Raw genomic sequence first — 144,179 nt, forward strand, 5'->3', positions numbered from 1 at the left:
AAACATGTAGAAGTCCCTCAATTGGAACTTTATAATGGAAAAGGTGATCTCTTAACTCATGTTAAAACATTCCAAACTTTGTGTAGTGACTTTTCTCATGATCAAAGATTTTTAGCAAAATTGTTTACTAGAACATTAAGGGATAAAGTGCTACAATGGTATTGTTCTTTGCCTCCTTATTCTATTACCTCTTTTCAACAATTGGCTAATACTTTTATTCAATAATTTCACAATAACATTAGTTCTAAAATTACTTTGACTGATTTGATGCACTGTAAACATGGTGTTAAAGAAAAAGTGATTGATTTTATTGATAGATATAAGCATTTGTATTCTTAGATTTCTTTTCCTGTGCCTAATTAAGATATCCAAATAATTTTCATTGCTAATTTGAAAAAATAAATTAGGGATAAACTTCTCTTAACCGAGTTTACTTCCTTTCTGCAGTTGTGCACAGTACTTCACAATTGTCAACTGAATATGAGTCAATTGGAGCAATCTCCTTCCATGGCTCTGAGTGATAAGGGTGATAGTACTCAAAAACCATTTATGAAGTTCAAACCAAACAAAAGATTCATCAAATTCAATGACAACAACAATAACATTCAAGTAGCAACCAGTACAAGTGTGTATCCTTTGTCTAAATACTTTAAAAGACAAAAAGAATTTACTCGTTTGAATGAATCTTTGCATAGTATTATGTCTTAGTTATTACCAAGGAATGTGTTAAAACTTCCCCCAATCAACCCAATCGATCTGTCTAAGACAACTTCACCTTACTTTGATGCTAAATCCTTTTGCCAATACCATCGTCAACTTGGTCATGACATTGAAAAGTGTTTTTCATTGAGAAGTAAGATTAAAGATTTGATTGATAACAATACCATATCTATGGCAGGTGTGAATGATAAAGGAAAAAAAATCGTTGCTCCTCCTAATCAAAATCTTTAGATTTTCACTAATCCTTTACCATCCCATTCCACTAATGTGATTGAGACTGGTCATCTTGCTTTCTCTCCCAATGATGTTGGTCTTGAATATAATAATGTCATGAACCTTGTAGATCAACAAGAAACCCCTAAGGACTTGTGCATCACATTTTATCCTAGTGAGACTATTAAAGCACCTAATGGACCACTTTACATCACTACAAAAATCAAAGGCATACCTTCTCGAGGAGTGCTCATTGATCTTGCTTGCATGGTTAATGTGATAACTAAAGAATTTATTTATACTTTGCAATTGCATCAAGTGATATATAATGATATTAATGTGGTAGTTAAAGTTTTTGATGGCTTCTCTTGTCATGCTATTGATTCCATAACACTTCCTATTGATGTTGGCACTAAATGTTTAGATGTTAAATTTTCTATCATTCCTACATCTGACAATTTTGTGTGAAGTTGGGACATCCTTAGCTCTCTTCCATGAAGGCAATCGCTTCTACTATTCATAAGTGTTTTAAATTTACTCATAATGATGAAATCATAATTGTTAATCATAGAATATATCGACCTACAATGAGGCATTGAGATGTTTGTCTTGATTATTTTTGGTCCGAACAATTCCAACATGTTCAACCTAAAAGTGGTCCTCTCTTTAAATCATATCAAAATTGGAAAAATAAGATGATTTTGTCATTAAGTAAACCTAAAAATCCAACACTTAGCATTCCTCTTGATGATAGTATAATTCTTCTTGAGGATAATATTATTCTTCCTCCTAAGGAAAGAAATAATCTTCTTCCCAAAGAGGTACCTATTTCTTCTCCTAAAGAGAAGAGTAGCATTTCTCTTAAGGAAGGAAAAATTTGTTCCTTCTCCTAAAGATGAGTCCATTCTTCCTCCCAAGCATAAAAATTCTCGTCCTGCAAAGTGCCAAGCTATTTATCCTAAGGGTAGACCTATTTCTCCTCTTCATGATGGACTCGGTATCCTTCCTACACCTCCCATCCCTCCTTTATATGGTACGGTTCCTCCTCCTTCATCTTACAAAGAGAAGTGATTGACCTCTCCTATTGTCCAACCTAAAAGACCTCAACCCATTCATCCTTCACTAAAAGAAGAGAAGAAGCCAATACCTAATGAACCTAAACCTTCTCAACTTTCGGGCAAAACTAGACGAAACCATTGTGCGAGAGAACGCCGACGGAGACATCGTGTTGGAGCTTGTCAAGTTTCTTCCCAAACTATTTCTTCTCCTAAAACACCTACTATTGACATGATTCCATTTTCTCCTAAACATGATGTTCAACCTAATTATTCAAGACATAAAATACTTAAACAAATGATGATTCAAGTTCTATTTCTATTAAAGCTCCTATTTTTATTAATCTTGCTGAAGAAATAGGTGAAAATATTGTTACTGATGAAAATGTTGATGCTAATATTTCTGATGATGAATATAAATATGTTGATGTTGAAAATGATTTATCTGCAAAATTTTCAAAAGCATTAAGCCTAGCTACTAGTAACAAACAAAGTGACTCATCATTAGAGCATGGTCCTTTTTTGGAACTTGTGATAGCTCCATCTACTGTGCTCGATGTTGCTCCTCTTGTGTGTTGTCCACCTTCTCGAAATAATGATCAACAAGATCGGGAGGAGGATGGCATGCTTGATTAGCTTCATTAGCATCATGGATTCACTTTCTCTCTCCTCTCTTGCTTGTTTGTGATCCTTCTTCTATTTGTTTCCCTATTCTTCTATTTGTTGTCCCTAGTGTTGTCTACTTGAGTGATGCAAAGCATTGAGATCTCTTTTGGTCTCTTCCATGTTAACTCAAAAGGCACAGGTGTTCCCTTCTTCCACAATGGTTTCCTTTCCTTGGGGGATGAGGATAATTCTATGCACATATATAAATGATATACATGAGTTATCATAAAAATCATACTGACCCCAAAATTGTGAAGCCACCTCATGCTTCGTGGTTGCTATTCATTATCCTTTGATTTTTCCTCTCTTGGGGGCAAAATTATTGTGATAACATGCTTCTCTTTTTTGGTGTATCGTACCTTAAAGCAATTGCTCTCAAAAAGGTGTGTGCAATAGCTTTAATGTGGGGGCATACACTCCACTCATGACTCTCTCTCTTGATACTTAAAGTTACTTAGCGAACTTTGTCTTTGCTTTGTAATTTTTGGTATTTTTCTTTTCATGACTTAGTGTAAGAGAGCCTTACTAGTTGTAGTCATGGTTCTCTCTTTCTCTCTCATGATCTTCCCTTTTATCTTGTCATTGAAGTTGTAAGATCCTAAAGTCTACTGGAGGCTTGGTGTATCTTGCCTCTATGATGTGGTGAAAGTCTTTCAATCTAAACTCCTTGTACTTTACCGCAAGTATTTGGGTAAGATCATACTCCCACTAAAGTGGGGGCTAAATGTAGCATCCTAAAATTGTACCCCTTGCAATTTTTTATTGCATTTGGGTCTTCTCCTTAGTGTTTGTGCCCCTTGGCTTGATCAAAGACCTGATTATGCTCATACAAGTCAAAAATATCACCTATCTCAAAGATGCACCTCATTGCCACCTTGATCCTGCCCCAAAATAGGGCAGGACCAGGGTGTGGCACCCTGGTCCTTCCTAATGGGGACCTATTTTGGACCGCCTGACCTATCCCAAAATTAAGCGGGAAAAATCCTCTCCATGTTAGTTCATGTTGGAAAATTAATTCATTTTCCCTTCGGGCAAGTATATAAGGGGATTTACCCTCTCATTGAAAGAGATACAATGATTAGATGACATTCATGAGAAAGCATTAAGCATCCAAGATCAAGCATTCAAGATAAACTGAGCATTTCCAGTCTTCCTTCAAGCTTTGGAGCAGCAATAGAGTCAAGATTTCAAGCATTCAAGAGGAGATCATCATTCTAGTTCATGAAGTCCTAATTCCATGTGGAGGCAAGAAACACTTCACAAGGAGGTATAAGCATTTCATTTTTAGTCAATTCAACATCCCCTCAAAGAGGAGGATTTCTACTTTCAGTCATTTCAATTACATTATTTCAACCACCTGGTTAATTCCAAAACCAAGGTTTGACCTAAAGGCAAGCCCCTATTCTTAACACATTTCCCTTTTCTTTTGTGTGCAGAAAAATAGGTGTGCAGATGTAACTCTCGGGATAAGCTTCAGACACAGAGACGGAAAAACACTTTTCAGCAATCGAAAATCTCGGTGGACCAAGAGGGGGCGCCCAGGTCCCTGCACACGGTCCCTGCTATTTTTGGCAATTTTTTGTAGAGCATCTCTGAATCATCTCATACTTCTCAGATATAGGTGCACGACACAATCCCAAATTTACAACTCAATGTTTTCTCAGATTTGTCTTCATTTCTATCACTTGGTCTTGATTCAACTAGTCAACTTACAAAAGAGGGTCAAACACATTCTCTTTCAATCAATCTATTTAGTATTCAGTCCTAATATGATTAGCGACTAAATCTAGTGGATTCTCCCCCTCTTTTCAATGTAAAGGCATCTCCCCAACCAAGCAAAAATGGGTGATTTGGTGAATTCTTCTCCTATGTTGCAAATTGCCAAGTCACCTAATTTTTCCCTTTACACTTTGTAAGGAGATTATCCTTTCTATAATCATTATTCATGTCCTCTTTCGTAGATTTAGAAGGAGGGTCATCTAAATCTTCATCTTTACATAATTTTATGTGAGGAGATATATCATGAATAAAATGCATAATATCACCTTGCTTTATAATCTTTTGATGGTGAAGATAAGAATAAAAAGGATCTAGAGGTATTGATATACCAAAACTTTGACCTTGCTCCACTTGCACTAGAGTATGTATATGAGAATAAGATGGTGTCATGTTTCTCTTCAATGCTTCCTCTCCATTGGAGAGATCTATTAGGGGTGTAAATTTTCGTTGCTTTTGCCTACATTTTTGTCTCCTTGTTCCCCCCTAAGGTTAGGGTTTTCTTGAAAATTTATAAGGTTTAATCCCTTATGTTCTTGTAGAGAATCGTTGCCCTAGGTTCTATTTTGTTGTTGACCCGCCTGGGTAGGTTACCATTTTAAAAGTCATATCTTGAAGGGTTTAAGTTCGTTGTTTGACTGGCCCCATGTGCTAGGAGTTATATTTTGTCGGTAAATCACTTTGTGGGAGGGTCGTGATTATTTGCCTAAAATCTATGTTTCCCTAGCACCTTCACATTCCATGACCCCCTCACCCTCAAGTTATAAATCCATGTGCCAAAAAAAAATTTTAAGTAAAGGCTTTAAGTTTCCCCCACATGACCATTATCAACAAACAAAATGTGAAGCGGGATGGCGGGGAGTCACTTTTAGGAGGCTTTTATGTTGCCCCCATGACCCTGCATGATTATCTCAGCAGGAAAATCTATCTCGCGGGGCAACAGGATCAAGATATCATAGAAGGAAATATTACCCCGCAACCCTACACGGTTAAATCAAAAGTAATAATGATACCGTGGGTTGGCGGGAGAAGCTAATATGAAGAAATAAATTGGTTGCCCCTGCAACCTCACAACAAGGAAATAAAATGTTAATTAGCAGCATGGGCTGGTGGGTTAGAAGAAAAAGACAAAAGGATCCCCCCCCCCCACACAAATTTTAGTATGAAGGTATAACCACGCGCATTGGCAGGATATAAGAAATAGTGAAGCGAAAGTTCTTTCCCCGCTATCCCGCATTGAAAAGTTGAACAATAAAAGGGTCTTGCAGGCTAGCAGCATAAAATAACAAAATATGAAGTGTTGCCCGCTACCCCATGAGGGTAAGAAATAGATGATAAGGGCAATGCAGGCTAGTGGGGTAAAATAACAAAAGATGAAGTGTTTCCCACTACCCCATGCGGGTAAGATAGAGATGATAAGGGAAATGCGGGATAAGGGGGTAAAAGGAATGAAGAAATAAAGGTTCCCACTACCTCGCAAGCACAAAATATAGAAGGTAAGAGAAATGTGGGCTAGTGGGATGAAGGGGGAATAAAGGAAAAACTTGTCCTCGTTGCCTCACAAGAGATAAATAAGGGAAATGATGACCCCGTGAGCTCACGGGTAGAATTATAACAAAGAAGGCATTCCCTACTATCTCGCAATATGAAATAAAAGAAAAAGGTGGCAAGGGATAGAAAGGATGTATTAAGAAAAAATTAAAAAATTAAAATGCGATGTTAACAAAATTTGAAGGCGCCACATCGACACTCAAAAGGGATCAATGCGTGATTGTGCCCGTCCATTTCTGAATCAATGGTATAGTTCAAATTTCAAGGCCACCAACTCGTAGCGCTTGCATGAAGGAAATCAATGGTGAAGTCCTGCAAGAAATTGACCCAAATTTTGTTGTTCATTTGCACACCTTGTTTTTAAGAGATCGAGCGAAGAGCATCTTAGTTGACCAAAAGCGATTTTCAAAAGTTCAATTGTGCCCAAAGACTTTCAAAGACCAAGTAAGTATCTAATAAAACCTACAACTTTGTGACTTTATTGAAATCTTAGGAGATAGTCATAGGGTTTTTGAGTAGCAGAAAATTGTAATTTAGAACCCTAGGAAGAATTTATGGCACCAAAAGGAAAGGATACCACCAGACATACCACTAAGAAGACCTCCGAGCAGGGAGAAGCCTCAAAACCAAAGAGGAAGAAATGCGCCACCCTGTAAATTACCCATGCAACCCAAATTGCATTGATTCCTTCTCTGCTAATTTCAAATGAACCAGTTGTTGAGAAAAACCCACCTGTTGAGGTAGAAACCTCTAAGCCAAAAAGGAGGGCTCCTTCTGCTAAAAAGGCCAAACCCTCACCCCCGACTCAAATCCCACTAGTTGTCAAAAACCCTCCACCCACTCAAAATGAACCAACTATGAAAACCCCCGATGTGTCAACTTTGACCAAGACTGTTAAGGCCTTAAATGAAAAAATTGAGAAACAGTTCTGGAGGAAATGGGGAAAAGGAAAAAAGTGGTTAGGGGCCTCCATCGAGACTTGTTGGAACTATTTAAGGAATTGACAATGCAAGATTCATTCAATAATATTTTCTTTGACAAGAGTTCAAGGTGCCGAGATGCCATCACCACTTGCATAGGGTGAGACATTTTCTTACTTTTATGGGCATAGAGATGGGCCTACACCTGTTTCAAATCCATGGAATTTGGACCTAACAAAACTGGTTGTTCCCAATGTTTTTGTGGAACCTTCTCTCATAAGACATTTGGGGAGACAATATCATCCAGAGAGCATGAATGTGAGGACCACCGAAGGAAGAATTTTGGTGGATGTGGTTAGGAGTGCAATAATTTCCTGCTTTGATTTGAGTAGGAATTCTTTAAAACAAATTGATCTGCAAAGGTTGGAATCAGAATACAACATGAAAAAGGAAGTAATGAGGGATGAAGAAGTACCCCACTTTAGAAAGAGATTGTATCAAGGGGGATATAACTATATATTTCAGATTGAAAATGAACCTTTTGAATTAATTACATTTGAGAATTATTTTGTAAGACATGCTATGCTTTGTGCTAGGACCTTGGGATTAGCTGTGGGAAAACCAAAATGCCAGTGAAATTTATGTTGATGGCAATAAAGATTCAGCACCCACAATCTAATGAACTATATGATTTTTCTTCCTATATACATGATAAGTTGCATGAGGGATTAGTAAATGCAAAAGATGATAAAACCCCAATTGAATTTAGATTTTATTCCCCCTTGTGTCATTTAATTCTTTTTCAAAATAGAACATATTGGGATGCATCCCTAAATATAAACATGTTCACTCCTATGGAGGTGGGAGATGGCCAATTAAAAGGTGGACCCGTGTTTGGGACAAGGGGTCCCGGTGGTCAAATTATATTGCATTATTTGATCAATTTGTTATGAAGATACTGGGACGGCGTGGATTCCAAACCACAAGGATTCCTAGAGATGTCATAAAGGTGCTAAGAATAAGAGATGTAAAGCCAAAGAATGTATAGTTCCTGGAGCATGCATTCACCCATAATTTTGGTGACTTCTTATATTCAGATTACACAGTCATCAAGGTATATGGATTCCCACAGGCTCCTCATAGATTGCCACTTTTTGTTTTCATAAGATTGGTGTTCAGTGAATTCATGTGGCAATTGATTTGGATGGAGAGGCAATGGATTAAGGCAGAGAAAAAGGGAACTTGTATGCCTAGATACATTGTATATGAAGGTTTTGCCATTGGGTGTCATACTATTGAGAAGGTATAGGATTTTTTGAGGGACACATATCACCTCCAAAGTGGAAAGGCTCAGGACTATGACCCAAAACGTTATATTAATAAGTTGAGGGAACATAAAATGAAAGTGAAGTGGATCTATCAAGAGCATGATGAATACAAAAATCTGATCCGAAATTGCCTCCTCAAAGATGCCATACAAAGAAGAAAAATGTGGGACATCCTTAACAAGATGGGAAGGGAAAGAAGACAAAGAGACCTTGAATTCAAGGGATTTTGCTCCAATATACAGAATGATTTCGCAAGAATGTTGTGCAAATTGAGTAGTTTTGAAGCAATAGTTACTAAGGTAGAAGGAGGGCAATCATCGGGCCAAAAAATTGAAGAAAGGACACTTGAAGAAAGTCCAACCTGTGAGACTCCAATGGTTGCACCAATTGATAAGAAAGGAAAGCAAATTTTAACAAGATAATCCTCAAAATCAACCCTTCCCTAGAAAGATCCATAGGATGGCAAAACCCCTTCAAAGTAAGTGAGGAGAATAGAGAAGAGTAAGGCAGTTTTGTCTGATTTTATTGAGATTATTAATGATGATGAGGATGATGCAGGAGTTCTTCCACCTCCACCTCCCTACGAAACATTTAAGGATTTTGATTTTGCATAAGAGCCCATGGATAATGACTGGATAGTTATCCCTAGCATAATTCCTAAAGAGGAAGGCAATGATGAGAGAATTTTTGTTGCGGCCCAGTTTTTGTCTGATGATGAATTCATCAAGACCCCTGAGTTCAAAAGTTTTTGGCTTCAGGACAAGTTAAAAAGTATTTCAGGGGAATAGATGGCCAATTTTGACAAGGAGAATGTAGATTGTATTCCCGAAGAGGCCAGGAAAATGATCAAAGCAAGTGGCATGATGTTGGTCCCAGGATGGGATATGCAAAGAATTTTTATATTAGATCAGGTCATGAATCAAGATGACCCTATTTATGCCAAGAATTTGGCACTCATGGTATAGGATTTAACCCAAGTATAAAGGCATTAGCATAGTGGTCAAAGGCCCCTAATACAGAGAAGCGCATATTGTTATTTGGGGTGGAGGAAAAGATAAGTGATGCAATAGTTAGAACATTAAAAGATACATCAACAATGGAAGCTGCAACAATTTCATTGCATGCATCATTTTTTGCTAAGGTTGTTGTAGAGGAAGAGGAAAGGAAGCATGATATACTGAAAAAGCAACATGCAACCCTTTTTGCTAGTTTTGACCAATTATACATAGAAAATGCCAAGTTAAAAAAGGAGATAACAAAAAGGGATGCGACCTCTGTAGTGGTGACAAAGAAACAACCCCAAAGACAAAAAGAACAAGTTGGGTTGGGTGAGTCAGAAGAGATCCCCTCCTCCTTTATTCTTGATTTTGAAATATTAACATTAAAAAACAAGGCATTGGCTACCATTATTAAGAACGAGGATGAAAAATTAGTGCAAATAAAAGATGAAGGAGAGGACAAGTGTTTGGCAATCAGAAAATGCACAATTTTGCATATGACCAATAAAATGTTGAATAAACTGGATGAGGTCCATGCCTCATATTCACATGTTGTTTTAGGTCCACAAGAAATTGCAAGACCTAATTACATACTTTTAGTCATTAAAGGCCATGTGGCTCCCTAGGGCCACCATTTTGAAGGAAGTATTTTTGGTGGTGAAAAACATGCTTCCTGATCCCTAGATTGTTGGGGCAACTTGGAAAAATTATAATGTGATGATTAAAGAGATTCCCCAAGTAATGAACTAGGAATCAACACTGAAAGAGAGAATGGCTTCTTTTAGGGGCCTGCAAAAGTGGGATATTCCCAAAATTTTGAATAAGGACAATCAAGTAAAAGACTTAGAAGAATGGAAGAATTATTTTGGAGAAGCAATAAACTCAGTATTGGACCAGCTGGTGTGGGGGGACCCCACTCGAAAGGATATATATTATTTGATTGTTGAGAGAACTTTGGAGACTGATTCTTTGTACCAAAAGTTTGTGGTCGAGGCAATAGGTGTATTGGAAAACAAAACTTTGGAAGTTGTGAATAAATTGCAAGAACTAAGAGCTTTTGATTGGCCTACCACCGCACAAAGAGATAGTTGACACAACGAAAATTGCACACTTGAGGAAGAGAAACCAGAAGAGGAGTAGCTCTCACAACCATATTTTCTTTGCCACATTATTTTTGTAGGTGTACACATTTTATCACACATTCAGCACATGCCACTAGAGGACTGCACCACTTTTAGTGCCATATTTTTAATTTTGGACAAGGACGGGAGTTGCAATATGAATACACATCAGCCCCACTCCCTTCAAGCCTGCGACATCAATCCCAAGAGTTGTTATCTCAGTCGCCTTCTCTCTCTCTCTCTCTCTTTCTCTTTCATAGAATGACTCTGCATTGTACTTGAGAAAGATACCTTTTGCCATATTCTACTATAAGACAATCAAATTTTGACATGTGTCCTATCGACCTGAAGCTTGTTTTTCTCCCTTGTGCTATAAAAGGGAAATTAGGTCCGATAGGAAATTATTCTAAATTTTTTGAGAAGTAGAATGTATTAGGTGTTAGTCTAAAGGTAAAGAAAAAAAAATTCTCTCTACATGTACATTATGTACTGCTATTACAGTGTATCCAGTCTTTTGAAAATTAATGAAAGGAAATCAGTTTCAAGTTGTTCCTATCTTTTGTGTATGTGTTGCATAAATTTCTATTTTAAAGAAACATTTATTTGTCTTCTCTAATGGAGATTGTGTACTCTTGATAATAGATCTCTTTTAAAGAAAGAATTATATTTTGTTTCAAGGTTATTGGAATATGTATGTGTTTGAATATGATCTAACCTGTACTGATTTCAATTAGCATAGCATGCAAGGCATGAAATGTTTAGTGAAGGGTTGTTATATGGTGATGTATTTTGTTTTTTATGATTTATTTGTAGTTATACTTTGTTCTCAATAGGATAAGCATTGGTCTTCATTACTCAATTGCTTCAAGGTCACTCATAATCAAATATCATTTCCTTTTGTTCATAGGAGTGGTTTTAGTGTAGAAATCAGTCCCAATAGTTGAGTGAGTGTTAAGAAACCAGGATTGTAGCCAAATCTGAATTTTATAAACTTTCCTTGGTATTTTTTCATTGGGGTATTTGTTGTAATTTACAATACCATGATTATAGAGTGTAGTGAGTCATTTGAGCATTGTTAAGGGAGACCCACCTTGGTTTTGCAGATCCCAAAGTGTAGGAGATTTTAGTCTTGTGTGACTGAAACTCGTTCATTGGTCAAATACAACCCCAAACCTGAGAATAAGAACTGGTTATCCTTTAGGGTTTGGGGAATCTATTGATTTGGGAACCAACAAGATCATTGATAGGGTTATTGATTCTTTCCTTTTTCTCATAAGATACCCTAAGAGAGGTACAATTTTTAGCATTTTCAATACCATCTCTAGGATTATCACTTTCTACAAAAAAAATTATGTGATCTAAATATGCTATGCATTTTCTTAAGAATATCATCATAAAAAAACATGCACCATGGAGAAAAGCTTTGAGAAATAATTTGCAATTAGGATAAATCTTTAAAATTTCAATGATGTCATATGCAAGAGTACTATGAATGAAAAGAAGCAATGTGAAGTGAAAGAAACCATTATCCAACATGTGATTTTGATAAATGTAACTAAGAAGCAATGTAATCATATGTGAAATGTCAAACCAATCGGATTTAGTGAATTCCATTATGAACAATGCAAGACACCTAAATCAAATTTGAAAAGGAAAAATCATAATTAATGCAATCTAAGAAGCGTCAGGTTTACCAAAATGTAAGGTGGTGAAATAGGTTTCACTAGTTTTTGCATGAAAACTAAGAATATTAGGCCTATTCCACTCTTACATTGGAAGAAAGATGATCCACTGGGCTTTAGATGATTCAAGCACAAAGTGGATGCAATGGTCCTTTGTTGTGAGTTGAAAGTGACTATGCAAATTAGGATTAGGATGAGGAATTGATCCTTTTCTGTGTACAGGATTGTAACAAACTAATGACTTGATTCTGAAAAAGTATGTGGAGGTACATAATATAACTAACATGCAATCCAAATTTTAGGAAAAAGTGCAGGGACTCAGTTGCCCAGCTCAACTTGTTAATGGGACTTGGTGACCCAGGGTACCCTGCTCACGTAAGTTTCAGCTTCGATGAATTGTAGAATGTAGATCTCTTTATGATGATTCTGCACCTCTTTTCATAGTTTCACCACCTATTCCTGCACATAGAAAAGAGAGGAAATTATTGGGGAGAAATGGATTTGCCTAAGTCAAACCCCAGTTTTGGAATTAACCTTGAAATAGAATTGAAATGAACTTGAAAGGAAAACATGCCATTAGGTTGTAGAGGCTAGATCTAAAAATACAAGTATGTTATACCTTGATGATGCACATTTTTCTTTGAATATGATCATGAATGTTGATGCAATAGTACAACTCCACACAAATGACCTAAAAGGACTTCATAAAAGACATACTTGCATGAAGGTTGTTGAAGTTTGCCACAATGAAGGGTATAAGGTTGTCTTATTGATTTGATGTGGAATTGTGATTCTAGTTGATTACCAAAATAAAAATGATTCCTTGCTTATATACCTATCTCAAGCATTTTGGGGTGCAAAACACAAAGAAGATCGACACAAGAAATTAGTTTTGGCCCAATCTTTTATGTGATTTAAATCTGGGGCCAAACTAAGGGGTGCCCTAGGAAGCATGCTCCCTCCAAAGTAGGCTCAAATGGGGACCTGAGGTCCTAAATGAGGGAGAGATGCCAAAATGATATGTTGAATTGGGTTGTGATGAGTGGAATCGGATGTAGGATTCCATAATGCTAAAATGGGGCCTAACTAAGCAAGAAATTGCATAGGGATGCATATATATGCATGAGTAGGTGCACTTGACATGTGAATGTTTTAGCGATTATAGGTACAGAGCATCGACTCCGCCCAGCTTCATAGGTTTGAGCATGATTGCATCCCTGATGGTGGTTAACAAGAGATAGCACACGAACAAAATTTCACAAGCTAAAACTTATGCCCTTTGATTAGAGCAAATTCCTTGATTTAATTTTATTTATTTATTTTGAGCCCTGACTACAATAATTAGTAGCTTTTGAAAAACCATGTCATCATGTTGAGTCAGCTCGTAATTGTTGTTTATGCATACTCGATGTTATGTGAATTGTCGTTATTTAATGTGTATATATTAATGATATTTGTATACTATAGTGGAGATTTAATATTTAAATGCATATATGTCTTATATGTATTGGATTTAACGAGATTTGAATAATTAATCATGGGGGTCTTTTGGGAGGTTAATTGGTATTTTAATTTAATTTGATATTAATATCATTATCATATTCCTCACTCAAAAAGTGAGTATATTTTTTTTTTATTGAGTTCATTTTTGGACACGGACATTTTTCTTCCCCTTTCTCTCTCAAAAACCCCTCTCCATGTTTGGTTTTGATTTGGGAGATTTTTAATCAGTTTGTGGATGAATTTAGATGTGATTTGTTGTTTTGGAGTAAGAATTGAGAGGTCGTTAAGCTATTTAAAGGGTGTGTGAAATGATTGGGTATGTGGGGAGTTCTTTCCTTTTCCAATTTGGGGCAGAGTGAGGTAGGCCTCTACATATCTCCTATGTTTCTTCCTCTCTTTGACCTCAAACTTGTTGCAAATGAATTGTAATTGATAAATAATTTTTTTCAAATCTTCAATGAATTGATTTGGTTGTGAGTGCATGATGTGTGATTTGATTTGAGTGAATTTGGGTTTCATTTGGGGTTATGGTGCAAAATTCTTTGGGAAGGGTATAATGTCTTCTTAAATTCAATTTTGTGGTGTGATTTTGATGTAAATCGTTAAGTTTTTCCCCTATTTTGCTTAGGCATTTGAATCCTTGTGTTGTCCCTTTGATTTTATTTGGTTTTGAGCCCCTTTGAGTTCGTCGAAACAGTTTGGCGAAACTGATACCCAGAGGTGTGCATTTGATCAGCAACAATGTGCATCTGATAGCTAGAATGGTGCATTTGCAATCCTGGTGTGCTTTTGAAGCATTTTGGTGCACTTTTGAATTGTATGGCTTAGTAAGGCATTTGATTGGGGTATAATGACTTGTTGTCTAAGTATCGTTTCATAGGACTTAAATGGGGGTTTTTCTACTTGACACTGTGATCAATTGAGTGTTTTTATCCATTCTTGAGAGTAGCTTTGGTTGTCGAGATGATTGATGCTTTGATATTTGTATTTCTTTGGAAATGATAATTGACCCATGCCTTTCTAGGCATAATGAATTGATCTCTTGATATGATAAATTGTTATGCATGCTTGAGTGTTTATGGAAATCTTGCAAATGGTTGCCTTATATCTTCTTATGTGATTGTACTTGATTATGGGATCAAGTGGATCCATTCTCTAGGTAGCATGACCAATTGAGTATGTGTTGTATATGGTTGATGTGGCATTGTGAAAAAGAGATACTTGATGTAATTGAGGATATGGTAAATTGAATCATTGTATTGTCTTATTTCATTCCTCATTCGATTGAATGGGATGAGCTTACGTCTAAGTACTAGAGTGGGTAATGGGAGTGGCTCTCATTGAGGCCAAGGCCCAAAGTGGATGCCAGGATAACCCAATGGAGAATGAAAGTAACATAAGTGATAACATAATTAAAACTTGGGTTGGGATAAAACATTAATGAAAGATAATTGGATGCCCCTTACATTCCTTGAGCACTATTATGAAGCTAAGGATGTATTGTGAAGGCCTAGCCATTCATGGGGCGTTGATCTGGCATGACTAGTATGAGGATAATATAATTATGAATATGAAAAGTGAATCATTTCATTGTATTTTGTTTTGATACCTCGTCTGGTTGAATGGGATAAGCCTAGGACTAGGCACTAAAGTGGGTCTAGGGAGTGGCTCCTAACATGTCCTTGACCCAAGTGACTTGTTGGAAACCATGATGTGGGGAGTTACTTAATCAATGGAAAGTGCTAGTACAAAGCCAAGCATGTATTGGGAAGGCATGCCTGCATATGTAGGCATTGGATTTTACCCACAATAGTATGCTCGCACATGTGGCACTAGATCTTGCATGGTTGTCATTCTCTTATGTATGAGAGAATACTCAGTTCTGTGTGGTGTTTCCTCATGAGCACACATGATGACACTCCCTACACTAGCACTCTAGTATCTAGGTCTTGATAGTTGAGTGACGCCCTATGGATTTACTGTTGCTTGACCTTTTGGTTATCTCGTTCTGTTATATGTTTTATGGAAAAATTGGTGTTTCTCTTGTGGGTGCCTCCTTGTCCTTATTGTCGCCAATTAAGGATTCGTCCTCACTCTTGATTTTTTACTTATTGTTTCTTTGGCACTCTTTCTTACTTGATTGTTGCTCTTTGTTGTGAGTGATGCATTGTTGGAATTTCCATCTTGTTGTGGTTTTATGACTCTTGTTGGGTTGATGTGTTCATGTTGAGTATTTCCTCAATGTTTGGCTCTTGTGTAAGGCTATTGCTTTCCTTGTATACTAGTATAATTGTTTGGGCTGTGTGACTATTTCCACGATCACGGTGGGATGGACCTATGGGTACCACACGGTTGGGAAGCTTCTCCAAGTTTCATAAGGGATCAGAGGATGGTTTGTGATTGGCTCGATGGATTCTACTACCTTAGCATTATAGTATTCTCTCTCTCTCTCTCTCTCTCTCTCTCTCTCTCTCTCTCTCTCTCTCTCTCTCTCTCTCTCTCTCTCTCTCTCTCTCTCTCTCTCTCTCTCTCTCTCTCTCTCTCTATAATCATTTGCATATTAGAATGTGTAATGTATCAATGATTATGTATGCATTAAGTACTCCTATTGGAGATGAATGCAATAATTTTGTTATAGGATTTGTATTGATATTGCTTTACGTGCACTAGTGTTGAGATCGGGAATGAAGAATGATCTCTTATTCTTCTGTATTTTGATGTATCATTATGTTATCATAGGAACATGTCATTTGGGGCTTTAAAATTAATATAGATATGTTGGTTTAGTGTTGCAGGTTTATTTAGTCATCTTCTAGTGGGTCATGAGCTATTGACCTAGTCTTGGATGCATTGCTAAGGTAGAAACGTCAAGGAACCCTTAAAGGTGACTTGGGTTATCTCAAATGGAGTTCCAAGAGTTTATACTTCCGCATATGCATAGTTGGTTAACAATTGGTTTAAATTAACTTTAGGTTGAGCTACATACTTGTATGCTTAATGCATGATGACACTTAATTACTTTTAAAAAAAAAAAAAAATTATGCATTTCTTGTATATTTCACTCTTATCCTCTAGGGTTCCTACAAGTAATCTATCAATATTGTTTGTACTAGTGACATCACCCCACATCTTAATCATTCTTATTATTGGCATCAATATCCTATTTGGCTTGGTAGGGGAATCCCTTTTCATAGGAGTTTCCATTTTGGCATCCCAACTTCAAAGGCTCATTTCTTAATCATTTAAAGCCCTTTTTTATGTGGAATTTTTTAATCTAGTTATTGTTCACTAGTTATGTATGTGTTGTCAATTTATACATTTAATTTATTAGTTTTTTTATTATTTTTGTTTTATAAAAAATACTATTTAATCATCCTTTGGGACTAAAAATGTGCAAAACTTTCATAAATGAGCTCATTTTCAAGCTTTATTTTTTTAGTTTGGTATTTGGTGAGCTCTACATTGATATGTATTTTTTTTTTAATTCCTATTCTATAACTAGTTTGTACTTTCAACACTTTGGTTATTTTTGGGATTCCAAAATCAATTATAATCATATAATTGCATTGTAAAATGCATTGAAATAAATTATTCAACTCTATAATTGTTGTAGGTTCATTAAAAAAAAAGCACTAAAGGTTGCCTTATGTCTTCCCATAAATTTGCATTCTTGGTTTCTTTCTAGATTATAGCAAATTTGTTGATAGTTTTTCTTATTACTCCAATTATTTCTATGTGTAGTAATCTAAAATGTTAATCATGTTAAGAAGAAAACTACTATTTAGGACTAATGTGACTCCTAAAAAGGTAGAACATGTTTTAGATGTTGAAAAATTAAATGGTATAATAGATGTGACAAGGCATATGGTTAGCATGTTTATTTATATCTCCTAAATTGTTCTTCCACATTGAGTCTTTATATTCACTGAATAATATTTGAACTATTGACTAATTTATTTCGAGTTTGGGATGTTATGAGAAGTGAAGAGTGGGATAATTAGTGTGAGCCTTAGCAATTTTGAATATTTAAAAATTCCTCAACAAGCTAAAGCAATTGAAATTACAATTAAACCAAAGTTGAATTAAAAAAAAAGACGTTGGGATGATTCTTAATACTTCTCTCCAAAATTGATTTAGAATAATTGTTTTTTTTTCCTACTTTCTATGTTAGAAAGGATGCATTTGGAACTTGATTCACTATGCCATCTCTCAATGACTTTGTTATTTCTCTCACTAAGGAGAAAAGTGTTCATATATATGAGTACTATAAAATCCTCTAATTCAATATGTTGTTTACAAACCAAGACAAAAAATAATATATTTGATTAAGCAAAAAATGAAAAGAATGAGAAAAAGGACTAAAAATTGTTGCTTTCAAATTAGCATTTAAAAACTCAACTTATCTAAAAAATAGAAGGTCAAATATTGTTATTGTAATGTACCTAATCATTAAGAGAATAAGTGTTTAAATAAATAGATTGATCATGTAACATGTGTTCTAGGAAAATAACATGAATATTCTTGATTGAATAAAATATAGTTCATCAAATGAGGAGTTTTCAAAATCAAAGGGCATTCTAGTAGGGGAAAATGAAAGGTAAAATAACTTGTAATAGTTGTAGAGCCATATTGCAATTTGATAGTGAATCCGGTGCTTCTCACTAAATGAATTCTTCATAAGATGACTTCATATCTTTAAAACCTTGCTCCATGCCACACATTTTGATGGGTGATAACACTCCAAATGAGATATGTGAGATAGACTTTGTTTATGTTGGTAGTGGAACATTTCAAGATGCTCTATTTGTGCACTTTGAGATTAGTCTTATATAACATTTCAATAGAGATTAGTCTTATATAATACTCACCAATTCAAGGAAACAATTTGAGTTCACTCTTGATGTAGTGGTTATTTATGAGATACATAATAGTTCGCAAGTGGCAATTACAAGAGAAAATACACCAATCATGGTTGAATGTTTTATCTCACTTTTTTCTTTATTCTCCTTTGACTATACTTCTCACTCATTGATGAGATGTATAAATTATGATATAGGCACATCTTAAATTTGAACTATCTTAGCTAGTGGGCCATGGTTACAGAGTTCCCATCTATTCACTTTTTTATGGAGTCTATCAAGGGCAAGTACTATTCAAGTTTTAGAGCTATTTTATTATGATTCATTTGGTCTTTCGATAAGGTTGCATCATTGGTAAACATCCCAAAGATAACTCTAACAAAGGCAAAGCTTGGAGCACTATTCAAAATTTAGAGCTATTTCATAGTGATTTATTTGGTCCATTTCAAATCTTTGGAATAGTCAAAACCCATATCAAAACATTTGAAGGTTTTTGGTTCTCTAACATGGATCCATAGTTTCACAAATAATCATAAGGCCAGGGATCCAAAAAGAAATATTTTTACCTTTGTTGGCTATCTAAATGGTGTTAAGAAATTTCAGTTTATTCACCTTAAATTTATTCATTAAGAGGAATGTTCACTTTGATGAGGGGTCTTCAACTTTACTCTAGACACTTACCACTACCTGCATTTACATTGGATTCACTCGAGATTGATGACAACACTTTTGAGGATTCAAAATCCACCTAGGAATATCCTTGATGATAAAACAAAATTGTCTACTTTGGCTAATGAGAGTAATAATAGGTATCCACCTCTTTGCTCTCTCACTCATCACTCTAAGGTTGAAGAATCTCCTCTTAGCTCTTTAGCTTATGGTTCAGTTTGGGCTAGACAAACTTTATCGTCTACAAATGATTGAGTTGGTGTTCTTTCAAATACCATGTAGATGAGATCACAATACTAAGGACATCGACATGTTTTCATCTCTACTTCTAATCCTTAATCGTTTTAGGAAGAAGCTATCCTTTTTAATTTGGATGTACTTATGTAAGAGGAGTACGATTCCCTTGTTAGGAGTCATACTTTGGATTTGATCATCCTTCATAAAGGAATTAAACTTGTTTAATGTAAGTAAACTATTGATCACAAAAGGGTTTTCATAGGTTCGTGGGATTGATTTCTCCAAGTACTTTGCACCAGTTGCAAAGATGAACTATATCCAACCCGCTTTTTACTGTTATAGTACATCATTGGGAGGTTCATTAGATGGACATAGAGAGTGGTTTTCTTCATGGAGAACTTGAGAATGAGATATATATGGAGTGGTTGTAGGTGTTTTCACAAGATTATTTGATGTGCAAATTTGTGGAAATCTATCTACGACCTAAAATAGGTCAATTAGGCTTGGTATGCTTAGATAGAATCCTTTCTTGACACAATTAGGTTCTCTAAATGGCATTCTAATCTAAACATGTATATCTTGTAATAGGATTGGTCTCTCATGTTTCTAGTTGTGCATTGTTGATGGTTCACAAATCAAAAGGAGTTCTTCATTATTTATTGTAACAATTTAGATTGTCTTTCATGATAGGTTTTCCATGATTGAATTGGGTTTGTTGAGTTGTTTTCTTAAGATAGAGATATCATAGTTTATTTCTAGAATTATTATCGCACAATCCAATTATACTCTTATGTTTCTCCCATGGTCCTACACGGCCAACTACAACCCTACTCTAATTCCCTTTATTTCTAGATTCAAACTTAAGGCACAATGTTCTTCATCATTGGTTGATATTACTTTGTTTCAATAGTTTATTGGTGACCTAATTTACTTGGCTAAAACATGAAACAACATTTCATATTTTTTTGGCATGGTCTCTCAATTTATAGAGGAGCCCCATGAGTTTCATTAGAAGATAGTTGAGTAGATATAAAATACAAAACCTTGGATTCTTGGATATTAGAAAACAAAATCCCATTTAATTTTTTCGAGGCAAATTCATTTAGAGTGCATTTGTGCTAAGTGGAACAAAGTGTGAATATTTTCACAATTTTAGTGAAGCAATAAATAACTAGTTTTCAAATTTAGTTTGTGATTTATTTTTTATTAGTAATAGTATATATTTCTATTGTATAATAGAATTTTGTTGTTCATTCCATCATAATAATGTAGCTTTTTTAGTTTTGTAATTTTAGTCTTGTTGATGTGTTTTTTATGCACCTCGAACACAAAATAAAATACCAAGGTATTCTATCCTCTCTTGAACAACCTCTCAAATTCTAAGCTTCATGATCAAATGAGATGACTCCAAGGTTTATACTGTCGGGTCTTGACTTTACATTGTGGATAAACTCAGTGATATATAATGTGATATTGCTAGAATCATAAGGTGCCTTACGTTTTGCTTGAACTTTTGATGGAAGTTTTAGATATTTCTAACTTAATTTATTGGGAAATAAAAGACAAAAGAGATGAAGGGTTTAGTAAGACTACACTTCTCCTAAGATCAATGATGACAATGAATATTACTTAGACATATAAATCCCCTCAAACCAAGCTTTGCTTGAATGACAACAACTACACAAACTTGATGCAATCATCTAAGGAAATGGAAGATTTTCACATTGTAAATGCATCACTCAAATACCAACACTGGCAAAATTTTAACAAGTATCCACAATTGAACTTAGCGTAATGATTAGGTTAAAGCTAACTTGACATTGTAGTTAACAATCAACAAACTACAAAAATTATGAACCAAGAAATTCATCACAATAACTTGGTAACTATCCACCATGATCAATGAACTCTAATTAACTTTGACAAGTAACAAGAAACCATGCAAATGTAGAAACGACACAAAGATTCACCATAACTTCAATGAAATCAAGTATTTATTTCCACAAGTCTTGACAACAGTTTCTTCTTTCCTCCTACTCTACTCTACTTGCTATCTAACTTCTATCTACTATTGATGAACTCTTAATCTTTACAAATGAGGAGAGAAGGACCTTTTATATACTTTCCTTTACAAATGAATGGTCAGGATCAAATCCAAATCAATGTCCATAATTTTACAATAAAACCCTAATTAGGGTTTGTTACAACTAACTCTATTTGACCAATGAAATAAATACATTATTCGGCACACATGTCTATCTTTGAATGTGCACCAATGAGTGATGAGGTTAGGTACATAAAAAAATATTTGATAAAGTTCCATGTGTCACTTGCTCCACTCCTTGGATGAATTAGGTTCAATGAACTTGGACGTCTTGACGTGGCACAACTTGATTGGTTGAATGATGACTAGGATGCCACCTCAGCTCTTCATGTAGATTATCACAATGTGTTTGTGATTGAGGCATATGTCTAGATACTCAACATTTCAATTGCTCAACATGATGAAGATGGTGGGTCATATTCCTGAATTGTTTCATCTAGATGATCAAGTTCTCAACTTTGATTAGCTCTTCTAAAACTATCTCCATTCCCTGATCACATTTGCTCGAAAATCTTCTAACTTGGGAATATTCTTCCTTGAGTTGCACTTCTTCTTGATGATGTTTTCTTCTGAATTTCCTACACTTGACTTAAGCTCCTTCATGTTATTCATGCTTGATCATTCCTTGTGTATTGGCAATGATTCTTGAATCTCCAAAGGAAACTTAAAATTGTGAATATATTTCTTCATCACCTTTTCTATACCTTGAATCTTGATGTAATGAAGCACCTTCCCTTTATTATTTTGAAGAGTTTGATGCTATATTTCCTTAGTGTTGATAAATTTGATGATACATGTTGACTTTGTGATGCCTACTCTTTGACTTTGATCCCCTTGTATATGACACCTCTAACCCTTATATCCTTATTGTTTTGACCTTAATTCTTGTCTTGGATTTCCAAAGGAAATTCAAGATTGTTCCAAAGTTTCCTCATCCTGGATAGACCATCACTGCTCGTGAACGTCCATATCCCCAACAAGGTTATCACTATAATCTCATGAATATTGCTTTGTTGCCAACCGGGCATCCATAGCCTCAATTGAGTTACTTGCATGTTCCCAAATACTTTGATATTTCTTTCATTCATTTTTTTTTCCTTGATTTTCTTCTTTATTTTCCTTTTCTTTTGATATTGCTTTATTTTCACACATATTTCCACACTTTGGCTCATAAGCAATGAAGCTCACATGTATTTGAGGATTATAGTGGCATTGAAGTAGGATTTAATATTTTTCGCTAGCCATGACTTCACCTAAGAAACCACAATGACTTAAAGCAATTCATTAAGTGTGTAAAAATATAGTAACTGGAAAAATTCAGTATCAAGACACAATAGGTGATTCCCTTTCGAGTCAAGAAAAAATCATAACGAAATGATAAAAGTGGATAATAATAACCTCAATTTCTAAATCACTTCTTAAATAGTTATCTAGGAAATGGATTGAACATAAGATCCAAATCGTGCCAGTGCACGTCGAAAACAACACAAACGCCTTTCTCACAAACAAAGGCTCCCACTAAGGAGACCTAAACTAAGCAACAACTATCCAAAGAAAACTAAAAGTAAAAGAAAACCAAACTAAAGAAAACAAATGAATTGAACCACCTAATAATATTGAGTCAAATGACCCAAGGCAAATAAGTTATTTCTCTCACTCAAAACAAGTAAAACACACAAAAAATAAAACCTACCCTAAAACTATATACAAGACTCAAAGAAGCAATGTATGTACATAACTTGACATGATTTCTTAGATTGTGCAACAAGATTATATAAATATGATGGTATGCAAATGTGCAAATTCATCCTTAAATTTGGAGAAGCGGGCTCTCACAGCGCAACTCTCATATTCAATCAAAAATGCACTCAAAATGATCAATTGTGGCAACTCATCAAGTCCATGGTCAATCCAAATGCAAGTTGTTCTTCCTAAACCCCCATAATCAAATTCATAATGTTCAAAATTAGGAGCAGTGAAAGAGACAACGTGGCGTGAATCATGATCGAATGGAGATCCTTGTGTGTTATCACTTCCCAACACATCGTGTGAAAAAGGATCCTCAATAGCCTCAGGTGGTCGCCATTGGTGATGTATCATCCCACGAGCATTCAACACATGTAAATCAAAATCATCCTCATTAGATATCATATGGTGGTGAAAATCAAATTCAACTGGAAATTTGAAATTGTAAGCATGGAACATTTCACTTATTAGCTCTTCGTGAATCTCCAATAGTGGAGGTAGTGCCACCTCGAATTGCTTTTCACTTTTCACCTTCATTGTAAAATCTTGATCATCATTTCACATAAACCACACATCGTTGTGAAACTCTATAAGCATATCCTCAAAAACTAGGGTCTCCTTAATAGGTTGAGCTTCAAAAAAAATCTCTAGTTCATCGAATACAATCTCGGGTGGTACCTCACCCACAAGTGGAAATTGTTTACCATTCAGTAATGTGTTGGGAGGTCGTAGTTCATGATGAATCATGCCTCTTGCCTCAACTAGCTTGTCCTAAAACAACTTGGACAATAACTCATTTTGTATTTCCTCCATTAGACCTTTCAACACCCCATCAAATAGCATTGTGGCGATGACATCTTTCAGCGCCCCCTCAAATTTTTCTTCATATTTGGGCTCACTTGTGATAACTCGTAACTCTTCATTCAACATGTCCATTTGTTGTACAAATGAATAATTTTCAAGGATCTCTTTCTTTTCTTTAAATAGATTGAGGTCATGTTGTTCTTCCTCCTCAATTCCTTCATAATCTTCACAAGTATCCATGGTTTGTAGGACCTCATGCTTTGATGCTTCCACACATTGATTTTCGCATGCTACTATGTTATTTGCTTGGATATCTTCAATTGCTCCCTCATCTCCCATTTCAACACACTCTTCCTTAGGTGCAAGGTATGTGAAGCCATCATTCATTACTATGCATTGATCATCAATCACACTTGTGTTAACTAATTGTTTCTCATCTCCTTTGAATGATGTTGTATAATGCTCATCTTGTGTCCTTCTATATTCATTAGTTGCAAGGTATGCACTCCAAATTTTGTCAATGATGGACTCACCTGATGACTCAATTATTCCATATTGACATTTGACTTGACTGATTACCTCTAGACACAATGAGCAAATGAATTCTAAATGAGGCTCAATGTGATTATGTACCACCAAGAAACAACATACTCTCCAAGCGTAATTATTCATCGAGACTCAACTGATTTTGGATCAAACCTCTAAACCTTGTATATTCATCATTGCATTGTGGAGTAATGAAACTATAAGGTTCCATGATCTCTTCTAGCTTATCTAGTTCGCTCACCAGTCAAGTTGGTCCGGGGGATATCAAGTTCTCTTAGGGCCTTCACCCCAGGATAGTAGTTAACTAGCCCAACTACCTGCTCTCCATCCGGCTTTATTGTTGAGAACAGGAAGTCCTTCATTCATCGATGTAGTTTTTTTATGGCTAGAGGGGCTGACTGGTGAAAGAGTTGTTTTGCCCGACGTCGGCGCTCCCCGGCATCTCCCCCGAGCTGTAGTGTATCTTGTCCCACTCCTTCACCCTGTTACTGGAGAAGAATCCCCTCGTTGAGAACATCATGGTGGGCTGGACGCCCCCGACGATGGAATAGAGGGCAATTAGTTGTTAGAGGGGAAGTTTAAATTTCCAATTTGATTTTCTTCCATGTTTTAAATATTTATCCAATATTTACTTTCAAGAGTGGAAGTTCGAGTGGTAGGAGGAAACTAGGAAATTTCCATTCTTCCCTCTTAACCTTCCATTTAATTAGCTTACCTTGATTCATCTCCCAAGAGTGGAAAATGGATAGGTAGGGAAAAACTCTAGAAATTTTCATTCTTCCCTCTTGATTTCTCTTGCATTGTTTATCAATTATTCTAGAGGGTGGAAATTCGACCTTCACAAGGAAACTAAAAAGCTTAGATTTCCAACTTTTCAAAGGGTGGAAATTCATGGTTGACGAGGAAATTCCACTCTTCTCATTTCACTTTTACTTGTCAATTTTCCTTAAGAGTGGAAAATCAACCTCCACAAGGAAATTTACAATTCCACGCTGCCTTGAAACAAACTTTATCATTCAACTCTTGGTTTCAACTATTCTCCAAAGAGTGGGAAAACGACCCCTAGGAGGAATCTAGGAAGTTTCACTTACCTTCATCTTTCCTGACAACTTTGCAACATGACAACATTTAACAATTTTTACAACCTCTAGCAATTTGTCCTCAAACTCTATCCTAACACTCTACCATGGATTTCAAACTCAAAACATGACCTACCCCAATGACAAGACACATCCTCTCATGCAAAGGTTAAAGACCACGAGCACTACCAAGCTAGGACAAGTAAAACTAAAACAACTAAGATGAAAATAAAAAAGTGAGGGTCCCCATTTGCAATGGGGCAATATGTGAAAACGTCACAACAATTCTCATGTGTGTAATTTTGTTTTATGGATCGTAGTTATGTTAAAATTACATAGTGTATTCATTTTCTCGCAATGTATACTCTCACTTCATCTTCATGAGATCTTGGCGATCAAAAAATGATTAAAATCCATTGTAGATAGTTTTTTGTACATTTTATTTTATTATGAAATTACATTTTAGAAAAATCAAGTGCTTGTGTATCACCAATGCATACTTTTTAGGTGGATGTAAGTGCAAATCTAGTTTTAGTTATGGCTATTTTGGATTTTAACATCTTTTATATTTAGAAATTGAAAAAAGCATTTAATTATTTTAGATTTGAGCACATCTACATAAAATTTATGTTTGAGACATTACAAATTCTCGAGATCACAAGCAATTCACTTCAAGCTACAACTTCTCAATTGGTTTGGGACTTATATATTGGTCAAGCAAGAAGCACAATGATATTGCTTTATTTAAACATGTTTCCACTAAGACCATTTTCTTCAACACATTCTCATTGTGTTCAATATCTAGTTTAGATGGTCAATTTTTTTTTCAACAACTAGAATGCTATTCAAATTTTATGGAACCCAATCAATCATCAACAAACCAAGTACGTATAGGTTCACATGCACTATATTTGCGAGCTTATTCATGGAGAGGTCATTGATGTTTGATACTATCTAAGTTTTGAGCAGATTACCAACATCTTCACCAAACCCTTTATGGAAAACAAGTTTTATCATTTACAACTTTGTTGCGGTGTAGTAGGCTACATCTTCGGGGGCCTACTTAGTCTTCATGTTCTCTCTACTTTGGCAAGGTCTTTTATCTCTTTATTTTGGGGGATCTTCTCTCCTTTCTTGGGGGTTAAAGTAGGTAGCTTTTTCTCTTTGAAGGGATTTTATGTACATGAGCACCTCATCAAGCTTCATTTGTCAGGGCCCATCTTTTTATCTACCTAAGTTGTACTTAAGGGGGGTGTAAATGTAAGTATTTTATTTTTTTTAGTTGGGTATTATGTATTTCCTACATGGTTGTTTAACATGCTTAGGTAGTAGTAAGTAGGTCATTATGAGGATAGATGCATTCTCTATAATTGTAACTCTCGCCTATCTTTTGAATGTTATAGTTACTCCTCTTATTAATCATATTTGTCTTCTCTATCTTCTATTTATGTATCTACTCCTTAGGATTGTTGATTCAATCATCTATTTGAGCTTTTGGTCAATGCATATAGTATCAGGCCATCTTTTGTCTTGCAATCATGTCATGTCATTGTCTCTTTCATTTGTAGAAGTTCTCTATTTCACTAGTTTAATTCTTGAACCATTTCTTAAATAAGGATTTTAATGTTTATTCCAAAATAGTTTTGAGTTACCAATACTTTTTTCATATTCGGCATGTCTTAATTGACAAGTGAAAATACAAAAGAGATGAATACTTTAAACACAACTTAAAACGATAATTATGTAGCTAACATTGTACAAAAAAAATTGACAAATTGTGGTGTAAATTATGGTCCCTTAATGACTCTTTGGAGTGATTTTACATCCTCTTCACTACAGTTAAACCTTTTTTAAACTTATAAACCACCATAACTTTTCATTATTTTCTTTAATTGGATCAAGGGTCATTTTTAATTATACTTAGGTTTGATTGTATGAGTATTGCTATGCTAATAATCATGAAAGATTAATTATGCTATGTTGTGTGAGTTGAAGTGTCGTTAACAAGGGCACATGAGAGTGTCATTTTATTCAAGTTGTGGGGTGGTTGTGGTGGATGTTTTGCATTAAAAACAGTTGTTTGTTGGAGGATCTATTGGCATGCTTTGTGTGTTGTGTTTGGACAAGACTTTTTTGAATGGGTCCAACGTCAAAGAGGAGAATTCTCTTTGGGTCCAGGACATTCATAGGAAAGGAAAAGCCTCAATTATCATTCGATTTTCATTTTCAATTATCGTGACCTAGCTGCTTTAGGATTTGTAAAATTTGTAATTGGTTAGGATGGTATGGAGTTGAAAGGTTTGGCAAGGTCCAAAGCTTCCATAAGGCAACAATCATCTCGGAGGTGTCATCATGAATTTGGCTTTTTTGTAATTTGCTACTGAATCATTTTGTTGGTATGTTTGTCTTGCCTTCAAGGCGAAAGATGGTCATAGAGAGAAGGTTAAAGTTGTGGGCAAAAGCTCTCAAATCCTGCCCAAAGAGTATTGCAGATGTTTCTCTGAAGAAAAATAATATGAGGAAGATAAAGAAAGAACCATTGGCATTGAGGGCATACTACGCTGGCATTAACAACGTGCAATTGAGTCCATCGTGAACCACACGTCATCTTGAGGTTTCCCATTATAACACTATCCCTAATTTTGGAGATGACAAGGCATCTAGGTTTTAGTGGCGGATCCAATAGAATGGGTTGTTATTATTTTGGTATGTTTTTAGCTAATGGGTTCGATAGCAGTAATAGTAGATTGCTGCATTTTTCCCCTTGTGTATCCTTTTTGTTTGCAGCTTGATAGTTCAACTGACTTGTCCTGTTTTTTAAGATGTTTCTGTAAGCACCAATTATTAGTGGTTTTGTTTCTCTTTTTACAATTTTTAATGTAATTCTCTTTTGCTTTCATGGGAGGCGACTCCAATAAATACCCTACTAATTAATTTTTAAAATAATAATAATGTGATTTTAGAAATAAAAGGGCAACCTCGAATAATTATGTGGTAAAAGGGAATTAAAATACAAGAAAAATTCCAAAGGCCTAAGTCAAAATGATTCCAAGGTACAAAATATTTAGTCAAACATGTGCTGATGTCGTGCAATTAAAAAAGAAACACATCTGAAACAATGAGAAACATTTGACACAAGATTAAAAAGTAAGATTTTAGGGGAATGTGATTTATATCATCCTAGCAAAACTTAGACGTGAAACAATGCCAACTGGAAAAAAATGCAATGCTGAGAGCTGACAACATGAACATTATAATGTCAACAATCAATGTTGACGAAGATCTTGTTAATAGCTTGATTCTCCACCCCTCTAATCATTACCATTGCAATTATAAATGTTTATGGCAGTCATGGAAATTTGTATCTTTTGCAACCTAATATCATAGAATTGCTATGCGTTATCACATTGGTGGTAATTACCATGCCATTTTCTTTCAACATCTTGTGAGCACCATATTTTGGAATTTAAACCCCCATCATAAGTTAAATATTATTGGTTAACAATGGATCATCTAGATACATAGCAATTGTTTAAAAATGAGAAAGTACTTCTCAAGCAAAATATAAGAATTTGTAACAGTTTGATGATCGGCACAACCAGTGTGTATCGAACAATTACTGCCCTCCAATCCTGAGTTGCAACGTTGCTTCTTTTTGCAATAAGTGGCATCGAAAGAAGCCATAAGAGAAATATATCTAAACAACTGTATCAATCATATTTCAACATATGATCTTTATCTAAATGTTTAATGCACAAACTAGTGTATTCAGTTCACTATACTTTTATATTAACTGGTCCCATTACTGCTAGTGACAAGATTGTACGAATGTACCAAATTAATTTTAAGTTGATGGATGCTTAAGAGTACGTTGGACGGTTGTTGTTGAAGTCATTACAAATAAAAACCTTAGTATAAAGCGGTTTGGCTTAACCAGCACATTCTAAGCGTTGACCCGTTTAAGTGACCTGTGTGGGCCCAGCTGTGACTCATCTTCCTTCAGTTCGTTGTTAATGGAGGTCGTTTGGTGGATGCGCCCAGATTTAAATTTTAAACCACCTATGACTTAAAGTTACCGCGCTATGGGACAGGAATTATCCATGGAGTTTACATAGTTAGATCTTAATAAATATTGACCTATGTAGACATGCACTTTATTGGTCTTAAGAGTGGCCTTGGACACCCATCAAGAGGGTTTTTGAATAGGAAATACATCTAATATGACCTTGTATTTGATAATGCATTAGGGCATATTTTATATGTTTTGTATGCTTTTACAAGTACAAGCCTTATTCACAAACCATATTTCTGTTATCACTTTCCTCTAGTACATGAGTTGAATTCAAGTTCTTGATCTAACATATTTTATTAGAATTAATCAAGTTCTTATTCTTCTATATCAGCTTACTCTAGCTATTATTTTCCTCATCAAAATTCATGGAATAATTATGTGATTCTATTCACTTTTGAATCTCACAATATACAACTTAAAACACACATCGACACCTACTTGGAAAGACAATATCCATCCTAATAATGTATATGATTATGTTATTCATTTTCCTCACTTAAAACTTGCAAAGCTAGCTAGAAACATGTTCCTTGTATACACACCCCATTTTCCCCAAAAGAAAAATGAAGCACTTTATTTCTTTTCAAGTTTTATGATCAAATGTTCTCCTATATTTAAGTATTTTAGTTTTCCTTGGTTCTTGATGAATTGATTAGAATTGTGAATCTAACATTTATATTTTTGATATGAGGTATTAGTTTTGTGGTATCAAGATGTGACTTGGGTTCTCATATTCTCCTCTTGTTTATATTTTATTTCTTAGCTCATCTATAAGTTACTATGATTATAATTCTTTATTTGAGTGTTTAATGAGATTGTTTATGTTATGTTACTATCATTCATACATTGGAAAAGTCTCTAAGTGTTCGTTATGAAATAAACCCCTTTAAACTCTTGTGAAACCATTAGATAGTCTTGGAAATATATTGGAAGTTGTTTTGGTGTATCTACAACCTTTACAAAACCTCCTTGAAGCATTGAAACCCTTTATTACAACTCTCAAAATAATAATTTTTTTCTCGGTAGACTATAAATAAAACCTCGTTCCTTCATTATTATCATATGTAGGTGTGATTTGATGTGCATTATTATAGTGCAAGTCTAGTTTGTAGATCACTTCATTTAGCATCACCAATAAGCTCCACAAGAACATTTTTCCTATTTAGGATTATTGCTTTTTAATTTTATTATTTTTGAAGTTAGGAAGGTCTCCTTATGAACAATCTATGTTTGTAGGCTGCTTTCATCACATAGTCTATAGACACCACTATCTTCATTAGCTATTTCTCATTACTTGTCATGCTCTTCATATGGAAATTTGTTGGTAATATGGTTTTCATCATAGAAATCTCACCCTCTATTACAAATCAATAACCAAGATTTGTGGATCTCAAAGAAATGGTCTTAATATAATATATATTCAAAGTTTTAGAAAGTTTTTTTTTTTGTATGTAGTTCTTAAGAACATATATTGTAATCGAATAACATATAACCTCCTATTTAAACTTTATAACTGGTGAATTTAATTAATATATCATCATCCTAATCACATATACTATAAATCTTGATAATATCATATATTTTATTACAAAGTTGTATCTTTCCATGCTCTCTTTTAGTTTTTGACTAAAATTTAAATAAGATGATCATTTGTACCAACCCTATCATCCTTTTGAGTAAGAGGGATAGTGATGTTATCTTGTCTTCTATATGACATAAGATAAGATTTATATAAAACTTAATATTGACTAGCATTGGTGCCTTTGATTTGAACTCCTTGATATTTTCAAATGCTTATTTACCCTCTTTTATTCAATTGAAATGATTAATCTTTTTCAACATGAGGGTAGTAGTAGTTTGAACTATACCTATAAAATCTATTATGAATTCCCTCATTAAATTATTCTTTCCTATAAAATATTGCATGCTCATTTTATGCCAAGTAAGTGAAATCTTAAGAAGAGATCAAACCATTTTAGGACAAATAGTTATAACTTACTAAGAGACAATGTGCCTAGGCCAACAAGTTTCCTTGAGAAGCACTAAAAATGAATTTTTGGATTCAAAGAGAACCCAAAAAATTGGCACCTATGAGACACCTTCTTCAATTGATATAAATGGTATTCTTTGTTCAAATATAGTTAAGTCATCATAATAGTTTAAAATGGTATTCTTTATTAGATGTTTCCCTTATTGCATAGGATAAAATCATTTTTTTCTTATATAGGAAAGAGTGATCCAGTTTATGCTTATCTTTTTCTTTTACTAATATTTTGTTGAAACTTGAGAATTCATCTACGATTAAAAACTTATTAGATCCTACTACATCCATAGAGGGTAGAGTAGTGTTTTTTAAGAGGCTCTATTTAGATCTCTAGAATATTGCAAATATATATCGAGCTCTATTCATTTTTTCCCTAGCACCAAGTTGGAAACCCAATTTGAGTGCTAAAAAAGATAGATTATCTTTGAAAAAATAGAATTGGTAAGCTCATGCCTCATTGATGCAGTCATGGATGGAGGATCAAATAAAAAATTGTTTTCACCATGCAGTGTAATGAAACAACACACAATTACACAATGAAACTATAAATAATATAAAATTTATTTAAAATTAGTCTTGAATGAGTTAAGATCTACCATGGTGGACTAAGGGCTTCGAAAATTCTAGGATTTAGCTATTTAATTATAAACATGCAAATTACATAATTCGAATGATATTATAATATGATTCTCAAACTTGACTCTTGACTCAAATATTTAATTTCACTTCTTTTGTATGGTTGTGAGTAATGTTTATATAGTATCCCCTAGCCTTACAAATGATATTGATCAATCACAAGGTGATGTGAAAATTGATGGTTTTTCAAATGTGTTGTTAGTTAAATATGTTAAAGAACCTTTGAGAATGAATGTGGTGACAATGGATCAATGAATCTCAATTAATTTCATGCCATAAGTTCTCCAAGATTTAGTGTGCCTTGTAATGCATACCTTTATTGCCAAAAGCTTTAGAAAGCTAGCAAATTCTTGAAAAATAAAACCATTTGTTATTCTGTTATGCCTGGTGATAGGTTAGAAATTTATATATACCTTTCTAGTGATTAAATATTTTAAAACTAGAACATGATATTGATGGATCAATGCAAGACATGTGTTCCCAACCAAATTGTGAAATCAACAAGTGCAGTAAAATATAGTTAGATCTGCAACATTTGACTAACTAATGATTGGAAAGTAAATGAAAATTTACAAACAAAGAAAATAAGTGAAGGAAGACATTTTCTAGTTATGTCAAATTTCTCATACACCCTAAGATATGCTTCCATAATTCATTATTGGTTTTACCTTTGGACTAAATGGTGTTTATATTAATAACTAGCTATTTTTTTTAACATAGGAGTTTGATTTTGTATTGCATTATATCCCTATTCTATCCTTCAAATTTTTCATAATCATAGGCCACGACTTGGCCATATGTGGTGTACATATTAAGTAGATGTAGGGGAAGAGCACCAATAGTTGAGCATGTACCAATTGTTGTGAAGGTTGTTGATATCTTTTGTTTTAAAAATTGAACAAATAAAATATATTGTTTGAAACATAAAATATCAATTTTTGTTAGGAATGTACCAATAGTTGTTAAGAAATGTACCAATAGTTGTTAAGAAATGTACTAATATTGTAAAAAGTAACCAATCAGGTGATGCCATATCAAATGCACAACTATTGGGGCCTCTTTTGCACACCTATTGGTCTCACTTTTTTTTTGGGCTGTTTTGGACACCTTGGCAAAAAGCATGCTGATGTGGCTCCATACTTGATGATGTGGTGCTGAAAGCTTAGTTATAAGCAAGGGACTTGCCAAGTAAGCAACTGTAAAAAATTGGGAGTGATTTGAAATTTCCATGTAGGATTTTGAGAAGCGCGAAGTTGGGGTGCTCAACTACTGGTGTGCTCTTCCCCTATGTTACATTTCCTTTTTAGTGCATAATTTGGTTGGTTTCAAAAAATTCTTGGGGACTTAAATATATTTCTTTGATCTTCTTTGCATCATGTTATTTTTTTTTGTCTCTACAAGAATCATATAGGTCTAAACACCTAATTATAAGTTTGATGAATTATTTTCTTTAGTTGTAAGATTTGATCTCCATATAATTCTTATTTTTAAGGCCAGTTATTCTATATTATCATTACATTATTGGATGAATTGAATAAAAATTTCATCATTTTAAAATACCATCTAGTGAGATTCATTGTTTGGCTCTATAAATCTAATGATTAGCTTGATGGCATCCTTATCCTTTTAGGAAATATTCCATTGGTTCCAATTAAGGCATTCATGTCTACTTTCATATTTTGTTCTTGAGTAATAGTTTGAAAAACCAATGTATAAAAGAATTCTAGTAGATTTTACATGCTTTCATTTAAGAGTTCTTTGCCGCACATTATGATCTAACTTACTTGTGCATCAACTTTGAGTGATCGCAGATTTGTAGAATCTTTGCACATGTATCTTATAATGTAAATATATTTTCTAAAGTTTTTATTCATGTCAACTTTAAACCTAAGACTTGCACGAGGAAAACATTTCTGAACTATCAATCATCCAAACTGGTTGGCATGTACAAACCATATATGATCTATCACTACAGTCAGTCTTGGTCTATGATCGAATTAAAATTTTACATTTTTCTTAAGGAAATTATTACGTTAATCATTTCGGGATGAATTTGATTGTAAGCTCTGAAGTTGTGATTAATACATTTTCGTGGGCCTAGGTGTATCAGAATAGAATAGGGATATACAAACCAAACTCTAGGATAGATCATATATGGTTTATATATGGTTTGTACATGCCAACCAGTGTGGGCATAGGCTTCTGCTTTGCTCGAATATGCCTGAGTGATTTGGCAGGCAGTCTTATTTCTCCTCTGCAAGGTGTGTTTTCAGAAAGGAAGGAAATAGAGATGAGCGGCAGTAGAGGGAACAACATCTGACAAAATTCCTGTCCTACAGCGCGGTAACTTTAAGTCATACGCAGCTGGGCGGGAAGAGAAGGTGGTTTAAAATTTAAATCTGGACGCATCCATCAAACGGCCTCCGTTAACGGCGAACTGAAGGAAGATGAGTCACAGCTGGGCCCACATCAGCCACCGAAGCGGGTCAACGCTTAGAGTGTGCTGGTTAAGCCCAGCCGTATAAAGCTATAAAAGATCATTGTTTTGACAATAGAATAGATTTCAGAGTTATAATACGAAGAATGCACCACTTTAATATCATCCGAATCTTTAATGTCAAGTAAAATCAACTGTTCACGTCTTTGCCAAAATTTATCAATCAATTGTCTTCCGTTCTTTATAAGGCTCTTAAGAATATTTTAAAAAACAGATTATCTTAAACCCAAATGAGGATTTCGTTTTTGATTGGCCATTAAGAATATTGCTAATTAATTGTGAAAAGTGCCATTCCCCTTTCTCAAGGTGCAGGGCATGGATTCCATGTTGATAGTTGGACAGGTTCAATACACATGGAAATGTCATGTGAATCTCAATGCAGGCTGGCAGATGAAACTTTAACACAGGCTGGATATTCTGCTCTATCCTCACGTTCCCAAGAAAAAGATAATATTATGTACAAAGTAGTGCAGCTGTTGATACACAATAAAGTGGAGAAGGCTAGAAACACTACGAATCTTGTATTGAGAAAAAAACAAATACCGATAAATAGGTCTAGGACTTCAAATAGCTGGATACCTATCAAATCCAGTTAGGTTAAGATGTCAAATAACAAAGCAGCATACATTTTATATCATGTGAAATAATAGCAACTTTCCTCCTCCCTTGCAACATATACTTTTACCGATATTTGTTTGCAGTCTATAGCAAATTCGTACTATTATAAGTTAAAATACTTGATAGGCATTACAACCAACCTGCACAACGTAACATTGCATATGAGTCTTACTGTGCCGTTGTAAAGAACTCCATATGCACAAAGTGATAGTGTGAAATATCCTTTGAAAATTGTGCTCCAAAATCTCATTTATTCCCACTATGTCACATTCAGGAACAGTTTCAAATAGTATCTCGTGAGAGATGAAATCTTTGCTTGAGTCAATCTGACTGAGACAATATGTTTGACTGCAAAATTATACAGTTGGTAAAGAAGCGTTAATTAAGAACATAAATGTCCATCCAATCCAAATCAATGCTGTGTATATACCCATTGGTAGAATGACCACAGTCTAGGCAGCCTTCTCCATGATAAAGCTATTAAGATTTAACTCACATTGCTCTTCAGACAACATTTATTCAGATATTGTACCCACAAATATAACCTGCCATCTTCACAATGTTACATCGAAGATACAAAATGTGCCCGTGCGAGAGGATATTCTTTACCACGAACCCAAACACCTGTTTGTGACCATTGGGTTTCTTCCCAATCTAAATTCTCTTCCAAGACCTGCATTGAACAAGAATTATTGTCATAAGTCTCTATAACCACTATCACTTAAGTTAGTTGACCCATTGTCATAAGCATTGAACACTAACCACCTATTTAAATTTGAAATCACTAATATTTTTAAAACCTGGAAAGGTGAATTTTGCAAATCTACAGTATAGTTTGAATTACTCCAATGAAGTAAATGAAAAAAGTACGATTGTAACACCATTGACAGACAATTTGACACCTCAAAAGTAGAGTGGCTTACAATAGGAGTATACCTCAACATATTCAGGAGGCAAGGGTATTCCAATAGCACGCATAACCTTCTGAGGCAATGGCTGCTTGCATCGAGCCCACTTAAACCTATCAAAGTTCTCTACCACGCCCTGTGCTTTTTCTGCGTCATGGTTTCCACGGCTTTGGCTCTTATCTCCATTCTGAGAATGACCACCATGAGCATGATGTTTCTCATTCTCACTTATAGCTGCTTTATCTATTCCTCGATCAGAAGTGTTCACAGCCTGCAAAGGGACTGATGTAGCTGTAGTTGACCCAAAGGAACCATTGCAAAGAGCCTTTTCACCATCATATGAAAGCTCATATCTATACAAGAGAGAATCTCTAAATATCAGGTCAGCTAAAAAATGCAATTCTAGATATTCCAGACTACATGATATGGGACACTGAAAAAAATGAATGCCACCAGAAATTAATAAATTATAATTAGTAATTACTCATCATGACTTTTAATATCGCTGCAAAAATATGATTTATTAATGAGCCTACAAGTTAAAACATGAAGAAGAAATTTTTATCTAGCCAGGGATGAGTAGGAAATGGTATCCTAAGGTGAAGCCCCAAAATTTCCACAGGCAGGAAAAGACAGTCTGGCAGCCATGGCCATGGTATTTATGCTTCAACAATACTGCTTTCTTTTCTAAGTGGGGCCCCAGGTTTAGTCAGGTTTGTTGCTTTCAGAATAGGGAATCCAATAGTTCATGGGTAAATAGAATCCCTCTGGGATGGTTTGCCACAGAAAAAGAAAGATGCACAGAATTCAAAAATATTTGGGGTCTTGATTGAAAGCCCTGCAGTAGATAAATTGCTCACTGATGTGAAGAGGACAAATACTAGGTGGGAGGAATAGCAACAACGAGATTTTGGCATGGGCAGATTCTCTTTGGAAACAGCAGGCAAAGGTAATCTTTCTCCCTAAAGGTTTTTAATACTGGAGTTCTGTTCGAAAGCCGTGTCAGATTCAGCTCTCCTCATGACCACTTAACATCCATGAAAATGCAGTATATCTTTCTGCATGGTGAACTAATCTCCCGTGGTAATCTTCCTAGCTCCTCTATGGAATTATAGGTAAGGTTACACAGCCTTCCCATAGAAGTTTGGAGTAAAACAGCACTTTAAGAAGCAGGCAATGCTTTGGAAAGGTCTTCAGAGGTAGATCATGTAATCTATGCCTGTGAAAATTTCAAGAGATATGGATCTTCCTCTTCTCAAAAACGTGGCCTTACCTTCTCCAGGTGGAAGTTCTATCCAAGCTCTGGATTATGAAAATATCCCGTTTCACTGCTACACTTATCATAAAATGGGTCACATGGCAAGGCATTGCCCTAGTATTCCTCCATCCTTATAACAAAAAAAGGCAAGTGGGCTCAGCAGTGAAGAGCAAGATCTAGAAGGTTAAGGTTGAAGATTTTCTTATTCAAAGGCATCATTTTTGGTTCTTCACAGCAAATCAGACTCCTCTGAAGTGGTCAAATTTCAAGCTTCAAGTTGAAGCAGAAGGTAAAGAGAAATTGGATGATCGTGTCTTAGAAAATGAAGGTGAATGTTCCAAATGTGAAAGGACCCTTCCTATGCTTGAGAATCCTTTTTCAGATGCAATCATTATTCTTGGAAGGAAAGATTCAGAGGTAGAGTTGGGCAATATAGATTCTCCAAACCTTGCTTTTAACATGCAAGCCCTCTATGAATTTGACTCAGATGAGGAAAGAAATCTTGCCGGAGACTTAGATCCTAGCTTAGATCCAGATGAAGATCTACTTTGGAAACCTGCTCCAGATTCTATGGAAGCTGTGTTGGGAAGGGATCTCCAAAAAAGGGTCCCTGTGCAGGCCTAGGTCAATCAGTTATGAAAGTAAAAGAAGGGAAGAAAATCGGATATAGAAAGGCTACTGCAAGAAACAAAGATGAAGTAAAAGCACCATTTTTTGGTCTCCTAGAATCAGCATTTTTGGGGTTTGTAAGAGGATGAGCTTCCTCAAGTGGTTAATGCCTCAAGACCTTCAGGGAATTTTTTTAAAGAGTTCCAATGTACTTATGTAGTGCTGATCCCTAAGAAGTCAAATCCGATTTTATTTACAGATTACCTACTGATTATTTTGTATGATACAATACAAAAAAGTATCTCCAAAGTCTGGCAGAAAAGCTCAAACCTTTATTGCTTGATTTAGTGATAATCTCCAGGGAGCCAAGTGGGTTTGTTCATTAAAGGCAGATCTCGTATCATTTTAGGTCATAAGACAATGCATACTCTAAAATCAGAAAAGCAAGCAGAGATAGCTATGAAATTAGACATGGAAAAAGCCTATGATAGAATAGGATGGTCCTTCCTGAAAAAGGCTCTTTTAGCCTTTGTTTTTTATCTTGCTTGGATTGAGTGGATAATGAATATTGTAACTGATTCTTGGTTTACTATGTTAGTATATGGTTCACCTGCAGACTTCTTCCAGAACTCACAATGGATAAGAAAAGGTGATCCTCTATAACCATATCTCTTTATGATAATAGCATACAAGTGTTTGGCAGAAACTTAAGTCATCTTAGAGCTTCAGAGCTTCAGGTATGCTTACAGGCATTAGTTGTGCTTGGGGAGTTGAATCAATTATGCATCTGCAATTAAAAAATAACCTTTCCTTAGGGGCAGCAGTTTAAGGGTGCTACGGATGATTGTGCTTTAGTTTCAGGTCAATATATTAATGCTGATATGTGAAAGACCTTTTCCATGAGTATGAGCTGCTGTCTTGAAAATCTGGTACAAAAAATTCTGGGTTTCCAAGCTGCTTCTTTTGTGTACATGCATCAGTATTCCTCTCTTTACAATACATTCAATAGATATCCTTTGGAAGGATCTTTTGGTTAGAGCTCAAAATGAACAACTTGAAAAGGGAGATAAGCTGAGCTCAAAATTAGTGGCTTGAAAAAGGAAATGGTTAAATCTTGGAGGTAGAATATTGTTGATTAAGTTTGTGCTGAGCGACATCCCTACATATATGTTCTGTTATGAAGACACCAAGAATGATTCCTGAAAAATTTAACAGACACAGCAAATTATTCTTTGGCAAGGCTCAAATGAGAATAGCAAAAAGATCCTTTTGTTACAATGGGAAAGAGTATGGTCCCTGACCTCCCAAGAAGGATGTGGGGCAAAAAGATAAGATTTCTAAAATAACTCTCTTGGGGCTAAGCTGATTTGGAAATTTGCTGTAAATTAAGATCTACATTGGTGCCAAGCTCTAAGACCAAAATATCTGAATGGGGAGGTGACTTAGAAGCTATGTAGACTACATATTGTCCCTAAGGGGCCAGCTTTTTGGAACTTCTTCCCTTTTTCCAAGTATATAATCAGCAATCAACTCTCCTAGAACATTGTAGATGGTAAAAAGCTCTATTCAGGGGTGATTCTTGGCTGGGGCGAACTCCCCTTTCATCCTTCCCAGAATTAGATGATTTGAGAGTTTTTATAGAACTCATGTGGGACACTCCTGTAGTGGACTACTAGATAGAATATAGGGAAATTGATTTGACAAGTAGAAATGTAAGAGCTTGAAGCATGCACCTTGTCCAGAATACCAAAACCCCCTCCTGAAAATATGTTTAGAAGCCTTGAGGATCCCAGTGGCTGTTCGTGAAGATACATCGACATGGATGGGGAACTCACAGGGACCTTATCTAGTAAGGAGGTTATTCCAATTTGAAAAAGCACGATATTCCACAACTGATGATTTGCCAGCAGAGTAGATTTGGAATAAGGAAGCTCCTCTGAAATATAATGCCTTTTTAAGGCTTGTTGGGCTAAATAAAATCCCAATCATTGATAATTTAAGGAAGAGAGACTTTCAAAGGCCACCAAGGTGTACACTATGCTGCATGGAAAAGGAGATGGTAGACCATATTTTTCTTCCTTATTCCTATTTGAGATCAATCTGGAAATCGGTTTTAGTCACATGAATTTACTGTGGGCTCTCCTAGCCTTTTTCAGAAATAATCTATACAACTGGCCTAAGCCTTTTTCAGAAATAATCTATACAACTGGCCTAAAGGTTCTAAAAGCTTAAGGAAAAGTGTGTAGTATTGTCTAGGAAATATGGTTAGAAAGGAATCATGGAATTTTCCGAGGCGAAGATTTGATTTGGGAAAGATGATGGATTAAAAACTTGTTCTTTAGCTATCTTCTATTCAAAAACTCATGTTGCTATCATCAAATCTCCTCTTGTTGAGTTAGAGAAAAAGATTCTAAATGTTTGGACGTTAGAAATTCCAAGAATCCTTGTTAATGGGGCAATGGATATGAGAATCAGAAAAAATCTAGAGGCTAGGCTTGTCGTTGAGGACTTCTAAAGCTAAACTTTGATGGTGCAGCTAGAGGGAACCCTGGGTTTGTTAGGGCAAGAGATGATCTTAGAGAAGCAGAGAGTAAGTTCCTAAAAGGTGGTTCCTTCTATCGGGGTTTAAAATCAGACAATGAAGCACAAGCTCGGCACTTTTAAAAGATCTAAAAATTGCTAAATCAAGGGGATGCTGCAACTTATAAGTGGAAGGAGATTTGATGGTCATCATCAATGGGTGTAAAACAGATTTGGTTAAATATTGGAACCTCCACAACATTCTTGATGAGATCACATGTCTTGGCTAAGAGTTTTTCTTACTGAAAAAATAACGAAGTGGTGGATTAGTTCGAATTTTGGTCTTGAGCAAAGCCCATTTTCAGCTAAGGTAAGCTCCAATGCTGAAGAGCAGTAGTTAAATGAGGTTTTGGCTTTTGATATTCACGCCACTTCACTACCAACACCCGCATTCTAATCTCCATCTCAATTATTTATGTTTTGATTATGGATGTGTGGTTTTAAATTATATTTTAATGCCTGGGATTGTGAAACTTACACTATGAATAGATTTTTTTTGCCTGTGTAAAAAGTCTTCTCAAGGATGATGGATGTGATTCTAGGGTCACATGTACCTCGTGTGTCTTAACTCTTAAAAGAGATGACCAAGTTAATGAATTAGTAATTTTTGTTGTGGTGTGGGAGCTAGGCTTGTCTTTTGTGGTGTAAGTGTATATTTGTAGGAAAATCAAATGTCAAATAACAGAAAGCTAATGAAGTTCAATGGATCTAACAAAATTGTACACTGATGGTGATGAAATTGAATTGCTGCTACTAAAAACGAAGTACTTATTGAAGTTATTCCAGTTGCTAATGAAGATAACAGACAATTGCTAATGAAGTCATATGTTGTTGGAGTTACTGAAAGTTTGAGCACAACTATTTTTAAGAAAATACTTTATAGGAATTTTTAAAAACAGTCATTTTATGAGTCAACCGCAATTCTTAGGAGATGTTTTATGGTATTTTTAGCAGCTATTTATAGGTCAATCTGTTGATTTTAGACACCTGGAATTAATATTTTTTAGCTTTATTTCCCAATTTGGATAATTGCATGAAGCTTGCTCAATTCGATTGTTTTATTTCAATTATTTTTAGTCAGAGGTAAACTCTACAAAAATCAACCAACCAATCATTATCTGTAGAAGGGGAAAATCACTTTGAAATATGTGACTCAAGGAAGTTGATTCAGCAGAATAACAGAAATATTTTTAGCGTGTGAAGTCAAAGCAACCCTTTGTCTCATACATAATTTTTTAATAATATCATCAAAGTAAGGATTTATAAGTGCATGAGTGTATCAATACACTATACAGGTGAAAGGTTTTATAATTGCAAGAGTGTATCAATACACCATACAGGTGAGAATTACGCTGTATAGTTTCAGATCTGAAGCTCCTTTGCCGAAGTTCAAGATCTTGAGACTTTGGGAGAAAATCTCAACTTTGTTTAGCTCACTATAGTTGTAGATAACAATGGTATAGTACCAGTTCCACAGCTGAAAGGTGAGAATTTTGACTTTTGGAGAGATCAGTTGAAAAGAGTATTAATATGGAAAGGAAAATCAGATATTGTAGCAAGTGGATATTTGAAACTCGAGATTGGAATCCCATTAATGCATAAATAAGACACAGAAGAAAGAAGAGGAGAAAAAGGATGCTCAAAAGTTCTTCTATATTCAAAGTGCAATAGCTCCAATTATTTATCCAAAAATTGTGAGTTTCAAGACAACAAAAGAAGCATAAACTAACTTTAAAAAGTTCATATCAAGATACAAATCAAATAACGATTGCAAAGCTTCAAACATTAGGAATGAATTTTGAGAATTTACGAATTAAAGATACGAAAAGGTTGAGGATTATTGTGTTAAAGTAACAGATGTAATGAATAGGATGAGAACATATTGAGAGATACTGAAAGATAATGTGATTGTGAAAATTTTGGGATCTCTTACACCCAAGGGGATGCATATTGTTATTGCTTTAGATGAGTGCAAAGATTATATGCTCTAAAGGTGGAAAAGCTGATTGCAAGTTCACTTACCCATGAAGAGAAGGTAAAGCGTATAGGTGGTCTAGGAAACCTAGATCAAGCACTTCCGTCAAACAAAAAGATTCATAATAATTTAGACGCAAGTACTAAATTTTCTCAAGGCATTAAGAGGGAGAACTAATATCAAGAACTTAGTTCTATCTCTAGAGCAAGTGGACAAAGTAAAGGCTGTGGTTTCTCAAGAGCAAGGAGCAGAGGCAGAGTTAATGTAGGAAGGCAGCCAATCCAGTGTTAATATTGAAAAAAAATTGGTATTACTAAGAGAGAATACATATTCAAAGAAAAGTAAGAAAAGCAGGCTATCCACAAGAAAATGCAAAAAATGCAAACAAAGGTTCAAAGAAAGGAAAAGATGAAGATACACCACAGTCACCATACTATTCATTTTCATATTTTGAAATTGAAAACACAAATTATAAGGTATGTTTACTAGATTCAAGTTGTTCTAACCATATGACAAGTTTTAAAGAAGAATTTTCAAACATTAATGAAATTTTTAAGAATAAGATTGGGTGGCAATAAAGAACTTGAAGTTTGTGAAAAGGAAATTGGTTATGGACACTAGACAAAGAAAAGCAAAAAATTGTTGTTGTATCGACTTGGCACAACTAAGGCATAATCTTATGGGTATTGGACAACTTGTTGAGAAAGGACTTAAACTTGTATTTGATGATAAGGAAAAAGGATGAAAGATTATTGCTACAATAGAGATGACAAAGAATCAAAGGTCCCCATTAAGAATCAAAGCAAATGAATCAAATGTTTGTTATGCTACCATTAAGAATGCGAGTTGGTTATGGCACCAAAGATATGGACACCTTAATTTCAAGGGTTGTACATGTATCAAAAAAATATGGTACTTGGGTTACCAAAGATTCAAGCAAAAGGAAAGGAAATGTGTAAGAGTTGTGCGCTCAGAAACATCACAGGGATAGGTTTCCTGAAATAAAGAATGCAAATAATTCATTGGAGCTTATTCATACAGATTTGCATAGGCATGAAGCACAACATGATTACATTTATTAATTGTTCTACAATATACTTATGGGCTTATTTTTTCAAGAATAAGTGTGATACCTTTGAGGCATTCAAAATGTTTGAAGTAGAAGAAAGAAAGTGGAAGATACATGAAATGTTCAGAACAAAAAGAAGGTGAATTTTGTTCAAAAGAATTTCAATTTAATGAATTTTGTGCAAGGAACCAAGAGATAGTTAACAAAACCTTATATACTGCAGCAAAATGGAGTGGAAGAAAGAAAAAACAAAACAATAATTGAATCAACAAGAAGCATGCTAGAAGTATAGGGTATGGATACAAGGTATTGGATTGAAGCAGTTAACATTATTCTTTATATCATGAATAGGAATCCAACTCTTATGGTAAGGAATATGACACCATATGAAACTTAACATGGGAGAGCCTAAAACCACACATTTGAAAGTATTTTGTTGCTTAACTTATATTCACATAGGTGATGAGAAAAGACAAGAATTGGATGCAAAGAGTGAAACATGCATATTTACATGCTATAGTGCAAAATGAAAAGCCAACAAAATTCATTTCCCTCAAGGTATAAAAGCATTATTTAGAGAGAAGCTATTATTGACAAAGGAGTCTATTCAGATCACTTGAAGAAAGAAAAAGAAAACAATAAGTCAATGAATGGTTTGGGATCAAGAAGAAAAATCTAAAAGTTTAAGACTTACATCAAGTTCAAGGCCTTATTTGTCAATATAGTAAAACAGAATACCTACTTGACAATAATGCTGAGTCCAAGTATATGATCTTTATTTGTCAAGTATGTGCAATATATGTTGAAGAAGTTTAAATTGTAAAAGTGTTGATGCACCAATTGCACATGAAGAAAAAATGATGAAAAGAGATGGATCACCAAAAGTAGATGAAAGGAAATATGAAAGAAAAGTTGGAAGTTTAATGTATCTGACAATTACAAAGCTAGACATTATGTATGTAGTATCATGGGTTTCAAGGTATATGAGTGAACCTATAAAGAGACATTTGCAAGCAACAAAAAGAATACTAAGGTATGTGAAATGAACAAAGGATCATGGAATCCTTCACCATTCAATCGAAGGTTCCAAGTTATCTGATTTTTCATATGCACATTGGGGAGAATTATCGAAGGATAGAAAGAGCAGATAAGGACAATGCTTTACGTTAGGAAGTCGAATGATTGCAAGGGATTCAAAGAAGCAGAATACAATTACATACAGCAAGATTTACACACACAATTTAGTTAAGATGAGTTTTGGAAAACCTAGGAGAAGAACAAAGAGATCCTACAGAAATATTTTGTGAGAATGGTCGAGCAATACAACTAAGTAAAAATCCAATGTTTCATGCAAGGACAAAACACAGAGAATTGAAGAACCATTTTGTAAGAAAATTGGTACAAAAGAAGAAAGATGAAATTCAATTTTGTAGGTCAAAAGAACAATTGGCAGATATCATGACTAAGAGACTAGGAAAGCTAATGCACACAAATTTGATGACAAAGTGGCAAATACAAGGTTTGACATCAAAGTGCAGAATGTCAGGACGTTAATATTGCTGATGAAGTTGAAAATACTGCCAATTGAAATATTGATGCTAACAAACTTGAATTTTTGATGCTGAGGAAAATAACACAGTTGCCAATGAAGTCATGCTGCCTAAGTTAGTAATTTGGGTTCAACTAATTTTAGGAAGAAAAAAAATTAAAATTAATATATATATATATATATCAGAGTTCCGTGACTCGCGGCGAGTCACGCGAGTCAGCGGGCCGGGTGACCCCTGCCGGGTCACGGTGACCCTGACCCGGGCTCGGACGGGTCAGGGGGCATGACTCGCCTGAATCACCGAGTCGGGCGAGTCAATCCCTGACTCGCCGAGTCCGAGGGTCGTGACTCGGCTGGGCGATGCATTTTGAGCGGTCATTTGTCATATTTGGATAAGAATCGAATTTTCTAGGCTGATCTCCCTAACTCCAAGAAGGCTGTACATCTTCCCTTGGCACATGGGAGTTATAACAGGTCTGAAATATGCTATTTGGTGGCTTATTGACATCAATCTTGGGTGCCTAATACTGCTGGTTAAGGTTCTATCATTGCTGGAGCAGATTTATATGAGTTTGGAGACATGGAGGACCTTCATACCAATTGCCCTTATCATTTGAATGCCTAGCAGTGGTGTTTGAAACATTTCTGAGCAATCCTTTCATGTATTTGAAGACTATTCCAGGTCTGATTATGTTTTAAATCTGATTTATAATGCTACATAAGAGTGTGATAAAGTCATGGATTTTATATACATTGGAGAACATTTATAACTCTATATCTCTATTTTTTCTAATTCCTTCAGCTACAATTTACATTTCTACACATGTGATGGATGTATGTTTATGTATGTGATCAAATTAGCTTCTATTTGATGATGTTATAGTGTCTTTAAGCTTAATTCAATAATGGGTGTATGAAACAAGTTTTAAATCGTTAAAAATCTCTGAAGTCCAAGGGTTTTCTTATTTTACCAAGTCATTGCCGAGTCCGAGCCGAGTCACGAGCCGAGTCAGCCTTGCCGAGTCAGAGCCGAGTCCGAGTCTGGGAACTTTGATATATATATATATATAGGATCTCGTTTATAGGCTAATAGCTTATTTTAGAAGTTAGATGTAGTTTCTAGTAGATGTTTTCCAGTACTTTTAGCAGATATTTATGGGAGGTCGATCTGGCAATATTAGATACCTTGGTTTAATTTTTTTTAGCTTTATCACCCATTTTGGAAAACTGCATGTAGATGTTTTATTTCAGTTATTTTGGTTACCTGTTAACTCTATAAAATCACTCAATTGCTGATTATTTGTAGAAAAGGAATTCAATTTGTAATATGTGACTCAAGAAATTGATTCAGCAGCATAAAAGAATCGTTTTTTAGCTTGTGAATTCGGAGCAACCCCTGTCCCATACATGTTTTTTCAACAATATCAGGTGTTCAGGGGGTGATAAACAGCTTTAGTACAAGCATTGAAGGAGGTCTTTTGAAACGTATTCAAAGTAGAAGATGCAGCTATGTTTGATATTATCATTTTATTTTTGGCAGAGTTAATTTGAGGTATATAGGGAAGCTGAATTGGAGTTTGTTTTAGCAATGTTAGAACCAAACCCTTGGTTAAGAATGGAGCTGAAATAGAGTGTGCAGAGAATCTCAAAGTGTTGCTAAGGAATTCTGCACCAGATAACCTTTGAGGGCCCTTGAATATTAGAGAACAGATTCCAGCAGCAAGGGTAAGAGGAGGTATGATGTCAAAATAATCTGCAGAATGGCAAATGCAATGCTTTTCAGTGAAGACATGGCTTTAGCTTGAGGATAGTTGGGTGGAATAATGTTTTGCTTGTTGGAAGTAGGTTCTCCGGCTTGGGAATATCACTAGGAGGTGTTTCTCATTTCCAGCTACATGTGGAGTTGGAGCATAGTATCTAGTTAACGGATAGGAGAGAAGGAGTTTCTGTCAAATCCTAATATGTAGACATATCCTTATGGAGCTTTGGACGGCATGTACAAAGAATTTAGGCCCGATGTAGATTATTGTTTTGATATATTTTGCTCTGTTAGTTTTTGTTAATCTTTCTTCTTAGGCACGGGCCCCTCTATAGCTCACACCTAATCTATGAAAAAAAAACCGAAAAAATCACTATTGTCGTCAAGATGAAATAGATTCTCTTTGAATCATGGATAACATACCAATATACATATTAGAACATTTGGACAATGAAATCAAGGGTAGTGCTATTTATACAAAACATTTTGGAAACCAATAACACAATCAGGGATTTCAATTGACTGAGTGTTACCACATCATCAACAAATGAAGGAAAGGAATCCAACCAGGGTAAGCAAAAAGAGGAGTCTTGATGTGATGATATCTACCTGTTAGCATGAGTCTCTACATATAGTACTTCACCTTTCTTCAAGCGAGCTGACGTGAACTGGGACTTCTTCAGGCCTCTATCTGCGACTATGCCAATGCTGTACTTCATCCTAGAAACAAAATGTGTTTGATATAAATAATTAAACTTTATTAACATATCAGATGCAATTACTTTTGTCAAACATACTTAAATGTACAAAATGTTGAATTGGGTGAACTCCCACATCTGAATCTGGGTGTGGAGTACCCCAACAAACAAGGTTAAGTGCATGTCCAAGGTGAATTTGATTGAAGAGATGCCTCTAGGTCATCACATCTAAAGCTTGAGGACACCCCACAAGGAGATAACCAATCAAGGAAAAAAACTACTTTCAATTAAACATCTGCCAACAAATGAAAAAAATCACTATTTTTACTAAATAACTTATAACACTCAAGATAACTACTTGTAGTGATTTTGATTTTTCAATAATTCTTTTGCTCGTTTATGTTACAAGTATATATTATCATCGACTTGTCCTTTCTGATGCAATCAATGCCATATAACAACTCATAATAGTGTACCGCCCTGATTCACTTATTGCCTCCAAGTTACTTCATGTTATCTCATATAATGTGCAGATTTCAATGATCATGTCTAATGCATTCTTTTACCAGCTATTCTAAAGTAACCATAACTTTCACAAAGCCATAGCTGACAAGTTGTAAACCAATTTACTCTGGAAGACATGCATGCCCGAATTTTGTAAATTCTAGAATCCAATGACGGCTTATAAACTATTCAGAACAACAATTTAAGTTATGACTCAATAGGAACTACTGTATGTCTCCAAATGTTATTATATTTCAAAAGTCTGGAAATATTAAAAGTGAATAACAAGCAATGCTTATCTGCTTCAAACAGAATAGCAAAGTGCAAGGGAATTGACATAAGAAGAGTTTGTGGCATACAAGATTACTTGAACTCTACAGTGATAATTACAGTATCCTTCATCGTAAGACTTAAGTAGCTGTGCCCTTGGCAATATAATAAGAAAACAGAAAAGATAAGAATCTATCAAATTTATTCTGGTAACAGAAGCAATTTAACAAGGCATTAAATAAGCTGGGTAACATTTTGATTTGGAATCTATAGATTATCATGAAGAAGAATGGCATATACATTGGGATAGACAATATGTTGACTATAAATCTGTAGTTAGAAACTTGACACATTTTAAACTCCAGGCATGACAATCATTTTAATAAACTTGAAATCTGATGAAGGGTATGTGAACGAGAATCCATTAAAATGTTGTGACACCTCAGAACGAACAACATAAGATGGACTCCAAAATTATAACAATTTTACATTACTATAGGAGATCCATTATCAACAAGATCAGAGTATGAGGGCTTCTCAACATAACAGTACACAGATATAAAAGGTCATTCTATTCATCCAACCATTGTATCCATTGTTAACTGACAAGAAAGACAAATTGTGCACATGCCATCGAATGTAATCAACAGAAGTAGGATTAGAAAAGCCAAAAGCCTGATTTCAAACATTAATAAAAATGTTCAGAATAGGCATAATAGTAGCAAAATGGAGACCTTTATGAAAGGTTCTAATGCTTCTTATAAGGAACATAGCTTTTCTAGGCCAGAACGCCTTTGTTTGATGTACCATTAAATGGTTCCCTCCCTTCAATGTCCAAGTCAAGGGAGTAAAGTGTATGATGGATTCAACAATTGTAGTCCCATTTTGCTTTCAAATCAAGTGACAATGTAGAAAGAATGGGCTTTCCTCAACTTAATTTCTCCTAGAATATTTTGTTTTCACAAAATTGGTATGTAGATATGAGAAGAGAATACACAACCCAATGAGACAAAAAAATCTTCTTCAAGAAGACTTCATAATAAAAGTTATAAAATGTTTGCTACTTTAGGAAAAAGAATTCAATGGAGGCATGCATTGAATTCTATGCTTTGCAAGTATGACTTAACATTACAGAATGGATAAAGATTCTCAAATGCAACGATGTCATGAATAGATGCATTTCTATCAAAATGGATCTCCACTTGTAACATTATATATATATGTTTCATGAGTCCCTGTTTGGGGAGGATAAGGTAGTGTGGAGACGCGGAGGAATACACATGGAAGTTCCCCCAAATTAGTAAAATTGCATTTGTACAGCAATGAAGAAATAGATGGGATCATGCCTCCTAGAGGGAGATGGTAAAGTGTCCCAGAGAGAAAAAAAAAGCATTATACCAAGATTTAGTTTCAATTTAAAAAGGTATCACTGTCTCCTTCATCCCCAACACAAAAAGCAGTAACAGCATCTGCAACTACATAAACTGTGAACAGAGATTCAAATATCCAAGAACCAATAACAACTAAACACAAAATCCCCCCTCCCAACACAGTCAAGCAAATTCCTGGGAGATCAATAACTAAAATCCATTCCATTACATCTTCCTTCACCTGTAGGACATGTCCACAAAACTAAAAATGCGAGATGGATTATTTTATGAAAGTTCTTCCTCCTCCTTCGTTGTTCAGCCTGCTCCCTGCAAGTGCCAGTTACGGAAGAGAATTTCAGTGTGGCATTAACTCACTAGCACAAGACTTGTTTTTCTAACTCAACCTTTAACTTCCAACCACTTCGAACAGCACTCATAACATTTTGAGGCTCACACTCCCACCAAAACCAACTGATCCAAATTGTAGAAGGGATTACTATTAACAAGCTTCAAACATAGTGGGCAAACATGTCTACTCATATCAATACTGTCAATGATCTTTTGTGAACCATAGTAAAGGTGTTTCACCATTACAGGATGTAATGCTTCCAATGCTAAATGACAACGGCAGGCACATGGGCATACTGCCACCAAGTCCAGTTATCAATTTGGAGGTCACTGCATCTGGAAAGCACCATCAAGCAAGCAGCATATACCCGAATAATGTCTTTTAGGATAGGTGATACAGGGGATAATCCATTCTTCTCCAAATCTATTGAGAGCCCAGGAAAAACTGAACAAACAAGAAACAGATAAAAAGATATGGTAACAGAAGAAATCTGGGCAACTCCTCTTGATAGCAACCAGTCCAGTATAGCACCTGCTGTTTGCAATCATAGGTGCAAAACTTTTAAGGCATTCTTATAATCGAGTTGCACAGGACAACTAATTGCAGACATCGGATAGTAGGTACTTTAGCAGTCCCATAATGCTTTTCTTTGTCTAAGGTCCATGTTGAAAAGTTTATTGTCTAGAGCGCTTTAGTTCTAACTTAAGTAAATTATCAGGCAGTCTTATGCAGCAATTTATCTGATGAAGTTTCCAGCTCTGATCTCAGATTCTTCAGTGTGCTAATTCTGTGCATCAATTTTTTCTAATATATAGCTCTCCCGATTATCAAACAACATGAACAATGCGGAGTAACTAGGTTCCGCATTTAAACTATTAAGCACACTGATAATTGTTCTCAGATAATAGTATATCTGTTTGTTACAAAACTCTGAACTAGTGGTATATGAACTAGAGCACTATGCTGCATGAGCCCAAAAATAAAATTCATGCTCAACACCCCTTAAACAAAAAGGCAAAATGAGAAAAGCACTTATAGTATTTGACAATCTGTCAGATGATCAGGTGAACAATCTTCTGGAGCTCTGAAGCATCTGCAATTTCCATAGCCATTTGGACTTCAACATGTTCTTGGTTCACTTGGCTGTGCTCCATTGTTTAAGTACTGGAGGAAGCACCTGAGGTATGGAATATCAATCTCAACCTCTTTAGAGCTGTTGATTGTTGTATACCTTATGATGTCTGAGACAACAAAAAGTTAGACCTAAAGATGTCGTATTAATGAACAATTTGGGTAAGCGATGTAGTTTATGAGTAAGTTCTCATTAATTATCTTTCAATACCTTGAGAATATCATTAAGATTACTTGTCCTTTGATAGTCAGGGAGTGGTAATCTCAAAAGGCCTTTTGTAAAGATGCCTTCAAATTAGAAGACATTATCTTACCTGATGTAATTATAGCTATACTTTCCTGTCCACATTAGATTAGTAAATGACAGATTTATGCAAAAGAACTAACTCTAAAACAAAACTAATATGAATTCTGAACTTTTGGGCTAGCAAACATGTCCACAAGCCTCTTGAATTGTTAATTTGGCAGACAACACAAGGTTAGTATCTATTAATTGGTATCCATATTAGGAAACCACTCTAAACCCATTTTGTAATTTCCAGTTCCTATGATTGCCTTCCTGTATGAAAACATTACAATACTTGCTTCTAAGTGTAGGAATGTTGTAGATTGCATCCAAGTGTCAATTTATTAGATAAAGAAAAACAATTCCATTCTAAATATGCTCAATCCAACCATGCAAGCTACCTTCACCATCTTTTACTTGTATTTTAAAGAATGAAAATATAGTAACAGAGCAAAGAAAATCAAATTCTTAGTATATCACATACCAGGGCTCATTGCAAAGATTGTATTGTATGCTGACTTCTCGCGCATATCGTTGTTGGCGGTATGCACTCTACAATAAAAAGAGTGACATTGTTAGTGAGATATATAAAGCAGTGTAATACTCTTCGCAAACATCAAATTCCCCCTACATATACAAATATGGACACACAACAAAGATACCTATTGTTCACAAAACAATATAGCTCAATAGATAGACATGAAAATATGAATATTATACAACATCCCAATATATGCTCTACAACAATATCATTTACTATATAAAATACCACATTACCCCTACAAATCCAGAACTAAATTGTGCCCACAGGAAACCATTCCAATGTTCTCACATCCACACCCCACATTTGTATGCACCCCACAACTTGATATATATTACCACATCCCTTAGACCACTATCATCTCCTAGGTAATACAACAAATACCCCGTACCAATTTCATCCTTTTATTACATATCTCACCACTACCACACTACTCAAGACAGAACATGCTTTGCTGTTAAAACATGGACATCTCATTATATTCCTGCAACAGTTGTTTATTTGTCCAAGTAATATCACACAATTTTAAATCTTTTCACATAATGATGTACTACTGTTCATAATGTTTTGAACAGGAGTTGTTCATGCAGGTATCAAGAATGCCTTTTGGCTCCAATTGAATATGTTATTCTCCATCTACATAAATTTGTAAAAAGTTTTCTTCCTGGCTGCCTTCTTCAATAAAGGTACGTGAACAGTATTAGTACTCTTGAATGGTGTAAGGCAGCTCAGGTGCATAGCCACCTTCTCAGTTTTAAATGCCACAAGAGCTCATAGAAATTTGGTGCCAAAATTCCTTTTAGCTACAGCTGAACCCAAGCTGCTCCATCTAATTCTAGCAATTTAATTTTAACTTTTAATAGTAATGTTCTTCACAATTACATTCTTGAAGCAAATAGCCTACTGAGATGCAGCATGAACCTTTATTAATAAAGCATATGCCATATACCATAATGTTTTATTTTCCCTTCTTGCAGATCTTGTACATAATACAAAACCGTTGAATCTAGGGGATATTTAACGCTAATATTAACAGTACTAACCTTAAAATTACTGCCAATTAGATGGTCCAAATTTTTAATCACATAAGGTTATCATCATCTCCTTTTCATGTGCGCAGAACTGGAACTTGCTCCAATTAACTCCAAAATCTTGAAGATTTGAGTTGTACTATCATTCATAAGCTATACTCCAAAGCCCAAGATTAGTTATTGTGGTCAAAAGTACCTAAAAAGTTGCCAGAGCATTGGTCAACCCCAAAGACAGGATTACCTTGAAGTGCAATTCATGCATGCTAGGAGATCCCTTACAGATATCTTTTCAAATTATTCTGACATGATGATACCTAGACCACAGATTCAGGCAAGAAAAGAATGATATTCCACATCACTTCTCAAATATTTTAACAATAAATAGAAATGAAACTCATTTTTAGTGGGGATGTTGAGTGCCCAAGAAAATATGCATAAGATAAAAATCTGTCCTCTTTCCCAAATTATACTTTCCGTTTGTAATAACATAGCTCTCCAGACGGACACTCACAGAAATTCATTGACATATTGTTCTATATTGTTCTTCGACAGTTGGGGATTGATATTTGAGGAGTTGGTAACTGTTGTGAATTCAATGCCATAATCTATTTCTTGTTACAAAGGAAGCATATGAAATAGAATCATCTTGTTGGCATCTTTCTCTCATGATTCAAATATAGTTTAGAACACATTCTGGATTCATTGAAAGGTGCCCACAATCTTTAACCATTGTACTTCTAAGACAACATCAACTTCCCCTACACAAATTGCATGGATTTGTCTAGAGAGGTGGTAATCTCCCATGATAGCCATATGGCATTTCCTGCCACAATTGTTAGATCCTATAATTCAGCTTCTCTTCTAATTCCTTATTGATAGAGATGTGGGTAGTTACAATATCGTGGAGAACAACCACCCTTTGTTTCTCAATGCTCCCATGGTCCTTCAAGAATTGCAGCATGGAGATTGCTGACCATACATTTACATGCAACCCTCTATCACTAGTTACAAAAAATGCATTTATCTTATAACATCATCTACTGAGTACATATCCCACATAAATGTGAGGATTTTATGTTCACATTGAGATTTATGTCTCAAATAAAATTTTCAAACAGGGTATGCCTAGATGATTATAACTGCTTATGAGGGAATTTTGTTAAAAATAAAACATATAGGAATTATACGCATCAAAAAAAGATGATAATTATTATTTTCTACTGATAATTTCTGACAAGATTTTAAGCTGTCAAGCAGCTTCACTTCTTCACCATAGAACATTTCTATTAGCAAACGATTAAACAACAAACAGAATATGGTTATGCTTACAAATTAATTTGAAAGCCAGGAAAATTGATGGAAAAGATCTGTGTGCCCTGTTTTTACTCTATTTTTTCATTAAATTCTTGTTTTATTCACAAATAAAACTATTGTTTCATTCACATATAAAACTATTGTTTCATTCACAAATAAAACTATCGTTTCAAAATGCAACAAAAATTAATTCAAGCATACATACACATGCAGACAAATGGTAAAAACTGTTATTATTTTTATTAATCTATTTGTGTATTTCAGTGCTGTTGCATGCATATCTTTGTTAAACCCACGGCAGGACTGAGAGGTGGGGAGTGAATCAGTCTAGAACACTTTACATCTGATCTAATTGAAATCAAACAATAATTAACAACACTAATAACATCAACCATCAACACATGAACACCAGATTTATGTGGAAAACCCAATCAGGGAAAAACCCTGGTGAGAATCATACTCACAATATAAATATAATTAATTACGAAGTTTTAGGCTTACAGCCAAGGAACAACATGCACCTGATGGACTTGCAAAAACTAAGGCGCACTACCTTAGGGAAAGATACATGGATTTACTCAACAAAGGCACACTACTTCAAGGCAAGATACAAAAGAGGCTACCAAGAGACCCACCGTCTTCCAGCAACAAAACGAATAGTAGAACTGATATGAGAAGACTCTCTTGATCATGAAATTGTCTTTGAACCACTGTGTCAAGCGATCAACATCATGGCAAACATCTTTGATAATCACCACTGTCACAACACACTGTCTCGCTAAATGTATCACCTTCAAAGTTCTGTACAAATTTACCTTCACACACCTGCAATCTCAAATTTGCTTGCATATCATTCACATTCGCTTCTCATCAATTCACACACTATCCCATACACAACTCATACATCTGCACTCCTTCAATATAAAATAGAACATCAAAAAACCTAATTGAGGGTCGGCCAAGAACAAAATAAACAATATTATACAAAATAAGCCACCCAAACCAAAAATACTCAAAGCGGCCCACTCAGCCCACTCTAGGAGAAAGAGGGGACCTAAAAACATCACAATCCATCCTTCCAAGTCGAATCTGTAATAACCCCTACTAATTCTGTCTTTAAAATTTCAGTTTAGAATGTCTGATATTTCATCGAACACTTGGTGTGCAAGGTTTGATTCTTGTTCCTTTGAATTTTGGGGCATTTGTTTTAGTTGTTTAATGATGAGTTTCAAAGCCAGCACATTACATAATACAAGGAATTGAAATTAAGAACCAATGTGAACAAGGGTTAATCAAGCTCCACAAAATCTGAACTATATTTCCACATACAGTCAGATTACAATCTTTATATCAGGTCTGATATTTCAAATCTCAGACTCATAGTAACATATATAGATGACATACCCGGACACAGGCAGTAAATGTCTTCAAATGCAGAACATAGGGCTGCTTCGAGATCCTTAATACAATATGAAACACAACTGCTGTGATTCGTTGATGGCGAACAAAGATACAGTCCAGCGGCAACCTAATTTCTATCTGCCCACACTCATTCCTACAGCCGTACCTTGAGCACTCAATCTGATTGCACTATCAAGTGATGCCCATCTAGTTCCCATCTGTGTTTGCCCTGTACACACTTCAATATTTGTCTGCAATATGCGGTTCACAAGACAAGACCCACTTGCCACAAGTAATCACGCCTTTGAAAGAAAGTATCGCACCAATCTTCAGTCACAGACCACTCTACAAACAACGGCTTGAGCAGCAATATGGATTATGTAAAGAGACCTCCAGCAGTGAATCGTTTCCAGCATCTTCCACGATAAGCACAGATGTTCCAAACACAAAACCTACAGCAATAATTCGAAATATGATTTAAGAACTCACAGGAAAATGGTGCCCCAAATCAATGAACTTATTTTTGCATAATCAATCGCACAAACTTGTGCCCTTCAATCTGCATATCTGCTTCCATCCTTGAATTCCAAATCTTCTACAATATAGCTCAATGGTAGACTCTGAACTGAATCCACCTCTCTACAAAGGGTTGGGTTTCCGTCCAACCCTTTGAATTCCTAAGGGGTTTCATCCTTGGAATTAGTCATTACTATCACAATAGCGACAATGGAGAAATAACATTAATCAAGTAATCACCAAGCATCTCAATGGGGAGGGACGACTCCCTTATAAAGACTTCTTGAGCTGTTGATGACCTTCCACTCCTCAATGTGGGATTAAATCGCACTCAACTTTTATTTCCACTTATAAAGTTGCTTTATTTTAATAATGTTTTATTATAACATAAAGTAACATTTATAATATTAACCCCAATTAAGTAATATTTCTCCAACTCTTCTAGAATCTAATTTGAGGAACTTTATTGCTTTATAATTAATTAATTAAATTAATCAAATATTAAGTCATCTTAAGATATTTGATTTTAACTTTAGACGACTTAACAAAAAATTTAATTAATCTGTCACTTAAAATTGGGGACATTACAAAATCCAACGAACCGCACACACTAACATATCCTCCAAAGTTTCTACCAAACGAAACGTGTAGATAAACAAAAAGGCTTAGCACTTAGACGGCCAAAAGTCATCTTCCACTGCAAATTACGTAACACGGATCTCCACCCAACATAGTGAGACCCATAGCCAAATTCTAACTCAACCTTCAATGCATATCCGGACCAAAAAGGTATGATCCAAACAAGATAATCCAACCGGATACACCTAACCATAACATAACTGAATATACTAGGCACAAACCAACAAATCACTTCCGGAACAGAAACAACACCAAAGAATTGAATTGAAACACTGCATGAGCCACATTAACATATCCATGAAACCGCAACATAAGATTCAACATATCCGAAAGCCACTGAAGACTTTCCAAACCAGTTTGACAGACACCCTTACTGTTAGAGGGCAGAAACGACCAACTTCTGCAATCCATGAACCAGAAAACCAGTCGATGCAACATCCATAAAACATAATCTTTACCAATCAAAGGAATGAAAAGCATTCTACCAATGAGACATTCAATTGTGTTTCCTAAATATATTAAGTACTATTTATTGCATTAAAAACTCTTTCCTGCATATTGAACTTATCACAACCAACACCAAAACACCAAACCAACACAAAACACTAAACAAAGAAACCTGCAATAATACAAGATCTTATCTGGACCAAACTCTATCCGGACCACCAAGTTTGACATCAATGACAACCAAACTCAGATATCAATCAAACAGCACATATTTCCAACAATCTTCTCTCTTCTATTGCATCATAAAAAGACATATACAAAATATATACACTTGAACTGCAAGTTTAACTTTTCCTAACTTGACTTGAGCTCCAATTTTCAACTATTGACTTGACTCTACAGAAAATCTATTTTTAAACTATAGACTATCAACCATTATTAATACTACTGTAAAACAAAACTTGAGGGGTAAGATTATGTTTCTAACAGCCTCCCTTAATCTTGATTTGAACATTGGTATGCATTTGATCTCAAGTTGAGTACTTTAAGATTTCCTTTCAATCTTTCAAAATCATCTTTAGACATTTTATTAAGATTTTCAAAATTCCATATTTATTTCTTTATCGACAATTAGATCTCTAATAAAATTAAATTTGATGCCAATATGTTTACTTCATCCATGAAAAACAAGATTCATTGGCAAGGCTCAAGGCTATGACTGAATTATTATTACAAAATATATTTATTGCTCCATTCTGCTCTTGATTTAAGTTTGATAATACTCTTCTCATCCAAATCGCTCAGCATGCTGCTTAAATTGCTGCAACATATTATGCTTCCACTATTAACAATATCACAATAGTCTGCTTCTTTGATGCCCAAGAAACTGCTTCAAACCCGAAATGAAGAATATATCTGGAAGTGTTCCGTAACCAATCAAATCACATGTTTTAGATGCAGTATATCAAATGCCATGATTTACTTTTCCATTGGCATTTTTTAAGAAAACTTTTGATGCTTGTAGATCTGTATCCTTTGGTTTTTCCATGTACCTGGAGATTAAATTCACTGCATACATTATATCAAATCTTGTGGCTGTAAAATACACTCCCAACTAGTCTCTCGTATAATGTCAGATCTACAATGGCACTATTATCTACTTTTCTCAATTTTGGTCCTATTACAACTGGTGTACCTACTAGTTTGTCATTCAACATTCTGAATCTCAAGACGACATTCACCAACTTAGTCTGACATATAAAAATCATATCATTTTTTTGACGCACTTCAATCCCAAGGAAGAAGTTCATCACACCCAATTTTTTTGTCTCAAACTCTTTACTCATTGCTGAACTGAACCTTCCATTTAATAAATTTCCATTTCTCATAGAAATTAAATCATCTATGTACAAGCAAACTATTCAAGTTTCACCTTGTTTGCTTGCCTTGATGTAGACTACAGGTTCATTGTTGTTCTTGCTGAAGCCATTGCTTATGAATATGCAAAATCCATACCAAGACCTTAGAGCTTGCTAAGTCCATTATAATCTATAAACTTTATGCTCATGACCCAAATTGTCATAACTTTTTGTGGTTGCTAAACATTCACTTCTTCCTCCAATACATCATTCTAAAAGGTTGATATGAGATCCATCAGATAAAAGTTCCGTTTGTTAAAGATTCTATTACCAAAACAACTCTAACAATAAGGAGTCTGGCCACTCAGGCAAAAGTCTCAATATAATCAATTCCAGGAAAAGCCCTCAGCAACTAACATTGCTTTATGCTTCTTATCTATTCCATCAATACTAGACTTAGTATTATAAATCCACTTCACACCATTTACATCTTTTACTACTGACAAATTTAAAAGATCCTAAGAATGATTCTTCTCTATAGTCTCAATTTCTTCATCCGTGACTTTCAACCAATTCTCATTCACAATTGCTCTTTGAAACATACCAATATAACTTCAATAAATAACTCAAAATTAGAAATTAAATCATTATCATGAGCAATTTGAGTTACTTATAAATTTTCCATTATCTTCTCATCTTTTTTGGTGTTTGGGAGTGCATTGAAATGGCCCTCCTTGTTGTACTCAGTAGAGTGAAAAAATATGGTAGAGTTGCTACTAGAAGTTGAAGGCTGATAAACAACACTAAAACTATTGCTTGGTAGAAGAGGTTTTTTGACCTGTAACATTTTCATTAGAGTCTTTCATCTCAAGTTGCTGTCATTTCTATGATAGCCCTCATGAATGGCATCAGTGTAGGGAAGGTGTACAATTGGGCACAGCTATTCTATGACCGAATTCATGATTTTCTGGCACTGGAGAATAAAACTTTTCATATGTGCCACAATGCAATTGCCATCTTCTTGGAGGTCGTGTGCACGTGGGTCCCTTCGGAGAAGTGGGGCAAATTTCAGCCATGGAACAGGGTTAAGCCGAACAAACCTGCGATGTACTATTGGACCCATTGGGACACCCTCGAGAGTGAAACCAGCCAGCCTGCCAGGAAGAAAAGGAAACAAGACGTAGAGAACAAAAGTTCGGACGAGGATACAGAAGTAGAGGAGGAAGAGACTGAAGATTTGGAGAGTCGGAGTGGTGAGGAAGGGTTCCAGATGGCACCGCACAATGTGGATTCGAATGAAGCTGAAGGGGTGGAAGCACAGCCAGAAGGAGGGGAAGAGGTGGAGCGGCCCACGGCTAGAGGAGTACAGGCACAGGAAAGAACTATAGCGCGGGTGAAGTTTGCAGCCCCAAAGTTACCCCCTTCGGCTCACCCGGTACCCTCATAGGCATTGACAATGGCCATGCCGCTAGGAGATGTCACTCCAGTGGGTGTATTATTTCAGAAACTTCCCGAAGGATCCCCACGGGCACCAGTCTGAGTGTCACTACCCCAGGTTTGCGCTAGCCATCAGAGGGGTAGTTCAGTCGAAGGACGAGACCACACAGACACCTACAGCTGGGGCGGTACAGTCAGCTAAGGGAGTCGTACATGAAGGAGCCGTACACATGACACCTACGGCCACAACCCCCACGGCTGGCAGAATAGTACAAGAAGGGGTTGCCGAAGGTACAGTGCGTGGGAAGACCCCCACAGATGGTGTGGTAGTACAAGAACATGCTACCGAAGGTGAAGTGCAAGGTACGACCCCTACGGATGGCGGGCTGGTACAAGAGAGTGGTGTATCAGATGCCTTGATGACGGAAAAGTCGGGTTAGGAGTCTAATGTGGATGCCTCCTTGGATAACTGGTTGGATCAGTTTGCACTGACACCACACTTACCTTCACCCCCTTCGCCACGCACCATGACAGTAGGTCAGATCATGGAGGAAGCAGTTGGGAGCATTGGGCAGGCACTGAGCGCAGAAGGCCAAGAAAAAGCCACCCTACAAGATGTGATTCATTTGGAGGATGAGAGTACGAAGTCTGGGGACCATAGGTTGCCTGATACAAAGCCACCTCTAGTGGGGGGTGATGCAGACATGGACATTCATATTTCATGGCCTGACCCGCAGGACCCCATAGGGTCCATCCGACGGTTCATGACAGAGTTGGAGGGGTTTACCCAAGTAGCACGAGTTATTGCTGGCATGGATCTACAAGTAGATGCGGGAGTCGTTCCAAAAGCTGGGAAGCTGCTAGAATTTATGAGGGGAGGGTGCCAGGAGGAGTTTGACCGACATTTCACTCAGCAAGGCTGGCCAGAGGTAGAGACTGCACAAATGGTTACCACTTGGCGGCGAGGGCACATCATGCAGGAACAGGGAGTGTTGGGCCTTATCTTCCAGGACATGGAAAGTTCCTATAGGGAACTCTTTTTTCAGATGAGGCAGGCTCGGGTTGCACAGGAGGCAGAGAAAATACTGGTTGCTAGACTCCAGCAAGAGTTGGACAAGTGTGCACAACTTGCCACAATAGAGAAGGGGATCCGAGCTGAATTGGAGGAGAAAGTTGCGCTCCAAGCTACCCAGGTGTCTGAGCAGAGTGAGAAGATCACAGCGTTAGAAGATAAGGTGTCAGTCTTGACTGGCCAAGTGGAGCAGAAAGGCAAGGGATTTACTGGAGGCCGCACACATGGTGAAGAAAGCCCGCGAGCGAGCGTGACCTTCGGCTCCGCACGGCGCAACTACAGCAACTTCAACGTCAGACTCCAGCTTCTGGGGCCACTTCAGGGACGTCCTCTCATCCCACTTCTCAGCAGTAGCTTTCTTTCTTAGCCCCATTTTGTTTGCCGTCATCTGGAAGACGACTTCTTTTTGGGGGGGGCTGATGTAGACGGCAGTTATGTCATCATTAAATAAAACTTAGTTGTTAGCATAGTTTGGCATGTAATAACTTCCCGAAGGTAGTTGGTCGTTCAGCAGTTGGCATTCCCGCCAACCGACCACATAGTATATAATCTGCATTGTATCGGTAAGAATGGTTGTTGTTGATGTACTAGCTTTCGGAATGCAATAAAAGGAAACATCTTTCTGCCATATTGTTGTGACTGCTACTTTAATTAATGTTCTGAATATAGTTGTAGTTGCTGGTTATATGTTCTGTCTGCATTTACTATTTATTCCGTGAACTTGAACAACTCACCGTAGGGAGTAACCACTGCTCTAGTAAATTTCAACTCATAAAATCATTCTTCACCTTAAGGAACTCAACATCTCTACTGATTATGACTTGTTTTCTGATTGGATTATATAATTTATGTTCTTTCTATTAATCATTGTATTCCACAAAATAAACAATTTTCCATTGACATCTAACTTGTTTCTATTTTCATCAGGAACATTTGCATATGCAATGACTTGTTTTCTGAGTGGTGTACTCCATGCTTCTTGTAGTACTTTATCTTTTAGAGTCATCAATTGTTTGTGTTACGAAGTATAGGGAATTTTATCTCTCTTGAAGTTTTCCTTCAATAAATCCTTCTGAGCTTGAGTGAGAGCATATACGTTGCTTGATCTGGGGGTTCTTCATCAAAACTCTTCTGATCCAAATAGAATCTTCATCTCTATATACTACAATATTTATAATTCTTGCCATTGAAACATGGAAAAGACTGTTGTCACAAATAAAGCAATTGTTTCAGAATGCCAAACATGCATACGAACAACACTTCAGACATACACAAAAAATGGTAAAAATTGAAGTTGTCTTATGGATCCCTTTTTATATTTCAATGTTGCTACAGACATCTTCTCTCTGTTCTCTCCTATCCCATTGTATTACAAAAAGACGCATATAAAATATATGCAACATACACGACTTGAGCAGCACATTTCTACTTTGACTTCAACTAAGTTTCTAACATTGACTTGACTCCCTAGAAAAACTATCTTTTTTATTATTGTCTATGTAGCAGCATCAATACTGTTATACAAAAGCAAACTAAAGGGGCGAAATTATATGCTTACCAGCACTCAAATATCAAGTATTATTTAAGCACCAGGAGAAAAAAGAAAATTTTTTGTACAAATCAATTCCCAGATTTGACAGAGGCAGAAGAGGAAGAGGATTTAGAAGAAGCAGGACCAACAATTATAACGAAGGAGAAAGGAGAAAGCAGAAGCGGAAGCAATAATGGTTATACAAAAGGAAACAACCAAAGGTACGATAAATCACACATCCAATGCCATTATACCAAAAAATATGGTCATTATAGTTATGAATGTAGAAAAAGACGTACAATCAAAATAAGCAAAGTTAATTTTTTAGGAAAAGAAAAAACTGAAAATGAAGTTTGTGGTTCCATGCCTATTGCTTGTAATGTTGCTGAAGAGAATACCAATGATATTTAGTAATTAGATAGAGTATGTAGCAATCACATGACAAGAAATGGATAGATGGCTTTAAAAATTGATTAATCAATTCAATCTGAAATTTATTTGTCAATGCATGAGTGATACAAAAGAACTTGCACAAAAAAGATATATGCCAATCTAAAAATTTGGAGAAAATAAGTAGAACAAAGGAAATGTGAAAATATAATTAAAACCAAAGAGACAAGTTATTGAAATAAAAGGAAACATAAAATCAAACTGTGAAATTAAAACAAGCAAATAGCATTCCATTGTGGCAATTCATCCAAAAAACCTATGGCTGCTGACAAAGCAGAATAGGCATCATACAGCCAGAAAAAAAAAAATCTCACATCAAAAATAGAGAAAAAGAGGCAGATAGGATAGAGTATTTATATAGATTTCAACTTTTACCAAGTAATCAAAAAGAAACCACCAGTAAATATATGAATATAATATAGAATATACAAGTGTGAACACACACACACATCAATCATTAGGAAAGGCAAGCAAATCTAGATTTTTCATGACTGATCCCAGTTATATTGCTAATAACATAAATCTAGAAGATACAACATAAAAACAGGTTTTGTCAATTTATACTGCACTGTGAACTTTCATAAATTATAGTATTTAAGAGAATACCGAAGCTGCAGCTCTTGTTGTCATTGACCGCTCCATTGCAGCTGGTGCAAGTGTGGGTGCAACAGCAGAGAACCGCATCAAGCAAGGTTCAAGCTCAATACTTCCACCTCCTTTCTGCAAATAGGAGTAGAGAACACAATCCTTTGGACTAAAACAAACATCTTGCTATATACAATGAAATAACACTCATGAAATGTTAATTTCTCAATCCCATTGCATCTTCAGCAACAAATGCTGAAGGATATTAAAAAAAAGTATAATAGAATGAATTAGAACTTACCTTCATAATGCGGCATCGCTCAACCTGATAGCTGCAACCACTTGCAGCTCCCCAAGCACGGGACCGAACACTGTTTCTCAAAGTTGACGTATAACCTAGAAAAGTGGCAAAAAATTCTTAGGATAAAAATCCAATATTAATAAATTACAGAGCACATTTAAAACCACTACCAGACACCTGCATCAATAGAAGCATTTGCTGTATGATTTTTTTTGCTATCTAGACCACAGACCCATTGCTCAAAATTGTACATCAATCAATTTACTCTCCCCAAACTCTATCAGCTTTCATGTGAATAACACGTGATCCATAAAAAATGTTAGCGCAGAATATAGTGGAATAGACATCCAATGCCCAATAGTAATTTGAAACTATGGAAATAACACAAGGTACTGTATAAAGAGATTGAATGTATAGATGATAATTGGAATTTTCAGCAACAGGGTTTTCTCAAATTGAGTTTTTCATGAAGTAACTTAAGGAATCCTGGGCCATCTGAGGCTGGGATTGTTTTGTGTTCTTCTGGCACATTTATTAGAAATGACTCAGCGAGTCCTTTTAGTTTTTAGGTTCAAAGTCAAATAATGAAGCTCAAGCCTTAGCAGTGCTTGAAGGTTCAAGTTGGCTAAGGCTTTGGGGTGCACTCTCTTAGAGATTGAAGTGGATTCCCAAGTTTATTGAAAGATGCTGAAGAAAAGGCATTACAGATTAAAATATTGTGAAGCATTTTGGAGAAAGTGGAACTAATTGGCAATAGTTTTAAACGTATTACTTTCTTGCATTCTTATAGTCTTTAGAGAGTGCAACACTATTGTGGATTGCCTTGCAAATTTGAGAATTACCCAATTACCTTTCACTGCAAAGGTCAGTGAAGATCCTGGGGATTTGAAATTTCAGATATTTTAAAATCTGAAGCTCCTACATTTAATTCTCCACCCCTTCCCTGTTTCCACTCCCCTTCATTTTATTGTGGAGACCCTTTATCCTATATAGGACAGCAAATTATTATTTTTGCCAGCGACTTACTGGGCAATTCTCAGTGCACAAAATTCATGCTCAAATGCTAGACAATCAATGGGAAGTGAGCTAAGGTCCTTTTAGGGGCCTGAAAGAACTCAGTTTCTTCATTTTTTATCTTTTGTGGTTGCAGGTAGACTTTGGTTTCAGATAGCAGGAGGTTTTTGGTGGATGATGCAGCAAACATTATGAAGTGTCAATTGCCTGGTAAGAATTCTCCCTACAATGGTACAGTATCTGACAGGCATCTCAAACACACCTTCTCCATTTGAGATTTGGCTACTTTGTCCTTCAAAGCTGAGTGCAAGAGTAGCAGACCCCTTTGCCATGGACTAGAAACTGCGCAAAGTTATTCCCTCGCAGTAGATACTTTTTAATGTGGAAAGCTCAGGTGAGGGTTTTCACAAATCAAAAGGGCAGTTTGCAAAGGTGCAATAGAGGGAGATTTTGGATTATCCTGAGCATTTTTCTCAGTTAATGTCAAATCTGTTTGAGGATTTGGCTCTATAAAGCCAAGATCTTGCATTGTCTAAAGACAACCTTAGAGCATGTAAAATAGCTTTTGTTTTGACCTTAAAAGGCTTAGTAAATTGATGATATTTTTACAACTGGTTAACTGAATGTCATGGATTATGTTAAAGATTAATTCAAAGACAGAATAATGATCTTTATATTCAGACTTGTTATAATGATTCATGAGTATTAAATTAAGAGTTTGGGTCTTAAATATGGATTAAAAAATGACCTTAAAATTGTCATGTGCTAAGAATGGATGGCATGTTTCTCACCAGCTAAAGCTCTAATTTCTTAAAGTTAATTAGATATTCAAATGGCTTTGGACTAACACCATGTGTGTATTGATGAGTGACTCAAGCCTCTTTAATAATGACGACCTAACACATCTTGAACTTCTTGAGCAATGTCTTGGCATATTTCATCTCGAAAACAAAAAATTGAATCTTCTCTAGACACATTTCAAGTTGAAAACAATAATGCAGGAGCCTGAGATCTAGCATGTCAAACTCGATTTGAGATCATTCTCCATTGCTTCAATAGTCTGCTGAAAATTCTCAATTATGACCATAATGTCAAAATAGCAATCTCCCCCCGTGCTCTTTGAGGTAGCAATTGGAATCACAGGGATTCTTGGTGAAGTCATGGTTGAAGAGATGCACATTAATCTTGATGTGCCAAGCTTGAGTAGCCTATTTCAAATCATTGAGGAATTTCACAAGTCTAAACATTTTTTGTTCTCTAGGTGCAATATACCCCTCAAGATGAGTCATATAGACTTTTTCTTAAAAATTTCCATTGAAGAAAGCACTTTCTAAATCGATTTGATGAGCTTGCCAAACAAATTACACTACTATTGCCAAAACCATCTTTAGTCTTGATCTTTGTAGTCAGCCAAAGGTTTCTTTATAATCAATTTCTACTTTCTAAATATCATCCTTGGCCACAAGTAGGGCCTTGTACTTGTCAATGCTAACATTGGCTTTGTATTTAATTTTGAAGACCCATTTGGATCTAATAGCTTTCTTCCCTAGTGGAAAATCAACAAGTTCCAAGGTATTGTTCCTCAAACATCATTGATATTTTGAATACATGCCATCTTTCCAAGGTTGTGAGTCATGAGCTTGCTTTATGGTTTTTGCTTTGAATTATAGACTACCATGAACATAAAAGCCATATTCACTTCCTCATGAGACTTGCTCTGGGTCTTTGGCTAGGAGTTAGTCACGTTTGCAACTACATCTAATTTTGCATCTCTCGTGGTGGTACAATACCACTTCATATTTTGTGTCAAATGAGGACTAAGTTGGAGATAGAGTTGGAATTGCTCCACTGAAAACAAAACCGTTTGTCTTGTTGTTTCACCTAATTCTTCTATATAGTGCATGTCCTCAAGTTCCTCTTCTTCATCTCAACAATTTTAGGAGTTTGGTAGATTACAGAAATGGTGAGGTACAACTAATTTGTAGCTAGATCCAAGAAAAATGCATTTCAAGGATTTTTTATCCTAACTTTTTGCTCTACACATTGGGGATGTGCATGAAGGCCATAGACCCAAACACTCTCGAATGTGAAATGGAAAGGCTTTCCCAATCCATGCTTCTTCAAGAATCATGGTTTTGAGCTCTTTGGTGGGTGTCAATTCAACAAATACACAATTGGAAGAACCACTTATGTCCAAAATGTAGGAACTAGATCTACATCTTTAATATACATACACCATTTCCAACAGGTACAAATATGCCTCTCTATGATACCAATTTGTTAAGACATGAAGATGTGGTCAATTATCTTTTGATACCATGTTGTTCAAAGTAGTTTAAAAACTCCTTACTAATGAATCCCCCCATCAATCTAAGCAGATGACCATGAGGGAGTGACCAAATGACCCTTTTGCAAGGGCTCAAAATTATTTGAATTTTTCAAGTGCATGATGTTTGATAGTCAAGCAATCAACCCACATTTGTTTAGGTATAATCATTCATAAAAAGACGATTACATCAGGCATGACTATGAATTGGTGACATGGATCTACAATTTCACATATTGGCATGCACCAAATCAAAGGTACCAAAGACTCATGTTTTGTAATAGAAAAAGTAGCCCAATATTGCCTCCTACCAAGACAATTGGAACAACGAAATTATCTTTCTTCATGAAGGTAAGTCCTTGCACGATATCTTACTTACTCTAAACAAGAATATACCCCAAATTGCAATGATAAAAGTTTATGTGCCAAAGGGTGAATGAATTTGTCTAACTACAAGGACCTTGTCTTTGTGGGTGACATCAACCAACTAAAACATTTTACCAACTGCTAAGGTACAAGCTACAACTTGACCATTAAAATCTCGTCTTGAATGAGACAAAGTTTCTCACCATTATATATATCAATTCAACCTTCACATTGTGCCCTAGAAAATGACTTATTGACAAAAGGTTCTTCAAGAGCCCCAAAACATAAAGAAACTTCATACGTCAACAATGTGAATCTTGTGTGGTAGAGAAATCTCACCAAAACTCTACACCTCATAGAATATATATCATCAACAAGTGAAACTTGCCCATATCAAGTTTAAGTGGTAAAGTTGTACAATCACTCGTGTTCTTGTCATGTGTTTAGATGCATCAAAATCATCATACTAGACAAGACTTTTAGCAGATGAAGCCTGCATTTTCACAACATATAGAAAATCTTCATCAAAATCACCTAAGCAAGCAACATTCCCTTGTTGCTTGTGTTTCATTGTAAACATGCATTATTCTTGTCCCCTTGAGCATTCAAAAGTGGCTTTTGATAGCTTGATCCACCACAGGCAAACGAATAGTACCAAGATTCCTAGAGATTGTGTCCCTTCTTCCCACAAATCACTTATTTTTTTGTCCAAATGAATTGTCTAACTTGGATCATGATGAACTTGATAGACCGCTATAACATTTAGGTTCTTTTCCTCTCCATTGAGATGTGAGGGCATAGTTATCTTGGGAGCTTGTGGTCTCAACATCTAGTTTGGGTTGTGATGAACCTAATGGACCACTACAATATTTAGGTTTCTTTTCCCTTTGTTGAGATGTGAAGGCCTGATTATCTTGGGAGCTTGCAGTCTTACCATGAATGCCCTCTTCTTGTTAAATCATATTCACCAATTCTTCAAACAATGGCTTTTTTATGGCCATATTCTAATGTAAGAGCATCAAGGTACACAAGTGACCCTATTTCACCCAAAAACAATGACCAAGTTAATTTTGGTTCTCTCTAATTTTGTTGTGTTTTCAAGTTATTCCTTGACATTGTGTCTTTTCAAGGATATGGCTTCAAGACATAAAACATATCTCGATTTTGGTGATGTCTAAATGATGGAGCAATTATTATTGCTTATGCAATTTAATCAATTATTTTGTTCCTTCCACAATTGTCGTTTGATCCTTGCCCCATGCGGCATTCCTCCCATACATTGGCAATTCTAGGAAGCATATGATCCATTGCAATTTCTATTCTTGACAGCATTACACTTGGTGGGATCCTAAACCTCATCTTTGTCTATTTTGGCATTATGTTGGCATTGCTAATTCTCTGCTAGCCACATCTATCACTAGGAATCATATCGAGGTACACACATCTATTGAATATTCCCTTGGAGCGACCCGCAAGAACAAGCTGGGAGTTGATTCTTTAGTTGGGTGGGCATAAGGACAAACAAAACTGGAAAACAATTGAATTTATGTGGCCGCTACATTGCCTTTGCTGATCAATTACTCTTGGATATTCCTACTTGAACCCACAACTTTAGCTTCATTTATCTTGTTATGATCCTCCATGGCATGAGATTTTCGTATAAAGGTTGAATTGAGGTGTCATAGCTGATGAAAGTTTAAAGTCTTGAAACCTGCAAACTTAGTGAGATGCCCACATGACAGATAACCATTCTTAGGTGCCTCCATTTAGAAATGAATGCGAGGCATTTGATTGGAGGATCGTGGGAATGTGGAGTTAACCTTTGTTTTTATATAAGTAATGAAAATTGATGTAGGAAGGGGGGAATGATAGGGAAAACACAGCAATATTTGCCTCCTTGGCTAGATATTGAAGAGTCAGTTCATGGTAATTGATTGAGAGAGAAAATTGTCAAGAGATTGTAAGTCCCCTATTGCTGGACTGTCTACCAAAAAGACAAGATGTAATGTGAAATATGATCAATTAAGATTGTGCTTTTGAGTTATGTTGTTTCCATAATACATTATTAGTTGTTTTATGTATATTGCTGCAAAGAAAGGCTGTCCTTCATTGGGTCCCCCATCTTTTACTGCATCACATTCAGAGAAGTGATAAATATTTGAAAGGTAGGGGGCAGTGCTCTCAAGATGATAGGTATAAGAGAGTCATTTTGCAAAAAGTTCACTAGCCATTCCAATGCTGGCCTCAATCCTGTAACTATTTCAAAAAAATCTCCAGCTTTTTACCATTTTACCTTTTGAAGCAAAATAATCACTCTGCGAAATTGAGGATCTAATTATGATTTTTTAATTCGTAACCTGTTGATCCCAAACCTCTTTAGCAATCATTGATCTGAGGTGAGGTTGAACCTCATCTAAAACACCAAACAGGATGATCAGTTTGGCCTTCTTGTTGGCCTTACCAAACGTTCTCTGCTCATTTCCAATTTGTGCTAGTCTACTGATTTGTCCAGCTGCAACATCAGACAAATCTTCTTAATCTATTAGTGCATTCTTTTCTCTACATGAATGGTGCTTCTTCCCAATGCTCCTGCTCCACCATACGTTGTCCACTGTTTCCTTACAGCCACAGAAATAACTGCTTAATGGCTTCACAGGCACAGGAAATATACTTGCTCTGATACAATAATAGTATTGGGAAAGCAATAAGCAGCCTATTATTGAAGGAAGATTTCAACATACACAAGGAGAAGTGAGTTATCAACTTAACAAATTAACTGAACAGGCCAGGCATACCTAACCAACTACCAAACTGCCTTTGACACTGTTAATAATTATTACATTATTACAATAATGTGATATTACAAATGTATTTATTCTAACACATAATGGGTTAAAAATTTGTCTGAGATGAATTTGTAATATCACCTAATCTTCAATACATATATTATTAACCTATTTGATCTATAATCTTTAGCCCATATATATACCATCTAGAGATATTAAAATGTCATAGATAGCTAAAATCTGTAAATATTTATGATTTTTATATGGAAATTTTGACAGACATATCCAGCCTCCCAAAAAATTGCTATAACAGTGTACCAGAACCCAAACCAGTAACTTAGATTTTGAAAAGTATCCACACAAAAAATTGTTCATAATATCTGATAAACCGCTTCGAAGTAAACTGCCATCAACTTAAAGCACACCACCCAAAATGAATCAGGATTCATAGTTTTCAAAAGTTCAAACTACAACAACATTGCTTTTGTTGGATGCCTTTAAATTCCAATCATTTACATTATAGAAAATGGCATTTGTTCAACCCCTAAGATATTAGATGAAATGAAAATTGCAGACAAAATCTTTCAAGATAGCAAAATATTGAAATTCAAACTTACTATCCTGAGGTGGAAGGACACGAATTGTTGCACGAAGCTCATGGATGGCTGGTGGAGGTGGCGTACCCGTTGGTCGGTAGTATCCCGTGTGCATTAGTACTTCACAGAATTCAATTAGAGAAAAATCAAAATGAAAATTTTTAAAAAATAAATATAAAAAATTTTAAAATTGCCATTAGATCTTCAGCCTGCTAGAAGAAAAAAAGAAAATGATGTGCTTCTAAGTTTCAGTAGAAGTAATACTAGCTAATGCATGAGTTCTGAAAATTCAGTACTGCCACAACCATATGCAAAGAATATCGTGACCTCCTTGCTGGGTCAGAACTTAGTTTCAACCTTATGGCTACGTGGACATAAAGAATAACATCCAAAAGCGCACACAACAAATACTTTTAACTGAAATTTGATAAGAAATGAAGTAGAAAGAATCAGAAACATAGATACCTGCAACAAGATCTGAGTCATCCGTGTAAATATCCGTTCCCCATAATTGGCTTCCTTTGACCTGTAAAACAAACTCAAATTTTAGAAGCCGTGTGACTTGGAAAGACTTAGCCTCCAAACAGTACATGAAAAAAAAAAATCACAAGAAAAATCAGGAGGCAATAACAAAAGTCTTCCTTCAAGCCCAAACTAAAGGAATGCTTAAAATTAGATCACACACAAACCTAACAGGTTGGTTAAATAGTTTACATAAAATCCATGGATATAAATATTAATGTTTGTTTGTAAATACAACCCTAAAGCATGTCAAATTGAAAATAAGACAGTTTTTGACTGTGTAATTTGAAATACCTGACGATTGGTGGTAGTAACATGTTCAGCTGGTATCCTGATCTCTAACGTTGGACCAGCTACCGAGGAGCTCTCTCCATTATTGGTACCCTTAGATGCTTCAAATTCCTTCCATAACTTTATTATCTCCTGCATGCATTCACCAACTCTATAAACAACTGCTGATGCCTCAGACCGCCCTGCATAAATAGAATACATCAAAGGATTACACTGTTATGTCACCTGTAAACCTGTGTGAACTTTATAATTTTGCTTCCATACAAGTTATAAGATGACCAGCAGTTTGGATTGTACATAATTAAAAGTCTACGTTTTGTTTAAATGCCTATTTCTTATGACGCTACACATCCCAACTTATATTCAAGCTGCATCTTCTCTCTCCACAGATATAATTAAGTTATGCAGCACAAAGAAGAATCTGAGCTGACCTTGAGATCTGCAAAGGGAATAAAAAACCAGTAAATATATGTAGAATAAAAATATACATTTAATCGCATGATAAAATTCTTCTTGCAACCACAGTAACATATACAATATATTGAATACAAAGAAAGAAACACAACTTGCAATTATTGAAAAATAGGACACAAATCTTATACTACATCTGTATTTTAATCTAACATAAAGCTTTAACCTTATAAATCGGAAAAAAAAATCCATAGTTTAGCTGTTAGATGAAGTTGAACAATGCCATTCAAAAAGTAGCAGTTACTCTCTTAAAAAACAAAACTAAGTCTTCAAACTAAAAACAATCTAGCATTCAAGTGGATGAAAACTGTTCCTACATCACAACAGAGGAAGAAGCCATTGGAGTAAAGATTGAGGAAACAATGTAATACATCCAAGCAAGGAGAACCACCCAAGGGGATTGTCAGCATATGGAAGCGACTGAATATACAGAATTGCAAGTTATTGAAGATCATCAAGAACCAGAAATGGAGGACTTAGCTCAAAGTAGAGATGATGTGAGAGATTTCCTAAGTTCATTCATCCAAGGAGGAAAACATGAAGAGGGAAGTGGTTCCAGTGCACTTCAAGAAGGAATAGTCCTTCATGAAGAAGTTCATTCATGCATGCTCGAGATGGAAGAAATGATAAACAACCTAAGGCAAGAAGGAATATTTGATGATAAATGGGTCACCAAGATGGAAGAAGAATATGATGAGCAATTCGGGTTGGCACTCGACTCATTATTCAGAATGCAGGTAGAATTGCTAAGGGAAATTGAACAGGATGAAATGCTGATTGATGAGCAAGTTACCACAATGGAAGAAGAATATGATGAGCAATTCAAGTTGGGGTTAGACCCGTTACCAAAGATTCAAAAGGAGCCGATGGCTGAAATAATCATGTTTCCAAATTTCCATTTGAATCTAGTTCTTACATTGTGCCCAATAAGGATTGGAATTCTGAGTTGCATATTGCGGATGCAAGTGGGATGATATATCACCAGCTTCGACCTCCTGATGAAGCAGTGGATGACACACAAGAATTCCCACCCACGCACGAGGACCACCAAGTTGTCTCTTTCCTTGCTCCTGAGTTTGAAAGCTATGAATTTGATTACAAAAATTTAGGAAGAACAACTTGTTTATGGATTAATCATGGCCCAAATGAGTTGCCCCAGTTGCTAATCTTTCTTGAATATTTGCTTAAGTTTGAGATTTGTATTATGAAAGATTACTTTATTGAGTTTAAAGATGAATTTGCAAGGCTTTGAACCATGACTAATGCCATTTTGCTCCTGCACACCCTAAAAAATCATGTTAGAAGTTGTATATATTTAGGTCTTGTGAATATTGTTCATTTGAAGTTGTCGTTTAGTTTAGGTTTCCTTTGAGGGATCCCATTTGTGAGAAAGGCGTTGTTATCTTAAGCCCACTCAAGCATCTACACTTATCATGTTAAATCCATTTCTTGGATAACTATTTATGAAGTGCTTTGGAGTCAAAGTTTGTTCTTTTCTGATGTTATCATTTGGTTAGGACTTGTACTTGACTTGGAGGGGAATCACTCATTATGTCTTGACACCGATATCTTGTGATCATTGTATTTTTACACGCTTAATCAATTGCTCTAAGTCATTGAGGTTTCCTTAGGAGAAGTCATGGCTAGTGAAAAATCCTAAATCTTGCTTCAGCACCACTATAATTCTCAAACCCATTGTGAACTTCATTGCTTGCGAGCCAATTGTAGAATGTGTGAAAAGAAAATGCAATATCAAAAGAAAGGAAAAGATTAAAAATGAAAAGAAATAACAAAGCATTGGCTTTGGGAATATGCGGATAACTCCACCAGGGCTATGACGCCCAGTTGGCAATGGAGCAATGTTCGTGAGAATTACAGCGACAACCTCGTCGGGGCTATGAACGCCTGACTGGCAGCGAGGCAATGTCCAGGATACTTTTCGAGTAAAGATACCTATGTAGCTCGCCACGAGGGATTCTAAGGATCTTGATGATCTCATGAGCTGGAATGAATTCAATTGCACACACTTGGGTAATCCAAGATTGAGTGACTTGAGCCAATCAAAGATTCTACTTCCTTTTCACGTATGTTTTCTAGTCATTTGATAGGTCGGATGGAATTTTCCAAAGATTTTGGGTTATGGATTGGGTTTTTATCTTTGAAATGTTCGAGAACATTTATTCGAATTGGCGCTAGATGTTGTGACATGTTCACACATCGCCCCATTGAAAATGGGGACCCCCTACATTTTTGGTCCTCTCGGTCTTTTGGTTGTGATTCTTTGGGTCTTTTCCCTGCAATCCCTTCAGACTCCCCAAGTTTGCAAATGTTTTGGTAAAATTTGATCAAATTTGCAAGTGTTTTGAGCGAATTTGACTAAGTCTGGATCTTGTTTTGTCTATTTTAGGGTTTTTGCCCTTCAGACTTAGATTTGAGGTCATCTCCTTAGGGTTTTGGAAGATATGAACATAGCAATGAATTTAGAACCCTTCAAGGAAGCTACCAGTGAAATTTGAGCAAATTCTAAGCACTTGCTATTTTTAGTAAGTTTCGCTACGTCCCAGATTGGCCTAATTTTGGATTTAAACAAACTTACTATTTTTAACAATTTCTATTTTTAGTGTCACCCTGTCCCGATTTGCCCTAATTTGATGTTTGGAAGTAATTATTTTTAGTAAGTCTATTTTCAGCAAGTCTTTTTAGTAAGTCTATTTTCAGCAAGTCTTTCTCAAGCAGTTGACAAGGCACTTGATGGCAGAGCATTCCTAAAATTCCATGTTCCAAATCTAGAAAGTCAAAAAAGCGAGTAGATGATGATCAAAAAAATGGCTAAGTATGGAATTCCTTCCTGAAGTGAAAAAAGCATGGAAAATTAATCTACGGCATTAGAAATCTTCCTCAATCCTAAAGATGGTAGCCAAAACTAGAAAGATGAAAAATCTATCCCAAGTCGGGAAAGAATGTCTAAATTTTAATGAATTCCTTCACCATGGTCAAAAGTACACTCAAGATAGCAGGAGGGCGCTAAATCAAGGTCATGGAAGAAATGTTCAAAACTCCAAAATTCCTCCACATGAGAAATGCGCTCCAAGCTAGACTTGGGTGCCAAAATGCAGTTAAGGAGGAAAATTAACATTTTCCAAAATTCCTCCACCTTGGCTAAAGTGCACTTGAGACCAAGAATGGGCGCTAGAAAGGGGTACAAGAGGAATTTCCTCCCAAACAATAAAATCCTTCTCCATGGTGAAATGGCACCCAAGTAAGGAGATGAGCGCTAAAATGAGGTAGAGGAGGAATTTCCTCCCAACACTAAAATTCCTCCTCCATGTGTAAATTGCACCCAAGTTTGAGCAAGAGCGCCAAAACCAAGCAAAGGAGGAAAATCTCCTCCAAGTCAGAATTCCACCACCTCATGGAAAATGCGCTCAACACAAAAGGAATGGGCGCCAAAACGACATCAAGGAAGAAAAGTCTAATTTTCCAAAATTCCTCCACTTCCTAGCAAATGCGCTCCAAGACAAGTAGAAAATGCAGAAACATGGTCTAGGAGGAAAATGTCAATTCCAAAGAAATCCTTCACCTTCAAAGTGTGCCCAAGGACAAAACAAAATGTGGAATTCAAGGCTAAGGAGGAAAATGCAATACTCAAGAAATTTCTTCCTCTACACCAAAATGCGCTCCAAGAAGAAGCAGAGCGCCAAATGCTAGTCAAGGAGGAACTTTCTTTTTAGATTGTCCAAATTCCAAAAATCCTCCTCCATGAAGGAAATGCGCTCAAGGATGAGGGGGAGCACTAAATGCATCTCAAGGAGGAATTCTTCTCCTCCAACTCAAAATCCTCTTCCACAGGCGAAATGCGCCCAAGGCCAAGTCAGGGAGCCAAAATGGGGTCAAGGCAGAGAAACGAATATCGCCTGGACTCGCCTGGACTCGGCGAGTCCGAGTGCGAGTCACCCTCGCCGAGTCCTGGGGACTCGGACTCGGACTCTGCCGAGTCCAGGAGCCAGACTCGCTAGACTCGCCGAGTTTGGCGAGTTTGGCCCAAACTCGCCAAACTCGGCGAGTCCCGTGCCTGGGACTCGGCCGGCGGCGAAGTCAATGAAAAGTTTTTAAAAAAACAATTTTAAATGGTTTTTTTGACTTGTTTTTTTTGTGTTATTTTTGTTTTATACCTAAAAGTGACTTTCATTTCATTCATTTGCAAAAATAGGAGGAGTAAAGTGAGATAAAAAGAATAACAAGGGTGCATTGAAGAAAAACCAGCAAGGAAGATTTCTTCAATTTCTTCAATTTTCTTCAAGAGTTCTAAGAGGTAACATTGTTTTTTTGAGATTTTTTTGTTTCTTATATGCAAAAATTCATTTTTCTATTCTTTTTTTTTTGAAAGTTTTACATTTTATTCCAAAATCTTTTCTATGTTACTATGTAGGCCCAGGGTTTGTAATTTTATTTTTTTTAAAGTAGGGTTTGACAAACCCTACAATTTAAAAAAAAAAAAATTGCAAACCCTACTTTAGCTTTTTTGAAAAAAATGTTCAATGAGAATGAAATTATGAATGCACAACACAGAATGAATGTCTTAATTTATTTTTGCATTTGTAATGTTTTATTGCAGCAACCTTCACATTCTTATTTGCCTCAAGTTTCACAAAACAATCATACAATGTCCTCTTCTAGACCTCCCATTAGAAAGGACCCTGCTTGGAAATATCATGAGGATTTTCCAGGGCAAACAAAGTGTATATTTTGCAAAACAATATTCCATGGAGGCATATATAGATTGAAATACCATATTGCTGGTGTGCGTGGGCATGATGCCGACCCATGCACAAAAGCAGTCACTGAGGCCGTACGTGATTGCTATGTAATGGTTGAAGAAATTGAAAGGAAAAGGAAAGAAAAAGAGGATCTCACAGTCATTGGGAGACATGCACCTTTAGGAACAGGGACACAATTAGGTTGTGTTGGAGGGCCTTCTTCCTTACCTTCATATCGTCCCACTCATTTTGCTACTACTCATGCTTCCGGTTCTGCTTCTATAAGTGCCAGTGCCAGTGCCTCTGCCCCTTCTCATGTTCCTAGCACTAGCAGTGGTAGTGGGAGTGTTAGCATTGGACCTAGGATTCGTAAATCTAGGTTGGATACCTTTTTTGCACCTCGCACTACTCCTGGGTCCCAACAGTCACTTGAGAGCATGGGTTGGAACAAGGAGGTCCATGATGCTGCTAAAATGGCAGTTGGCAGATTTTGGATCTATGGCAGTATTCCATTCTTCACAGCCAGGTAAATGTTTTATGTTTGATTGTTTTAATTTTTATAATTTGATTGTTCGTATTAATTTTTGTTGTATATAGTTCATTATACATAGTACATACTTATCTCATTAAAATTATTTGTGACAGGTCACCTTATTGGCAAGAAATGGTTGATGCCCTTACCATTTGTGGGGCGGGGTTCAAAGCCCCTTCTGAGTTTGATTTGAGGGGACCCATTTTGACTGAATTGGTGAATGATGTGAAGAAAGAATTGGGTGATCAACGCCAAATATGGAGCACTAAAGGTTGCACCATCATGACTGATGGTTGGACAGACAGGAGAAATAGAACTCTCCTTAATTTTCTTGTTTCTTCCGCAGGTGATTGATTAATTTTAGTTTCATTTAGGCATTAATTTTTTATTTTTCATTTAATGATTTATTGAATGATCATTGATCTTGCTTTATTTATTTCAGGGGGCACCGTTTTCATCAAGTCTATTGATGCCTCCGCCCATTGCAAGAATGCCACCTACCTATGTGAGCAGATAGAGGAGGTGATTAATGAGGTGGGTGAAGAGAACGTGGTACAGGTGGTGACTGACAATGCACCAAATTATGTTGCTGCAGGTAAACTTTTGATTACAAACTAATTTTGTTTGCAAATTAATTTCTATTTTGTAACCTCATTAATTACAATGCAACAAATTATGTTGTTGCAGGCAGACTATTGATGGAGAGGCGCCCATCTATAGTTTGGACTCCATGTGCCGCCCATTGCATTGACCTCATGTTAGAGGATATTGGAAAACTTCCATGGGTCAAGACATGTGTAGAAAAGGCAAGAAATGTGTGCAAATTTGTATATAATCATTCATGGGTGTTGGCTCTTATGAGACAATACACAGAGCATAAGGAGTTAGCTCGTCCAAGAATCACAAGATTTGCCACAAACTTCATCACATTGCAGTCCATGCTTCGTTGTAAGATGGCCTTGAGACGTATGATTGTTGGTGAGGAGTGGTCTTCCTCATCCTATGCTGCCACCCCAGCAGGGAAAGATATGGCAGACTGCATTTTTGATGAGCGAGGCTTTTGGAGCCCTTGTGATGAGATAGTGAAGGTAATTTTTTTATAAATTCTACAATTTTTATTTAACTTTTTGTTTTATAACTTATTCATCATATTCTCTTATTTGCTCATGTTTTAAATTACACAATATTTTCAATTTTACAGTTTGTTAAGCCCTTGGTGGTTTTGTTGCAAGTTGCGGATGGAGAAAAGCCCGCAATGGGCTACATATATGAGGGCATGGATAGGGCGAAAGAGGGCATCAAATCTATCTATGCAGGAGATGAGAGTAAGTATGGTCCCATTTGGCAGATCATTGATAAGAGATGGCATCATCAGCTTCATAGGCCCATCCATGCAGCAGCCTATTATTTGAATCCGGCATTCCATTTTAGCCCTACTTTCAGGGCTGCTACGGAGGTCCTTGATGGGCTATACTCAGTCATGGAGAAGATGGCACCTGTTGGTTGTACTCAGACAGATCTTATGCGAGAGCTACAGTTGTTCTCAAATGCACAAGGGGAGACCTTTTCTCGTCCTATCGCCAAAGAAAGTAGGACAACTATGATGCCAGGTAAAAATAAATTGTAAGGCTTAATTTTAGTTTTATTGTATATTGTTAAATGAGTTTATGAGAGACTGATTTTATTTATTTTTCTCATTTCAAACTCAGATAATTGGTGGAGCTTTTTAGGCCCAACGACACCAAATCTTCAGAAGTTGGCCATTCGCATCTTGAGCCAACCATGCAGTGCATCTGGTTGTGAGCGCAATTGGAGTATGTTTGAGCACATACACTCCAAGAGGCGCAATAGATTATCCGTGGAGAAGATGAATGATCTTATCTTTGTTCACTACAACCTCCGCCTGAGAATGAGAAAGAATGCATTAGCTGACATCTCTCCTATCATTCTAGATGAGGTTGATCCTGAGGCAGAGTGGGCCATTGAGACAGATCCTGTGGCTGTCTTTAGTGATGATGACACTGATTGGATTGACCAGGTAGATATAGAGGCTGAGGCTGTAGCCATGGCAGAGGAGGAGCAGAGAGCACGAGCAGAGAGAGGAGATTCAGAGGCAGATGGTGATAGTGACACAGATGGTGACAGTGACACAGATGGTGACAGTGACACAGATGTTCCTGATGTTGGTGAGCATGGCGTGGTGTCACGAGGAGCGGCTATGGCTGCCCAATCATCTATGACCTACCTTAGACGCCTTCGTAGGGGGCCGGGGCCTTCATCGGAGCCGATGTCGGGGCCGGAGGGTGCAGACTCCTCTGCGCCATAGGCTTGTAGATGTATTTACCTTTGTTATTTGTATGGAACATTTGATGATGATCATATGATGACATGGATTTTTTATTCCATGAGTTTTGTAATATTGTATACATTTGACAATATTTATATATCTATGTTTGTTATTTCCTTCAGCTACAATTTGCGTTTATGCTTATGTGATAGATCATAGATGTATACTTGTGTATGTATTATGTAATGAAATGAGCCAAGTTTGATGATGTTATTGTGTCTTATTCAATAAAGGGTGCATGAAACAAGTTTTAAATCTTAAAAAATCTCTAAATTTTTTGAGTTTTTCACTTTCCCGAGTCCAGCCGAGTCTGACGCCGAGTCCCGAGTCCGAGTCCGATTTGGCCTTGCCGAGTCCGAGCCGAGTCCGAGTCCCGTTTCTTTGGGTCAAGGAGTAATTCTCCTCCAAGTCAAAATTCCTTCATCACAAGAGAAATGCACTCCAAATCGAAGGTAGGGCGCTAAAATATGATCAAGGAGGAAATTTCCTCCACGCTCAAAATTCCTTCCTCAAGGTAGAAATGCACCCAAGGTGACGAATTTCAAGGCACAAAAGAAACTTGGCTAAGTATGAAGATTTTCCCTCTCCAGAACTCCGAATAGGACAATTTCTCAAACATGGAAAAAATAGTCAATTAACAGAAAATCTTTCTCCAGGGCAAGGTATGCACGAGAACAAAAGAAAATTCCGTTAGGACAAAAATCTCTCTAGAAAGATTCTCTCTCCTAGAATTCTAGACGTACAAGATTCCTTTTGAAGTGGAAAAATTTGTTAAAATTCTTCCAAGGTGGGGAAATCTCCAAGCATGAAGAGGACATTTCATTTCTGGAATTCAAACCAGAGATTGTGCCAAGTGTCTCCGTAGGAGAGCTAGAGGCCATCATAGCTAGTTTTGTCGCATTCGCCATAAATGAACGGGATAATGGTCGTCCAATTTTGGACAAGAATCTATTAATTGCATGAGGACATAATGGTGCATTTATTGCTGGAGGACATTTTGACCAAGTGGTGACATATTCAATGCATGGCAGCCATCATATTTGAGGAGGTAGTGGCCAATTAATGCATGATGGGTGATTTTGAATGTAGTGGTGCATTTAATGCATTATGGACGCCATTTTTTAGAAGGGTAATTCATAGATAGTGGCATGAATCCTCATTAATGCTTATTCCAACTAATTGGCGCCATGGTTGGGAATCTTTGGTCAAACCCTAATTAGGGTTTTACATGTTTAATCTTAGCCATTGATTGATTTGTAATCTCAGTCGTCCATTTTCCTCTTGGAGGCCTATAAAAGGGGTTCGCCCCTTCATTTGTAACAGGAGGGAGATTTGTATGAAATTGTTGCGATAAGTTATTGAGATAATAACAATGATACATTGTTCTTTGATGGTGTTCACTTGTGTTATTTTGTGGCTTTTATGGTTTCACCTTCCTCAATTAGTTTAGATTTGTTTCAAGCATTTAGATGAACGAAGTTGATTGCAGTGTTTTATGGTGAGATCGCTTGCTCATACCTTTTGTTGATAGATGATTTCTATCCTCGGTGCAAGGTTGGACTAAGCTCTTGTATGCGTGTGCTTAATTTGAATTGTTGGATGAACATTGTTCTCTGATGGCGTTCACCAATGGTTCAAAATCTTACAAACACAACCACTAAAGATTGCACCCTCTTTATGTAGTTGTCTGCTAGTGGCGAAGCAAAGTGTGGTTGATCTCATCTGAATCATTGTTGTCTATTAAGTTCTTAGATTTAGAGTAGCTTTCTTAAGCCCTTTCCCATTTTACTTTCCACATTATCCAATCGAAAAGACCCAAAAAAGAGTTATTTTATTACCAAATCATTCGTCAGAATCTTCTTGAAAGATATAAATTTGTCTAAGTCTTCTTCAAGTGTGCGTAAGTCCCCTTGGATTACCAACAACATCAACCAAACGAGTCTATATCCACAGTAAAGTCGCTAGTACGCAGTTGGAACCTTGGAGTCAATGTATGAACTTCCTGCAATCTTAGCATACATCTGATTTTGATCAAGAGAGGATAAGGTGATTATTGGAAACTTTATTCTATGTTGGTGTGGTCACAAAACACCCATCAACAGGTCCTCCAAACAAGCCACCCATAAGATCAATCATTTGACATTTTTAAAATGATCATTCATTCTGTTAAGTATTGTGGAAAACATATTCACTGGTAAATTACTTCATTCATTAATATAAGGAAAAGTTACAATATATATGTTACAAAAATACTGTAGATATTTAATGAAGACTAACAACCTAAGTTGACCATTGACAATATAAGGAAATTCTAACACCATCCCTTAATGGTCAATCTATCAAAAACACCAAGTTGCCCCCTGAATTTTACAAATTTATCCGGGCTCAAAGACTTGGTGAGAGTATCCGCAGTCTGATCCGTTGTCGGAACATACTGCAACTAAACTGATCCGTCTTCTACCATCTTGCGGATGTAGTGACAATGAAGTTTGACATGCTTGGTACATTCATGGAAGACTGGATTTTTGGCCAGTTTGAGCACCCCTTGATTATCAGTATACAAGGGAGAAGGACCTGCTTGCGGCATCTGCATGTCAAAAAGCATCCTTTGGAGCCAAACTGCCTCACATGTGGCCTTGACTATTCCCTAGTATTCGGCTTTGGTGGAGGAAAGAGCCACAGCCTGTTGCTTCTTGCTGCTCCAAGTGACAGCACCAGAACCCAAACTGAATACGTACCCAGAAGTGGATTTTTTGTCATCCACTGATCCTGCCCAATCTGAGTCAGTATAACCAATCAACTTTGGATCGTTGCACCTGCTATACAGAATGCCATAGTTGGAAGTGCCTTTCACATATCGCAGCACTCGCTTCGCTACAATCCAATGATCAGCTTTTGGGGCTGTCATGAAGCGAGAGATGTAGCTGACAGCAACACAGATGTCAGGTCTAGTGGCAGTGAGATAGATGAGGCTACCTACTAGTTGCCTGAATTCGGTTTCATCTACTACAGGTGATGAAAACTTGGCTGATAACTTCAGCCCTTTCTCCATAGGTGTGGAAGCAGGTTTACAATCCTACATTCGAAACTTGTCAAGCAAACTGCGAGCATACTTGGACTATGAAATAAAGATATTGTCACTAGTCTGCCACACTTCGACGCCTAAGCAATAATGGAGAAGCCCCAAATTTGTCATGCCAAAAGCTTGGCACAAGTCCTGTTTGATGGTTGTAATCAAATGTGTTGAATTGCCAATAATGATCAAGTCATCCACGTAGACAACAAGAAAGAGGATATCATCACCGGAGAGTTTGACATACAGATTAGTGTCAGAGGGACTGCGTTGAAAACCATGTTCAACCAAATACTGATCAATCTTGAAGTACCAAGCCCGAGGTGCTTGCTTCAGGCCATAGAGGGCTTTTACCAATCTGCGAACCTAATGTTCCTTACCAGGAACCTTGAAGCTAGGAGGTTGAGTCATATAAACTTCTTCTTGCAACTCACCATTGAGAAATGCACTCTTAACGTCCATCTGGTGAAGTTTCCATCGAAACTAAGCTGCAATGGCAAGAAGAAGACGAATTGTGCTCATCTTGGCAGTAGGAGCAAAAGTCTTCTCGTAGTCAATACCATCCCGCTATGTTAGACCCCAAGCAACCAATCTAACCTTGTACTTATCCAAAGTACCATCTACATGATACTTGACTTCATAAACCCATTTACAACTGATAGGTTTCTTCCTAGGAGGCGGATCAGAAAGAACCCAAGTGTTATTCTTCTGAAGACTAGTAGTTTGTCTCCATAGCCTTTTCCCACTCAGGAATGCCTTTAGCCTCGAAATATGTATGGGGCTCATGGATGTTGTGGATGTTGGCCATAAGTGCAAAGTTGACTGTATTTTGTTGCTTTCTCTTCTGCTGAACTGATTTATCCTCAAGAAGCTCATCATCACAAAGATCTCCTATTGTCTTGGCCCACCATTTAGGCCGCACGGTAGAAGTACCAACATCTAGCATTGGAGGAATAACATCCCCTAGAGTTTCCGGAACAAAGTCATCTGGATGCAAATCCTGTGAAAAATCAGGTGGTGTTGGATCGGTAGATTCCTCATCTTCAGAGTCAGAATGCTTTGAAGCCCTCCCATCATGGGAACCAAGAGGAAGACGAACACCAACATCAGGAGTCGCAAGACTAGGAGTAGTAGAAGGCATAAATGGACCAGTAGTCTCATCAACCACAACATCACGACTGAAAATGAGATGATCTGTCTCAACATCAATCAGCCTGTAGGCCTTGTAGTTGTCACTGTAACCAGTAAACATAAGTGTTTGGCTCTTTGAATCCAACTTAGCATGCTTGGTGTCTGGAATCCATACATGAGCTGTAGAACTGAAGACTTTCAAATAGCCCACTTTAGGCTTGTGTCCTGACTAGGCTTCTTCAGGAGTCATCTTCTTAACAGCATGTATAGGTGACCGATTCAAGAGATAGACTGCAGTGTAAACTGCTTCAACCCAGTATTTCTTAGGAACATTGCGTTGCTCTATCATAGAACGAGCCATTTCAGTAATATTGCGATTCCTGCGTTCAACGACACCATTTTGCTGAGGGGTGTATGGTGTGGTGAGTTGGCGCTTAATGCCATGTGGAGCACAAAAGGTAGAGAAGTCATTAGAACATAACTCCCCCCCATTATCTAACCTTAGAGTGACAATCTGAGAACCGGATTCTTTTTCAACTAAGGCCTTAAACTATTGAAATGAACTGAACACATCTAATTTATTTTTTAGAAAATACACCCACATTTTACAACTGAAATCATCAACAAATAACAAGAAGTACCTGCAACCAATAACAAATGGAGTGTTCATTGGCCCACATACATTAGCGTGAACCAATTGAAGGACCTTGGAGGCTCGTCAAGAATCACCATCTGAGAATGGTGTCTGATGCTGCTTTCCAACTTGACAAGCTCCACAAACTCCATGATTTTGAGGTTGGATCTCAGGTAGACCAGTAGCCAAACCCTCCCGATATAACAGAGAGTGCACGTTTAAGTGCCCATAACACTGATGCCAAAGTGTTATGATGGATGTACTCCTGACAACCAGAGCATGCTCTTGAGAATCGCCAGAATCAACAAGTCTATACAAACCATGATCCTCAAGTCCCATAGCCATTGTAGTACGAGTCTCCCTATCAACAATGTTGCAGGTGGACGAACTGAAAACAACATCTAATTGAGGAGAATGCCTCATGATCTGGCTGACGGAGAGGAGATTATGTTCCATGCCTGGAACATAGTAGACATCAAGAAAAAATAAATTTCTACCGCTTGAGTGAATATAGACAGTGCCCTTACCAGCAACTATGTACTCTTCTCCTCCGAAGATTATTGAATCTAAGAATGGTTCAAATTTCGTGAACCAATCCCGACAATGAGTAAAATGCCGCGAAGCCCCTGAATCAATATACCAGGCAAAAGAGTGTATTGGATCTACTGTTCTCTTGGCCATAAAAGCAGATTCTTTCTGCTCAGAGTGTTCTACAATATTTGCCTTTTGTTGAGACCCTCCCTACTTCTTTTGTTCAGAAGTCAATCGAATTTGACACTCAGCCTTCATGTGACCAAACTTATGACAATAATTGCACTAAACGTTCTTCTTCTTCTTGCTGTCCTGAGAAGAACCAGAGCCTTTCGACTGAGAAGATTGAGCCTTCCCTTTGTTCTTAGCAGAAGATTTGGCAGAGAATGCTTGCTCGATGGAGGTGGAACTGATACTGATTCCAAATTGTTGGCGCCACCGATCTTGCGGTAAAAGCTCATTACAAAGATCGGAAAACTTCAAATCGACGTCAGTGGAAGTGATATTGAGCGTTTCGATGAAATGCTCATAAGATTTGGGCAAACTTTTTAGTGTGATGATGACCATGTCCTCTTCCTCCATTGTACGACCAATCACCTTAAGTTGGTCACGGATGTCCTTGATCTTGGTCAAGTGATCCTGCACAGGTGTCCTTTCATCCATCATAATCGAAAAGAGCATGTTCTTCAGAAAAAATGCTCTACTCTTGTCAGAGGTTTCATGGAGACTCTTCGAATGATCCCACATCTCCTTCGCAATTTTGTCGGATGGTCCCTAAGGTAGCTGCTCATCAGTGACGGAGAGTTTGATGAGCATGACTGCTTCCCGGTTGCGCTCCTCCTCCCATTTGTCCTGATCTTTCCGAGCAGTAGTTGGACATTGAGACGTGCCTAGAACAAATGCATCAAGACAACGATATTCAAAGATAGTAAGCATGTGCTACTTCCAGGTGTTGTAGTTGTCGTTGAACTTTTGGCTGCTTTCGAGCATTATATTCATCAGAGATGCCATCACGTACCTTGAGGTCGAACTAGTGAAGGCACGAATTCTAGAGGACAAAAACCAACAGATGAAAACAGAGGGTTCTTAAAAATTTTGCAAGTCGAATTCAAAGGACCCTAGCACAGTTTCCGAAGCAAAAAAAATTTGGAAGTCCCAAAAAATTTGATAACAACCTAGTTGAGGTTTTAAAAAACCCACCAAGAATCTGAGGGTTTTTTTGAAAACCCTAAGCTGCGAAATACAGTGCCACCGAAAAAAGAAAGCACAGACCCACAAAAATAGAAGTCGTCATCGAAAAAAATGGCAAAGAGTAACGGTGGATTTCAGTTGCAAGCGGGTGAAAATCGTGTTGCACGCGGACACACAGAGGCGCAAAAAAATTGCCTTTTTTTTCAGACGCGAAAATCGTGTTAAACAAACACGACCAAGGGTTTTTGTTTGTTTTTTTCGATTTTTAACATGCTGGTTGGAATGCAAAAAACAGGAGGTCACAAAATACATGCGCGGGCAGCGAAAGGTGTCGGAAAAGATGTGGGTCGCAGGGAGAAAACAAAGTCGCGAAAATAATATTCGCAATTTTTGCAGAAAAAAAAATACCCACGAAAACCCCAGATAACCGCCATGAAAAAATGAGGATTGTTTTTTCAAAACAGGTGCATAAAAGCACAAACACAGGCGACGAAAAACAGAAAACCCTAGCACGGGAGCCAGGCACAAAAAACCATAGACGGGTTTTGGAGAAATTTTGAAAATATTATATCACAGAATTTTCGAAAAAAACTCCTTTACCCTAGCTCTGATACCATGTGAAAAATCAAATTCACTGGTAAATTACTTCATTCATTAATATGAGGAAAAATTACAATATATATAAGTTACAAAAATATTGTAGATATTTAATGAAGTCTAACAACCTAAGTTGACCATTAACAATATAAGGAATTATTATTCTAACAAGTATGAGGAGGCACTGACATCGAATAATTAAATCCTGGGAAAAGTAATAAAGACTTTAGTTAGTGTCGATGAGTCCTCAAATGGGTACATTATTTATCATTGTTTTTAGTGCATTTTCCTATCCTTTTGTCTCATTACACTACACATTAATCCATTTTTACCTCTTAAAATTATGCTACACTAGTTTGATTTTTGGGGATTATTGACAAAAATTAATTCACAGCTATAATTTGCTTTCTAGAAGTTTCCATAAATAACTCGTTGCATATAGCATTTATAATTATAATCATTGTGAAACCATTCATTGTTGTTGCATAGTTGCTATGGAACCATTCACAGCTACTGCGGAACCACTTCAATTTTTGTCGGCATTCCACGAGAAAGCGTTCCCACCCCTCAAACCTGCATTTTCGAGATGGGGACGTTTCCGGGACAGGGAGACAGGAACGTGGCATCTCCCACCATCCCACCACCACCACCAATGCTCCGTCGGAGACGGGGAAATGTCTCCAAGAATCCTGAGAAACTCCTTGGGAGATTCCCAAGCGTCTACAAGACTCCTTGGGAGACTCCCAAGCATTTCCAAGACTCCTTGGGAGACTCCCAGGTGTCTCTTGAGGGGTGGGGAGACTTGCAGGAGTCTCTCGTTCGAACACGTCAAAAAGCAATTGAAATTTTTGTTTTTTTTAATTTTGAGCGATTTTGGGGGGGTTGGGGGTAACCCTAATTTGACATGGGCCCCACCCCTTCCCCCAATGCAATACAAAACCACTAAAACTACTGATTTCATTCACATTTCTAATTCTGATTTTTTTTACCAGCTAGCTGAAGAGGAGAAAAAACTTAATAATCTTCGTTTTTAGATATAGTATTTCAAATTTTGCTATTTTATAATTTATAAATTTTCGTAATTTCCTATAGTTTCATTTGAAATGTAATTCTTAGACTATTATACATCTTTTCACAACTAGTTTTTCAAGTACTATAAGTGTGTAGCCATATCAGCACCACCACCCTGCCGCCGTCCCCAAACTTAGGCCCTTTGTCCCCGAAACCCATCCCCACATCCCCCCATCTCCAACTGCCATGGAACACTGATTTCTGCAGAATAACAAGTTTGGGCAGCACCAAAACAAAAATGAACAACAGCCCTCTACAATGGCCTCCCACACATGAAAACTATCTCCAACCACTTATGTCCATTCTAGCTCAACTTTATTATAGATAGGAAATATGTTGTGTACATATTGTTATTAGAATAAAAACACTGTGAGCGAATATTACAGATCAACAATGTAATTTGATTAGTTGTTGGCCAGATCGTCAAATCTAGCTAAATATTCTATTATTATTATAATCTCTTTTTGCTTCTGTAAGACACCCTACCAAAAATACTTTTTTTCAAACTTGTAGCATGTACAATCTCTCATACAGGTATTTCCTCAAACAGTTCACTACTTTTTTTCAAACTTGTAGCATGTACAATCTCTCATACAGATATTTCTGATTTGTTTGGTAGGAATTTGCTTGGGATAAGAAATTTATGCAGTGTGATTATTCAACAATTTACAAGCAATTCATAACGTAAAATTTTGAACTGAATTTAACACTACTTCAACAAATTCCTCATTCACTCTTCATCATTATTTCATCAACAGAATGCAATGTTCTATCAGCTACATTCTAAACTGGTGCTGCAGATTCATGGCAAATTGCTGAACAGAGTGTAACAGGAGGCAGAAATATAATGTAGATATTAACAGTCCACAACCTTATCAATGTTTCCTCAGGGTTCCAATATTAATTGGAGCCTGTAGATGGTTGTGGCAGTTATACAAGTGTTTTTCGTCCATCAAACAATCATTGGGGATTCTGTCCCACTAGTCTAAATCAGTCCACGGGTACAAATCTTGAAAAGAGAAATTAACAGACTTCAAAATGAATTCCTTTATTCTCATCATCCTCCTTTTATAGCCCCAACGAAAATGGGATTTACATTTTAGAAAATCACTTTTTAAATAAAAAACCTTTTATCTCCTTAAAGTGACTTCATATTATTTTAATTTTAGTTTTGGCCTAAGGTAAGTCACTTTATAAAAAATGAAAGTTCATATAATAAATTAAATACAAGTTGAATGAAAATATTAACTTAGACAACTTTATCTAATTAATTAAATTATTTGCTTGGGCTGGAAAAGGGAACATTACAATCCTCCCTTCCCAAAGATTGCTTGTCCCCTAACAACCTGAACTTGTATGCCAGTACTAGGATCCTAAATGCACCAAAAGAACACTTACCATGTTTTCGTTGCACCACTCTGATATAACTTGAAAATTTTGTGTGCCAACACATTGTGTGCCAATGTAATTGTCAAGCCCATGTGAGCTTCATTGCTTGCAAGCCAAAGTGTGGAAATATGTGAAAAGAGAAGAAACATGTGAAAGGAAATCAAAGAAGAGAAAATTGAAATGAAATATCAAAATAGTTGACTTTGGGTGTGCGGAAATCTCTACAGGTATAAAGAAAAAAGGATAAAAATAAAATATGCCAGAAGTAGAGCAATCTTCATGAGATTACAGCAATAACCTTGCCAGGGCTATGGAGGCTCTATCAAGGATGCTTTTGGAGTTGAGATAAACTGCACAACTTGTCACGATGGAACCGAAGAGTCACCTTGTTCTCATGAGATGAAAATGAACGCATTTGCACACACTTATGATTGGAGGATGAAGTGTCCTGATTCAGTTTAGGAATCCTCTTCCTTTTATGAGTACCCTTCTTAACTAGCGGGTAAGTTAGTTACAATTAATCTACAATTCGGGGTTGGAATGGGTATTACCTTTGGAATGTTCATGAACATTTATTCGAGGTGGCGCTAGATGTTGTGACAATTTCACACATCGCCCTTTGCAAATGGGGACCCCCCTTTTTTTGTTTTGCTTTTAGTTTATGGTATTTGCCTCCAATTTCTCTTGTCTCTGCAAATGAGTCAAAGTTTTCTGAAATTTGGAGGAGTCATCAAAGTCAAAAAGTGAAGGAACAGTCGAAAGAATGTTTTAATGCTACAGATGGTCTCAAATGGGACGAAGGAGTAAAATTGCAATTTCTTGGGGTCAATTCTAACAACTTGCTTTTTTAGGAAATTTGCTTTTTTGCTTTTTTCTAACTTTAGAAAGATTTGTTTTTGGCATTTTGGGGCCAATCTGGGAACCTGCTTTTTCGGCCTGCTTTTTTCTAAAAAAAGAAAGTTGCTTTTTTTGGAAGTTGCTTTTTGTTTTTGTTTTTTCAAGGTTTTGGATGGTTTCAGGCTCAAAAGATGTGACAAAAGAATTCATCCAAAATGCACCAATTGTGAAATACTTTTCGAATCCAGAAGATGTGTTCCTAAAAAGCTAAATTGAAGATCTGAAAAAATGGCTGTCCGAAATCAAAATCAAGAATTTCCTTGTTCAAATCATGGAGGTCGCCTGGAAAGAGGAGAATTTTCAATTGAAAATCATGGCATGGTGAAATTTCCTTGGCCAACAGTGAAGTCTGCCTAGGAGGGTGTAAAATCTTCCTTGGGGGCAAGCAAAGTCCGTCCAAGGCAAGTGGAAAACTTCCCAATCCTATCATGAAGTCCGCCCAAGAAGGGGTAATAAAGGTGATTAAGTATAGGCACTTGGAAGAGGAAAGGTTGAAAATTTTGGTTTAAGTAAAAAAATTCCTAATCCAACCTTAAGTCCGCCCTAGCAAGCATGGTAAAGTTCCTCATCAACACATGAAGTCCGCCTTGGGTGGTTAGAAAAGTTCCTTGGCATTGTGCAAACTCCGCCCAAGCATGATTAAAAACTTCCTTGGCCATGTGCAAAGTCTGCCTTACCTCATGGCGAATCTTCCTTGCACACTTGCAAAGTCTACTCATGCCATGGTCAAAAGTTCCTTGGCTAGCATCAAAGAAAAAAAAAATTCCCTAAGCCATCACAAAGTCCGCCCTTGGTGGACAAGGATGAAGTTTGAACAAAGCAATTTGCTCAACAAGGAAAGATGAAAGTAAAAAATAAAGCACAATTTGTCTAAGTGTTGGAACGGATGAAAAAAGAAAAAAAGCAAAAAAGTTTCTAGAAGGAAGCAAAGAGGGAAAATTGCCATGAGTTTTAAATAAAAAAAACAACAAGGAAAAACAAGAGGTTCAACTTGAAGAGCAAAATTGGACTACATTCATTGTCAATAAAACTTTTTTAAACAAAAAAACAAGGCAAGAGCAAGTTCGAATTCCCTATAAGTATAGGCTTTGGCAAATTTACTATTCACAACTTTCTTGTCACACTCAAGGAATTCGAACTTTTCCAAACACCTTTTCCAAAATTTCTAGGTGGATTTCAAGTATGCTTGCAGGTTCACAAAGAATTCTAGGGAAAGAATTCAGGCTTTCTAAGACAAATCAGAAGCTTTTCTTTGAGAATTTCTTCAATTCTTGCAGGTCTACAACACTTCCAAGACAAAATTCTGAGATGTTGGCCTCCAAATTCTTTTCTTTCTTTCTAAATTCTTATTATCAGACCAGTGCATAGTCTTCTTACATTTGTGTCTCAGAGGCAGAAACCCTTGAAATCAGACTTTGTTTCATAACTTTTAGGGCTTTCCAAGTCTGATTTTAAGTTCTAGAGTCATTCATGAAGTCTGATCAGATTAAATTTCAAATTTTCTGAGTCTGATTTTAGATTTCCAGAATGTGCATAAGGTCTGATTTTGATTTCCAGAGCCTCTTTTAGTCTGATTTTCACCTCTGAAAAGTTCAAATCAGACTAAATTTCAAGTTTTTTGATTCTGATTTCGGATTTCCAGAATGTATATGCTACTGCTACCGATACTGCAAGACTACTACCACTATTGCTAGCCCTTTCTACTTCGTATAAAGTATTACTCATTCTTGACATATCCAATACTTGCCCTTCGGGGCTCCTCATTAAGGGTAAGGAACTAAACTCTATCCTTGTGCCAAGGGCTTTTTTGTGTCATCCTTCCAATACGGTGATGATTGGACAAGATGTTGGATGATGGGGTTAGGATAAGACAATCATTCTCCTTGTCTTAGACCTTGGTTTCCTACCTTCAACCCAATTGAAAAGATGATGCAAGGACAACATTCGCACTTCAGGGTGGAATCCAAGGATGAATGGAACAAAGAAAAAGGACTCACACTTCATCAAGACATTCAAAAAGATTAAGTCATCCAAGGATGAAAGGTTCTACATCGACCTTCCAAGTCCAAGGCAAGAAATTTCAGAAGAGTTATTCATTTTGGAGTATGCTTCATCATATGATGCAATTGGAACAATGTTGAGTATCAAGAGATATTGCCTAAGGTATCAACACTTCTTCGTGATGACGAATCAAATTTGCAAGACAAACTGAGGTGGCATCCAGTCATCAATCAACCAATCCAAGGGTTCCAAGTCAGACGCATCCAGATGCAATGAACCAGACTCAACAAGTGGCTCCTACTTTCTCATTGGCCAAAAAAATTTTTTTGCAAAAACCCTAATTAGGGTTTTATCTATTAATCTTGGTTGATGATCTTGGATCAATCTAGGTTGTTGCTTTGTAATGGGGTGCCTATATAAACACTCCTCTCATTTGTAAAGAGAGAGATTTCTGAGAAATTGTTGTAATAATACATCTTAAGTGCTAAGACATAATTCATTGTTCAATTGTTGGTGAATCTTGTCTACTTTTGCAAGTTAGCATGGTTTCTTGGCTCTCCTCAGAATAGATTTTGTTTCCAAGTTGATAGACTGAATGAAGGATTTGATAAAATTGCTTAATGTGGAATTGCATGTTCATACTTTTGATAATTGGATGATTTTCAATTGTCGTGCAAAGTTAGTCTAAACCAGTACTTAGAAATTTAACTTTTATTGCTTTATTCATTGTTCAAGATGTTGGTCAATATATGAGTGATATGAAAATCTTGTGAATTCCTTAGAAGATTGCATCGTTCTTGTGTAGTTGTTGAATTTGGCAAAACAAGGATTGGTTTTGGATTCCACTTTTGCAATTTCCGTCTCCAAAGTTCATAGAATTAGATTAAGATTAGAAGTAACTTCCTGAACCCTCATCTTTTTACCTTTTTTTCAAAAGCATAGTAGAAGTAGAGCTTATTGCAAAATCATTCCAAAAAGAAGAAAGTTACAAGTATTAGCAATTAGCAGAATCCTATGATTGATTCACCCCTTGAACAATTGTGTAAGTCCCCCTTGAGATTACCAACATATCACAACGAACCAACTCAGACTATCTGTTGAATCTGGAACCTTGGAGTCGTCTTTGTGACCACACAGTCTGTCTGTTCAGCAAATAGAAGATTTTGATCAAGAAAGAATAGGATATCTCTAGGTATTTTATTATGAGTTGCGGGTGCATAAAAAACACACCAACAGGAGCCTCACATAATAGCTATCTTGATGAACCAAGCCAAAATACTTGTAAAATCTAGACTCTTCCTCATATCAAAATGTTTTGTGAAATCCCTTACCTATCCCACTCTTATGTGCCATCAAAAACATGACCAAATTGTTTGCATGTGAGCTGAAAACAAAAAGATGAACATTCATCGCCATGCCACATAAAACAATCACCTAAATCCCCTATCTTGCTACTGTCACCATCTGTGTTAATTTAAAAAATGTTTCAGCACTCATCACAAATAGAGGATTATCCAAAAATAGTTCTGCATTCATCTCAAAAAGTGGATTATCAAAGCCTTGGAAGTTGTCTCCATTATCTAATTCAAACCAATCCTCTTGCCATCCCATATTGGAACATACAACCTTAGGATACTGTTCTATATCAAAATCTTCCTGAGTTTTGTCATGCTCATCAATCACCTGCTTGATTTTTTAGCCCTCTTTTTGTTCTCTTGTTCCTTGAGTTTTGTAACTGCAACAAGCTGTTCTTCTGCCTTAAGTAGTGTTATTTGTGTGCTTTACAAAACGTTCTTAGTTGATTTAAACTCAAAGGAGAGCTCATCAACCTTTGCCTTTGTTTTTCTGGATATACATAAAGCTCATCTGCAAATTTGGTAGCTACATCTCTATCTTTGATCATGTGCAAATTTGCTGATTTCATTTCTTCAATTATACTCTTTACTTCTTGTAAATCTGCATAGGTAACAATTTGTTTCAGCTGACCTCTTTGTGCCTTTTGCATTAATTTTCCAACTTACCTTTCCATGTCGTCCAACTTAGATAAGGCTTGCACTTCATTTTCAGCTATCACCATTAATTGTTTCTGCCAATCTTCTTCATGAATGTCAGAATCATGCAAAATTAATGAACTCTTGTTAGTAGGCATACAAAAATCGGATTTTTCCTCATATTTATCCTCATTCCTTCCAAAGGTGTCACTGTGGCTGCCATAGGTCTCATATGCATACACTTCACTAGCTTGATATGAGTACTCGTCATTATCTGTAAATCTGGAATTTGCAGCAAACCAAATATCATCGTAAGTAACTTCAAAAATTTATGTCATATGCATACCTTTCATCTAAATCAACTTGGAACTCCCCATCAAGTTTTATCCTATCTTCAAAAAAAATTGGTCTTTTTTTGCTTCCTCAAGCTCATTCTTTTGTCAATTTCTTCTTTGTTATCATTATCATTGTGCTACATTACGCACGTGATAAGAGTCACTAATTCTCCTTTATTGTTCCCGCATGTGTGACTAGATGTCCAGGCTTCATGGCATGTGAAACAACGCTGCTCTCTTTACAACTGGTTCTTGCTCAAGCTCTCTTCTTCCTTTACTGAAGCTCTTGAAAAATTAGCCTCATCATTATTTCCAGCTAAGACATTCTCAGGTTGTGCATCATCAAATTCCTCTACTTTCCAACTAATAATTGAGGTTTCCGCTTCTCTGAATTATCCAACAATGTTATCAGATTCTTTTAATATTTTTGGAATTCTTGCAAAAATTTCATCACAAGTTCTTGATTTGTCTTCATCTCTCAACTATTCAACAGATGCAAGCCTTTTCACTCTACTAATTACTAACCTGTACTACTTAAGTCTGCAATAAAAAACACACACACAAGCTCTGTAAGGACCCCTACCAAAAATATTTTGTTCTAAACTTGCAGTTCGTCCATTTTCTCATACAGGCATTTCGTCAAATAGTTCACTCAAAACCCATTAAAATATATTTCTGCTTCGTTTGATAGGAATTTGCTTGGGATGAGAAATTTATGTAGCATAATTATTCAACAATTTACAAACAATTCATAACATAAGATTTTAAACTGAAATTAACACTTCAGCAAATTCATCATTCACACTTCCGTCATTATTTCGTCAACAGAATATAGAGTTATATCAGATATTTTCTAACCTGTTGCTACAGATTCATGGCGAATTGTTGAACAAAGTGTAATTAGAGGCAGAAATATAATGTAGATATTGACAGTTCACAACGTTATTGATGTTTCACCACAGTTCCAATGTTAATTACAGCCTAAGTTACCGGTTCTTGTCCTTTTGGCTTGGGTCCGGGTCCTGGTTTGTGCCCGGTCCTGGTCCGACCCGGGTTCGACTTGGGTTCCACCCGGGTCCTTCCCAGGTGGCCGGGTTCCCTGTGGGTCCTGCGACCCGGGTCCTTCCCAGGTGGCCGGGTTCCCTGCGGGTCGCAGGAGCGACCCACAGGGAACCCAGCCACCTGGGAAGGACCCAGGTGAACCCAAGCCCGTGGGTTCCCAAAAACGGGGCCCAGGGGTCAAAAAACATATATTAGTTATTAGTTTACTGATAACATTTGCGATATATAAATATTTATTGGCATTGGCAATTATGGATTTATCATTTATGTATGGAAAGTCACATTGTATATTTTATTTTTGTATGGATTGTATATATTGAACATATATAGAATATATTTGTATATATATAAAAATTTATAATTAATATATGTATATATGTATGGACAAACCCGTACCCGTACCCAAGAAGAAAAAAAAATTTGCCGAATCCACAAATCCGAACCCGAACCGGTAACTTAGATTACAGCCTGTGGAAGGTTGCGGCAACTATACATGGGACAGTCCACAAACTTATTGATGTTTCCCCATGATTCCAATATTAATTACAGCTTGTAGAAGTTGCGGCATCTATACAAGGGTCTCCTCCCTTAGTGTTGGCAACAACTCAATGAATGTTTCCAATCTTTGCACCACCTTCTATAACTCCTATGTTTTTTTTCTCGAGATCGCCAAACTCAGTAGTAATCCCTATTGGCAACGACTAGGCCTTCTATCAGCTGTACAACATCACCACATATCAGTCTTGGTCTCCCATCCAGCAATCACGTAGCAAATCTGGCGATAGATATCAAGACTTCACTTTATTTAAACGACTCTCCTTAATTTATCCTTCTCAACTGCCTTTGATGGGTGACGGCTGATAAAAATGGGTCCCACAAATTTCCCCAAGGTCACACACTTCATATAAAGTCCCTAATGGTTGTGCTGCTCACAAACTCCCAAACAGACCAGAGTGATCAAATATTTCCCAATTTTCTTATTTTATATTGGCACTATCTTGAATTCTTCCTGGCTCATGCCTTTCCCAAGGATATGTTGTCTTTGTTTGCCCTCAATAACACTGGATAGCTAGCAACAGATTTAAACATAAAATATTTCCCTCAAAAAGCTATGCTCTGTCCTTAGTTCCCTATCTATGTCCATAATACTTCTACAAACCCAGGTAAAATAAATATGATATCAATTTTTTTAATAATCCTTAGTCAAACAAGGCTGATTTCCCAAAACAGAAATTTTAATCTAAACAATTCACCCAACAGCAGCCAAAAAATTAACCTTTCCCTTCAAATTTATTCTTTGTCTGCAAACTTCAAATAAATTTGTAAACTTGCAAACCTAGGGATTATCGACTAAACCCCATCTCTCATCCCACAAACATTTTGCACTGAAGATGATTCTTGAATGCAACCACTCGCAGTGAAATGAGGGTTTCCGTCCTCATTTTGAAACCTTTGCAGCGTATTGTCATACCCTGGATGGAACCACTCTGTTGAAGGCAAAGGTTTTCCTCCTCAGCTTCAGCCTTCCGAGTTTCGTCTGTCAGGTAACCATTGGAGTTTTTGTCCCATTGGTAGAAATCTGGCCACAAGTACAAATCTCGAAAAGAGAAATTATAAAACTTCAAAATGAAATTCTTTCTTCTCATCCTCCTTTTCCAGAATTTATATTTTACAAAATCACTTATTAAATAATAAACCTTTTATCTCCTTAAAGTGGTTTTATATTATTTTACTTCTGTTTTTGGCCCTAAGTAAGTCAATTTTTTAAAAATGAAATATTCATAACAATCAGATAATTAATTAAATACAAGTTGTCTGAAAATATTAACTTAAACAACATTATCTAATTAATTAAATTATTTGTCTAGGCCATAAAAAGGGGACATTACAGCTTCTCTCTTATAAGTATTATAGCCTTGAGGCAGAAAAGAGAGGAGAATAAAGAGAGAAAAGATAAGGATAATTCAAAGAAAATATTTTACAGCCATTGCTGCAGATCTATTATAGAAATCTGTCATTTCAGCAATAGTTTGCTTCAAATCACTGTGTCAAGTGCAGTTAGAGGTCACACAACCCAATCTTTCTGAGAAAGGATCTGCTCAAGAGGATTGGTGGTGACTTATGGGTGATTTACCCTCAATGATAGTTTGCTTTTATTTATATGCAATTCAATTCTTTTTAATGGTTTTAGTATATGCATGATTTATGTTTTATTAGTATTTTAATAGATTTATTTCATATAATGATTAAATAGATCTATTTGTAATTGCTGTGATGCAGGATTAGTTTCATATCAGCAGTTTTCAATTTCAAGTATTTTTCAGACTCTGCGATTCTCACTCATAGATCACTCTCTCTTTTGAGTCTTTTCTTATCATCATTCTTCCATTAAGTATTTCTCCTCAAATAAGGTTGCATTCATTTTGTGTACCTAATTAACATCTGTGGCTCTCGTGCATATATTTTGCCAACTTGATCATAAGTTATGACCTCAGATTCAACAAGAGTATATCTCAGCCTGATAAATGCTGCATGTGAGAGGCTCCATTAATGTATTATAGTAAAGAGGTGCATACAGCCTGAGTCGAACCAATGGTAAAGGAGTGTATACTCCATATTGGAGATCGCATCTTCAAATGCAGAGGAGTATAGGTTTGTACACCTCCTTGAACAATATAAAAGGTGAATCAAAAAACAATCCCCTTGTGGACTGTCAGCATTACGAGGGTCTCATACACCAAATGAGTGTCTCCCTTGGTGGTGACTTAAAAACTATCTTAAACTTTTATATCAATGATTAAAAAAATTGGAAACTGCAAAAACCAACTAATTCATCTTCCTGATCTGATTCTCAACTTGATAGCATTATCATTCTAGTCAAGCTTACTATCTTTGCTGTCCTTTTGTTGCTGTTTGTAATCTTCCAACCATTTAGGCCAGACTTGTCTATTCATTTCCAATACTTCAATAAAATTAATCCTTATTCAAAAAAACTGGTGAATTAGGTAGTTTGTAACTACAACTTAGTTCCAACATTCTGTAAGTAAATGCACGAGTATTAGCATCACCGCTGGCTAATGCATGGTGAAAAACATCCTCCTAGACCTTATGCAATGGTGTACTAGTTCATTTGAATAAGAACAGCAGTATCCATTGGCTCCGCTTATACCATGATGTTTCTTAAATTCTTTCTATATGTTAACTTGAATATGGTTTTCACAAACTTGAGAAATGAGAATGGATTTGTAGCTCCATATTTCACCTTCTGCCTTCAAATTCAGCTTCAGCATTTCCAAATTTGGGATCTATGCATATAGCTTGCACCTAACATTTATGTATTCAAAACTGTGAACACAGATAATTCACTATAAGAGGATTCCTAGTAATGTCAAATGAGAAGTGTTCAAGTGGTATTCATCAGGATTTTTGTTGTGGAAAACCATGTTCAAACCCCCATGAAACATGTTACATGATTTAAATTTACAAATGTTGGATGTTAATTCAGGTATACTACCATATCCAATTCTGAGAGTGGCATACTAGAATGGGCAAGGCCAACTCTATGTCCTTGGTGAATTTTACAAAAGGGATAACCTTCAGTCATGGCATCTAATCCAATGGGCTGCTGAGATTCCACTCCTAAAAATTGCTCGATAGATTCATGGGTAATTTTACAAAAGGGATAACCTTCAGTCATGGCATCTAATCCAATGGGCTGTTGAGATTCCACTCCTAAAAATTGCTCGATAGATTCATGGGTCGATGCCCACATGTGTGCCTACTGTTTCCCCTTTGCAATATGCTTGTCCAATTTCTACTTTTAGAGTTGCCACTGATATCTGAAATGATACTGATGTGTGCCACCTACCAGGTTATATTTACATTCCTAAAATGGTTTCCATAGATTAATGGGATTCCCTGCAGAGTTCATCGTTTATTCATTGCATGAAAACATGAGAGCACCACTTAAAGGCAGGCAGCTATAAACTTTAAAGCTAAACTCACAATCCCATTCAAATATAATACTGATAATGTGATAAGAACACAGTCTGCATCCATCTGTTAACGTATAGCTCCATAACCAAATGGATGCAAACAACAAAACATTTTTTAAATTATTGTGGTATTTGCAGTAAGCTTCATATAACGTTGAGGGTGACAGAAGTACAATAAGGAGGCATATCGAAGATGAAAGGACCAAACTGCACTTTTACAAAACTCTCAGATAAAAACAAGTGTACAAGTGCAATACAAGAACTTAAATTTGTCTCTTAGTAATAAGGGCCTTGAATGCTATGATCCCAAATTGGATCAGTTAAGTTAGTCAAGTTGGCTAACTTAGTCGTTGATATTCTCATTGAAGCCAACCCTTATGCCTAACACACTTGGAAGTTTATTCTTGAGAAAATGATACTTAAATTATGTTTAAGTTCTTATTTGGAAAATACAGAGGAAGAAGTAACTGAAGGATCTGTCTGCACTAGTGAACTGTACCTGACAAAGCAAAAGGCAGAACTGACTGGGTCCAAGAGCACTATTAACTGTCCTTGTTAAAAACTAGACCACCAAAAAGTAGGTTTGTCAATTGTCATCACTTGAACACATTGCTGAAATGACAGACAGGACCTTTAGTATTTGATATTAGGAATCAGCTGTTGTACACCTTGCATAATGTTTATAATGTTTGATTTATTATTGTGTGGGGTGCACCTAGGGGGACCTAGAAGCATGTGCATCACTAGCAATTAAAATTCTTGAGGCCACTTTACGTGTTGTATGTAACATTGAGAAATGTATTTAATGTGGGGTATCGTTGAGATATGGACCAGCTAGGACTCGAACCTAGGACCTTCCATACACTGCTGGAGTGCTCTACCACTGAGTTACTGGCCCCTCTTGGACCAGTCCATCGTCAGTCCGGGTGTGGCTTATTTCCAACACCAACACCCCCCCTTAAGCCACACCTCTCGTGTGCTTGGGGCTCCTAGCCTGGACCTGGCTCTGATACCATGTTGAGACATGGACCAGCTAGGACTCGAACCTAGGACCTTCTATACAATGCTGAAGTGCTCTACCACTGAGCTACTAGCCCCTCTTGGACCAGTCCATCGTCGGTCCGGGTGTGGCTTATTTCCAACACCAACAGGTATCACATTGTGAAAATGTTTTAAATTTAATATTTGGGAAATTAGAAATACTAATAAAGTGAAAAGTTAGTACCCAATATTAAATAATGGGTCAATGGTTTTGTAATCTCAGAGTATTAGTCACATGGTTTTGTGTGAGCTTACTTCTATAAAAGCAAACACAAGGGTAGTTGTCTAAGGTTCGCTAGTTGGAGTTTTGAGTCTTTTTTTGAAGAGTGCATATGTGAAGCATGGCATGGGATGTGTGGATTCATGCTTGGACACATGGAGGATGCATTGGAGAGGTATCATGTTTCAAAGGTGTTCATGGAAGCTCTGAAGATGTATTGTAATTTTTGTTGCTGAATAATAAATTGAGCATGGAGCTTTTGAAGGCTGTGTTTTTTCTCTATGATGGTTTTATTTAAGCATATCCTGTGTCATCTTTGATGTTATGTTGACTATTCTCTTGCATGTGGATTTTGGATACTTGTTTGCATAGATTTCTCTTTTGGGTTATGTCGAAATTGTCATTATGTGGCTGCAAGTTTCCTTTCATTTCAGAGATACAAAATGTGTTCAAAGGATCCATTTCAGTTTCTATAACCTCACACTTCCTTCTTTGACTCATTTGTAACTCTTTTTATCACAAAATCTCCCAGAGAGGTAATTGTATGGAGATTGTTCCATAGTGTTGTTAAGAAAACTGATTGTAAAGGCTTATTGCTCATAGCCTATGAATCTTTGAATGAAGCAGAGAGTATGAATATAGATAGGGTATTGAATTGCAGTTGTAGGCAAGAGGACATCCTTGTTATGCTTATTTGAAGCAAGAAATCATTATAACAGCTCATAAGATAGTGCCTTGAGGAGGAACAATACCTCACTCTTCTGAAAATTTTCCAAATTTTGTGTTTTTCAAGGTTGTATTACTCGTATTTTTTCATTCTGAGTGTTGTTTAGGCTCTTTGCTTACATTTGTGTATTTCAATACCTTGTTCTATGCTCTAAGATGTTAGCACGGGAACTGTTTTTCCTTACTTATACATTAGGGGCAGCAATTTATGCAATCAAGTCACAGTAGGAAGAACTGGATCTTTTATGAGGAGCTAAGTACTGGAATATCCATACTAGTTTATGCATTAGTCTAGCAAAAGACTCTAATTAAAAACAGGCAGTGTATTCCAAGCTATAGAAAGCAACAATGGTGGAAAGCAATGATTACTGACTATATCAGAGTTCACTGATTATCAACCAAAAAGTTTGAAATAGGCAAGTAGCATAACCATCCCAACATTTTTGTCTAATTTGTGTACAATATTTGTCTGTATGAATGTATGAGATATCATTCAGACGCCTTAAAAAAATTGTAGAATTGACCATTTATCATTCAGACGCCTTAAAACAATTGTTAGAATTGGCCGTTTCACCATCCAGAAATTTAAGTTTAGGTTTAAAGATTGGCCAAATCACATCACATGTAGACCTGCAAGGCTGCAACACACAAAGAACTGACATGAAAAAAGCACATCCAAGTTAAACAGCAAGGAAAGGCCTCCCATGCTACAGATGAATGAAAAAAACAAACAGGTGATGAAGGGCAGAATGATGTTGAAGATAAAATAAAGTAGTGTGGAAATAGAACAGAGTCTTTTAGCATGTTGCATAACCCACAACAAAGCATTTCTTTTCCCTGCTTTCAGTATGGTGATCTGCCCAAGTGCTTTTGGATTCCAGCAAGCTGAATTCCTCCCATGTTGTCTATTTTGGTCATTGTCAGGTGACCCCCAACCCAGTATTACTGTATGAAATAACAATTTAATTTAAATTAGCATCACCATAACCTAAAATTAGTACTTCATATTTTTATGATGACGTTATCCTAAAATTATCGTGTTAGTCAAAGGGATTGAGATTAATTGGTTAAAGCATCAGGTTCACATTGTGCAAACCCAAGTTCAAATCCCCATAGGGACATCTAATGTGGAATTCTAAGTTGTGACTCTTGGTCGTCCATAGTTGGCTTCAAATGTGGTTGTGATTTTTAAATAAGTGAAATCCTAAATAGTGATTCTTGGTCTTCCATAGGTGATTTCTGGTGTGCTTGCTTGTAAGGAGGTTGTTTTAGTCTCTAATAAGTGCTCGCAAGAGCTTATATTGGTTTCATGTAGTTGCCCATATGAGCAGTATATTTGAAAAGAATCTACAATATGATTTTATTTTTTTGGAATTTATCATGTATTAGAATATTGTAATGTTTCTTTAATGGTCATCTTAGTCATCTTAGTCATCTTTAGTTTATTTAGTTAGTTTCTATTTTCAACTTTAGTTTCTATTGTTTAACAACATCGAATATTTTAACATGGTATCAAAGCAAAAATAGAATTTTTGAGATTTTTAGAAAAGATTTTTTAGAAAAATTTCAAGAGTTTTTCGAAGCAATTTTGTTTTCAAGTTCGTGGAGTTCTATTGGCGCCTTGCGCAGTTTCTTCTTGTCGTGACCCTTGCGATTTTTCAAAAACTCTTCTACCTCTAGTTTTTTTAAAACCTAGGGTTCGCGATTCTGCCTTTTCGCGCTTTGTTTGCTTTGCACGACGGATTTGTTTGCGCCCTTGTGTTTGTCCATGTTTTCTTTTGATTTGGTGGCAGCTAGGGTTTTCCAACTCTTCGGATCTTTTTTTCATCAAACCCAAAACATTTCCAGCTTCCTACACAATTTTTTCATGACCTAGGGTATTTGCAACCCACATTTGTATTCTGCATTCTGCGACCTAGGGTTTCAGATCTCGTGTACCTGCAATCTAGGGCTTCGTGGAGTTGGGCCTTGTTCGATTTCTTCGTCTCCCTACAAAGATGCGACTAGGGCACACAATCTACCTTTTTGTTTGGTCGCCTGGATAATTTTTTCCTTAAAAAATTTCTGATGGGTTTATAATTTTTTTTCCCTTAAAAAAATTATTGTTTCTAGGTTTGGCGATTTTTTCCTCAAAAATCGTGGCTTCTTGCAATCTGTTTCGGGGCGTCGTGCTCATCAGCAAAACTTTGTGGATGATTTATGTTATCCAAAAGTTCTCCAGATTTTGACAGGGTTAGTGGCAGGCTCATGTCGCAGAACGTTCTGAGAAGAAGGGGGCAGCCTTCTTTGTTTTTCTCTGGAAAGTTAGAACAATGACATGACCATTAAGGGAAGGTATTAGAATATTGTAATGTTTCTTTAATGGTCATCTTAGTCATCTTAGTCGTCTTTAATTTATTTAGATAGTTTCTATTTTCAGCTTTAGTTTACAATTGTTTCTTTTAGAAACATTGTCTCTTGTAAATTCATTATATAGAGCTCTTGCTCTATTGTTTAATAACATTGAATATTTTAACATCATTTGAGTGCATTTACTTAAAAGTATAATGGTTATATTATTAATTTATCATATTTTATTATTTTACTATATTAAAAGAAATCAATTTTAGCTTTTTAACTTTAATTTATTTAAATATTTTAGAAAAAAAACCAAGTTCTAAATTTTTAATTTATTATAAAATATTTAATTTATTTTTAAAATATACATTTATATATTTTGAATTTTGTCACAATTATTTTCCCAATTTCATCAGTTGATAAATTTGTTTTGATTTTTTTCTTCACTGATATTGGACACAAACACGCAACTTGTGACATAGATTACAGAAATAATTGAGGTGGCAATTCATTAAGATACTTGGGAGCACCCTTTTTTGTTTCTCCCCAAGAAAAATGGAAAGCACAAATTCCAAAGAAAGAATAGCCACCAACTCTGTATCATCAAAGTTCGCATCCTTCTACTTTAGAAACTGAGTAAAAGTCATAAGGACCACTGGAGAAACTGATAGCGATAGCCACATCCATCTCATAGACACACATCATCATTATAGCACAAGGAATTGGGTGGATCATAGTTGAAAAACTCGGACTTGCCACGGACTCGGCAAACCAAAAATTTGGACTCAGACTCAGACTCGTGAAAGACTCGTGAAAGACTCGGCAAAAAAAAAAACCATAGTTTTACAAAAAAACATAAAGAAATTAATGCATTTAGAGAACATAAGAGCCATAATTGAAACATTACACATGTCACATACTCATAGTTTCAAACTTTCAACTCTAAAATGTATAATACCAAGATTTCTTCAATGCTAATTATGCTTTTATATGGAGCCTATAATCAGACTCGGAGGTTAAATTTTCCCTACTTCCATCGGCACAATTTCCCCCTATATTTTTCGACGGGGGTTTGGGGGCAAGGGGCATCGCTGAAGGATCCTGAAATTTGACTAAGTCTGGAAAATTGAAGAATCCTCCAAAAACTAGATTTTGCATTATAACTCCTGGAGGTCCGAAACCACTCTCAAACATCCTGACAGTATATATGGAATATAACTTAAAGTCTGGAATGTCATCCTGATCTTCAAATGCCCTGAAATTTGGCTAAGTCTGGAACGTCTTCCTGATCCTGAAATCTGACTAAGTCTGGAAAATTGAAGAATCCTCCAAAAACTAGATTTTGCATTATAACTCCTGGAGGTCCGAAACCACTCTCAAACATCCTGACAGTAGATATGGAATATAACTTAAAGTATAAGTGACACACTTATACTTAAATGTTATATTCCATATATGAATCCTGACGGAGAGACCAAATTTTTTCACATGTTAAACTCAATCTTAAAGCTTGCATGACATTTTTTCAGGGTCGCACGAGTCCATCTGAAAGACTCGTGAGTCCATGCAAAAGACTCGCGTGAGTCCTTGCAAAAGACTCGCGAGTCTTTCAAATGGACTCGCGAGGGGAGTCAACTCGTGGCTCCCATGGACTCGCGAGTCCGTGGCGAGTCCATGAGTTTTAAAACTATGGGGTGGATAATAGTGACATCACAGAAGAAAAGAGCAATGGTCCTCAAAAGTGCAAGGCACCAACATGGAAAATGTCTAAACTACTTGGATGAAGCACAACTAACAGCAGGGCCACAGACAGACCAGGAATGTAAAACAGATGTCCAAATGTGTTTGATAAAGTCCTGATTAGGGATCTTTCTTAGCAGTGATGATATTTCATTTTGGAAAAAATACCTCCGCTCAAAGCACATTCTACCAACTGATAGCAATAGCTACATCCATCTCTTAGACACACATCATCATTATAGCACAAGGAATCGGGTGGATAATAGTGACATCACAGAAGAAGAGAACAATGGTTGTCAAGAGTGCAAGCAACCAACACGGAAAATGTCTACACTACTTGGATGAAGCACAACTAACAGTGGGGCCACAGACAGACGAGGAACATCAAACAGATGTCCAAATGTGTTTGATAAAGTCCTGATTAGGGATTTTTCTTTGCAGTGATGATGTTTTGTTTTGCAAAATTAGCTCCACTCAAAGCACATTCCACTGAATGATGCTTAATTTCTTTGATCTTATTGTAAAAATAATTTTTCACTTGTTCATTAGGCTGACTCATATATTCTCCTCCATATCCAAACAGTTCCACATTTACAGAACTGATTTTTTTTTATCTAATCTGAAATTTGATTGATAATAACATCCGTGAGGTTTTAAACCTCAGCCAAAAAATATCATAATTGCTTTATTAGATAATGATTACTGTACTTAAAACTTCAGTTACAACAATATAATAAAGTTGTTCAGACAGGACATAACAGTTCACTCCAGCTGAATGGATATTTTGTATGGATAAAGACAGCAATTTTGTCACTTATTAGTTATTAACAGATCTTTTTTTCACATGTTTTTACTGGTACCTCTCTGTAGTTGAAAGGTACCATTATTTTCTGAGTTGTTAATGCCACTGGCTACATGCTCCTAGCCTCCTAGGTATAATCTGGCAGCACAATTTCATTTGAAGGATGCCTTCAACAAATCTGGTGTAAAATCCATTACAATTTATCAGGCAGAAAATTATGGTTTTGCACATAATCTTTTATGTATACCTTGGATGATTTCCCATTAATAGAAGCTCTGTAATAATGAATCACTTGTATATACAGGTCAACTTTCAAAACACTTGCAGTTGAACAAAAAACTACTTTTTCAATGAAACAGAAGGTTTTGAAGACATTAAGTAATAGACTAATACCTGACAAATGACAAATTAAAATTGAATAACTTGTGTAACTAATTCAGAATTCTAAAAAATAAGGATGTAACTTGAACAGAAAATCACAAGCAGCAAAGCTGCTATTAATACTATCATTTATGGCCAACATAAAAAGTATGATAGGACTGCTTTTCATTATTCACTTCAAATTCTAAGAACTTTTTCAAAAATATCATCTTAAATGATGAGAACATACATACCCGTCAATATCCTTTGGACGAAAACGCGACCGTGGTTCTCGTGTGATGGCCTGTGAATGACCCCTAGGTCGTAACATCCTTTTCCGTTGTTGGACACTATAGCTAAACACCTCCCTTTCCCTCTCAACAACTACTTCCCCCTCAATACTTGCTTCGTCTGCATCCTTCTCATGGTATCGAATTCTCTTCTCATGTTTATCAACTTCCATGTCTTTGTCTCGTTCTTTCTTTCTGTCCTTGTCATCTCTGTCTAGATTCTTCCAGCCATCAGGCTCTTTGATTGCCTTCTGTTCCTGTTCTGGATTTTCCTGCTCAGGAATCTTTCGAGATGCTTCCAATTCTTCTTTTTCAGTAAGCAAAGCATTCTCCTTATCATCTCTTTCTGGTCTTTCCTTCTTAGCATGATCCCTTTCCTTTTCTTTCTGCCTTTCCTTGTCTTTTCCTCTATCTTTTCTCTCTCTATCTCTGTCCCATCTATCTGCTTCTCTGTCATCTCTAACGTTTTCTTTGCGCTCATGCAAATTATTGTTCAACTGAAAACTGCTGCGCCAATCATCCCTCTCTCTTTCTCGGTCACCCCAATCCCTTTGTTTATCTTCTTTTCTTTTCCTCTCCCTTTCCTTTTCTTTCTCTTCACGTTTCCATTCAACCTTATTTTCCCCAACAGCTTCTTTTGGCTCACAAAATTCCCCATCTTCTTCCATTGAAATTTCCTTTCCTGCTTCTTTTCCACTATGACTACACCAACCAAGATCTCCAGGATACCATGAGTGTTGAAAGGAGCCTTCATGATCTCCTCCACCATAATAGTGATCTTTGAGATCTTTCCAGCTTTCACGTGTTTCTCCTCTCTCACGACGATCTCTTTCAATCTTGCTGTCACCTTTTGCATCTGGATGATAGTCCCTTTCAATTTTTAAATCTCTAAGATCACCACCTCTACCTTCTGGTTGCATTTCTCTCTCTCCTTTTATATCTCGAGAATCCACACTAGAATCATTTCTTGTATCACGAGCATCTCCTTTGTACTCTCTGGGTTCAACTTTGACATCTCTGGGTTCAACTTTTACATCTCTGGTTTCTCTGTTATCTCTTGCTTCTCCACGGCTCTCAGCAGCAACTGAAATTTCTGAATAAGGATCGTCAACAGGTAGATAGCGATATGCAGGGTTCAAACTACTTGCTCTTCTGTCAATATCACGAGGCTCTGTACGTTGAATTTTTGACAGCCTTCCATCCTGCCCAGCTTCAATTAAACTGTTGTAATAATCAGAACCAGACGGATTGGTCTTCCCTACAGAATTTGAGAAGCCCAAAGTCTCCTCATGCTGTCGTTTTGACATTGAAGCACCTGATTGATGGTTACCCTCCTCGTGCCATCTTTTAGAAATGCCACTCATATCTTTCACTCTCTGATAAAGACTGCTTGCATACAATTAATTAATACCCAAAATTTCTATTCAACTGAAAACAAGCTGTCATTTGCACAAAATTTTACTGATCCACTCCTGCATTCAATGATGTTTACATTTAGATGGCATTCGCATGAAATAGATATCAATAATAAACCTCACTGATTAAAAAGAAAGAGCAAGCATATATTAAATAGAAAAATTAGGAGACCACAGACCATAATAATAGTTCATCATATACTTAAGCGAGCATATTCACCAAAATTGGTGGGATCTCAACCAAGTTCTTATTTGAGTTCAAATCCAGAACTTTGAATTAGTCAACCCAAACTGAAAAAAGAGATAAAATAGTTAAGAATTTTGAGTACTTTTATGCTGATGATGATTGCTTAGCTTAGGCGTTATAGTAGTTTTTGTTTTGCAAACTTTTAAGTCACAGACGGTTAAGAATTTTGAGGACTTTTATGCTGATGATGATTGCTTAGCTTAGGCGTTATAGTAGTTTTTGTTTTGCAAACTTTTAAGTCAGACGGGCTGTAACGCTTCCAAGACATTGTAATCAACACTAGAAACACAAGTTATAATCAATGAAAAGTTGGCTACTTGAAATGCTTTCGTGTTAACATCCTCTTTCATATCATTTTATTTGTAAATCTTTTTGGAGATATAAATTTTTATATATGTTTTTTATTTCACTGATTTCTGAATTTCTTCACTAGAAGCCCTAATGAAGCCCCACTATTGAACCTACCAAACATTCAAACCTGGCAATGAATTTAAATATGTTTCCCGACTATAGAATCCTATCAGACAGAAACTCTAATGTGCCCCATTTAACCATAGTCAGCATAAAACATGGATTGTGAGAATAAGGACGTCAGCTTGAAATGTGATATCAGAGGCCCACAAGGAGAAACAGATATTGGGAGAGATTACCATCACTGAGTTTTTGTTCCCTGGTGATTACAAGCACAATAAACATTAGAGGTGTACTCCAAATTAAACACGTAAGAAAAAATCTACATCACCACATACAGTATACAAATGCACTCAAATAGCTGATTTTCTGTTGGACCTATGAAAGCTCACCACTTGGAGAGTGTCACTTGCCGCCTCTCCAGGTTAGTTCACACTGCAAACCGTTCATGATCTGGATCTACCAATCAAACTAATTTGTGCAAGAATTAAACTCACCTATCTATGATGCTAGCATGATAACCACATGAATGGAGATGGTCTTTGTCATCTTGAGGGTCATCCTGTGCTTCTCTCCAGGTAGCCCCAACTCTATGTCTCCTTTACTCCAAAATTAAAAGCAACTACTCATTATTTGAAGAAACCCCAAAATTAGGAAATGGGATTAAAGTGTAGAACCTAAGAACAATAAACAAGTCAGTTCTCAATCACTGGAATTTGAAGCCCAAAAACATCTGAAAAGGCTTTAGGGCTTAGGGCCGCCTGTTACAGAAAACCAACGTGGTATACCATTGCAAACGATACACGATTTTATCCAAAAGAGTTTTATAAAATTGAAAATAGTTATGCACCAGAAACATCACATCTTTAAGTAAGAATATGTCAAATTTACCCACAGCAGAAGCAAAAAAATTAAGAGCTGTGAACTTAGTTAAAAATATACCAAAAAAATGGCAATAATATCCCCCTTTCCCCCACCCCAAACAAAGACGGCGCCTTTGAACGTGTTCAAAATTAATCAAAAAAAAAATTGATTTCACTTGCCCATTAAATTTAGCTTATTAACTTGTCTCTGGTCTATATCATAAGTGAGGTTTGTGGCATTTTAAGTTAAATCATGGCCATATCATTATACAGTAACTTGTAAAAACAAAAACCTAAACCAACTATAACTCAGCGTTTTGCAATGGACAAAGGGGACACGAAAAGTTATAAATTCAACGTTATTTCACAGAAAAAGGCGAGTGAAGATTGAATAGAGTAGCCAAATCTAAGACATACCGTAAATAGAATCCATTACAGGCCGCTAAATTTACAATTTTGACTGTAAAAAAACACAATAAATGAATTTGACGATTAAATTTGTACACACCTGAAAGCAAAAATTCGGTGTGGATGTTCCAGGTAAAATCAAAGCTTTCGGAGCAGTCGACCGCAAACTCGGGTAGAACGTGAAATTTAACTAGAAATTTGCTTTCACTGAATTTAGAAATGTCTGGCAGAGATGTTAAGTTTTATAGTGGGGAAAACTAATTAGAATGTCCTAAGGAATCTTTTTGTTGTTTTTTACATCCGGGCTCCTAGTTTCCAAAAACTGTTTAGGTATTCTCGTCTTCGCTTTCTAGTAAGCCTTTCCCTCCCTCAAGAAAGAGACCCCCAACAATACAAATTGAGTATTTTAAGGGAAAAATAAATATATTAATTAAATAGTCATAATTAATAATTACATTATAAAATGATATAGAAAAGTCGACAAGAATTATAAGTTAGTTTAATCACTATTTCATTAATTTTATAAATATTATTTTAAATTTATGTTGACTTTTTTTTTTTTTGTTAGATATATAGTTTCATGAGTTTAAAAAAAAAAAAAATTAATAAATGTGATTATGATTAATTTTAAAGTCTTTGATAAATATTTTGAAATCAATATTTGTCCTTAAGCAACATTATTATATTCATTGAAATTTTAATTAGTTATATTATTTAATAATAATTTTATTTTTGTTTAGTATGTCTAATTTGGAATTGGAGAAATCTACAAGGGTTTTTTGAATTTCCTTACAACAATTTACTGTAAGTTTTGGGTTTTATAGGTTTACAAAAATCATCTTTGTCATTTTTGTCATCTTCAACTTCCTTGGGCTCGTCAACTAGTCATCCATCATTTATCAATTTCTAGCTTCTCAAATAAGCATTAGTTTAAACCATATTGTACACGTATAAATCTGACCACTTTCCTAAGTGAATATTTAATATTCATTTTAACCTCATTCCTCTATTTAATTAATTCACGTTCATCTATTTAATTAAATGAATTACTCAATTTATTTAATTAAGTTCACCTAAGCCTTTCATAACCTTTAGTTAAATAAATCACTTTATTTAATAAATTTCCCTTTCTCCCTTTTTAATTAAATATACATTTAATTAAATTGTTCATTACAAATAAATAAATCTAATTTATTTATTTAAACCCCCCACTTGTATTTATGCAAGTTGCATCTATTTGATTGAAATAAAGTAATTTATTTTAATTAAAATTCCCCTCCATCCACTTGCAAAATCCTACATCTCCCACTTGCCTCCTAAACTTCTTCTAGATTTTTCTAATCACTTCTAATTTAGCTTAATCCATCTCCTAAATATTGTCCTATCCCTAAGCAAAGGGAAATCGCTTCTCAAACCCTTAAAGTCTTTGAAAACCATTAAAGGCTTTATGTCCTCAACAAGTTAACCCTCAAAGTCTTCCAAACTATTAAAAGCTCTTACATAACCATTATTGGTTAACTCAACCTTCTTGCATGATTAGACTTTTTCTCTAACTCAACCCCCATCTAACCCAAGGGTCTCATCAAGTATTCATGGCTTTAACCTTGGTTATCCCTTTAACCCTTGCACAAGAGTTTATCCTTTGGGTAAAAGCTTTATCCAATGGATGACCCTAACCTAACCTTAACCCTTACCTCCTAAGGTAACCTTCATGTCTTCTCAAGCATTTAATGCTTCCTTCATCTCCTCTCAAGCAACCTCTTGTTGACAATTGTCACCATTTTATTGGTGAGAATTGTGAACATGGATTGATAACTTTCAATCCTGACCCTTGTTAAGATTATCCAATCTTGACCATCTATTGCCCTATTTTTCTTATAAATAGAGCTCTCATTCTCTTATTTTCAGATATCCAAGTTTCATGCATCTAATCTATAGTCATTTTACTAAGCATTTAGCCTCTCTTTGATAAAAATCATCTTAATAGCATTTTAGGAGTAATTTTAAATATTATAGCATATCCATGTTAGACTAGTATATATTGTTAGGATAGGATTACTAATCTTTATCATAACATCATATTCATACTAATTTAAATCATCATAGATTCAATATCATACATATCTAGGAATGCATTCATGCTAAATTAATCAAACATCACTCATTCTTGGAGTTGTCATTCCTAAGTCACTTTGCTCAGTGATCTGAGAGCAAAGGCACTGACTTGAGGGATCCTGTGAGATAGAGAACAATGGGACACCCCTTGGGAAGTTGAGTTATTTAATATGGCTCCCATAACTTGCACCAAGAGTCTCATTGGTGTGTGGATACTTTGGAATCGGACTTTTATGTTTCTGTCACCCACATTTCTGGCGCCCATCGTGGGGCAAGACCCCATTGATCTTATCATTTTTTATACAGGAGCAAGATTACTAACACACAGAAAGGTCGGTTTAGCGCATTGAGACCTTTCTTTAGCGTGTAGAAACCTTTAGTTAGCGCTTCTGGTATATTGTTTAGCGCATTAGATCTCTTCGCTAGCGCATTCAGACTTTCTATTAGCGCCTAGTATTTTGGCTTTCTTTTGTATCATCATAGCGCATTCGACAAACAGAGCAGCACATTCGGTAAACAGTGTAGCGCATAGGAGTCATTTTGTACCACATCTGCACTTTTCTGTAGCGCATAGCTTTGATAGAGAAAAAGACAAAATTGTAACCGAAGAAAGAAAAATTTAGGCTTGTGAAGCCCCCCCCCATCATGGTTTTGATTTTATTTTATCTTTGGCTAACTGACTGTGTGCAAGTGCTAACGTTTTTATGCAGGAACATAAGGAGTTAGTTTAGTTTTCTTTGCTTTCCTTCAAAGTTAGTAAAAATAACTCGCCTTTCTTTTTTTGCAAAAGTTTAAAATAAACCTCATGATTTCTTTGGGATGCATAAAATGAACTTCATGTTTTCCTTTGGTGTTTAAAACAAAACTCAATCTTTCCTTTATTTGCATAGATAAAAAGAACAACAAAGCAATTTTTTCATTCTTGCAAGTTAGGAAAACACTTCAAAATTGGGTTTAAAAAGAACAAAACAAATTTCTTTTTCAATTAGCAAAGGTAAAAAGAACTTCACCTTCCTTTGGTGCATAAAAGGATTCATTTGGATTTATTGCAAAAGTAAAAGAACCTCATCTTTATTTTGTGCAAGGCAAAAGGGAAAGTTTTCATTTATCAACTTTAATTTTGTTGACCAAAATCGCGATTTCTTTTGTTGACCAGAATTTCCAATTATTAGATAGAAAATCATTGCTATACAAAGTTAAAAAGAACACCATGCTTTTTGGAGCAAAATCTCCAAATAAACGTTAGCAAATCATTGCCTTGAAAGATAAAAAGAATCTTGTTCGCCTTGTCTCGAAAGTGGAAGGTATATGCTCTCCCCTTAACTAGGTGACCAAAAAGTCAAATCAATCTTAAAAGTTTTATTTACTTCAAGCATTTTAAATCCTTTAGCAGGCCTGCACTCCCGAATTGCTCTTAGAGTGTCATTAATGGTCGGTGAGAAGGGAACGACCTAAGTGGGAAACGACTTTATCGCTAAGTGTTCCAACCCACTATAAGCAAAAGTGGAGGCTGACGAAAGTCCCCTTTAACGGCTTTGCTCAGCGATTAGCCTTCCCCTAGTATCTTTAAGATACGTAAAGCCTTTGTTCTAAAGGTTGGGAAGCCTCTCGAGGAAATTTATCACTGAAGATCGAACGAAAACCTGATTAAAAACCTTAGCACTAGAAACTTTGAGCTGAGTCAGTATCCAAACATCTTCAATATCATAGTGCAAAGGTGGGGACGAATCTGCCCCCAATATCACTCACCATATATCCCCCAAGATAACTACTCAATTGTGAAGCAATTCACTTTGAGTTAATTTATGGAAAAAGGCAAAAAAACGGGCGCCCCCTAGGGGGTGACAAGGTTGTTTGAGCTGACGGAGTATCGAGACTAGTGGGCTATGATATTGTTGATGACCCTAGAATAAAGAGTCTATCTGATTTGTATTACTTGTTATCTAAACCAGTTAAAACATCGGGGATTTGAACACATCCTCACAGAATATACACTAATTGTCTAGCATAGGCAAAATTTGTTATCTATTTCATGCTGTGTTTGCAATTTATTTTTCAGAAAATCATCCATAAAAAATACAAGTGTTAAAAATCTCAAAACAGTAGAAACAAAGAAATCAAGGTAGCTTAGCGCATAGGAGCAACTTCCTAGCGCGTATCAACCATTCTGTAGCGCATCTAAACCAAGATATAGCGCTCTCAGCCTTCACATTAGCGCATAACCAATTTTCAGACTAAGTAAACTTTCAGTGGCGCTTTGTGATACCAGCTTAGCGCGTAAGAGGCATATCTTAGCACTTTCAGCTCAAACACTAGCACTTTTTAGGGACATATTAGCGTGCAACCTTTCCAATCAAAATAGTTTCAAACAAATCTCAATCAGCGCGTAGAAGAGGAAGCTTAGCGCATAGAGAACTTTTTGTGGCGCATCTAGACCATTTGTTAGCTCATCCAGTCTTTGTCTTAGCGCATAGTAAAAATCAAGAAAAACAAAGAGCAAATCAGGCATTCCAAGAAAATTTCATCAACAGTCTTGAGTACCCTTTCAGGTCCCTTAGAAAACTCAACAGTCAAAATTCATATTTGATCATTAGAGAAAGCAACTCCAAAATCCAACAAACATCCTTAGAACAAATTTTTCGAATCTAAAACTAGCTCGAGATAAGACTTCATCCAACCAAAATCAGGTTGTATCATAACATTGATCAAAGTTTCACCATCTAATAGATTCTATCAAAACAACATACCTAGTTTAATCCTTAAGTTATCAAATCAAGTTTCCATATCGGGAGACTTTTATCCATATTATTTGACACACTTTGTTATGGAGGTGAATCTAATTAAACCTCTACTTGATAAAGTAAGCTTGAGTTGCGTCACATGCGATTGTATATTCAAGGCAAAATAAACAAGTTTGACAAAGAACCTTTGAGAAGTAGAGCTTATATTCAGAAAGCGACATTCAGCCAATGCTTAAATCGTGGAGGAAGAATCAAACCCGCTTCGTTCCCACAAATCTGTATCACTTATAACGAAGCTTGACCTGAGCCACCAACCCCTGAGAGAGAAGAAGAAGAAGAAGGAGAAGAAACCCCCTTTGTAACAGAAAGCTTTTATTGAGGAACATATTCTATCTGTGCTTAAACCACCAAACACCACCCAAAACTCCCATAGAAAACAAAGAATTCATCACGGTAGAAATTTATTAAATGCCCGTTGCCACTCACTCTCAGAGAAAAAGAAAAGTGAATCACAACCAAAATCAAGTATGGGTCATAGATTATCCAACCCCTTTGATGAGTATGCTAATATGGGAGATACAAAGATCACCGAGGAACTTCTCCAAGAGTGTCAAGAAAACCCCTCATTCCAAAGGCTCATGGAAAAAATTATTGAAGCAGACAAGGAAAAATATATACTCATGCTAACTAGAAAAGGAGTTAGACTTCATGAAGATTTTGATACCGAAAACTTAAGGAATGTAGACAAACAATTTTTTAGAACGAGGTCTATAAATTACACCTATCAAGACCAACAGAGAGAAGAAGAAACACATGACCCGAAAATCATACATGAACAAAATAACACCCCCGAACACAACCATACCCAAACTCAGGATAATCTTAATGAAGGGGAGGAAGCTCTCCCTCGATGTACAAATGCACCCATTGTCGCTCTTACACAACAAATCCAAATGATGCAAAGGCAAATGCAAATGCAAGACCACTGTGCGATACTCCTTGGATGAGATATGTCCTTATCCCTTTGACAAGAGATTAAACATGGTACCTTTTCCCCCAAATTTAGATATACCAAAGTACGACAAGTACACTGGTAAAAGTGATCCCCGCGATCATGTTCGATAATTTTGTACCATAAGCCTAGAGTTTGCTCACGATGACACTTACTTGATGAGACTATTCCCATGAAGTTTGGGAGGGCAAACAATGGAGTGGTTGTCTAAACTTACACCTCCCATCAGATCATTTGATGAGTTGGTAAATAAATTTATCACACAATACTCCTATAATATTCAACACGCAATCACCATGTTGGATGTATGTAACACCAAACAAAAGAACAATGAGACATTCACGGTGTTTCTTCAATGTTGGAGACACATGGTTTCAAGATATCCTCGAGACATGCTTGAAAAAGAAAAGATGGAGATATTTATCGATAATCTAAACAGTGAGATGAGTTATCAACTCAAACTCTAATGCATACCATCTTTTTCTAAGTTGATAGAAAATAGAATCCAAGTAGAGGAAGCCTGCATCAAGAAAGGAACATTGAAGTTCTTTAAGGAAGGAACTAACTCATCCAACACTCACCCCTTTAATAGTCAAAACAACAACAACACTTTAGACAAATCCAGATTTTGGAGAAGGAACAAAAACGTTGTTAATGATGGAGGAGTTTATGCTAATGATATGAAGTCCAAACAACCAATATTAGCTTTATCAGGTAATCCACAATCTAACAAAAATCAAAAAGGTGTTAATCAAGGCACTAACACTTATCCACAAAATACCAATCAAGGACCTTCAATTTCAAACACCAACAGTAATACTCAAGGCAACAACAATAACCAAGGCAACAACGCTAACCAAGAGAATAATACAAACCGAAGAGGTAACACCAACACTTTCCCAAATAGACGCATCTACACACCATTAGGGCAAACCTTAGAATCAGCGTTTCGAGAACTTCTGACAAACAAAATTATCACATTGCCAGCCATAAACAACTTTGAACCCCGGGTCAAACCACCTTGGTGGAATGACTCGCATTTATATGATTTTCATCGAAACAAAGGACATCACACAAATGATTACACAAGGCTTAAGAACATTGTTCAGGATATGATTGATAAAGGTGATTTAATAGTTGATGGTCTCAAAACAAACGGTGACCATGACGCCTTTAAAAATCCTCTTCCAAATTACAACAAGGGAGGAGCTTCGTCATCAAACAATACCAGAGGAGCTTGTATAAATCACTTGTACAATAACACAATCAATCACATATCGACAGATGACAACCAAATAAATGTCGTAAAAATCAAGAACAACCAAGACCATGCATCAATCAATGTGACAACCAGAGCTCAAAAATATGTCTTGAAAGGGCATACATCAACATCCACCACTATTCCCAAGACTCGATATAATTTGGTTGATCAACTGTGGAGAACTCCCGCTCAAATATCCATACTCAAGTTACTCAAACTCTCGCCAAAACATAAGGACATCTTAGAACAAGCACTAGTTGAAACAAACATTCCTCAAGATCTGGACATTGATAAATTCCAAGCTATGGTGGCTCATATGACAGGGCCTCATAACCTCACCTTTTTCGAACACGATAATGTCTCCTTGAATCATCTGCATAACACTCTGCTCCATATCAAAGTCATAGTCTATAAACATCGAGTTAAAAGAGTGTTAATAGATGGAGGAGTTGGTCTCAATATTTGTACTTTAAGGCTTATCTGTGCATTAGGCTTCTCAGAGAAGTCTATTGATCCAAACAAAAAGATCACCATCAAGGCTTATGATGATCAAGAAAGGTCATCCAAAGGAACAATGATACTACCTATTTGGGTAGGACCGATACAAAGGGACACCATGTGCCAAGTCTTAGACATAGACTTAACATACAATATTCTATTGGGTTGTCCTTGGATACATGAAATGCAAGCAGTGCCTTCAACATACCATCAGTGTGTCAAATTCCCGTATAATGGACAGGAAATTTCCATATTTGTCGATAATAACCCTTTTCAACATTGCAATGCTATGGGGGCAGCTCAAGATAGCCTGGTTCCACACAACAAGAAAGCTCCAACTTCCTCAGCATTAGATCATCATCAAGAAAAACTCAAGTCTTTATCCATGGACTTCAAACAAAATATGAAAATCAAAGAGAAAGGCATGGGAGAATACTCCTTCGAACCCATATGTCTATCAAAATTGCCAACATCGCCAAAATCTCATGGACAACCTTCTGCCTCGACACATCAAGCAACACGGCCCATCACTAAGTTCGATGGCATATTTATCCAATTGGGCACACTAGCAAATGAATCAGAAGAGAAAGACATCCTTAGTTGGCTATACAAGGACGAGGAAGAGGTCAAAGTCGCTACTCTAGAGGTGGCCATACGAACACAACAATATGGAAAAGGATTATGAATCATGCAATGGATGGGATACAATGGCAAAGGACCTATAGGCAAGTGTCAAGAAGGCATTACAAAACCACTAGAACCTCCTTCACAATTTTCACGAGACAAAACAGGACTGGGATATGGACACAACATACCACCGAGGCAAAAACAAAATAAGTATCAGAAACCTCGGTGGAAAGCAAAGACAAAATACAATGAGGACTCATGGCAAGAGGCACTACACCAAGTAGTAGAAACAACAAGCAAAGAGCGAGAACACCAGGAAAAAGAGAAACAACAAGAGGAACTGGCCATTCAAAGGGAAGAAGCATCTTATAAAAAAGTGCATCATGTGCAAGAACTTATTACAAACAAGGCAGAGTCACCACCTGAAGAAATCACTACTCTACAAGGAGAAACAATATATGAACAAATGCAAAGGGTACAAGCAGGCTCTGATTCTAAATCAGAAAAAACTACAAGACTGGTATCAATTATCAGAGATCTTTTCTCACCTTACAACGTACCTATCAGCAGCAATGAGCGACTCTGGGACAGTACTTCTGAAACTGATTCTAATGAATATGAATGAGGTAGTTGTTCAAATATTATTGAGGATGTCGAGGAAGGTACTATCCATTCATACACACCCCTTTCTCGAGAGGGACAAGGCGCAAAGTCTCGATTACTTGAATTCAGACCACGACATATCTACGTGGCTAAGGAGATCGAGCAGCAACACTACGAACAAGTCTACACCGAAGATGATACCATTGAAGACCTTGACAATATCATTAACCTAACCAGCATCCCAACCAACTATAACGCTACCTCTATCATGACACTCACCGCAGCCAATCTCGACCCACCAAATGACTCTCTACCGCTCATATTTCTTGATCTCGTAGACTGGGAAGAACCTGAACACCATGATATACCTATTTTCCTAGATGATGAATCCATTGTCCATTATCTATGTACAGTCAACCCAGAAACATGCTCTACCAAAGAAAAAAAATACGATGTCGGCAATCAGGGGAGTGCCAAGTCTCTCAGTCGCAAAAATGAAAGAAACAAAGGATCTAATGCTGAAAATCAATCAATGGAAGCACTAGATCACAAAAAAGTCAAAATAAAGGACGCATCTAAAGGTGAAAACCTTTTTAAGGCACCTAAGGATGGGAGACTTGACACTCTTCCAGAACATTGTCAATAAAGATAACCCATATTGATTGAGCCAACTCAATCAATAAACATTGGTACAAAAGCAACAACTAAAAACATACACCTAGCAGAATCATTAACAGATGAAGAACAACCAGAGTTTATCAGATTCTTCAAAGAAAAGTAAATCAATTTTGTTTGGTCCTATGTTGATATGCCCAGAATAGATCCAAACCTTATCATGCACTATTTATCTATTGCTCCAAGAGCTAAGTCAGTCAAGCAGAAATTAAGAAAGATGAATCTGCATGTGGCATTAATGATCAAAGCTGAACTAAAGAATTTATTAGACGTCGGATTCATTCGACCTATAGACTATATTGAATGCATTTCAAACATTGTACCAGTTTCAAAACCAGACGGAAGCATCAGAATATGCACATATTTTAAATATGTCAACAAAGCATGCCCAAAGGATGACTTTCCTTTGCCCAACATCAACATAATTGTGGACCTAACAACAGGCCATGCAATGCTATCATTAATGGACGGTTTCTCTAGCTATAATCAAATCAAGATAGCTCCAGAGGATCAAGATAAAATGATGTTCACCTGTCCATGGGGAACGTATTGTTGGAACGTCATGCCTTTTGACTTCAAGAATGTTGGGTCAACTTATCAAAGAGCAATGATAACAATATTTCATGATATGATGCATACCTTCATGGAGGACTATGTGGATGATTTACTGGCTAAGTCATTCACCCGGGTAGAACATCTGGGCATATTAGATAAAATATTTCAAAGATTGGAACAATTCAAGGTCAAGCTAAACCCTAAGAAGTGTGTCTTTGGGGTTACATCAGGCAAACTATTAGGCTACATTATGTCTGCAAAAGGTATTGAAGTAGATCCAGCGAAGGTACAGGCCACCATGGAGATGCCACCTCCCATGAACATTAGCTAACTCAGATCTCTAAGATCTCTACAAGGACAGTTGCAGTCTATCAAACAATTCATAGCCCAACTAGCAGATAAAAGTCTACCATTCAATCATCTGCTACATAAGAACATACCTTTCAGATGGGAAGCCAAGTGTGCAGAATCATTCTATCAACTCAAGCAATATCTAATGAATCCACCAGTTCTGGTACCACTAATAACAGGCAAGCCACTCATCCTCTACATATCAACAACTGAAGTATCATTGGGGGCATTGCTAGCACAAGAAGATCCAGAAGGCAAGGAAAGAGTTATATATTACATCAGCTAAACATTAAACAGACATGAGCTAAATTATACATTCATTGAGAAAGCTTGTTTAATTGTGGTATTCGCTTCTCAAAAGTTCAGCCACTACATGCTAGCTCACACAATCAAGCTGGTAGCAAAAATTAATCATCTCAAGTATTTACTCAACAAAGAAGCTCTTACAGGTCGACTAGCTAAATGGGTCATGATTCTCAGTGAGTTTGATATCCAATACACAGAGTGTCGGGCTATCAAAGGACAGGTAATTGCAGATCAACTAGCTGAAGCACCATTACCAGATAAACAACCAATGCAGGTGGAATTTCTAGACATGGATGTCTTTACAGTCACACCCAAGTAATGGACCCTGTACTTTGACAATTCCTATACCCAACATGGATCGAGTGTCGACATATTGTTTGTCACTCCAGAAGGGCACATAATTCCACGATCTTATAGACTAATGTTTCCATGCACCAATAATATCGTTGAGTATGAAGTCCTAGTAACAGGAATCAAAATTGTAGTGGAATGGAGAATCACGGACTCAAGAGTCTATGGAGACTCTCAATTAGTTATCAATCAAATCAACGATGAATATCAGACAAAGGATGATAAACTAATGCCCTATAAGAGAATGGTGGACGATTTCAAACAATACTTTGTACATATCACCTTCGAGTAAATACCAAGGTTGGACAACAAAGCGGCTGATGCAATGGCCACTATCACTTCACTGCTACAAATTCCAGAGCAATAGAGTCATTATGAGTTCCTGGTAGAGCAACTGTTTTCCCCAGCCTATGACAATTATGCATCCCACGTCATCTATTCCTTAACCGGTTCAGACTCCCCTCTATACGGGATAATCTATGAATATCTTAAGACCAATACCCTACCACTCGACCTATCTCGTAACAAAAAATGCAGCTTTATCCGGCAAGCCACCCGTTATACCTTAACAGCTAACACACTTTATCATCGAGGTCTAGATGGTACTCTTCTTTGTTGCCTTGATCGTAATGAATCCGACTTTGCCTTACACGAGATTCTCGAGGGTATCTGTGGCACGCATTCAAGTGGTCCTACTCTCGCTAAAAAACATCTGAGATTGGGATATTACTAGCCGACAATGGAGAAAGACTCTTATCAATTCGCAAATAAATGTCCTAAGTGCCAAATTCATAGCAATCTTATCCATGCACCAGTACAGGAGCTACAACCGTTTACAACATCTTGGCCTTTCTATCACTAGGGACTTGATTTGGTAGGGAAAATCCATCCTTCCTCTTCAAATGGACACAAGTTCATTATCACTGCAATAGAGTATTTTACAAAATGGATTGAAGCAGTCCCAACGACCATAGTAATTGGAAAGCAGATTGCCTCATTTATTCTCAATTATCTAGTTTGCAGATACAACATTCCAAGTTCCATCATCACAGACAATGGGTGTCCTTGTAAAAATCAAGATGTGCGAGAGCTATGTGAAAGATTCAAAATCCAACATCGCTTATCTACACCTTACTACCCACAGGGGAATGGTCAAGTAGAGGCATCAGATAAAACAATCTTGAAAATCCTCTAGAAAATAGTAAATGATGCGGGTAAGGATTAGCATGTACAACTCAATCCGGCACTCTGGGCATACAGGACTAGCATTTGGACACCTACAGGGGCTACGCCATATTCATTGGTATACGGATCAAAAGCAATTCTACCTCTCGAGGTAGAAATTTCGTCACTTAGAGTATCTTTGGAAGGTCTCATACCAGATGAGGAATATCAAGTAAACAGATTGCATGAACTAGAGCTTCTAGATAAAAAATGACAACATGCCTATGATCATCTCAAAGCATACCAGCAGTGAATGTGCAGAAGTTACAACCACAGAGTCATCCCTAGGGTTTTTTAAGTCGGTGATTTGGTACTTAAAGAAAATCCCCAAAATCAATAGGATCGAGAAAAGAAGGGGAAGTTTGAACCTAACCGGTTGGGTCCCTATGTCATCATATCAGCCTACGGATCAGGTGCCTATCAGCTGACAACTTCAGAAGGTGACGTGCTTGACGAACCAACCAACAACATCCATCTGAAGAAATTCTACACTTGAGTCATCTAAATGTACAGAAAAAGTGAAAAATGCAAAAAAAAAAATCTGAAAAAAAAAAATTAAAAAAAATCAAAAGCAAAACAAAAAAAATTGCAATAAAAACAGTAGTGAAAACCTAGCAACAGGCGCTATTTGTGAGAGAATAGCTCCTCTATCTATCAATACTCTTATCTTTGAACCATCCAAGTCAAAGCTAATGGCAATCGCGCAACACATTTCACGTAGCATTATCCCATACATACTTAGCGTAGTCACTGTCCTTGATTATCTGAAGATCAGTTCATCATATCCCACCATGGTTTGGTGATCACCATGTATATCCACATCGATAGATATCTGTGGCTAGGGGTAGCATTCCTCTCACTTCAAGCATTCCAAACATCGAACAAATATGGATCACAACACGCTAAGGAACCCCTGTCAACAAATACTCTTTAGGCTAGAACACAAAACAATTATCCAAATATAACTTTAACACACACGTGATAGATGATTTTCTAAATTATAATTTATTTACATCTAGCATAAAGTTTTGACTATTTTGTATCTTAAATTTTTGAATCATTGGATATCTTAAGTTTCTCAAAGATGCATCGAGCTAGAGAAGGGAATGGGGGAGTCTGATATTTTTTTGGTTTTCTGTTTGTGAGACAATCACTTGTATGGTGCAATTTTATCTTGAGACATGATTGGAAACATATCATTGAAGATATTTTCCACTTTGCGCATACAAATGGTTAACTCTTGTCTGTTCTACACAAGCAACACTCAAGTCGTCTTGGTTCAATTATACCTCGACGCTTGTGTCATCTTGCAATATCAAAATCCATGTAAGTTTCACTCAGGTCATTATGGTTCAATTATACCACTATGATTGTATAAACTTCCAACATATCAAAAGCTCAATGATAACAACAAGAAATAGAGCATAAACAAGTGACTAAACAGGAATTACAATGACAGAATGAAGGTGATCATTTAGTTGCATATAATTTTAAAATATTGCATTTAGTTGCATATCATTTTAAAATCTTGCATTTAGTTGCATATCATCTTAATCTTGCATTTAATTGCATATCATTTTAAAACATGCATATCATCCTAAAATCACATTTCATCTTGCATTAATCTCACATCGTTATCATTATCATACATCTCATTTTCAAGATACATTTCACATCATAATCATTATCATGCATCTCATTTTCAAGATACACATCGCATCATTATCATAAATCTCATTTTCAAGATACATCTCACATCATAATCATTATCATGCATCTCATTCTCAAGATACATCTCACACCATAATCATTATCATACATCTCATTATCAAGATACATCTCACATCATTATCATTATCATACATCTCATTTTCAAGATACATCATCGCATTCTCATCATAGATCATACATTATCAAGATCAAGAGCATTATTATCTAAGCATCACATCATCATCATAGAAACATCATATCAATGCACATCATAAATCATCATCCATAACACATCACATGTGGATCAGAGAAATCAGTGCCATATATATATCAAAAGTGGTCGAAATGTACAATGAATATAATGTCCGTCAAAATACAACAAAATGATCAAAATACAACAAAGACAAGTCTCTCAGGTATGACTATCTCCTGAGGCTGACGGTCTCGCAGCAGATGTCCATGTCCCTAAATCTCCACTAGGTGGATCATGTCGGGCAGGCCCCATAACACCTCTACTCTTTGTCCCCATATGACTACAAATAGATTGACTGGCTGCATAGCTAGGAGTTTTGTGCACTCTAGGGATCGGCGCCTCATATAAACACCTATAGTACTCGACCTCCTTGGTCGTATATCGTATCTCCCTTAGCGTATCCCACATTGGGGCACCACATGTCGCTCTCTCCAATCTCTCAGCAAGATCCTCTTCCTAGCCACGACGTTCTCTCTTTGTATCTCGCTCTGCCATAATCTGTATAATATGGCACTGTTGTGCTAGCACCTATGCCTATAGCTCCTTCACTGTGACCTGTAGGGCTCTAATCTATGAATCTTGTCGATAACTAGTGGGTACCCTAATCTGAATAGGTACCTGTGTCGTGGTCCCACCCATACCTGTCCTTGTCTGAGGCACCAGTGGAGGTAGAACATCAGATCTCCTCCTCTGAGCGGGTCGCCTAACATCCTCTATACCACCCACCGCAGCTACCACTGCACCTACCTTACCAACACCAAGAAGGAGCCCTCCTCCTCTATCTCTCCCTCCATATCCTCCTCTCCCTCTATCTCCTCCTCTCCCTCCATCACCTCCTCATCCTCTATCTCTCCCACCATCTCCCCCTCGTCTTCCATCTCTCCCTCTATCTCTCCCACCATCTCCTCCACCATCTCCACCTCCATCTCCTACGTCCTCTCCCTATCTGAATCCCCCTTGCCTCTCTAGTTGCTTATCCTCATCATCATCAAAAGCAGGTAGCATCTCTGTTGGATTTGATATCTGTGCCACTGCATGTGCCACAAAGTATGCTACAAACTCTTCTATCATACCAACATCAACAACCCCAACTCCATAATCCCAGATCTAGCCTGCCAATGTCATATACTCCTCTATCGCCGCTACACTATCCACAATGGGTCCCCTCTCTAGCACATCATGTCTCCGACGAGCATATAAACACGCTCCATGTGGAATTCCCTGTTGTCTCCCATACTGTTGCTGAATACGAGTATGCAAAAATTGCTCAATGTTAAAGGGCGTTCGCTCGATCAAATATCTCAACATATACACATAGGGCATCTCTAGCCCGTCCTCAGCCCACACCTCGCAATCCATATACGATCTCCATATGACCGTATTGATGTCATCCAATGCTCTCTGTCAGTGCTCTAGTTTGCCCAGCTTACACTGGACAAGTATACCTGTATACCCATAAGCATATGATTGACCAACTGGCCTATCCGTATCTGCAAGTGGTCTCAACACAGGAATGTGCTCCCAGACCCACACCAATAGCAATGTCACCCTGCAGACAAACTGTTATATCCTAGATACATCACCTGGTGAAGCTCCTCGTAAAGGTGGGCTCACATATAGGACCCCCATGCGAACCTGCGCCCTTGTGTCACCATATCCTCCAAAACCAATCCCCATCCCACAACTAGTCCCTTTGACCTACGGTTGGGACACATAAATCCACCAATAAAACTTGCTAGTACAGAGGGCAACAGAGCATAATCAAGATCCACAAACTCCTGCCAAGGGATCTCATATCCATAGATCTGATCATCCTGGAAGATGCGACGGAGAGCCTCTATCCCACCCTCCTCAGTCTGCTCGTATGACAACAAGGCCCCAACTATAGGAATCCGTAGAATGTGATAACAGTCCTCTAGTGTGACTGTTATCTCGCTCGTCGCCAAGTGGAAGGTATTCATGTCACTGTGCCACCTCTCTGCTAAAGTTGTCAACAAACTTCGATTAATGATATATCGAGGCATGTCTAGTAAGGAAGATAAACCACATCTCTCAATCACATCCCTATTAGCCTGTGACAATCGCGAAATCAATGACCACGGTTGTGGAAATCACTCTCGTGACTGAAGTACACCAAGTTGTGCCTGCAAAACAACAAATGTCCATCATAAGTTCTCACATCTATTCGATATATCCAATCAAAACAAAATCAACTCGAAACAATGAAACATCTCAAGAAAGCATCATATCGAGAAATCAATCAAAGACCCATAACATAAGCATCATATAAAGAAATCATATCAAAGATCTATAACGTAAGCATCATATCGAGAAATCAATCAAAGACCCATAATGCAAGCATCATATCGATAAATCATATATCAAAGACCCATAACGCAAGCATCATATCGACAATCAAAGACCCATAACACAAGCATCATATCAAAAGAAATATCAAAGATCCATATCGACAATCAAAGATCCATAACGCAAGCATCAAATCAAGAATCATAGAAAAAATCAAGAATCGGAACTCAGCTTGGACATCAAATTCATATCACAAGGCACACAATCAAAGATCCACATCAAAAGAAAATCAGGATCCTCATTCAAACAATCAATCAAATTGGAACTCCATATCAAAAGAAATTTCAACAATAGACTCCAAAATTCATCATATCAAGAATCAAACATCATCACAACAGGCAAAACATTGGCTCATGACCCATCTTGAAACACTTAGCAGGCACCTACCAACCCCTACGCCATCTACCTAATCTATTCGACCCTCGACGCATTCTCCTAAGCCTTCTTCACCCATTTTTGGACCCTACGCGCCAAAACCGACCTCCAATACGCTAAGCTACTACTTATGCGCTATCTTTCTTCACCAATGCGCTAGACACTTTACTCTATGTGCTAACTGGTTTTGCCACCGCGCTACCATGCTAACCTTATGCGCTAATTTCCTAGACGTGCTACTCTATCTACCCCATGCGCTAACCTGTCTACCCTATGCGCTAAAGCACACGACATGCTACCCTCACCCGCCAAAGCGCTGCAGAATGCAACTTAAAGGCTAACCTAACTATGTTAACCCTACGCGCTATCTTTCCTATCATATGCGCTATAACAAAACCCATATGCGCTAAAACAACAAATTTTCAATGAAAAAATAAAAAACGTGATCAAAACAGGCAAAATCAATCAAAAATGTGGAAAGTTTTAGATCACTTATAGGTGGGCCATACGCAGCGGGCCTCCGGTATTGACGAACGCGCTCAAATCGGTGCGAAGCATATGGAATCGACATTTTCGTCAGAGCTCGAGTGTCACAATCACAAGGAGACAAATGTGCAAATGATAAGAATAAAATCACTTTTTACCTTTTTATAGGGTAAAAGTCAACAAGGTTCGCAAATGGGACATGTATTTTCCTCATTTTTCTCACTTTTAACCTTATCAACATCATTTCCGAGAGATGAATCAATTAAAATGCATTCAACACAGTCAAAATATTCAAAATGTAATTAATTAAAAAATGCTCATCAAATCAACAAATTTTTCAAAATCCTTGATTCATCTCTCGAGGGGGCATCATCAATATTGTTCATCAAATCTGGGGCATCATATTGACATCTTGACACATGACATCATATCGATCAAATTTTGACAGCATATTCAAGAAATTTTATTTGAATCAACATGTGCACACTCGTCACTACAAAGAGGGGCAAAATGTAGACGTATAAATCTAACCACTTTCCTAAGTGAATATTTAATATTCATTTTAACCTCATTCCTCTGTTTAATTAAATTCCATTTAATTAATTCACATTCATCTATTTAATTAAACGAATTACTCAATTTGTTTAATTAAGTTCACCTAAGCCTTTCATAACCTTTAATTAAATAAATCAGTTTATTTAATAAATTTCCCTTTCTCCCTTTTTAATTAAATATTCATTTAATTAAATTGTTCATTGCAAATAAATAAATCTAATTTATTTATTTAAACCCCCCACTTGTATTTATGCAAGTTGCATCTATTTGATTGAAATAAAGTAATTTATTTTAATTAAAATTCCCCTCCATCCACTTGCAAAATCCTACATCTTCCACTTGCCTCCTAAACCCCTTCTAGATTCTTCTAATCACTTCCAATTTAGCTTAATCCATCTCCTAAATATTGTCACATCGCTAAGCAAAGGGAAGTCACTTCTCAAACCCTTAAAGTCTTTGAAAACCATTAAAGGCTTTATGTCCTCAACAAGTTAACCCTCAAAGTCTTCCAAACTATTAAAAGCTCTTACACAACCATTATTGGTTAACTCAACCTTCTTGCATGATTAGACTTTCTCTCTAACTCAACCCCCATCTAACCCAAGGGTCTCATCAAGCATTCATGGCTTTAACCTTGGTTATCCCTTTAACCCTTGCACAAAAATTTATCCTTTGGGTAAAAGCTTTATCCAATGGATGACCCTAACCTAACCTTAACCCTTACCTCCTAAGGTAACCTTCACGTCTTCTCAAGCATTTAATTCTTCCTTCATCTCCTCTCAAGAAACCTCTTGTTGACAATTGTGAACATGGATTGATAACTTTCAATCCCGGCCCTGGTTAAGATTATCCAATCTTGACCATCCATTGCCCTATTTTTCTTATAAATAGAGCTCTCATTCTCTCATTTTCAGATATCCAAGTTTCATGCACCTAATCTATAGTCATTTTACTAAGCATTTAGCCTCTCTTTGATAAAAATCATCTTAATAGCATTTTAGAAGTAATTTTAAATATCATAGCATATCCATGTTAGCCTAGTATATATTGTTAGGATAGGATTACTAATCTTTATCATAACATCATATTCATACTAGTTTAAATCATCATAGATTCAATATCATACATACCTAGGAATGCATTCATGCTAAATTAATCAAACATCACTCATTCTTGGAGTTGTCATTCCTAAGTCACCTTGCTCGGTGATTTGAGAGAAAAGGCATTGACTTGAAGGATCCCGTGAGATAGAGAACAATGGGACACCCCTTGGGAACTTGAGTTATTCAATATAGCTCCCATAACTTGCGCCAAGAGTCTCATTGGTGTGTGGACACTTTGGAATCAGACTTTTATGTTTCTGTCGCCTGAATTTTCTGCACACACATACAATTAGGGTTTCAAAGGAAAAAGAGAATTTCCATGTGGGTATCAAAGGGCAAAGAGAATTTCCATGTCATTTGACATCTGGTGCTCCTTGAAATGTCAACATTATCAAATTTGATTAATATTACCACCCATTAACATGGATCAGAGCATTTTTTTGGGATTTTGACCCCATGCAAAATAAGAAAAATAGTTTAAGAGCATCATGTTTTTTTTTATTAACAGATCACACTCATGTTATACTTTCTTTGTTGTTCATTTACAACAATTTGCGGCAATGTGGAATTTACTAACTCTTTTCTAGTAGTTCATGGATTTTTAAAGGCTTTTTAGGTTTGAGTCATGTAGTGAGCCTATCAAATGCTTTCAATTAATCTAGGACTTTCTTATGCATATTTGAACAAAAAGAAGAAATCTATGTTGACAAATATTGATATGATTCTTGTAAGTTTATTTAGAATAATAGTCCTTTGGCCAATATTAACTAGTAAACTTACCTTACATGTAACTTGAACTTCAAATTTGAGTTATATTTTTAATTCAATCACCAATGTCATTTTATGAGTGGTTGTCTTGATGCCAAGGACCAAATTATTGTATAAAAATTAAACATAATATTATTTGACTAGTAGAAAATAACATCGTGTTTGTGATGCTCTGCAAAAAGGAGATTGTTAGGATGACAAACACAAACAACAAGCGTTAGTGTTAGCAAATCATAAATTAAACAATAGCCTAATCAAGCATATCAAGAGAGATACTAAAGAAGAAATGGAAAACATGCAAAGACATAATAGGTAAACTAAACTCCTCCAAATGCTAGCCAAAACATTCTTAGTGGCTCCTCCCTTGCTCCTCTCCTTTCCAACTTCCCAAATGAGTGTAGCTCTCAGTAGCTTTTTGCACTATTTTTTGGATGTCTTATGGAGGTTCGAGATTGTGAATAAAATCTCATGAAAATGTAAACATGAACAAGCTAAAAATGAGAAATTATCTAATCTAGTGTTGATTTTAGTCTGAAAGAGTAAATGAAAATGCTTATGCTAAATGCTCTCTAAAATTCACTATAGGTTAAATGCATAAAAGTTTTCAGGATCTAGATTGTGAAGAAATGAGCTCTATTTATAGGTAAAATGGAGCAATGGAGGGTTGAAATTGAGTAATCTCAACAAGGGCCAGGATTGAAGGGTTTATGATCCATGTGAGGACTTTCAACCCAATCCCAGGATGACAAATGTCAATAAGAGATGGATTGAGAGGAGAGGGAATAAGCATTAAATGCTTGGCATGACTTGAGGGTTAACTTGGGAGGTAAGGTTAATGTTCAGTTGAAAGAATAAAACCATTATCCAATAAATAATAACCATGGTCAAAGCAATAAATGCTTGAAGAGACACATGGATTAAATGAGGGTTGAGTTAGAGGTAAAGTCTCTAACCATGGGAGCAAGTGGATTTAACCATAAATGGTTATGTAAGAGTCATTAATGGTCATGTAAGAGCCATTAGTAGTTTGGAAGACTTTAGGGGTTAGCTTGTTGAACACATAAAATATTAAATGTTTTTCAAAGACTTTGAAGGCTTTGAGAAGTGTCTCCAAGTTGCTTAGGAATGTGACAATATTTAGGAAATGAATTAGGCTAATTAGGAATGATTAGAAAGTGGTTAGAAAGGTCTAGAAGGGGATTTAAGATTGCAAGTGGATTTGGTGGGTGAGGGAAAATAGGATTTTTTAAAAATAAAATTAATTTATTTCAACTTGTGGTTGCAACTTGCATTTTTAGGAGAATGCAAGTGGGGGGATTAAATGATTTAAATAAATGTTTTAATTATTTATTTGAAAGAGGAAAGGGGATTGTATTAAATGAATTGGTTTCCTTCATTTAATTGATTGTGAATTTGGTTCAATGAATTAATTTAAATAAATTGAATAATTTATTTAATTAATAGGAGAATGTTTGAGGATGAATTAATTAAATGTTAATTTAATTAACTGTTAATTTAATTAACTGTTGGCTAGTGGGTTTATTAATAAAAAAAATAGCAAATATTCATTTGATTAAAATGGATAGATTTATGTGACTACAGTTTGATTTCTTTCAACTTCTATTAATCCATTTTATGGTTTTGAGTTTGACAAATGTAGGTATGCAAATAGAGTATTGTTTGAAATGTGTAAGGAAACTTGCATACATATTTTTCATTATGTAGGCTTTGGTTACATATTTACAAGGATAAGACAATGATAATCCAAGTCTCTTAGTTTTCAACAGTTTTTGGGGATTATGAATCATCAATTTCCTTAGGCTCGTATATATAAAATACATTGAAATATATATCAATTTTCTTGAGCTTGTTTATATAGGCACCATGAACAAAGGATACTAAACTTGGTTTAAAGACATGAACATGATAAAACAAGAATGTTTAATCAATCCAACTAAATTTTGAGTGTTTGTCATTAGTGGTCACACTATATGAATGATAATGTTGTGTTTACGATCTTTATATAATTTTATTTTAGTGTAAGGATCAAATAAGCTCAAATTTATATATAATGGAAGTAATTTGTTGTAGAGAGAGCCTTCCTCGTGGCAAATTTAAAGCACTTGATTTCATACCTCTTTTTTTCAATTATTGATAAAAGGTTGGAGAGAGTTGTTGTTTAGATGGCAGAGATTAACCTAGATCTATGAGGGACTTGTTATCCAATTTTAGTTGAGCGTAATTTTGGGATAATCCCCACATTTTTTGTTTGAAATTGTGGCCCATAAGCTCTAAGCTCATCCCGAGCATCTAATTTGTCTCTAGGATCATTTTTAGAGTTAGTTAGTTTTTAGGTCTTTTAGGTGTATTGTTGAACCTTAAACCTGACATTACACGTAGTTTGTTCCTTTAGGTGAAAATCGGGTCTATGAACTCGGAAAGCACATTTAGGTGCAAAATGAGTTTATAAACCCAATTTACACCTCATTAATGCCCATGCCTTAGTGCATTTATGATTTCCAATTCGAATTTCAATAGGACTCATTTTTGTCCCTTTGAATCCTTTTTTTATAGTTTTGGATTTTAGTTTTACTTTGTTCTTTGAGTATTCAAGGCGAAACCCTTTGAGTTTTTTATTTTTCATCTTGATTTGAGTTGGCCTTTTCAGGTATGTGGTGCTTTTCCCTTCTTCTTTTCTTCATCATTTAAGTTTAGGGTTTTTAGATGAAATCAAGCTCATGACCTTTGAATCCTCTATTCTTTTGTTTCATTTTTTTCTTGGGTATTACGAGCTCATGGCTATGAATCACACCATAATGTGTTGCATTATGGTAAGATTTGGGTGGACATGCTCTCATATTTCACCATTTTTGTTTGGCCACATTTATTTCAAGCCTTTCGGTGTGGTTAGGGTCTGCAAGCCCAATGCCACACCATTTTCATACCCTTTTGGTGTAGAATTAGGTCAGCAGGCTTGACCTACATCGATTGTCTTTCTACATTACCGATCACCATTAGAGTGGATTGGGTCGACAAACCCAAACCACGCTTTGTACCCAAACCATTGGTGTTGTTTGAATCTGTTTACTCAATATGCACTAACATCAATTCTATCTTTAAACACTTTCAAATGCCACTGTATGGTGTAGTTCGAGTCTGCGAACCTGAACTACATACCCATATGATTGAGTTGGGTGTAGTTTGGGTCCATCAACTCGACCTACATCATGTTACCATTCCTTGAGTTTTGTTGGTGTCGTTTAGGCCTGTGAGCCTGAGCTTCACCAAACATCTCTTTTGGGTGTTGTTTAGGTTTGTTGACCTGAACTGTTCTACTATTTTGATCTTCAAATTCTGATGTAAATCGGGTCTATAGACCCGATCTACATCACAAATCATTTGACCTTCCAATATGCAAATCAGGCGTATGTACCCAATTTACATGTCTTTCATCCTTTTTTCACTTTGAAGTGCAAATCGGGTCTATAGACTTGATTCACATCTAAGCTAGTGAAATGTCATTTCATCAAAGTGCAAATCGAGTCTATAGGCCTGATTTACACCCAATGCTTAGAATTTTTTATAAGTAAGAATTGTTTCAATGTTAAAAAAAATTAGTACTAAAGATGTTTTTGCACAAATGTTGGAGGACATTTTTGAATCCTGATGCAATTCAAGCTATTTTTAGATGTCAGAACCGTCTTTGTGAAAGAAAACAATGAAGTTCAAAAACAAGATCCTCATCTGATCTTCCCACCACCTGTAGTAACATCAAATATTAGGGACACAAAGTTTGGCCATGTGGATATTGATGAGTTCTCGAGGAGGGTTGAGAACCCTCTGTACTATTATTTAATGGAACCTACCATTAATAGTAGTATTCATTCAGTTGCAACTTTTCCTATGTCAACTCAAAATCTGGAGTTTGTGCTTATATTGGCGAATCACTTTGATCACGTGAGTTGAAGTGTAAAGGATATAGATGGAAAGAAAGTGATCACGTTGAATGAAGTTTTCTTTGGCTCCTTGTTCAAGTCTCCTAGTATAGGGCAATATGCAGATATCGATATTAAGTCTACTAAGGCCTATTACAAAAAATACTCTGAGAAATGCAAGAAGAATATCAATGACAATTGGTTGAAGACTCCTAGGCCTACAATTTTCAGATGGCCCAAGACCTTTCCTTGAAGTGAATTCAAGGAGGAGGTTAATTACTTGAATACTCTTCTCAGTAGAGTAAGATGGCTTCCCACTTCCAATACATACTATGAGTGGATGTATCAATACATTCATATCACCCGACAAAACAACAAGAATATCTTTTGGGGTAAGCAGATTAGTGACGCCTTGTGCGAGCAGCTCGCTAAGGCACCTACCATCTTGAAGTTCTATATGACTTCCTATTTGGTGTATGTTGATGTTGCTATGAGGAATTTTGTAGGTTTGTCCTCAGAAGGAGATAGAAGACAAGTCTCGGTTTGGAAATGCTATTCTCAATTAACTCTTCAAGAAAGTTTACATCATTTAAGAAGAGTTAATGATGCCTTTTTTGGTTCCTACATGCGTAGCTTGGGAAGTTGTCAGCCAATATGGATGTATGTTCTTACAGTTTTATACCTTCACCTATCTAAGGATCGAATGCTATGATGATCAACCTTTCATGCTCCTAAGGTACTCATTTGATAAAATTATTTTGATGGAGCTAGCAAGGCAAATGGTGGTGGTTCATGAGAAACAAGCTGGTTCTCACAAAACAGGTTTCAAGTTTACTTTGTCTATTGGGAGATACTCTATCAACTCAGTCTTCAAAGCAATAGCTATGGAGGATGAGATCAAAAGTGCAGTACCCCTGCCCTAATCAATTTCTAATCTCGGTTTAATCTTAGTTAGTTTATCATAATATAATGATTATAGTCAGATGTGTTGATTTAGTGCATATTCGTTAATGTGGTTTTCGCACCAGTTCGTATGCAAGTTAATTAATTTTCCTATTTCGTGTTATTATCTCGAGCTAACGCTTTCGTTAAGTTTATATATGTATGCATGTATGACTCTGGGTTGCAGGAGATCTCAGGTACAGTACCGCATGAGTGTGAGGTTCGTCTTCACCTGGATTCGCAGGTTTGAGTGTACCTCTTTAATCCTTAGAGTTGGATTAGGTGGTCGTAAGACCCTAGTTGACCATAGTCGTGCTCAAGTAAGCATTGTCAGTCGTCGTCGGTATTCCCTTTATGTTTGGGTTTGCGAGTCGTCTATCTGGTTGACCTTCTTGGTTTGCGTGTTTGGTGTGTATGGTTAAATTGATTAATTAGTCCTTAGTATTTAATATGATTAAATATGTGTTTGTGCATTAAAGATTAATGGACTAAATTAAACAGGATTTCTTTATGTGATTTATCGTTAATCTGAATTGCTCGATTTAAATTGGGAGCAAGTTCAATTAAATGGTTAAATTTAAATATTAAATGTATTATGTTTATGCCTACGAAAAGAAAGATTTAATTTTAATTGAAATGGAATTAATTTTATCTTCTTGGCATTTTGGAAATAGAAAGGTTAAATTGAATTAATTGAGAAAATCAAATTTGAATTGAAAAGCAATTTAATTTGTTGATATAGTTGGAAAATAGTGATTTTTGGGAATTATTTTAAATAAAAATTTTAAATCCAAAAATTAGATTTTTTGGTCAAACTTCTCCCATTTAACCTAAACTTTTGGAAAATATCGGGGATTGAATTTTTTTGGGGAAATATATTTTTGGAAAATATTTTGGAAGAAAATTTGAGGGTTTTGGAAGGAGGAGAAATTTCTTGAGCCTGCAGGTTGGGCTCCTCTCTAAATCTTTTCCAGGATTGCTATACGAGGTAAGATTCTGGTTTATATTTTTGGTTCCTTTGTTTATCAGAAATTGTTTTGGATTTTGAAGAAAACTGTTTGGGAAAAATTGGAATAATCTCAACTATTTGAGGAAAATGGAACAGTTGTAAATTTTATTTCCAATTCAAACCTTTCTTGTTTGTTTCCATCTCAAGTTTAGTTTTGGTTGCTCATGTTTCAAAATAAAAAATAAAATAAAATTGAGATTGGCTGTTTGCAATGGAAATTGGTTTAAATTCCAAATTTATGCTTTCAAATTCAAGCTTTAAATCAGATAATCTGCCTGGGTTTTGATAAAGTATGTTAATCCTTATTGTTTTGCTAATTTGTTGTTGTTTTGGAGAGTTTCTCCTTCCTAAATCTGGGTATTTGAAAATATTAGAAACCCATGCTTTCTGGAAATAAAATTAAAAAAAATAAAAATTTACATTTAAAGTCTTTGTGAGACTGTGGAATTATTTTGCTATGTGTGAAGTTTCTTTTTTTATTAACAGCAATTTTTTTTTAAAAAGATATATATTATAACATCCCACGTGGCTGGGCACAAACTCCCACCACGTGGGAGGCAACTGCTACCATGGTAGCGGACTGCTACCAAAGGATAGCAGCGCTGCCAATAGCAGCTGCCTGCTACCTTTGGTAGCAGCGCTACCATGGGTAGCGTGAGCTCCCATGGGCAGCGAGAGCTCCCAAGGGGGGGCCCACGTGGGGTTCCACGTGGGTACCCTCCCCTTTTACATGGTTTTTTTTTAATTAAAAAGAAAGAATAACGTGTTTTTTTTAATATTATTTTTTTATTAAAAAATATATATATATATATATATAATATTTTAATATTATTTAATGTTAATATTTTAATTAAGTTTTTATTTTGGATTAAATGCTCATTAAATAATAAATTATCATTAATTTGTTATTAATCAATTGTATGATGGAAAATATACATTTATTAATACTCAAATTCAATATTTTTTATTATTAATGAGTATTTTTCTAAATTAAATACTGGATTGTTAATATTGGGTTCTAATTATTAATTTGTTATATTTTATTAATCTTGGATTAATAAATATATACATTAATTAATAGTTAATTTGGGTATTTGTCTTATCGAGGAAGAATAATATTTTAATTAGAAATTGTTGAAATAAAATATATTTATTAATTGACTATTTTTAAATAATATTTTATTCAAGAACATATCATTTGAGTAATTGAGAAGTAAATGAAATATTTTATCATGGAAAATTTTAATAATTTATCGTTTGGAATGTTGGCGAGTTAATGGTATTCTCAATTTGTAAAATTAATGGTATAGTTATAATCTTCCTCTATTTTGAGACATAAGCGAATGGATTATGGAAATTGTGGTATTGTACTCACCTAGTAAACGGTGATTTTTCTGTCAATGTAATTCGAAAACTTAGATCATTTAGAAAACTTGATTGACTATTAATGTTTAAATCAATAGGGAAAAATATTGTATCTGCTAGTTATTGCCTATGCGAGTTTAATTTCTGTATTCGCTTTTGCTTAAGTAATGGCAAGTTTTGCTTTGTTTGATTGGACCTTGTCGTATGGTTGATTTGGGTACCTATTTCTGTCCTCAGTTTCGAGTTGACTGTTATTCTGTTGTGGTGTTGTATTGGTCCTATCCTTGTATGGGTGTCGAATGATGATTCGTGGTTGACCATAGTTGGTCAGGTCTCTGGTTAGAGTACCGTCAGTAAGTGTACCTCTTTTGGGTTGTGTTTGACCAAATGGTTGTTTCCTCATTTTTGAACTCCATTCATCTGACCATGTGTATGTCTTGGTTTTGAGTTCGATTGAGTTAAGTCTAGTGTCGTATGGGAAAGTGCCTTTCGATTGGGGGCCACGCCCAAAGTGGTTGCTGGGTAACCCATCGAAAGTGAGTCTAATAAGTGATAACCTAACAGTAGATTAGAATGTAATCTCTAAGTAAGACAATTGTGCCTCACACATGGGACGAGTGCTAATACAGACTCGACATGTTGTGAGAAGGCCTGAAATGGCAAACCATCATCCTTGTCTTCACGAAAGGATGTGTGGGTTCACATGAGGCTTGGATGGGCCGAAGGTATAGATTAGGTTGCCAGGGTAACCCAGTGTATGGGGCTGGAACCTATGAAAACCTGCCAGGGTAACCATACCAGGTTGTGTGATGACACTTGTCGCTACGTTCGCTAGTGTGTGTTGATGTATGGTCTTGATAGGAGCACTTTTGTGGAGTCATCCTGTTGCTTATCCTCTTGTGAGTACCTGGTTTCATGTTAGACCTTGGGTGGTGATGACTCAGTTTTGTGAATGTTCAAATGGACCATTGTATTAGATTTGATTATGTTCAGCTGGATCCTTTCCTTTTCAGGGATCGTTTATGTATTTATTGACCGATGCGTTCGTTTGTATATTGATTATGTTTCGCCTTGATGGCCGAATTGTAAATTATGAGAACCTCATGTATTCTTAACTTTATTAATTATCAGAGGGGTCTTGCAGTTGAGCAGACCCAGAGATGTGGCCCTTTAGGGGTGAACTCCGAGATCATTATGGTGTTATGTGATGTTATTCTCTTATGTTTCCCTTATTCAACTTTATCATGTATGAATAGCTTATGTTAGAATGTATAAGTGGATAAGATGGAATTAACTTTAAATGCTTATATGCAGTCCTTTCTTGAATGCGGTAAATTGGATTATGAAAGAATGTAGCTTAGGATAATGGATTATATTCAATCATTATTAAGGAAATTAAGTGTGTATGGAAGATCTCATATGTTATGATGAAATTCTAGTGTGTTAGAATATTAGATGCATGGCTTATATTTTCATGAAAAGCTTGAATGTAGGATATGAATAGATCTTAATGGATGAACCTTATCTTGTGAATTATATTTTCATCTTCTGAAAGAAATTATCCTTGTTTAAGAATTATCTCATTTTTAAGATAATCATCTTATTGGATTAATTGTGTGAGTTAAGTTAAAAGTGTAATTAAGTAATCACGTTGGGAATTTCTTTAGGTGTTAGTTGATGTCTTCCGCTATGTAATCTGAATCTTTGATATCTTGTGTATCTTAATGTTGTGTTTATCTTTCAAAAAAAAAAGTATTGCACTCTATTATTGTGTTATGGCTTTATCCCTTCGGGGTTTCCTGGCGGGGCATTACAAAAAGAGTGAAAATAAGGCAGTTCAAGTCCAGGAATGATTTTGATTACAAAGGTATGAAGAATAAACTAAAAAAGAACTACTCATGTTCATAGAGTTGAAGATATCTGGGTTGATTGCATAACAAAGGAAGATATCAAGAGACTAGACTACTGTCGCCTCAAAAAAGATTAGATAATCAATATCAACTTGGCAGACATTCCTAATTGACCTACTTGATGACGGTAATATCTTAGACCTAGTTTATGAAAATAGGAAGATTGCTAGTACTCCTCTCTCTTTCATTCAATGGTCTCAAAAGGCCTGTCGCTTCTATAAGGACCAGATTTCAAAGGATTCTTGCAAACACCAATGTTTGGTTAGCACAAAAAGGAATCCATTTGAAACCGTTTGTCACTGGATTAGAAAACGATATTGATGGGATTGTTGGAAAGAGATCAGAGTTGAAGACAAAGAACAAGTAATATCCTATTTATTCTCCTAAAGCTCCCAATAATAGGTTCACTGTAGGAACGGGTAAAAGGAAAGAACAAAAGAAGTCCTTTATATTAGTTTCTCAACAGAAGAAAGAACAAGAACCAAAAGAAGGGGAATGTGAGGAAGAACCTATTGACGTGGATCAACTTGAGGAGGAACAACAACATCAAGAAGAGCAAGAAGAGGAAGAATTTGATGAAGAAGGTTTACTAGATATTTCCAGAGGCACTAAACTTGGAGACATAAAAGGTCATGTTCGACAGGTATCGAGTTCAATTTCAATTGCTACTTCTTCTCGAGTTCATGTGTTTGAATCCATACCATCTGTGTCCACTATTTCATATGTGTTAGATTCTCCTAGTGTGACCATTCCTATTGTTTCTTCTTCAACTACTGAATTTGTCTTAGATACTCTCAGATATAACATTGAAAATATTTTCTCCACTTTTCCAAAATTGTCCGAAGTATCTACATCCATGTTTGAGGATTTTGATAAGTTCATGTCAGATATGGGGCCATTACTAGATATATCAGCTACTGAAAACACATCTATTGTTATGACTTCTACTCCTTGAATTGTAACTATTGTTGTTCCAGACCAAGTAACTTCTTCCCAGCCATTAGCTACAGGTGTTGATAATGATTCCATTATGCCACCTTGGTTGCTTTATAACACTCCTAAGAGAAAGAAGAAAGTTATTTCTCCTCATGATCTTGATTTTGATCAAATAGTGCCTATCAAACCAAAGACCATAGAGAAAGCCAAAACCATCTCAAGGGTTAAGGTAGATAGTGCTAAGAATAAGTATGCAAAATTTGCAGAGCCTCCCCGTAACAAAACTACAAGTGAAGTCCAAGCAAAGGATTATGTGATAAGGATGGTTGAGATTGGGAAGCAAATCATGAACGTATAGTAGAAGATTCTTAGTCATCTTTTGATGCTCTTGTGGCCAAGTATAATGAAGAAAAGGTCAAGAAAGATAAGCTCAAGGCACAAGTGGAGCAACTCACCATCGTGCTAATTAAGATCACAAATTCTTCAGAGGTGATTGAGCCAGTGACTTCATTGGTTGATGGACAAGTCATTAAGCAAGTTGAGCAGGTTACCTCGTGAGGTAGAGCAACAAGGGAATGGATGGACAGGATGCTCAGTCAAGGAACTTATCTTTTGAGTTTTGCCACCAAATTGGTTAACAATGTGTAGAGTGTTCAATCAGAAATGGATGCAACTCTAAATATTTTCTTGGAGGCAATGACTACCTTTGAGAAATATTTTAATGCACGAACAAATCTCAAAGACTTCTCCCTAGATGTTTTGATTGATCACAATGTGATTCCTTCCAGGAAAATGTATGTCCTGTGCAAAGAGTTGTTAAAACATCGCATGGAAGTTTTAGTGCATCTCATTGAAGATCCAGAGGAGGCAAAGGGTTTGCGTGGTAAGACAGTGAGAAAGATCACTGACAAGATTGATGAGCTTCCTTGCGACTTACTTGATCAGGATCGTAAGCTACTACCCCTGGATTCGACCATACAAGAGTTTTGTTTGTTTGTTCAAGCCGAAGTTGAGAGAATTGATTTAATAGAAATCCATATTATCTTGAATAATCTAGAAATTATATTGAAGAAATCCAAAGAGAACTACTCCATCTTGACAAACTCAATTGCTTGAGCTTGAGTCATCTTAGGTCATGTTTATGAACCAGAGGTGTAATGTCCCCGATATAATTAAATAATATTAATTATTGTATGGCCCTAAATTTAATAATAAATATGTCCGGCCCCCTTTTTAATTTTATTAGTTAAGTTATGTTTGTGTCGGCCCGTTTGTAACCCTTCGGGAAGTTTTCCGGAGCCCATATTTATGGCTAAGTTTGTCATAGTTGCAGGCATGCGAATTTTGATATTTTTCTATCTTGTGCGAATTCATGTTGGAGTTTTGGTTACCTCCATTTTAGAGGTGAAAGACCCTCCCTATTTGGTTTGTGCAGTTTCGGTGGGATTCCCTCTCACCCTATTCTGTCTTTGTACTTGTTCCAGATCTGGCAATCTGGAACCTTATCATTGTTGAATCTGATTTTAATTCTAGCGTCATTTCTGGTATACATGCATGTTATCACTCAGAGTTCAATACTTGGTATGCGCGTAGAAGATCAATTTGTGAAACCGCAGGTAACCTATTGAACCACCGTACCACTCGACAGATCCTCCACACGTACGACTTCACCGTACGACCACTACCTCTGCACCACCGAAAGACCTTCTTGTCACCTCAGTACGACCTCCTTTTGGCCACATAGTACACCTTCCCCACCGTCGTACGACCCTCTTGTGATCCATCGTACAACCTGCTTGGCATCATCGTACAACCCTTACACCGTACGACCCCTCCCTCGCTTCCCTGTGCGACACTCCCACCAAACACTCCTTCCCCTCCACCCCACACCACCGTACGACTTCCCTTCACCGTACGGTCACCCAACCTCACACCACCATACGACCTCTCCACCACACAGTAGCCCCCCCTCCACTCCACTTTGTATGACCTTGCTGGTGCACCACCGTACGACCAGTGTTGAATAGTTTGGGAACATTATAGTGGTATCAGAGCTTGTGATTTTGCCAGCCTGTCAGGAGAATCATGACATCGAATGAAGGATTGATAGATGCGCTGAAGGAGTTAAGAAGTCAACAAGAGCTTGGCCAGATCCTCGCTAGAAGGCTTGCCATATGTTCTCTATCCCAGATTTCGACGGATTGGAAGGAACATTTGTTGGTTGAATACTCCAAGAATACATTCGCGTGCGAGCTGATGGACGGTCAAGTGCAGGATGACAGATACAAGGTGGCTGACGATATCATTTACTACAAGGACAAAATCTATTTGGTGCCCGAGTCCAAGATGAAGGAAAGAATTCTAAAAGAAATGCACGAGTCTCCCCTGGCCAGCCACTCAGAATATCTGAAGATCTACAGACAAATCTGAGACAAATCTTCTTGGAAGGGCCTTGAGAATGATGTTCTACAATATGTGCGGAAATGCTCCACCTGTCAGCCAATAAAATCCGAGCACACCTTACCCGCTGGACTGCTGCAACCATTGCCAATCCCTGACCAGAAATGGGATAGCATCTTGATGGGTTTCATTACTGGAATTCCCCTCGTGTAAAGAAAGGATTGCATCTTTGTCATGGCAGATCATTTGACCAAGTATGCCCATTTATTTTCCATCTCCACCAGATGCCAGTCAGAGGTGGTCGAGTGGTTCTTCTGTGAGGTATTATGCCTGGATAATCTTCTGCAGAACATAGTGAGTGACAGGGATTCTGGAACACCACAGTGGCATGAAGAACATGCGACAAACATGAGCGTTACTTTTCAGGAAGAGCAACATCTACATGAGAAGAACATGTTGCAGATGAGTTTCGAGATTCCAGACCACCATGGGAAAATGATTGATTGGCATGATGGCATGATAACTCGGGGTTCGGGCATCGATGTGTTTGATGATTCATTTCAGTGGGATACTGACGACTCCAGGCATGGCAACATTT

The 144,179-nt window shown here is 36.4% G+C and overlaps 2 protein-coding genes across 2 annotated transcripts; one reads left to right on the forward strand and one right to left on the reverse strand.

Annotated features, from left to right (window-relative positions):
- Positions 1–35,318: 35,318 nt before the first annotated feature.
- On the reverse strand, positions 35,319–111,489 carry LOC131051109 (uncharacterized). Its single transcript, XM_057985480.2, has 12 exons — positions 111,249–111,489; positions 107,769–109,276; positions 72,715–72,722; positions 72,287–72,465; positions 71,936–71,996; positions 71,492–71,590; positions 64,383–64,477; positions 64,103–64,216; positions 52,244–52,311; positions 47,761–47,871; positions 36,381–36,705; positions 35,319–36,117 (listed from the first exon to the last, which is right to left on the reverse strand). Exons 2-12 carry the CDS (start codon positions 109,166–109,168, stop codon positions 36,007–36,009), a joined length of 2,571 nt encoding a protein of 856 aa, XP_057841463.2. The 5' UTR covers positions 109,169–109,276; positions 111,249–111,489; the 3' UTR covers positions 35,319–36,006.
- Positions 77,852–79,709, forward strand: LOC131028582 (uncharacterized). The gene is made up of 5 exons (XM_057958894.2): positions 77,852–78,037; positions 78,157–78,389; positions 78,486–78,638; positions 78,731–79,131; positions 79,245–79,709. The coding sequence occupies exons 1-5, from the start codon at positions 77,949–77,951 to the stop codon at positions 79,668–79,670; spliced, it is 1,302 nt and encodes a 433-aa protein (XP_057814877.2). The 5' UTR covers positions 77,852–77,948; the 3' UTR covers positions 79,671–79,709.
- Positions 111,490–144,179: the final 32,690 nt, after the last annotated feature.

This window comes from Cryptomeria japonica, chromosome 3 (assembly GCF_030272615.1).
Source record: "Cryptomeria japonica chromosome 3, Sugi_1.0, whole genome shotgun sequence".
In the NCBI taxonomy this organism is placed as follows: Eukaryota; Viridiplantae; Streptophyta; class Pinopsida; order Cupressales; family Cupressaceae; genus Cryptomeria; species Cryptomeria japonica.

Excerpts from the sequence above, each read along its gene's own strand:
- LOC131051109 (XM_057985480.2), bottom strand. The coding sequence starts at position 109,168 with ATGAGTGGCATTTCTAAAAGATGGCACGAGGAGGGTAACCATCAATCA. Across the intron at positions 52,312-64,102 it reads CAACAAGAGCTGCAGCTTCG|AGTGCATACCGCCAACAACG; the intron begins GTATTCTCTTAA and ends TTTTTATTGTAG. Across the intron at positions 36,706-47,760 it reads GTAGAGACTCATGCTAACAG|ATATGAGCTTTCATATGATG; the intron begins GTAGATATCATC and ends TCTCTTGTATAG.
- LOC131028582 (XM_057958894.2), top strand. The coding sequence starts at position 77,949 with ATGGGTTGGAACAAGGAGGTCCATGATGCTGCTAAAATGGCAGTTGGC. Across the intron at positions 78,390-78,485 it reads TTTTCTTGTTTCTTCCGCAG|GGGGCACCGTTTTCATCAAG; the intron begins GTGATTGATTAA and ends TATTTATTTCAG. Across the intron at positions 78,639-78,730 it reads ACCAAATTATGTTGCTGCAG|GCAGACTATTGATGGAGAGG; the intron begins GTAAACTTTTGA and ends ATGTTGTTGCAG.